The 141362-nt window shown below is 47.4% G+C and overlaps 4 protein-coding genes across 7 annotated transcripts in view; 3 read left to right on the top strand and 1 right to left on the bottom strand.

Moving 5' to 3' along the window:
- The first annotated feature begins 425 nt into the window (after positions 1-425).
- NIN (ninein) lies at positions 426-66383 on the top strand. Of its 2 annotated transcripts, XM_059475178.1 has the most exons (31): positions 426-608; positions 8086-8167; positions 15698-15861; positions 21048-21087; positions 22391-22578; positions 23594-23740; positions 24624-24791; positions 26668-26804; positions 27847-27987; positions 28680-28854; positions 29386-29496; positions 30247-30336; positions 32317-32470; positions 32801-32922; positions 33174-33700; positions 34402-36417; positions 37560-37685; positions 38485-38554; positions 39180-39395; positions 39702-39815; positions 40925-41047; positions 41579-41692; positions 42650-42796; positions 43567-43722; positions 45588-45737; positions 46290-46388; positions 48282-48291; positions 50225-50244; positions 50690-50851; positions 60697-60810; positions 62708-66383. In XM_059475178.1, the coding sequence occupies exons 1-31, from the start codon at positions 426-428 to the stop codon at positions 62909-62911; spliced, it is 6270 nt and encodes a 2089-aa protein (XP_059331161.1). In that variant the 3' UTR covers positions 62912-66383. The 2 variants fall into 2 exon arrangements, with proteins under 2 accessions (XP_059331161.1, XP_059331160.1); XM_059475177.1 differs by lacking the exons at positions 48282-48291; positions 50225-50244 and having other exon boundaries at positions 50681-50851.
- Positions 66384-68133: 1750 nt separating this feature from the next.
- On the top strand, positions 68134-88010 carry SAV1 (salvador family WW domain containing protein 1). The gene is made up of 5 exons (XM_059475295.1): positions 68134-68389; positions 70888-71343; positions 78909-79179; positions 83330-83473; positions 86866-88010. The coding sequence occupies exons 1-5, from the start codon at positions 68296-68298 to the stop codon at positions 87089-87091; spliced, it is 1191 nt and encodes a 396-aa protein (XP_059331278.1). The 5' UTR covers positions 68134-68295; the 3' UTR covers positions 87092-88010.
- Positions 88011-88241: 231 nt separating this feature from the next.
- Positions 88242-120573, bottom strand: ATL1 (atlastin GTPase 1). 3 transcript variants are annotated; one of them, XM_059473544.1, is made up of 14 exons: positions 120415-120573; positions 108511-108758; positions 107246-107380; positions 105586-105690; positions 105349-105399; positions 103705-103761; positions 100756-100848; positions 99537-99675; positions 98219-98346; positions 97601-97657; positions 96955-97026; positions 93705-94136; positions 92000-92014; positions 88242-89095 (listed from the first exon to the last, which is right to left on the bottom strand). In XM_059473544.1, the coding sequence occupies exons 1-14, from the start codon at positions 120446-120448 to the stop codon at positions 88985-88987; spliced, it is 1677 nt and encodes a 558-aa protein (XP_059329527.1). In that variant the 5' UTR covers positions 120449-120573; the 3' UTR covers positions 88242-88984. The 3 variants fall into 3 exon arrangements, with proteins under 3 accessions (XP_059329527.1, XP_059329529.1, XP_059329528.1); XM_059473546.1 differs by lacking the exon at positions 120415-120573 and adding an exon at positions 118677-119270; XM_059473545.1 differs by lacking the exon at positions 92000-92014.
- Positions 120574-129049: 8476 nt separating this feature from the next.
- MAP4K5 (mitogen-activated protein kinase kinase kinase kinase 5) overlaps positions 129050-141362 on the top strand; it is a 70624-nt gene continuing 58311 nt past the window's right edge. Inside the window, exon 1 of the mRNA XM_059474148.1 lies at positions 129050-129446. Within this exon, the coding sequence (XP_059330131.1) occupies positions 129339-129446 (108 nt within the window). The 5' untranslated portion in view covers positions 129050-129338. The remainder of the gene's footprint in view (positions 129447-141362) is intronic.

Consider the following 141362-nt stretch of genomic DNA (forward strand, 5'->3'; position numbering starts at 1 on the left):
TGGGGGGCTGCCCTGAAGGGTTTGGGCTGGGCTCTCCTGCCCTCCCCTCCTCAGCCTTTGCTCCCTGCTGAGCCCTTCTTGCCTTGTTTATCTTCTCACCTGCAGCACCTGGGGATCCCTGGAGCTCCAGGGAGCAATTTATCTGCTGCAGCTGAGCCAGACGAGCTGACAGGAGCGGTGGGAGGTGGCACACAGGGACTGTCCCAGCCACCTGGGCTGTCCCTTCCCAGGGTGTGGCTCTGCCTGGCTTTTCCCCCCGGCTCTTTCTGCTCTGTGGCTTCTTCCCCAGTGGGCTGGGAGAGGCTGGAGCATCAATACAGCCCCAAACAGCCTGGTGGGCATCTCCTGTGGGGTTTTTGCTGTCCCATGGTGCTGAGGGTGACCTGTCCTGTCTGTTCCCCCAGGTGAGCGAGGCAGGCTATGGGATGGATGAAGCTGAGCAGGACCAGTATGAAGCTCGCCTCAAGGAGCTCTTTGACAGCTTTGACAGCACAGGCACGGGCTCCCTGGGCCAGGAGGAGCTCACTGACCTCTGCCACGTGCTGCACCTGGAGGAGGTGGCCCCAGCCCTGCAGCAGACCCTGCTCCAAGGAAACCTCCTAGGCAGGGTAAGGAGCTGGGGGATGCAGTGCCTGCATGCATGGGGTGGTTTTGGGGGGAGATTGATGGGTGTGATTTGTGTCTATCCAACATTCCTGAGGCTCTGGTGCTGCAGGACTCGTGGGGTTTGGTCTGGTCTGTTCAGCAGGGTGGGCTCAGGGCACTTCCAAGAGCAGAATTTGGGATAGCAGGGGAGGGAACTGCTCTGTCTGCCCTGACTGGAGGTGGAATGAAACTCAGGTTTAGGCTGAGCCTTGTGCCCCTTGTGCTTTCCCAAGGCCAGAGCAGGTGCCAGCTCTGGCTGCCCTTGGCTCTCACTGTCTGTGTCCCCAGCTCTGCTCCTGGTGCTGCTGGCATGGGTCACCTCCCCAAACCAGCTCACCAGGTGTTCAGACAGGCTCTGAGCCACCTGGGGTGGGACAAAGCCCTAAATCCAGGGCTTGAGCCTGTGATTTACCCTGGCTTAAGCTGTGGTTAGGCTGGCAGGGCTGTGTGCAGTCACGGGTGTCTCTCTGAGGTGCAGAATATTGTCCCACGCTGTCTGAGCCACCTCTGTCCCTATTGCCTGGTGCTGGTGGCTTCCCAAAGCCATTCTCCAGCTGTGGTTGTGCCTTTATGGGGTTAAATCACATAAATCCCAGAAGCTGCTGCCCTTGGGGGATCTCCAGGTTCAGCTGGGTGTCCTTGTGCTCAGAGTGCATCAGCTCCTTCCCTGGAAATCACCCTGAAATCCATCACTGCTCATTAAAATCACACAAATGTGGAGCAGGGCAGCCAGGCAGCCATCCTGGCTCCAATTCCCAATCAGACTGCAGCTCTCACAAACAGAATAATTCCTTTAATGATCAAAGGGGTTTTTCCTTTTTTCCTCCTCTTCCTCGCCTGCCCTGGGGCTGCAGCTCCTCTGCTGGCACTGAGTGGGGCTGGGATGGATGCAGGTGGAGGTTGTTGACCTTTAGAGCTGCAGTGTGGCATTTTCTGGAGCACCAGAGACTTTCTGTGCTGTTGCCATCTTGAGCATGGGGCTGTTAGCAAAGAATCCCAGAATGGTTTTGGTTGGAAGGACATTAAAGATCATCCAGTGCCATCCCTGCCATGGCAGGGACACCTTCCACTGTCCCAGGCTGCTCCAAGCCCTGACCTTGGACATTTCCAGGGATCCAGGGGCAGCCACAGCTGCTCTGGGCACCCTCCAGGGCCTGCCCACCCTCCCAGCCAGGAATTCCTTCCCAATATTGAATTTAAGTCTATTTTCCTTCAGCTTACAGCCATTATCCTATCCTGGCTTTGCCACCTGTGGGATGGTGGCACAGAGAGAAAAGGACAGACGTGGCTGTCAGGGCACCAAAACCCCCATTAAAGCATCCCAAATGCAGGGTCACAGTCACCCCTTCCCAACCCAGAGCTCCACCCCTGCCATCCCATTTTATTTCACCCTCCCTTTGTCCCTGGGGATGAATTCTCCCTCCCAGCCTGGCACAGACCCTCTGGACAATCCCTGTCCCGGCAGCAGCAACAGTGACCCAGGTTTAAGCACAAGCCTGATTTTAGTTTCATGGCCCTGGTGGCATCCTTGGGGTGTCCTGGGGAGAGCAGCAGCAGCCCCAGAGCCCCCTGAGCCCAGACTTGTTGCACCTGCCCCTCGTGCTGCAGATGGTCGCAGCCTTTGTGTGCCTGCACTTCCAGGGGCTGGGATTTATGGGAGAGCACTGGGAGGGGGCACTGGGGGAAGGTTTTGTGTGCTCAGGGGCTGCTCGTGGGGCCACGTGCTTGTCTTTGTGCTGGGGTTCTGCTCCAGGCATCAATGGATGCTCTGGGGTCGTGAAATTGTGGGATGGTTTGGGTTGGAAGGGGATTTTAAAGATCATCTAATTCCAGCCCTCTGCCCTGGGTAAGGACTGGGAGCTGAGTGTGACCCTGCATTTGGGATGTTTTAATGGGGGTTTTGATGCCCTGGGATCCAGAGAGGGGCTGGAGGTGCTGCCTGAGGTGGTTTAGGATTTAATGGGGTCTGGTGTGGGGGTAAATCCGTAAATCCTGCTCTGGCTCGTGGGCTGGAAGTGCTGCCTCCCCTGAGGTGTTTTGGGGATGAATGGGGTCTGGTGTGGGGTGTAAATCCATAAATCCTGCTCTGGCTCGTGGGCTGGAAGTGCTGCCTCCCCTGAGGTGTTTTGGGGATGAATGGGGTCTGGTGTGGGGTGTAAATCCGTAAATCCTGCCCTGATTCGTGGGCTGGAGGTGCTGGCTCCCCTGGGATGGTTTGGGATTTAACGGGGTCTGGTGTAGGGGTAAATCCTGCCCTGACCTGTGGGTTGGAGGTGCGGCCTCCCCTGAGATGGTTTGGGGGTGAAGGGGGTCTGGTGTGGGGTGGAAATCCTGTCTGACTCATGAGCTGGAGGTGCTGCCTCCTTGAGATGGTTTGGGAATTATTGGTGTCTGGTGTGGGGGGTAAATCTGTAAATCCTGCCCTGAGTCGTGGGCTGGAAGTGCTGCCTCCCTTGAGATGGTTTGGGAATTAATGGGGACTGGTGTGGGGTGTAAATCCTGGGGCTGGGGGTGCTGCCTCCCCTGAGATGGATTGGGAATTAATAGGGTCAGGTGTGGGGTGTAAATCCTGCCCTGTGGGCTGGAGGTGCTGCCACCCCTGAGGTGATTTGGGGATGAAGGGGGTTTGGGGTGGGGTGGAAATCCTGCCCTGACTCGTGGGCTGGAGGTGCTGCCACCCCTCAGGTGGTTTGGGAATTAATAGGGTCTGGTGTGGGGTGTAAATCCTGGGGCTGGAGGTGCTGCCTCCCCTGAGATGGTTTGGGATTTAATGGGATCTGGTGTGGGTGTAAATCCTGCCCTGACTCGAGGCAGAACCAAACCCCTGTGGGAGTGTTTCCCTCACACACTGTGCGTGCAGATGGTGCTCACAGCAGTTCTGGGGTGCCTCAGGAAGGTTCCTTCCCCTCACCCTCCATGCAGGAGTGAGGGCAGTCAGTTCTGGGGTGCCTCAGGAAGGCTCCTTCCCCTCACCCTCCATGCAGGAGTGAGGGCAGTCAGTTCTGGGGTGCCTCAGGAAGGTTCCTTCCCCTCACCCTCCATGGCAGGAGTGAGGGCAGTCAGTTCTGGGGTGCCTCAGGAAGGCTCCTTCCCCTCACCCTCCATGGCAGGAGGGAGGGCAGTCAGTTCTGGGGTGCCTCAGGAAGGCTCCTTCCCCTCACCCTCCATGACAAAAGTGAGGGGATGGGTGTGGCTGGGCCTGTCTGTTTGCCCTCTCTGTGCCCTTTAATTAGCAGCAATCCAGAGGTGTCTTGGGGACAGTGCCGGGATGGGGATGAGCTCTGGGAGCCAGTCCCTATCCCTGGCAGTGCCCAAGGCCAGGCTGGATGGGCTGGGAGCAGCCTGGGACAGTGGAAGGTGTCCCTGCCATGGCAGGAGAGGGATGAGATGACCTTTAAGGTCCTTTCTAGCCCAAATCCTGCTGGGATCCTGTGAAGTTGGGCACTCCAGGCCCTGTCCTTGGGGCTGTCCTTGAGCAGGGATGAGGAGCTCAGGTTTCACCTGCACCACTGCATTCCCAGCCTGCAGCAAGGACAGCCTGGCTGGGCTTTCACTCCCAGCTCCCTGCAATGACCTCTTGCAAAACACCCAAATATCCTTCCCCTGTGCCTGCAGAGCCCTTGCTGCTCCCCTTGGTGCCCTGTGGGCTGGGGCCTGGGCTGCCCTGGTCTGATGGTGCTGCAGGAGTGGCTTGTTGGGACCTGAGGGGACAGCTGGAGCTGTGCCAGGGCAGGTTTGGGTTGGATCTCAGGGAAAGGTTCTGCTCCCAGAAGGTGCTGGCACTGCCCAGGCTACCCAGGGAATGGGCACAGCCCCAGAGCTGCAGGAGGGTTTGGACAGCACTGCCAGGGATGCCCAGGGTGGGATTGTTGGGGGTCTGGGCAGGGCCAGGAGCTGCCCTGGATGATCCCTGTGGATCAGGATATTCCCTGAGGGTCAGGATATTCCCTGATCCCCATCTCCCCCAGCAGACATTGCCCTGTGCAGCTTTCTGGCTGGAAGCAGTCTGCAGGCAGAGGCAGAGCCCTGGGGATGGGGTTTGTGCTGGGGACCAGGGCAGGGAGCTGCAAGGAGCCCCTGCTGCCTGTCCTGGCTGTGCCAAGGGCTTTGTTTGCATGGCAGGAGCAGCAGGTACCCTGGCACAGGCTCCCAGCCCTTTCTAGTGCTAATCAGCACAGCTTCACAGGGAGTTGGCTGTGCAGGGACATTGGGGTTTCTCTGAGGATCCAGGGTTGCTCAGCAGCACAGCTTTGGTTGGTCCCTGAGTGCCTGGGCAGGCTGGGCTGAGCTGGCTGTGCCTCTGCTGCTGGGTTTGTCCTGTTTGATTTATTTGTTCTGAGAAAATTCTCCTTGCTGGGTGCTGCCCTGGCTGTGCAGTGCTGCTCTGGCTGTGGGGTTTGCAGGGCCCCCAGGTTTCTCCAAACCCCATCCAGCCTGGCCTTGGGCATTTCCAGGGGTCCACAGCTGCTCTGGGCACCCTGTGCCTGGGCCTACCCACCCTCCCAGCAAGGAATGTGGGTGCTGTCCCTGATCCTGGATCCACATTGTTCATCACCTTCCCAACCCCCATCTCCTCCTGGCTGGCTGGGATCAGCCCCAGATTGCTGAGAGACCCCATGAGCAGACACACAGATGAGCAACACCAAAACAGAGTCATAAAACCAGAGTGGTTTGGGCTGGAAGGGACCTTAAAGCCCATCTTGTTCTGGAAGGGACACCTTCCACCATCCCAGGCTGCTCCCAGCCCATCCAACCTGGCCTTGGGCACCTCCAGGGATGGGGAACCTGTGCCAGGGCCCCCTAGCCTTGCAGGAGGATTTCTATAGGATTTCTGCAGCCTTTGTGGCTTTGCTGTCCCGTGGCTGCCTGGCCTGGCTCATGCTCCAGCCCAGCTCCCATTTTATCAGTGCTGTTTCTCTCTCTTGCACTCTGTGCCTGCACACATCCAAGGTCAGAGGTGCTCCACAGGCTGCTTTTGCTGCTTAGCTGCTGTTGGGAAAACCTCTGGCCCATCCTGAGGACAAATTTCCCCCCTGCTCCAGCTGGGACTCCACCTGCAGAGTGAGGAGAGCATTGGGGACCCCCCTGGGCTGCTGATTTGCATTTGCAGTCCTGCTGTGCAGCACAGGAGCGTGGCCACGTCCTGCTCCTCAGCCTGATCTTCTCAGGCCTCCTGGGGGTGTCCTGCTCATGGAAAAATCTCAATGTGACCACAGGGCCAGTCTGCTTTATTAGACCTCAGAGTCTAATGAGACACCAGCTCTGGAGTGGGTTTTACTAAGCCCCACTTTGCCTGGGGCTGTAGGGAGCAGGGAGGGCTGAACCCATTTTATTTTTCTCTTTTTTTCCCCCTTTCCTGTTGATTTGTCAGGCAGACAATAGTGGGGGGTGTGAGCAGCAGCATCTGAGCCTGCTCTTGGTGGGAGGAGTGGACAGCAGAGCATCCTCTGTGCTCTGGGGGCATTTCCCCCTCTGCTCAGGGGGATTTTTGGAATTTTTGGGGATGAGCTGCACACAGGGCTGTCCCATGGACATCTCCTTCAGTGAAAGACTTGATTTTGACATCTCCTGTGTAAGCACCTGGGGCTTGAGCAGCTCTGAGGTTGGACTTGATCACCTTAATGATTCTTTTCCAACTTTAATGATTTTCCAACCCTTCCTGCTCATTTTTGGCTGGGAATGAGAAGCTGCTCAGCTCAGCAGTGAATTTCCAGCATTCAGGAAGCACGGATGGCTGCCTGTGTCCTTGTGCAAGGGCTCAGCTCCTCCTCCTCCTCCTCATCAGTCAGGCAGGAGCTGTGGGGCTCATTGTGCAGAGCAGGTGATGGCAGTGCTGCTGCACACCTGCCCAGGTGGTTTGATTTTATTTAATTCCACGTGAGGGATGCACAGTGGGTCTTGTTTTCCTGTGAGCTCCCCTCCAAAGCCATCCCCAGCACCCAAGCAAGGGATTGGCTCTGTCCATTCATTGCTGAGAGGATCCCATGGGGAGGGAACCTGCAATCTGAACACCCTCATCTTTTATTCATCCTCATTTGGTCTAAATGTCAAGTTTTCTTTATTTTAATGGGGGAAATTCTCCTCTCTCTGTAAACTGGCCTTTTTGAAGTACACCAGTGGCTGGGAATGGATGGCAGCAATTAGTATTCAGATGGAGGCATTCCTGATGAGCTTCTGTGCTGAACATACTTTTAAATTGTGTTTAAAAAAAAAACATTTAAAACTGTTTAAAGCCTCAGGGGTGATTGGGACTGCCTGAGCTCCCTTGTACCTCCATGGCTCACCTCTGAGACTGACCAGGGGGCTTGTTGGTATTTTTCTGAGCTTGCTTGACCCCCAAAACCAAGCTGGACAACTTCAGACTTGAACTTTGCTGCTTGTGCAGCATGGAAATCCCTCTGAGTGCAGCCCTGCCAGCCAGATCAGCCTCTCTGTGTTTCTTTAAATACAAAATCTTCTTGTTCCTTGCTAAAAATTCTTCTAAGATTTATTTAGCCAAGAGAAAGGGCAGCAGCCAGCTCTGCCTGGCCACTGACCCATGTCACATTGCTCCTCCAGCTGTCCCCCAGGCTGGAATTGCTGACATTCCCCAGCAGGCTGGGAGGATGCTGCAGCCTGCCTCTGGCTGCCTGGCAGGCAGGAGCATTTCCAGGAAGGCACAGATGGAAAAAAACTGAAGGAAAAAACCTCCCTCAGTGGCAGGACCATCTCTGTTTTATTCCCAGCTGCACTCCAGGCTTGCTATTTCAAGTTCAGCCCTCCCAGAATTAGAGGAGCTGCCCTGGGAAGGGAGGGATTTTTCTGCCATCCTCATTGGGAGTGGAATTTGGAGCTAAATTAGGGCAGTGGAGCATTTCCACAGCAGCATATCCCTCCCTGCTCAGGAATGGCCTCACTGCAGAAGCCACTGACCCAGGCCAGGTCCCCTCAGGGGATGGGGATGTCCCTGCTCTTTTTCATGTTCTTTTGGTTCCTGCTTGATAGAAAAACCCAACCAGTGCCTGAGATCTGTGGTTTTGGGCCCTCCTGTGTGGCAATAATTGTTCCCACATGCCTGCATGTCCCTTGCTGTCCCTTTGGCTCCTTTGTGCCCCTTGCCCAGGGGTGGTGGTGAGTGATCCCCACTGCTGCTCATCTTCCTGCTGCATTCTGGCCTCATGTTTAACTCCCTGCACCACCCCATTGCCAATTTCCTTCCTTTTTTTTTTCTTTTCCTTATATTTTGGCCTCATTTTTAACTCCCTGCACCACCTCATTGCCAATTTCCTTCCTTTTCTTTTATTTTCCTTATATTTTGGCCTCATTTTTAACTCCCTGCACCACCTCATTGCCAATTTCCTTCCTTTTCTTTTATTTTCCTTATATTTTGGCCTCATTTTTAACTCTCTGCACCACTTGATTGCCAATTTCCTTCCTTTTTTGTTTTTTCCCCCCCTACAGGTCCACTTTGATCAGTTCAAAGAAGCACTTATCCTCATCTTATCCAGAACCCTGTCAAATGAGGAGCACTTCCAAGAACCAGGTAAATACTGAAATTACCTAAACTGGTACATTTTCATTGGCAAAGCAACTCTGGGTGGCTCTCACAGAAGAACTTAGAGAAGAAGGTGCTTTTTAGGTGCTGCCATGCATGTAGAAAAGGCTGATCTTGGGAGAAAAAGTGTTGTGGTTTTTTTGTTTGTTGTTGTTTTTATAGAGATGAGGTAATTGAGAGGTTTAAATATAAGATTCATAAACATTGTGTTTATATTAATATACCTATATTAATATAGTTTTTACATTAATATTTTTATATTTTAATTATTATATTGATACATGTATTAGTTACATTATATTTATATATTAAGTGATCTATATTAATATATTATATTAATATATTAATCAATATTTAAATTTTTCTATTAATATATTTATATTAATCTAGTTATAGTATTATTAATATAATTGTTTATATTAATATTTAATTTTAATTATATCATTATATTAATATATTTATTGATAGATATAGTTATTTATATTAGTATATTATATTGGTTTATATTTTCATATTCATATTGACATATTTCTATTTATAGTTATATGTTTGTCTATGTTAATATATTTTTATAATTTATTTTTTATTAATTTCATAAAAAATAGAATATGTTATTTTATTATTAGTTTTGATGAAGGGTGAGAAATGGATTAATTACAAAAAGGGAGCTGAGGTTTGTTGTGGAACCTTGCACAAAGGTGTTTTCAGGGCCATTGGGTATTTCTGAATTATTCTGAGTGATCTGAATGCCCAGAGAGGCCCAGGCTGGCTGTGAGCAGGGAACTGCAGCTCCCTCAGATGCTCAGGGTGGGACAGGGGCTCAGCTTCCTCATCCCACACCATCCTGCTGCCCAGGGATGACAAAAGGCTGATTTCCTGCTGCTGCTGGGGGTTTTCCCAGTTGGGGATGGTTTTTATATTTTTTAAGTCCATTACGCTTCCTTGTGTCTGACATGAGCAGGGTGTAGGAATCTTCTCTGAATTTCTCCCAGGAAAAACACTCAGGTTGCTCCAGAGGTGTTCCTGACCAAATGGAGCCCCTGAGAAACCAGATTGGGGCTGAATTTCAGAGAATTCCAGGATGGTTTGAGAGGGAAGAGAGCAGTTCCACCCCTGCTATGGGCAGGGACATCTCCACTATCCCAGGCTGCTCCAGGGACACTTCTAGGGGCTCTGCTGTGGGTCCTCAGTGTTCTCCTTGCTTTGTTTCTGTGTGCCTTGAAAATGGGGCATTTTCAGGCTTTCCTTGGCAGGAAAGGTTTCAGTTTTTATGTTTTCCCCCTGCAGCAGGGCCTGGGAGCTGTGGGGCCGTGCTGGGGCTGAGCCCTGCAGCTCCAGCTGGTGCCACACCTGTATGGAAATCCCTAATCCTGTCCTTGGAGCAGCAGGGGAGCCAAATCCCCCAAGGAGAAAACAGCTTAGTAGAGGGGGAGAGAGAATTCTCCAGATTTCCTCTCCTGGAGCATCGGTCTCAGCTGGAGCATCCCACTCTGCAGAGAGGAGCCTGCCAGCAAAATTACAACTTTCCCCTTTCCATAAGGCTGCAAAAACCACAGAGCTGGAGAGGTGTGATTGATGGATTATTTTTCTTTTTCACCTCCCATTTCCAAAGCTCTTTAATGCTGTGAGAGGGGTGATGGCAGCTCCTGTGCCCAGCATTGCTTAATGGAATTTGCAAGTGCAGCTCAGGGGGGAACATTCCCTGCCAGCCCCTTGGGAAGGAGCTGGCACAGAGCAGGAATCAGCCCCAGTGAGGCAGAACTAATCCAGCATTCTGCATTTATTGGGGTATCATATGGCTGAGAAGCTCCAGCTTGATTGAAATGTAAATAAATCTCCCAGAAACAGCTAAATTTGGGGTTATCACAGGGGAAATTACCAGTGGAGCTGGAGAGCCCTCCTTGGGGATGCTCTTGTCAGAGTGGGGTTGGAGTGGCAGGAAATCAAAGGGTGTGGGGTGCAGGTAGGGAGCCAGAGCCAGGCAGGCCTGGGAGGCATTTTATTTTTAATGCATTTTGACAGGTTGGTTAATGCCAAAGTCTTTGCTTCTTTTAATTTAGATCAAACTGGAGATTTGGAGAAACAAGCTGCTTTGTGCTGTTGGTGTCAAGCTGTCAGGGAGTGTGGAAATGCTGGTGCTCCAGCCTGCCCCAGGCTAGGGGGAAAATTGAGTTAAGAGCTCTAAATCGTATCATTTAAATGAAAATTTAATTTGGGGGGGATTGGAGGAAAGGAGGGAGGGAGAAGCAGAGATTTTAAGGCTGTTTGCAGCATCTGGGGAGGAAGAGGCTGTGGGGGTTTTCTCCAGGGATTTGGGTGATGGGGAGCACTGGGGGCTTTGTGCAGCCCCAGACAGTCTGGGGGACACAGCCAGGGGGGTGGCATGTCCTTGTCCCATGGGCATGTCCTTGTCCCCATGGATGCTGTCAGCTCAGGAGGGTGACAGGAAGGACAGGGAGCTGTTGGAGGCACAGAGGGATGCAGCCCCTCTGCTGCTCAGAGATTTGAGGCTGGAGAAAAGATTTGGGGACACCTTCCAGCCCTTTCCAGTGCCTGAAGGGAGCCCAGAAAGAACAGGGAAAGCGATTATGGAGTGACAGAACAAGGGGAAATGGCTTTGAACTGCCAGAAGGCAGGGATGGATGGGATATTGGGAATTAATTCCTCCCTGTGAGGGTGGTGAAGCCCTGGCACAGGGTGCCCAGAGCATCCCTGGCAGTGCCCAAGGCCAGGCTGGACAGGGTTTGGAGCCACCTGGGATGGTGTAACGTGTCCCTGCCATGGCAGGAGATGATTTTCAAGCTCCTTTCCATCCAAACTGATTCTGGGCCAGGCTCTGGGGTCACAGGGGCCTGGGACAGGGAACCAGAAGTGCTGCAGTTCCTGCAGAAGCAGCCACTGGGGTTTCCTCATTTCGGGAGGAAGCGCTCAGGCTTGCAGAGAGCAGCTGATATATTTATATAGATTATTTTTTTGTCTTGAATTCCCTTTGTGGCAGGGAGGATGGTGCTGCAGGCAGAGCTCCAGAGCTGCTGTGATCAGCTCTGTCCCCTCGAGGGTGACACTGTGGGGACACAGACCCAGCTGTGAACCCGAGCATCAGCTGGGCAAAGCCACCTCTGCTGGGAACAGGGATGGGGAGATGCCAGGAAAAGCAGAAAAAAGCTTCAATGTAGTTTAAAATAATCATTATTTATAAAATACCATTGCCGTGGGACAGGGCTGGGTGCTGCTGCTCTTTGTCCACGGGTCAGTGCAGCAGTGAGGGGACGATAAAATAGATTTAAGGGTGGAAAAAGGAAAAAAAAATCAGTTGTGTGGGTGATTAGGGAAGGAAAAAAAATCAGGTTTTTTTCCTCCCCATTATAGCAAATAAAAAGTCCACGGAAGCTGGGCTAGGGAGGGATTATGGGGTGAAGTGCAGGATTACAGGAACACCCAGGAGAAATTAAAGAGCACTTTGACGCCATCCTCCCCACAGTCACGAGGGTTTGGGGGTTTTTCCTTTCCTGTTTTTTCCTTCTCTTTCTGGAGACAACAGAAGTGCCCTCTAAAAATGGGGCTGGTGGGGATGATCCCTTTGGAAGGGCCCCATCCATGGGGGAAAGCTTGTTCAGGTGAGGTAAAACCAGAGTCACAGCCCAGGCAGGGCTGCCTGATGCCACTGAGTATTTTTGGGTCAAAACCCATTGGTTTTGGGTTGTGGTGACCCTGCCAGCGCTCCTCTCTCCCTCCAGTGCTGAGCCTGGATGGTGAAATAGGGCTTGGGGGGTTCAGACATACCTGGAGCCTCAGGGGATTAGGATTTAGCAGATCCTGGCTGCTTTGCCCAGCACTTGGAGCATCCCTGCCTTCCAAATCTTAAGCAGCAGAGAAATTAATTTCCCCTCTGAAGGCTGGGATTGTGGGATGAGGGGGCTCCTGCTCTAAACCCCCTTTTGTCTGAGCTGCAGGGCTTTGATGCTGGGCCCAGGGAAGCTCCCTCCCCATCTGAGGGCAGAGCAGGATTTTGAAATGACTTATCTGGTGCAGAAAGGCAGAAAATCAAGTGTAAATCTCCAGCCACGGAGGCATTTCAGTGGGATGGATGGGGGGAGTGAGAGAGGGAATTGATGGCTCCTGTCTGTGGTGCTTAAATCAGGGAGTGAAATGCAGAATTATAGGGGGGTTGTTTCATTTCAGGGGCTCTTGGAGGGCCACAAACCCTCTGGGCAGTGGCAGGAAGGTGAGAGGCTGCTTCTCTCAGCCTGGGGGCAGTGCAGGGGGGCAGATCAGACCCCGGTGTCTAATTAGACACCAGCTCTGGAGTGGGTTTGACTAAGCCCGCGCTTTGCCAGGGGCTGTAGGGAGCAGGGAGGGCTGAACCCATTTTATTTTTCTCTTTTTTCCCCCTTTTCTTGGTGATTTGTCAGGCACACAATAGTGGGGGTGTGAGCAGCAGCATCTCGGCCTGCTTTTGGTGGGAGGAGTGGGAAGCAGAGCTCTGCTCTGGGGGGCATTTCCCTCTCTGTTCAGGGGGATATTTGGCATTTTTGGGGATGAGCAGCACACAGGGCTGTCCCATGGACATCTTCTTCAGTGAAAGACTTGATTTTGACATCTCCTGTGTAAGCACCTGGGGCTTGAGCAGCTCTGAGGTTGGACTTGATCACCTTAATGATTCTTTTCCAACTGTAATGATTCTCCAACCCTTCCTGCTCAGTTCCTTCTCATTCCTCTCTGGGAATGAGCCTGTTCAGCTCACCAGTGAATTTCCAGCATTCAGGAAATGTGGATGGCTCCTTTTTGCTTTTGTGTGTGCCCTGAATATTGGGGATGGTGGGAACATCAAGGGCACCACTGCTCTGCTGGGGGGTTTGGTGGGGAAGCAGGAGATGGAGAGGCTTGGAGGGGGCTGCAGGTGTGGGAGGTGTCTGTGTCCACCTGACTGGAAAGGAGAGGGATTTGTGCTGCAGGATGTGATAAGGGAAGGGCTGGAACCCAGTGTTAACCAAAGCAGCCTGGCTGTGGAAGTTGTGATTTCAGGGTGCCTGTGCTGGGATCTCCTCAGGCACAGCTGGTTTGGAAGTTGGAGCAAACTCTCCTCAAGCTGTGAAGGGTCACCTCTCCCTCCCAGGGATGTTCTGGGGCTCCACAGTTCTTTAATTACAAAAGGCAAACAAGCTCACCCGTGGTGCTCAGAGCAGAGAGAAGACAGAAATCAGCTGCCAGCCTGAAAAATGCTTAAAGCACAACATGGGGAGAGGCTCCTGCTGTTCCCTTTGCTGTGCTCACAGGGGGCACAGCGTGGTGGCACTTGTGCTCCTGACAGCCACAGAGCAGAAGGGACTTTGAAAACCACCTCATTCCAACAGCAGGAACACCTTCCACAGACCCCTGAATTTCCAGCTGGTAAAACACTCTCAGTGTGGTGGGGATGGAAACAGGATTCTTTGGAAATTCAGCTGTGGCTTCACTAAATCCCAGCTTCTTCCCCCTCCTCCATCTCTCCAAAGGCAGATGGAGGTGCAGCTCTGTCTGAGGAATAATAAAAATGATTTCTGAAGGAAAAACAAAGCCCCCAGCCCTCTCTTGTGAGGGAGGGAGGAAATAACTGGGTGAATGAGTAGCCACAAATATTAGCATTTCAGAGAGAGCTGCTGGATGGAGATTGTTCACCACCGGGCGGGCTTTAATAGGAGTGATAAGGTTTGCTTTTGTTCTGGGGCTCTCCCTTAATCAGCCTGTCTCCTCCTGATTTTTCTATCGGTGCACTCCATCAGCCCAACTTTCATGTGCTGAGTCCCAGCTGCAGCAAATCTTGTTAGAATGGCCTTGTTCAAACACAGGCACGGGGTTTGTTCCCTAGAGCTGCGCCGAGGCTGGATGGAGTGTGGGGCTGCAGGAATCAAAGCGCTCCTCAGCCTGTGTATTTTATAATTCATTGCATAGCTAAGTTGTGGAATATTATTTTTTTTTCTCCCCTCTAACAAGCTTGAAGCCTTTTCTTCCATATCTAAAGGAATATTATCCGAGGAGGCATTTGGGTGAGGGGGTTTGGAGACCTGCTGCTTTCCCTGCATCCTTTGTCAGTGCTGGAACAGCTTCCCTGTGCCTTATTAGTATTGCACTCTTGCATTTCTTTTATATCACAGCCCTCTGCAAATAAAATTTTCAAAAGCTGCTGCTCTTGCCACTGTGAGAGGCAGAAAATAAAAGATGATGGAGTCCTGGGGGGGTTTCAGCAGTCAGGTTAGCAAACACTGAAACAAAGCATGGCACCAAGCCTTCCCCTAATTGAATCCCTGGTTAATTTGGTCCTTGGTTTAATTTGCCCCCTGCTCCAGATTCTCACTGAAAACAGCCCAAAACGTGCTTATTTATTTTCTGTTTTGATCCTTGCCTGCCAGTGCTCCCGGATAATTCAGTCCCCAAAGGCAGGAGCTGCTGGGGGAAGCTGGAGCTGGGGAATGTGGAGCCCCTGTAATTAGAGGATGACTCCAAAGGGTTATTTAGATCTTGCAGTTGGCTTTGGCTGCTCAGCACAGGCTGGGACCTGCCCCACTGTCTCTCACATCAACTGCTCCCGTCGGGGCCCCCAGAGACTCCAAACTTGCCCAATTTTTTTCCACTCTCCTGCTTGTTTGGGCATTTCTAATGGAGGTGAAATTCAAACCCACAGAGAGCAGCAGCAGCAGCCGCCCAGGTGTCTGCAGGATCTGGAGACTTGAGCTGCCTCAATGCAACTCGGTCCCTAATTAAACCTGCCTGGTGCTGCTAATGGAGATGAGTGCAAGGAGCAGAGGCCTAATGGACTTTCCATCCCAAGCTCCTGGCAAGGTTGTGGAGATTTTCCCTCCCCCCCCCCATCCTGTTAACTTGATCTGGGAAATGGGGAGGGGTGAGGAAGAGGAAGATTGCACTTTGTGATGGCTTTTTTTTGGCAGGGAGCAGTACCGATTCCAACCATCAGACCCAATGCCAGGGTGAGGGGTGTCACAGACATCTTCTATGAAAAATCCTTTCCTTAGGATTTTTCCTCTTGAGAAGCTGAGAGGCCTCAGGAACAAAATGTAAACAATTATTATCTGCTGCTGTGGGATGCAACAGGTGCATCTGGGATTGGTCTCATGTAGTTTTGTAATTAATGGCCAATCACAGTCAGCTGGCTCAGACAGAGCCAAGTCACAAACCTTTGTTATCATTCTTTCTGATTCTGTTCTTAGCTTAGCCAGCCTTCTGATTAAATCCTTTCTTCTATTCTTTTAGTATAGTTTTAATATAATATATATCATAAAATAATAAATCAAGCCTTCTGAAACATGGAGTCAGATCCTCATCTCTTCCCTCATCCTGGGACCCCTGTGAACACTGTCACAGAGGGTGGTGATGATCCAGAAGTGGAGCTGCCCTTGGTGCCATTGCCCACCAGGAATGGTGGCAGCAACTGGGCACTCAGAATCCTGCTGAGTGAGCAAACCAGCCCTGAGAGAGCTCAGCAATGCCATTCCTGCTGTGTTCTGTGCTTGGATTCCCCAGATTGCTCCCCAGAAGCGCAGCCCAAGTACATCAAGGGCGGCAAACGCTACGGGCGCCGCTCGCTGCCGGAGTTCCCCGAGTCTGTGGAGGACTTTGCCGAGGTGACAGTCATCGAGCCGCTGAGCAAGGAGCCACATCCTGCCCACATTGCTGCCAGCCAGGAGGTCAGCAGGGAAGGGAGGGTGTGGGGTGGCCTTGTTACCTCTGGGCATCGCTGCTGCCCTCATCCAGAGCGGTTGGGATGTGTTTGGGGCCTTCCCAGTGGAGGCATTGGCTGCTTTCCTAGGATTGGTGTTGGGGTGGCCTTGTTAGCTCTGGGCATTGCTGCTGCCCTCATCCAAAGGGGCTTGGGATGTGACTGGGGCCTTCCCAGTGAAGGCATTGACCGCTCTCCTGGGGTTTGTGTTGGGTGGCCTTGTCACCTGTGGGCATCGCTGCTGCTCATATCCAGAGGGGTTGGGATGTGATTGGGGCCTTCCCAGTGAAGGCATTGGCTGCTCTCCTAGGATGGGTGTTGGGGTGGCCTTGTCACCTCTGGACGTGGCTGCTGCCCTCATCCAGAGGTGTTTGGGATGTCCCAGTGCCTTTACTGGTCACTCTCCTTGCCTGTCCCTAGGTTTGGTGTTGGGCTGGCCTTGTCACCTTTGGATATGGCTGCTGCCCTCATCCAAAGGGGGTTGGGATGTGATTGGGGCCTTCCCAGTGAAAGCATTGGCCTCTCTCCTTGCCTGTCCCTAGGATGGGTGTTGAGGTGGCCTTGTCACCTCTGGGTATCGCTGCTGCCCTCATCCAAAGGGGTTGGGATGTGTTTGGAGCCTTCCCAGTGAAGGCATTGGCTGCTTTCCTGGGATTGGTGTTGAGGTGGCCTTGTCACCTCTGGACATGGCATTGGGGAGGCCTTGTTAGCTCTGGACATAGCTGCTGCCCTCATCCAGAGGGGTTTGGGATGTCCCAGTGCCTTTCCTGGCCACTCTCCTTGCTGTCCCTAGGATGAGCCGTGCCAGGCGTGGCTCCCTTGCTCCCTGGGAAGTGGGAAGGAGCTGGGCCAGTGCTCCTGGCTGGAGTGTGGGCCAGCAATTAAGCAAGGGCTGAGCTGCTGCCCCCGTGGCTAACGAGATGTGGGCTGGGAGCAGCCTGAGCACGTCCACATCCATCAGTGCAGCTGCCAAAAGCTGCCCATGGCTCCAGCAGGAGGGATGGGGAGAAGGGGCAGCTGCTTTGGGACAGTGGCATCTTAATTGCTCCAAAAAATCCCCATTCCTGGGTTTGTGTTCCAGCTCTGTGGCTCTCTTTGTGCCGGTGAATCTCCTCCTGCTTCCCCAGGCAGGAGAGGCGGAGGAGCAGAGTGGTTGGGGTTGGTGCTGTGTGTCAGAGCCCTGCCCTGGAGCTGGGCTGCTGCCAGCCTGCCCTGCTGTGCCAGGCATTGTTGATTCAGGAGATGTGCTGGGAGTTTTTCCACTGGGAAGCAGAAGCACTGCTGCTTTCTCCCTCCTCTATCTCGTGGCCTCACTTGGAGCTCTGTTGTAGGGGGACACCCAGCCCTGTGTGAGAAACAGGGAAGGAATTCCCAATTCCCATGGTTTCAGAGTTATTCCTATGCAGCTGAGCTTAAAAATGATTAAAAAACCTCAAACCAGCACCTCAAAGAAAGGTTTTTCCTGCTGCTGGTGGCCTTTGCTCAGCACCACAGGGATGCTCATCCATCTCTGGATTTGGCCACATGGGCTGCCCTGACCTTGGAATTGGTGTCAATCCACCCACACTCCCCAGGGAATGATGTCCTTGCTGGAAGGAGCTGCTCCAACCTCACCCCTTGGTTTTAGCTGTCACAGAGGTGTAAAGGGCAGCCCATTAACAAGGTCAGTTAATTAACCCAGCTGGTGTAACCACACCGTGGCTGGGGGCTGGATCAGCCTCCTGCTGGCAATGCTTGTTGCACCTTTTGGGCTGCTGGGATGGTTAATTCCTCTGCAAGTGGAGCAAAAATCAGGCTAAACTTGTGAAACCCCCACTTTATCAGCAGATCCTCTTGGTGTGCATGGGAATGACTTGCAGGAAGGTGCTGAGGGAGTGTTGGAGGCTCCTGATTCCCTGGGATGTGGCCAGGGAGCAGCTCTTGCCCAGTTCTCTGTGCTGTGTGTGCAAACACAGCCCCAGCCTGAGAACTGGGGCAGGATGGCTTAATTGGTGCTTGCTCCCAGGCAGTGCCAATTAAAAGGGCTCAGGCTGTGTCTGAGAGGTTTCCCTCCCTCCCTGGTAAACACGGGGGAAAGGCTGGAAGGCAGCTCTGGGAGGGGAAAGGCTGGAAGGCAGCTCTGGGAAAGGCTGGAAGGAAGGCAGCTCTGGGAGCAGCTGCCCAGGGAGGCTCCACCTCCATCCCGGGGGCTTTTCAGGTGCTGCTGGATCAGGTGATGAGCAGCTGGATGTGGATTTGGCACTAACCCTGCTGTGGTGGGTTCCTGAGGGTCCCTGTGACCTGCAGGAGCTTGTCCCCATGGATGGTGGCTGTGCTGAATTCCAAACCTCCCTGGGGAGCATCCATCCCTCCCCTTCCCCAGCTGCTGCTCTGCTCTGGGAGAGGTCCGTCCTACTTGCAGATTTATGGAATTTCAGAGTGATTTGGGTTGGAAAGGACACATCTCATTCCAACCTTCTACCCTAGGCAGGCACAGTTTCCACCAGTCCAGGTTGCTCCAAGCTTTGAGGTTTTAGAATCTGCTGGCACATCCCAGTTCTGTCCCTTCAGTGCCACCTGCTCTCATGCTCTGTTTGTGAATCGTTTCCAGCATGGCCTGGCTCCATTGGGAGGGTTGCAGCTCCTGCTTTTTGGTCCTTGAGGTGAGATTCCCAAAGTGGGACCATCCTGGCAAAACAGGATTTGTGATTAACAGCTCAGGATAGTGCCCACTCCCAGAAAAAGTGCATTGCTGGTGTGACTGGTGCTTTGGAGCTGAAGGCAACTGACCAAGCAAGATGTGGGGATTTGAGAGCTTTTTTGGGGGGTCTCTACTCAGGCTGCTCAGCCCAGGGAGCTGCAGTGTAGATCTGGGATTTGGGAAAAGCAAAATCCATCAGTACTGGAAAGCCAGGATTTGTGATTAACAGCTCAGGGTAGTGCCTGCTCCCAGAAAAAGTGCATTGCTGGTGCTTGGAGCTGAGGGCACCTGGCAAAGCAAGGTTTGGGGATTTTTTGGGGGTCTCTGCTCAGCCCAGGGAGCTGCAGTGTGGATCTGGGAAGAACAAACCCCATCAGCACTGGAAACACAGGATTTGTGATTAAGATAGTGCCTGCTCCCAGAAAAAGTACATTGCTGGTGTGATTGGTGCTTTGGAGCTGAAGGCAACTGGCAAAGCAAGATGTGGGGATTTGAGAGCTTTTTTTGGGGGTCTCTGCTCATCCCAGGGAGCTGCAGTGTGGATCTGGGAAGAGCAAGATCCATCAGCACCAGAAAGAACAACATCCATCACTGGGAAGCCAGGATTTGTGAATAACAGCTCAGGATAGTGCCTGCTCCTAGAAAAAGTGCATTGCTGGTGTGACTGGTGCTTTGGAGCTGAGGGCACCTGGCAAAGGCAAGGGTTTGACAGCTTGTTTTTGGGTCTCTGCTCATCCCAGGGAGCTGCAGTGTGTGGATCTGGGAAGAACAAACCCCATCAGCGGCACCGGGGCCAGGGCTCACCTCGCGGCATGTGCTGCTGATCACCATGTTAATTAGCACTATGTTCCGGGGGAGAACAAAGCTCTGGCTGGCTGGAGCAGATGGCAGGGGGGACACAGAGGTGGCTGCTGCCTCATTGTGGGCAGGGCCCACGGCCCAGGCCGCAGATGCACTCGGAGCCATCTGCTCCCCGCACGCGCCTCCCCGGGGAGCAGGCACTGCTGGCACCCGCTGCTCTGACCCGGGCCAGCTGGGGCCTGCTGGGGCTGGGGGACAATGGCAGCCCGACGTGGGCACGTCCCACCCAGCCCGGCCCCTCTTTGTCCCCTCCCGGCGGTGGCTGACCCCGAGCACACACAGGGACAGAGGGAGGGAGGGGAGGTCACACGAGCACCCCGGCCCAAAAACGCCCTGGCTTTGTTCAGCCCCTTGGGGTTGGTGGTGGTGATGGGGTTGTTGTGGTTTTGTAGAATGCCAGGATGGTTTGGGTTGGAAGGGGAGTTTAAAGTTCATCCCAATCCCACCCCTGCCATGGCAGGGACGCCTTCCACCATCCCAGGCTGCTCCAAGCCTCATCCAGCCTGGCCTTGGGCACTGCCAGGGATCCAGGGGCAGCCACAGCTGCTCTGGGCACCCTGTGCCAGGGTTTCTTTATGCAGAACTTCCAAGGATGGGATTTAATGGCACCTGTTGCCTCAGCTCCTGCATTTTGTCCCTCGTGGGACGTTGTGGTGCTGTGGCAGGGAAGGGCCCTTGCCTGGTCCTGCAGCTGAAACAGGAACAGCAGCAGAGCTAAAAAAAGTCCAGGGCCTTAATTCAGTTTCCATGGCAACGTTGTAGATTAATGGCTTTTAGCTGTAATCTGAATGAGAGCTATTGAACTTTTCTGTGGTGATTTAGAGCCTCTTTATGTCCTGGGTGACTTTGACTCCAAATCCATCAGTCACGTGTGGGCAGAAGGATCCACTTGTCCCACTGCAGGAGCAACATCTGCCACTGCCAGAGCAAAGTTCATGAGGTGGGAGTAAATATAAATGCCCTGGGCTGCTGCAGGGGTGCCAGGGATGAGACAACGTGTAGTACATGAGGAAATCACCTTAAATGCTGTGCTTTTGCTCCTGGTGCTGCCTGGGCTCATGGGATGATGCCACAGGGAGCTGGATGGTTTAAAGACCACCAGAGAGTGGTTTATTTTCCCTCTGTTAAGCTCTTGTTGACAGCACAGCTCTCTCCTGATACAGAGCTGCCCTCAGTGCAGGAGGTTTGAATTGGGCTTGGCTGAGTGTGCACAGAATAAAGTGCTGGAAGGAAAGGATAACCCAGCTCTATGATCTTTCTGCATCCCCATCCCTTCTACCATCAACCCTCAAAGAAAAGCAGCATGGTTTGCTCAGAGGGCAAATCTCTCCCTTGCTCCCAGCACCCTGCCAGGCCCTGCTCTGTCCCCTCTGCTGGGTCACTGTGGGGCTTTGGGTCCCTCTGTGCTCTCCCACCATCACAGAGCTGCATGTGCCGGAGCAGGGCAGGATCCAAGAGCCCTGGATGCCCAGCCCAGCCTGCAGGGAGGTGAAAGCCTGGCAGCCCTGCTGGAGCCCTGCAGCTCCTTGGCTGCTGATCCCAGAGTCTCTGTCATTCAGGGGATGCCTTGCAATCAATCAATAACTCAGGAGCCTTTTTTGTTTTCTCCCCAGCACTGGAAGACGCGAGGCAGCGAGGAGTACGAGGCCGAGGGTAAGAGCAGAGAGCAGCTCCTGGGTCTGCTTGTTCTCACTGTTTGTTCTCATTTCAGCTTTGAAGAGGGATCAGAGGGGCTCTGGGTGTGGGGAGCACCCAGCCTGGCTGCTGCAGAGCTCGGGGAGGTGCAGCTGGGGCATCCCCCAAGCTGTGGGTGAATGTTGAGGCAGGGCACATCCTGTGCTGTACCCCTCTGCCCTCTCCATCCCACTGTGGGTGTTCCTGGTCCCCCTGACCCCTGTCCTGCCCCCATCCTGCCCCGGGGGGCTCTGACTGTAGTGGAGCCTGGTGGGCACTAGATGTCAGCAGGGACCAGTCATTAAAAGTTCCTTAATTGTCACAGAATTGTAAATTCCTGGAGTGGTTTGGGAGGGAGCTTAAAACCCACCTAGTCCCATCCCTGCCATGGCAGGGACACCTTCCACTATCCCAGGGTGCTCCAAGCCCTGTCCAACCTGGTCTGGGACACTTCCAGGGGTGGGAAATTTCTCTGGGCAACCTGTGCCTGTGCTCTACCATCTCCATCAAAGAAGTGCTCTACCATCTTCATCAAAAACGTGTTCTATCGTCTTCATCAGGAGGGTGGCAGGAAGGACATGGAGCTGTTGGAGGCACAGAGGGATGCATCTGCTTCCGTTTAATTACATCGGCACCTCTTCCACATTTCAGCTGCTCTCTAACCCCTTCCCCATCCAAAGAAACCCAACTTTTTTCTCCTGAAGCTCCTTTTCCACCCCCATGAGGTGGCCTGGCAGTTCCCTCGATCCCATAACAGCCCAGGGTAGGGAGGGGAGTGCCTTTCTCATCCATGCCAGCAGATGAGGAAGCTCTGCTGCCCTTCCCTGGCCACATTGGCCATCAGACTCATCCACATTCCCAAAGATCCTCCTGGCCACAGCCCCAGCTGTGGGAAGGCTCCCAGTGCCTGGCCAGGCTCTGGGAGGGATGAAAAGCTCTGTGGATGTGGCACTTGGGGACATGGTGGCCTTGGCTGTGCTGGGGAACTGTTGGACTCCATGGTCTTAGAGGTTTTTCCAACCCCAGCAATTCCATGATTCTGTGGACATGAGGTTCCTTACCCTGGTGGCACAAGGGAGTGAAAGCTGAGCGGAGTCTGGCACTGCTGGGCCCAGTATCCACATCCTAAACCCCAGAGTGGGCTCTGAACCCAGACAAATGATCCCTTGTGGTCTGCAGAGCCAGGAAGGAGCTGTGCCCACTGCAGCAGCAGCAGGTTCCCTGTGGGGTGCAGACCCCAGATGTTCTGCTCCTCACTGCAGATCCATCTCCCCCATTCCAGGGCAGCTGCGCTTCTGGAACCCAGACGACCTCAACGCCTCCCCTGGGGCCTCCCCGAGCCCAGACTGGATCGAGGAGAAGCTCCAGGAGGTCTGTGAGCACCTGGGCATCACCAGGGATGGGCACCTGAACAGGAAGAAGCTGGTGTCCATCTGTGAGCAGCACGGGCTGCAGGCGGCGGCCGGCGAGGTGAGCGACCCATCCCTGCCCTGCCCTGCCTGGCGTTTGGTGTGAGCCCCAAAATCCCTCCTGGCATCCACCACAAGCACAGCTGGCTGCTTGGGAAGGGGTTTCCACCTCCAGCTGCTGGTTCTCAGGGAGGATTTTGGTCCCAAACCATCAGGAGAAGGCAGCTGCCAGGCTGAGCCGTGGTGTGCGTGCTCCTCACGCAGTCACAGGGGGATCTGGGATTTAACAAGCATGGCTTGGATTCCAAACGTGTCTCCTTAATCCTAGGAATTTTCTAGCTAGACAGCAAATATGGGTTAAATATTCATAGGTGGTTGTTTTTGCCTTTGGGAAGGCCTGTGGGTGTTTCTGTCCTGCAGCACGAGCCCACGAGAAAATGAAATCTTTAACAAAAAATGTCTCTTGTCAATTTAGGATTTAGTTTTATTAAAAAACTCAGATTTTTTTTGCATCTTAAGATAACATGGCTTGTATTAATTTCCTCCACAAAACATGTTCCTGAGCAGGTATTCCTTTGCAGCATCCACAATGAAATGTTTGCAGGGTATTAAGGCAGAGAATGGAAAAGATAAACTGTAGACAAAGAAACAGTGAGGGACTAATCTGAACATCTCCAGTCCTACTTTTGAGAAGGCAGCATGCCCTGAAGCATCAAACAGATTTATGATAACCTTGCAGTGTCTTAGAGGGTTTTTTTTGCCTGGTCACTTCCAGCTGCTCAGGGTTTGGCATCTCAGTACCTTGAGCTGAGTTCCTGAGGTCACAGTGGCTCAGGAGCAGAATGAAATGAGTTTTTTTTCCTTGCTGCCTCATTAAACAGCAGCTCCAAGATGACCAGGCGCTTTTTTTCATGGTGTATGTGTGCCTGCAATTTTCCACATGGAGAATATGGAAATGTGTGTTAGGCTGATGTAGCAGGTAATTCTTGCTTTGCTCTTTTTGGAGCCTTGTGAATAGAATGTTTGCTCTGTGCCAGATTTTTTTGGCCTTTTACATGATTTCTGTCTCCTTGCAGGTGCTTGAGGAGGTGCTCCATAACGTGGAGCAAGATGGGACCATGAGCATAGAGGATTTCTTTTATGGCCTGTTCAGAAATGGGAAATCTCTCACCCCTTCAGCATCCACTCCATACCGGCAGCTGAAACGCCACCTCTCCATGCAGGTGAGAAAGTGAGAGGAGAATCCTGGGGTAAAAGGAGCAGGAGAACTCCTGAACAGTTCCCACCCAGCCTGCCTCCTCTTCCTTGGTGTTTGTCCCTGCAGGGGCAGCTGTGAGGAGCTGGTGGCCGTGAGCTGCTGCCTGCCCTGCTCCAAAGGCAGATTTCAAATTCTCACTTGGAAAAAACTCTTTTGGGGGAGACAAAACACAGAACACCCTCATGACAAAGGGGACATGGCTCCACTTTGAAGTTTTGGGGCTTGGAGAGGGCTCTGGCAACCTGTGGAGTGCAGTGGTGGAGCCTTGTAGAGTTCCAGGGTGGGTTGTGTTGGAAGGAGCCTTCAATCTCATTCCAACCCCTTGCACTGTCCCAGGGTGCTCCAAAGTCCCTCCAGCCTGGCCTGGAGCACCTCCAGGATGGGACATCCAGTATAAACTGGGTGCAGGGGGAAGCACTGCCTGGGACAGGCTGGGGACATGCAGCTCCCACATCTCTACTCCAATTTTTGCATTTTTCCTGAGAGTTTGAAATCTGCTCCCTGTCTTTGCCTGGAGGCTGAGGGCTCTACCCAAACCTCTCTACAAGTGCTCTCTGCAGCTGTTTTAGGCAAAGTGGCATTCCAAACCCAAAATGAACAGTGGCAAACCCTTCTGGAGCAGTGAGGGCAGCTCTGGAACACTGCTTCTCCTGGGATTTATCTTAAATCCCGAGTGCCTGCTTGAGGTCAGCAGCGATGCTCCCGCCAGGTTTTGCTTGGCAGTGAGATAAAACAGAGCTTAATCCTTAATCTCTGGAGCAGTGCTAGGGAAATTCCATTGGTAAAGCCCTGTGGGCCCTGCCTTTGCCCTGTCACACCCTCATGCTCATCCTCATCTTCTCCCACAGTCCTTCGACGAGAGCGGCCGGCGCACGACCACCCCCTCGGCCATGCCCAGCACCATCGGCTTCTCCCTCTTCTCCAGCCTGGATGATGGCATGGGCTATGGCTGTGTGGAGGAGGTCCTGGACTGCTGGCACCAGGAGGGCATCGAAAACAGCCAGGAGATCCTGAAGGTAACCCCCAGCTGCATCTCACCCCTGGTTTTATGTGTATTTTTTAATCCGTGTGTTGGATGCTGAGTTATTTTTTTCCTTTCTGAAGTCTCTGGTTTTTTCCCCTTTAAAACTTCCCACGGAGAAGCTGTGCTTGTTCCATCCCTGGAAGTGTTCAAGGCCAAGTTGGACAGGGCTTGGAGCAGCCTGGAATAGTGGAAGGTGTCCCTGCACATGGCAAGGGGTGCAACTGGATGATCTTTAAGATCTGTTCCAACCCAAACCGTTCTATGATCCTATAAAAATTCCCAGTGCTAGTAACGAGAGTTCTGGGAAATTTCCAATCATTTCCTTTATGGTGCATCCCATTTTATCATTTTTAATTATAAAAATAGTGGAAGGTGTCCCTGCCCATGGCAGGGGATGGAACTGGATGATCTTTAGGATCTATTCCAACCCAAAGCATTCTATGATTCTATAAAAATTCCCAGTGCTAGTAAGAAGAGGTCTGGGAAATTTCCAATCATTTCCTTGATGGTGCATCCCATTTTATCATTTTTAATGCTGAAAATACACTGTGATTTCCAGCCTAGCTTGAAGAGGTCACCTACATTTGTTAGGAAGCAATTTGATTCCTTTTCCTCCCTGAATAGCTGTACCTGCAAACCTCTGAGCACTGGGGTGACCTGAATTATTGCTTGTGCTGAGGTGGAGGACAGCACTTGAAACCCTGCCCAGTCCTCAGTGTTCCATTAGGGAGAGTAAAAGGGTGATGGGGATGAAATCAGATACCTGAATAAATCCATCTTTGTCCACCTATTAGAAGCTGTGGGTGGCAGAAGATCATTTCATGTGACCATCACTGGATTCCCAACAGTGTGATTCTCCTGGCTTTTAAATATCCATGTGGGTAGAGAACAGCCAGGCTGGAATAACCCCTGCTGTGGCTCAGGATTTAAAACCCCCTCATCACCTTGCACTGGTTGAGAGGGTGGGACCAGCTTGCCCAGGTGTGGGTGTCCAGCTTGGTGTGGGTGTCCAGCTTGCCCAGGTGTGGGTGTCCAGCTTGCCCAGGTTTGGGTGTCCACCTTCACTTTGTTGCTTTCCCCTGTAAAATTGCTTTGTGCTGGTGTTACTGGGGTGGTTTCTCCAGTGTCTGCAGTGTTCCAGCCCCACCACGAGTGCTTCCTTTGTGCTCCTGCGGGGTTTAGGTTGGAAAAGTCCAGCTGTCAGCTCAGCCCTCATTCAATACTAAAACCCATCCCCAAGTCCCACATCTACATGGGTTTTGAACACTTTCAGGGAAAGAAAAGGCCTTTCCTCAATGCTTGGAGCAGCCTAGCATGGTGGACGGTGTCGCTGCCCATGGCAGGGGTCTGGATGACCTTAAATGTCCCTTCCAGCCAAACCATTCTGGGGTTTTACAAAATCCCGAGCAGCTGCTGATGATAACTTGCTTTCTGAGAGGTGGGATCCTCACCATCAAACTCCCCTGCAGGGCTGCCCCTGTGTTGCCTCTGTTGCAAGAACTGGTTTTGTTTGCCATGAGTATCCCCAGCCACCTCCTCACAACAGCTGACCCATGCAGAGTCCAGTCTCCTCAGATCCTGCAGGGAATTAGTGCAATTCATCAATCCTGGGCTGAATTTCCTATTACTTTGCAGCACAACCAGGACATTTCCCATCTCCACAGCTGGCAGCAGCTCTGTTGGAGGGAGGTGGCAGAGATGTCTGGTTTATTGCCCTCAGGGTGTTTGTGACAGATTAATCAGCCAGCAAAGATCTCTTGGAGCCTGCTGATTCTGTGCTGTCAGTCCCTGCAGAAATGTCCCCAGCTCCTGCAGGAAGCAGGAGTGGAAGCTCCTCATTCCACCCCGAGGATTTGTTGTTTCCACAGGCTCTGGACTTCAGCTTGGATGGGAAGGTGAACCTGACGGAGCTGACGCTGGCGCTGGAGAACGAGCTCCTGATCACCAAGAATGGGGTGCACCAGGCAGCCCTGGCCAGCTTCAAAACCGAGATCAGGCACTTGCTGTGAGTCCCAGGGGTGGCTGCAGGTGCTGCTCCCTGCTCTGGTGGCCAGGCAGCAGCTGAGGGGTGCTGGTGCTCCCAGGGGCTCTGGGATGGCACTGGAAGGCTCAGTTCTCTGCTGAGTGCTCAGAAACTTCCACCTGTCTTGTTTTGTCTGGGAAAAACACTGAAACCTCCAAGGAGTGCAAAAAAATGTGGTTTAAAATGAAGAATGGAAGCAGCAAGCTGTTCCCTGTCTGGGAGTGGTCACTGCTGTCCATGGTGGTCATTGATGGTCAGGGAATGCACAGCTCAGGGCAGAGGCTGGTGGAGTTTATCAGTGCCTTTGATACAAACTGATTTGGGACTTTGCAGAGGTTCTGCCATGGGGTAGATGTGGAGGTGAGGTACAAAATCTGTACACTGTAAATTCCAATGCTTTTCATTTGAAAGTTAACACAGTTTGACTTTGTGCTGGACTCACTGTGAAGGTTTCTCTATTGAGAAAGAATGCTCCAGGCAGAGCTCAGAGCCCCTGGCAGGGTCTGAAGGGGCTCCAGGAGAGGCTGGAGAGGGACTGGGGACAAGGGATGGAGGGACAGGAGCCAGGGAATGGCTGCCAGTGCCAGAGGGCAGGGATGGATGGGAGATTGGGAATTCCTGTGAGGGTGGGCAGGCCCTGGCACAGGGTGCCCAGAGCAGCTGTGGCTGCCCCTGGATCCCTGGCAGTGCCCAAGGCCGGGTTGAACAGGGCTTGGAGCAGCCTGGGACAGTGGAAGGTGTCCCTGCCATGGCAGGGAGTGGAATGAGAGGGTCTTGAAGGTCCCTTCCATCCCAAACCACTTCAGGATTTGAACTGGGGACTAGACCACAGCTGAGGGTCTCAGGATCTGTGGGGACACCAAGACCTGTTTTGGGTACAGGTTCAAATCCAGTGACTAAATGCAGTTGATGAGACCCTTGGAGACCTTTCCAAGCTTTTTGTCTTCTGTTTCAAATCCACTTTTTTGTGGGCTAGCAGTGAGGGCTGACCTAATGCAGGCTGGCTGTGCTCTGCTCTGCCCAGGGAGAGGTTTGACCAGGTGGCCAGGGAGAAGGAGAAGCTGCGCTCGGACCTGGAGAAGGCAGAGAAGCTGAAATCCCTGATGGCCTCGGAGGTGGACGATCACCACGCGGCCATCGAGCGCCGCAACGAGTACAACCTCAGGTGGGGCATCTGCATCATCCCTCCATGCATCCCTCCATCCCTCCATTGTCTCCTCCTGGCCAGGGGCTTGCTGGCCACCCAGCTCCACCCCCAGCAGTATTTGTCACCCTCTTCCTTCTGGGGGTGCCAGTTGTGGGTTTCTCTGGGTCTGGACTGAAGGCACTTGGGACAGTAATTCCTGTTCAGACTCAGGTGTTTATTATTTCACTGCTGTGAGTTCAGCAGCTTTTCATTAGAAGGCACAAAATGGCCAGCAATCTCTTGGTACAAGGTCTTTTAAGACTAAACCACCCAATTAAGAGCTGACACCTAGATTATTTTCCCTTTTAACCCAATAACTGACCCCACAGAGCCCACAATGGGGACTTTTCTGCCCAATTACAAAATGCCACCCAAACCCATGGAGAAGAAGCGTGAAGAAGAAACCCAGCATGACACCCTGTGCCCTCCATCTTGCTTCCATCCACAACATGCTAAAAACCCCAAACCCTAAATTTCTCACCCAGTGATACACCTACACTGCTCTCTATAATCTATTTCACACTTTTGTGGATTCCAGTCTATTCTGGAATTCAGGAAACTTTCTCCATGAATGAGGGTCACAGTCAGTGCTCGCCTGGGGCTCAGGGCAGACACAGAAACATTCCCTGGGTTTCCACACCTGCTCTAACAGGCTGCTGTCCCCCTGGCAGGAAGCTGGATGAGGAGTACAAGGAGAGGATCTCTGCCCTGAAGAACGAGCTGCGCAGGGAGCGGGAGCAGATCCTGCAGCAGGCCAACAAACAGAGGCTGGAGCTGGAGCAGGAGATTGAGAAGCTGAAAACAGAGGAGAATTACACCCGGGACCGCCTGGGCCTGGCCCTGAAGGTAACAGGGGTGAACACAGCCAGGATTTCCCCCAAATCAGGAATTCCCTGGCAGGGGGAGTGAATCCTGAAAGGATGAGTTGTGGGCCATGTCTAGCTGGCCAAAAGCCATTGAAGCAGCAAGGTAGAGGCATGTCCATGAGAATTGGTGTTTGGGGCACCTCAGTGGGTTGTTCCATGGATTCCCAACCTCCAGAGATCTCAAATCTCTGCTGCCATCATGTGCAGTGTGTGTGTGCACAGCTCTCGATGAGCTGACTAGCCAGGAGATAAAACATCCTGATCAAGTTGAAAACCCTCTTTTAAAAACAACCAAACCCTGCCAAGCAGACTTGCTGTTAAACCTTTTGATAATTTATCAAAAGTTCAGTGTTCACTGTGGCAGGAGTGGGTTGTGTGTGGATAATAATTAATAATTCCTGTCATCACCTGAAGCTTGGAATAGTGTCATGCTGGGTTGGGAGTGACCCTTATTTTGCTGATTTTTCCTCCTCCAAGTGCTGATCTGTTGTGGGGTTTTGGTTTGCTGCAGGAAAACAGCCGCCTGGAAAACGAGCTCTTGGAAACAGGAGAAAAACTGGCTGAGTGTGAAAGTCTGGCAAGCAAGCTGCAGAGGAACTTGGAGAATGTCCTGGCTGAGAAGGTAAATCCCCCTTTTCCTGGTGGGGTTTCAGAATTAAATCATTTGTAAGTTGCTACATTACAGCTGCCAGTTTAGCGATAGCCAGAGGCTTTGGGGGTCTCTGTAGCCTGCCTTGGTGACATGGGCTGCCTTCCAGCTAAGGAAAATACAGATATTCCACCTTAGCAGTAATTTTATTCTAATTAAACCATGGAGCCTTAAAATGAAGCAATCATCTTGCAGATCTGCAGGGATTTTTATTTTTTTTCCCCAGCACAGAGTTTTGGATTGGCCCAACTTGCAGCTCCTTTCCAGGAGTGATGTTTTCCATGGCATCACTGCTGGAATTAGGTGAAAACTGAGGTGAACAGCTGTTCATGGCTGTATTACATTAAACTTTGAGAATATCAGCTTCTCCAAAGATGTTTGAATTTGTGCAGCCACAGTCTAACGTTCATGCCTTGGGATTTCCAGCCTTCTTTAAAGCCTGGGATTATTTACCACACTGAGATGTGAATATGCTAAGGTAGAAAGCTGTGATCTGGAATCAGAATGAGCATGAGAGCTGTGCTAGATGCCAGACAGGTTTTTTAGGGAAGTTACTCATTCCCTGCTAGGAGGAAAGCAGTTTCTTTATTTAAAATAAAAATCCAGAGCGGAGAGAGGGAGTGCAGGCTGCAGGGCTGCTTGGGATGGCTCCACACTGTCCTGAGCAGGGCTGCAGGGCACGTGGGTGGGTGGATAACTGGCTATTCCACTCCTGTGTTGCAGTTTGGTGACCTGGATCCCACCAGTGCAGAGTTTTTCCTGCAGGAGGAGAGGCTGGCCCAGATGAGGAGCGAGTACGAGCAGCAGTGCAGGGTGAGTGCAGCTGACACCTGGCCCCTATGTCCACCAGAACCATTTAGGCTGGAAAATCCCCCTCAGATGGAGTCCAAGCATTCCCCCAGCACTGCCAAGCCCTGCCCTAAGTGTGTCCCCAAGTGCCACATCCTCACTGTGAGCAGCAGCACGAGGCAGGCTGGAAATCTCTTCACCCTGGCTGAGCTGAGGGGGTGAGGTGCCCCCAGGGTCCATGGGGCTCTGTGAATTCAGAGTTCCAGGAACTTAAAGGAGAAATAAACATCCGCATTTTGCTGGTTTTCAGACCAGAAACATTATTTTAAAATAAACCTGAGAACAGAAAGTTTGCTTTCTCTTCCATCTTGTGTAGTTGAAAGAGTTTAAGTTGAGCCTGCAGGTTTTCTATTTACACATCTGCTTGCTGATATCTGCAGAGGAACCAGCTCATCTGTTGCCCAGAGCAGCTCTGGCTGCCCCTGGATCCCTGGCAGTGCCCAAGGCCAGGCTGGATGGAGCTTGGAGCAGCCTGGGACAGTGGAAGGTGTCCCTGCCCAAGGAAAGGGGGTGGAATGGGATGAGCTTTGGAATCCCTTCCAACGCAAACCATTCTGGGATTCTGTGATCTGTTCTGCAGGATTATTTCCATTCAATAAGGAATTCCATTCAATATTCCATCCAATATTTCCATTCAAGGGCTGCCTTTACTGTTGGATTGGAAACAGCACAGCAGCTCTCTCAGGAAGCTGCAGTTAAAAAGCAAAAATTGTCCAGAAATAGGATTTGAATCAATTTTTCTCAATATGCAGCTGATTTTTCTCTTTTTGAGGATGGCAGACATAAATCAGTACTCAAGGTTCACTTCCTGGGCCTTTCAGAGCTGCAGGATTGTGTGTTTGCCCATTCAGGGAGTTGTTTTCCTCAATAGCTGCTGTTCCTGGAGTGGAGTGCACAGCCCTTGGCACAAACCCTGGGGATGTTCCCCTGGCAGGCAGGAGCAAGGACCAGATGGTAAATTCAGTAATGAGGGGATTTCCTTCCTAATTTGATCTTCTGCTTCTGATTTGATTTTTTTCAAGTAGATGGTGTTTGAGGAGGCATTTTCCAACTGTTTGGAAATGTTACCAAAGCTGCTTTTCAATAAAAGGTCACAGGAAGAAGGAATAAAGGGAAAGCTCCTGCAGCTCCTGTTACACCTTCACCTTTGAGAGTTTGGGATTGTAGAATCATCAGAGAATCCCAGAATGGTTTGGACTGGAAAGGACCTTAAAAACCATCTTGTTCAATGGGCAGGGACACCTTCCATTGTCCCAGGCTGCTCCAATCCCTGTCCAGCCTGGCCTTGGACATTCCAGGGATCCAGGGGCAGCCACAGCTGCTCTGGGAATTCTATTCCAGGGCCTCCCCAGAATCAGAGTCAGGAATTCCCAATTCCCAGTCTCCCATCCAACCCTGCCCTCTGGCAGTGGAGGCCATTGCCCCCTTTTTGGCTGTGGTTCTGTGTTTATTGGCAACTCTTTCTCTGCTGTAATTCCCACCTGTGACCGTGTTCACAGGGGTCTGAAGTTGAGGGAAGAGATGAGGATCTGACTCCATGTTTCAGAGGGCTGATTTATTATTTTATTATATACATTACATTCAAACTGTGCTAAAAGAATAGAAAAAAGGATTTCATCAGAAGGCTGGCTAGGAATGGAATAGGAAAGAATGATAACAAAGGTTTGTGGCTCAGACTCTGTCCAAGCCAGCTGGGCTGTGATTGGCCATTAATTAGAAACAACCACATGAGACCAATCACAGATGCACCTGTTGCATTCCACAGCAGCAGATAATCAATGTTTACATTTTGTTCCTGAGGCCTCTCAGCTTCTCAGGAGGAAAAATCCTAAGGAAAGGATTTTCCATAAAAGATGTCTGTGACACCCACTCAAATGGACTGGGTGGATGCTCAGCAGCCTTGGCTCCTTTTCACTCAGCTGTTTTTGTTTTCCTCCCTGTCAGGAGCTGCAGGACCAGATTGATGAGCTGCACTCAGAGCTGCAGGAGTTCCGTGCCCAGGGCAGAGTGCTCAGGCCTGCCCTGAGGAATTCCCTGTCAGAGGAGTTTGACATTGACATGAAGAGCCATGGCACCAGTGGGATTGAGCCTGACCAAGGTAAAATATCCCTCCTGTAGGACTGAGATCTGGGATGCAGGTGTTTATAACATCCTGGAGGTCGTTCTGTGAAACCTTCCCAGTGAGAATTTATCCCCACCTCTAATTTGGTGTTTAATGTTAATCTGGACTGTGACTGCTGAACCAAATTTAAAGCTGAAATTGAAGTTTGCAGTTTCTTGGATGTGTTTGTGATGGGAGTTTGAGAGCTGCCAAACAAATTTGAATTGAGGAAGTAATTCTGTTGAGAGTTATATCTATTTATGTATTGTATATATAATTCATGTTTTTATAGTTATATAAATTATTACTTGATTACTTTTTCCAAAGGACTCGGTTCAGAAGACTGCAACCCATTAAATATGAGCATAGAGGCAGAAATGGCCATTGAGCAGATGAAGGAGCAGCACCACAGGGACCTGCATCACCTCAAACAGGAGCTTGAAGACACTGTAAGTGCTGGAATGAGGTGGTCTTGAAGGTCCCTTCCCACCCAAACCAATTTGGGATTCTGTGATACCAGGAAGAAATAAAACTGAGCACTTATTTATTCTTTCCAGGGAAATTAATATGAGATGCTGAAGTGTAAATCAAAATATTCAGTAGAGTGAATATACAAAACTAGATGGAAACATTGATGAAAACATCCCTGTAGGATATCCTGTGGAAAATGAACAAACCCATCCCATTTTCCTTCCTGCAGGTGAGCCATTATGAAAAGCAGCTGGATGAGACAAAAGCCCACTGGGAAAAGGAGCAGGAGGATCTGAGGCAGAAGTTTGCTGAGGAGATGAACGCCATGGAACAGCAGATCACTGGCCTCAAAAATCAAATAGCAGAGCTGCAGGGAGAGGCAGCAGCGCTCAGAGAGCAGCAGGAGAAGCTCAGCCGCAAACACAGCGAGGAGAAAAACAAATTACAGCTGCGTTTTGACGAGGAGAAAACCAACCTGCAGGAGCTGCTGAGGCAGGAGCACGAAGCTGAAGTGAGGGCCAGAGTGGAGCAGCTGAGTGAGGGGTTCAGGCAGGAGCGGGAGGAGCTGACCCAGAAGAGCGCCTGGGTGCAGGAGGAGATGAGAGCGGCGGTGCAGAGCCTGCAGCAGGAGAAGGGGCAGCTGGAGCAGGGCTTCCAGGAGCAGCTGAGGAGGCTGGCAGAGCTGCACCTCCTGGAGAAGGAGCAGCTCCAGCAGGAGCTGCTGAGGAAGCACCAGCAGGAGCTGGAGGAGGAAAGGTGAGTGTCACCCCTGGTGGGTGAACCCAGGGCAGAAACACCTCCCCGATGGGGAATCCCAGGTGTTCTGCTCTGTTCCACACCCCTGGGCTGCTCTCCAGGGGCTTTTCCCTCTTCTGACCTTTCCAAGCAGATCTTTAGGTTCATTTTTAGCTCGCCTAGAGGCAGCAGTTGTGTTAAAGCATAAGCAGGAGTGATTAACTCGAGCTCTGCTCAGGATCCCTGTGCTCCACAAATCCCTTTAAAGCTCAATAAGCTCTGGGTTTTCAGGGTTCTTTGCTGAAGAAGGAAAGGGGTGGCAGGGAAGTGCTTTTAGCCAACATGGAGTGTCAAAAGAAACTGAAGCCACCCTGGGGTGAGGGGGATGAGAGCAATTTCCCCCCCAAAATCTGAGCACAGGAACTGAAGGGCACATATTGCACATGAAACCTTTTCTGAGGACATTTCATGAGTTGTTACGCTTTTCCAAGGCAGTTTTTCCCTTTGAAGTTTCACCAAATTGCCTTGTTGCACTTTTCCAAAGCAGTTTTTCTTTTTGAAGTTTCACCAAATTGCCTCGAATTTAACTTGCAGCTCCCAGAAACACCCATCCAATAGCCAGTGGATTAAAAAAAGTAAATTTCCAACTTGTTTTATTCAGCCTAAAAAGCCAGTTTAATCTCTGAGGTAGCTTAGTAATATCTTATGTTAACCATGTCTAGGAAAAAAATGGCAAGTGACTATAACAGAAGAGCATCTCATGCACAAACTCAGTTTTCTGTGGACACACAAACCCTTGTGAATAAGTATGAAGAGACCCTGCAGAGCCTGGAGGGACGTTACCAGAGAGAGCTGCAGGAGCTGGCTGAGCAGCAGAGAGAGGAGAAATCCCAGTGGGAGTTTGAGAGGGATGAGATTGCTCAGGAGGCTGCTGAGGCCCACGAGCAGCTGAAGGAAAGCTTGGCAAGTGAGAAGGCTGTTTGTTGTGCCCTCAGCCAGGAGAAGGATCTCCTGGAGAAACATTTCAAGGAGGAAGTGAACAAGCTGGTGTGTGAGAGGGAGCAGCTGGAGAAGGAGCTGAGAGAGCTGAGGAATGCTGCCCAGGAGCAGGAGGAAAAGATGATGGCGAAGATAAACCAACTCCAAAATGACCACGAAAAAGAGCTGAAGGAGAAAGAGGAACAAATATCCACAGTGGAGCAAAATGGGAAACTGGTTAGGGAGAAGCTAGAGAGGCTGGACAGTGAGTATAAGCGAGAGAAAGAAGAGCTCAATTCCAAACTCCTTGCTCTGGAGAGTTTAAACAGAGACATTTGTGAGAGAGCAGAGACGGAGAAGGCTGAGATGGGCTTGGAAGTCTCAGACCTACGAGGGAAGATCCAGAAATTGCAGTGGGAGACACGGAGCTTCGCTGCCCTGCAGAGCCATTACAGGCTCCTGGAGAGTGAGTATGCAAAAGCCAGGAGCCAGCTCGCTGCTTTTCCTGGTGCAGCTCCCCTGGGAGACGATGGGGATGTTCTGCAGAGCCTGCAGAAGGTGCACGAGCAGGCAGTGAAGGAGAATGTCAGGATGGCTGCCCAGATCCTGAGGCTGCAGCACCGGCTGCGAGCGGCGGAGCAGGAGCTGCATCCTCCCAGCCCCAGCTGCTCCCAGCCTGGCTCAGAGCCAGAGGAAATGGAGCCCAGCTTTGAAGGGCTGCCCAGTGATTGCCAAGATGTGGCCGTGGGAGCAGATTTCAGTGTCCTTCCACCTCTGGAGGCTGATGCTACAGACCTGGAAGAAATGTCGGAGATGGATTGGGATTTGGAGGAGGAATGTGTGAAAGCCAGAGCTGGTGGCCACCCTGAGGCACAGGGGTGCTGGATCCAGAGAAATCCAGCAGCTCTGGATGCTGATGGCAACCAGGATGGTGACAAGAACCTTTCTTGGGTGCCTCTGCTGCCAAAAAAGAGAGACCTGGAGAAAGTTCCCAGGGTAAAAACGCTCCACAACGATGTCAAACAGCAGAAGGTTCATCTGCTAAATCACAGAATAGCTCCCAAAAATAAAGGGCTTGTTTCTGATGCTTTGAAGGTGCAGGTGGAGCTGGAGAGGGCTGAAGAACTGAGTGAAGACTCTCTCCTGCTGGATCACACTCCTGGGGCAGCAAACAGTGACCTGAAGAGTGTAATAGCTCAGCTTTGGAAAAAGATGGAAGAGCTGGAAGACAGATCCATGGCACAGGCTGAACTTCTGTCCCTGCAAGAAGAAATTCAGGTAGAAAATGAGGATCTGAAGGCTGAAGTGATGCAGTTAATTGAAAGAAATGGAGTGCTGGAAGAGAACCTGCGCAGGCTGAGGAGGCTTTGTTGTGAGCAAAAAGAGAGTGAGACGGAAAGCGTCAAGTTTGAAGATGAAAACGGCGAATTCCTCATGCAAGGTAAAGAATTGGAAGGTATTAAAGAATTGGAAGATATTAGAGAATTGGAGGATGCCCAAGAACAAGATGCTCAAGGAGACCCAGATGTGCCCAGTGACACAAGTGGGAAGCTGGAAGAACATCCCACCACATCCATGGGCCAGCAGGGCAAGAACCCCCAAAGCGACAGCGCCGTGACCCAAGTGGGCAAAGCAGGAATGGGGGATCCCAGCCCCCAGGTGAAGGAGGAAGCTGTGGGTCCCCCAGAGCAGAGGAGGGCAGTGACCCAGGGCTTGCAGAGCACGTGCACTGAGCTGCAGCAGAAGGTTGACCTGCTGAGGTAACGTACCGCGGCGTTCGCCACTAACCCAGCGCTGCCCCGGCTGCTCCTCTAACCACCCTAGATTAACTCTGCCTTAACTGAGTAGCAAACACTGCCACGGACTCCTAACTCCTCTAGTCGTGGATAACAAAGACCACTGGAATCAGTAACTGTGTGTGCCTTGCTCCTCTCTGTGCCTGGAGCACCTGCCAGCTGTCCTGTGTGTGGATGTCACCGTCACCGTGTGTAGCTTGTCCTGCAGCACAAACCCATTGCCATCCCCGTGTCCAAAATCCATGGTAACACCTCCAGAGTGCTTTGTAGCTCTTACTAATATTCACTTCACTCAGTTTGTTCCCTTCTAGAGCTGAATGTTGCTCACAAGGCTGAAATTGCTCCTCTTTTGCCTCAGTGTTTCGGTGAATGCTGTAGGATTATGGTGATTTGAAATGCTAAAAGTGCTTCTATTTTTCTCAGTGTTTAGGTTAATATTAGAGAATTATAGGGACTTTTCCCAGTTAGGAACCCTTCAGGAGTGGGATATGGTAAATACAGTTATAAAACATATATTCATTATATTATACTCATCATAGGTTTTACCTACTTTTTCTAACTGCTATATTCCAGCAAGGATTTCCTTTTTTTTTTATGGTTAAAGTGGCTACAAGTGGTTTAATTATTCAGCACCAGCTTCCTGCAGGAAATTATTCTTTCAGGTGTCCCACCATGGCTAAGTTATTTCTTTGCAGTCTCCTGAGGACAGAAAAGACATTTTCCAACCGTGCTGTTCCCAGAATTCTGAATTCCAGCTGGGGAAACAGCTCACTCTCCTGGCAATCTGCATATTGTGCTGTTCAGTTGTTATTTCTAGCTTGAGGACTGAAAGATATGTAGGATATAGTGTGAAACTTTAGATTTTAACTCACTTCAAAAACATGCCCCAAAAGGGTTTTTTTTAAAGTTTGTTGCAAAATTGTGGAGTTTTTTTGAACAAACTGGGGAGCGCTCCTACTGAATTGGTGTAAAATATAAATCCACCATTAATACATAAAGCAAGGCATTGTTTTTGAAGCATTACAGGTAGCTCTGACTTGGGGGACTCTTTCCTCTCCAGGTGCCCCCCAGGAGCTGTTCTCACTTGTGTCCTGTCTGTGCCACAGGTGTGAGGCCGAGAAGCTCCGCGAGGAAAACGCCGTCCTGAAAAGCGAGGTGACCTTGTTAAATGAGGAGGGGAGCGCTTCCAGCCTGAAACTGAGGGAGCTGAATGGATCCAGGGAAGAAATGAGGTGAGAATTCCATGGGCAATGCACCCTGTGTCTGCTCAGCCACAATGGGTTCACCCCTTCTCTCCAAGCTCCTTTGTGTGTTAGGTGCTGTACAGATCCAAAATGGGGTAGAAATCCAAAATGGGGTTATTTCATGGAAACCCAGCAGGTTGTCAGGTTATTCCTCATCCTTTTCCCTGCCCCAGCTTGTCCTGCCCATCCCCAGAGCCTGCTGGGGCTTAGCTGTAGGCATTGAGGTGACCCAGTAACACACACAGAGGGTTTAGGAGCTGGCCTGGTGCAATTGTTTGTGCTTCACCACAGGCAGGGAGAGGCTCCTCTGACAGATTATTCCAGTGGTTGGGTCCTTGCCAAGTGCAGAACCATCCCTGATCCTGGGATTGTTCTTCCCCTCTAGGAAAGACCCACTTGGGGCACCTTGAGAGGTTGAGCACTTCTGATGCAGAGCAGGGATGCTGAGCAATAAATAAATAGCCACAATTACCATTTATGATGGTGTTTAAAAAAAAACAGCTTATTTTTGGAATCAATAAGATGGGAAAATACCTCCAAGATCTTCAAATCCAACCATTAACCCAGCACTGTTGAGGCCACCACTGCCCTGTGTCCCCAAATGCCACATCCACATGGATTTTAAATCCCTCCAGGGATGGGGACTCCACCAGTCCCAAGAAATCCTTCCTAATACCCAATCCAAACCTCCCCTGCCACAACTTGAAGTGATGTCCTCCTGTGCAATCTTGCAGTTATGTATATTGATAATTGATTTTAGTGTTAATGAGCTTTCCTTTCTCCATAGGCAGAAAATAGAGGCTGTGAGAAAAGAGAAAGTGGCTGTGCAGAAGATGGTGGACAACCTGAAAAAGCAGGTGTGTGGCAGCAGAACACCAGCATTTTATAAATTTAAACGTTTTGATAACTGTTTAATTGCACTTTGGGATTGATTTGAGGTCACTTGACCTGCTCATAACACAAAAGCTGTAATTGTCCAGCTCACAGGCTTGAGAGCACTTTCCACAGTCAACTTTTGTAGAAAAACAACGTTTAAATCTTTTGTTTTGTAATTTTTGTGCAATTCTCTGCAGTAACCCACGGGAAATTGAGATTGTGATTCAACCTCTGCTCATTTCCCAGCTGGCTTGGTCTAGGAATTCTGCCAGTTGCATCCATGTGGCTGCTACTTTTATTTCAGGTGTGGCTTGTTATAATGGGTGAAATAAAAGGATTAATTACCTTTAACATCCATGCCATCTTGGTACTGCTTAGGAAAATATTTGCTTAGAGTAATCTGTTAGGATAACCCTCAAAATCCACACCAGCATGGCCAAGTGTTGGGTGACAGATATGACTGGTCTCTAATTAAGGCCAATTATGACAAATTATTTGTTTGGAGTCACTGTCAGAGAGAGACTTGTCAGATCCTTAATCACTTTAATAGAAAGGAAATATCCCAAATCTCATTCCTGGTGTAAAAACACTGCTGTCCCCTCTCAGGTGGCTGATCTGAAGACCAGGAACCAACAGCTGGACTCTGAAAATACAGAACTCAGCCAGAGGAACTCCAAAAACCAGGCAGATGTGCAGGATCTCAACCAACAGCTGGCAAGGCTGCTCAAGCAGAAGGAGAGGGAAGAGGGGAAGTGCACTCTGGAAGAATGGGAAAAGGAGAGGCTGCTGCTGAAAGAGGAGCTGGAAAACTCAAAAATCGAGGTACAGCATTTGGTAGGACAGCTGGGCCTCAGGGGCTTTGGGATTGGCATCCCTGTCCTGGAGTGGGGTTTCAAAGCTGAGCTTTGCTAAGTGCTGCCTTAAACACAGCAGCAGCCAAAAGGCAGGAGGGAAAAATGTGCAGGTTTGCCTTGAAAACCTGGCTTGGTGATGCCAAATATTGCCCTGCATTTTCCATGTTGTTCACCCAGTGCCATCTCAGCTCTGTCCAGTGGCTGCAGCATCCTCTGCTCAAACTTTGCTCTGTGAGTCTCCTAAATCGAAATCTGAGCCTTTCCTTTTTTGCAGTCATCAAATATGGTGTCATCCTTGGAGATGGATTTGTCCAAAATGAAGGTTCAAGCTCATCTACTGGAGCAGGAGAACCACATCCTCAAGCAGGAGCTGGAGAAGACAAAGCAGGTGTGGCATCCCATTGCCCAGAGGAGCTGTGGCTGTCCCTGCATCCCTGGAAGTGTCCAAGGACACCCTGGAACAACCTGGGATAGTGGAAAATGTCCCTGTTTATTCCAGAGGGATTGGAGCTTGATGGCCTTTAGAGGTCCCTTCCAGCCCAAACCCTTCTGGGATTTTATTTGAGTGCTATCACATTAATTTGCACTGTCTCTTAATGGATGAAAATGAAGAGGTGGAAATAGTTGATTTCTTTAAAGAAAGGGAATGTAACTCCTCTTCAAACAGCTTCCAGGTGCAACACACAATTCTTCAAATAAGGTTGGGTTCACTTAGACTTTGCCAAAAGATTTTGGGACTAGTGGATCTACAAAGGGAAGCTTTGGTCAAGATAAAGATTTAAAGTTCTAATTAAGGGATAGACAGAGAAAATGGGATGCACATGAGAACATTCCCCTGGTTAACTGGAGATATAACCCATTTTAGCTCCATTTAAGGAGTGAGCTCTTCCAGCACGTCCTGTCAGGCAGAATTCCTGTTGCTAAACCCATCTGGAGATCTGGGAGTCTCACAAGGTCTGAGGATAATTTCCTGGAGAGCTCAGTTATCTCCGGTACAAGCACAGCTCAATTGGCTGTAAATGTATGCTAATAAACACAGATAATGAAGGCTTCAAACGAGGCAGTTCCCTGATTAGGGCTCCACAAAGTCATTTTCTGCACGGTGTAAAACACTCAGTGCTCAGGGCAGATAATGCTCTTAAGAAGCAAAAGCAGCTGAGGCCTATTGAGGAAGGAGTGGATTGTGGAGTGTAATTACAGAGATGCAATGAGGAAAGGCAGGGATAAAGCACTGGGGCACTTGGGAAAAGGATTGGTTTTCCCTCTGTGTTTGGTGATTTCTATGGGATATTATGGAAAAATCCTTCCCTGTGAGGGTGGGGAGGGCCTGGAAGTGTCCAAGGACACCTTGGAGCAGCCTGGGATGGTGGAAGGTGTCCCTGCTTATGACCTTTAAAGGTCCTTTCCATCCCAAACCATTTGGGCATCCCCTGATTTGTCATGCCAAATTCTGTGACAGCACAAAAATGCAACTCTGAGGGGTTTTATTTCCCACAGCTGCCCAGATGTCCTGATCTTGCTGAGCTTCAGAATGAAGTTGCAAGTTTGATCACTAAAAATGAAAAGCTGCAGAAAGAGAAAGAAGCCCTGAGTGAGGAACTGAACAGATGCATTGAGAAGGTAAGAAAGGAAAATCCTCATCACTGTGTGCTGTAAAAGGCTGTTGAAATTCCTATAGCTGTGAAGCTTCTCTGGATGGTTTTTCCCCTCACTCTCAAGCCACATAAAGGCTTTGTTGCCACTGCCTGTTTTTTTTTTATTTTTTTTTTCCCCCTAGCTGGTTTTAGAGAGGAAAGCTTCAATTCTGGAGCACAGCTTTACTGTAATTTGATGATGTAGAAAATTCCAAACATTGCAAGGAAGAGAGGCCTGGATATAAATCCTGCAGCAGGACAAGGAAGACAGTGTTCTGTGTTCTTGGACTTCTATTGCATCTCTAACCCACTGTAACTCTGAACTGGAGCAGAGCACTCTGCTCACTGTAAATAATAATCCCATTGTGTGGGAATTCAGGGAGCTGAGGGGCTTTTGGCTTTCCTGCATTTTCCTTCCTTCCTTAGCATTAACTCCCTCTGTCTGGGGTAACCCTTGAAGTGAACTGGAGTCAAAAGCAAATTCCTGAGTGAGGATTCCTGTGTAATCTCATTGCAGGTGGCCCAGGTCAGCTGCCTGGAGAGTGCAGTTGGCAGCTTGGAGCAGGAGCAGAAATCCTGGGAGCAGCAGAGCCAGGCACTGAAAGCACAGCTCAGCCTCTCCCAGGACAAGGTAGGAAACACTCATTTATGGTCTGACCCTGATAAAAGCAGTTTGATCGTCTCCTGTAGTGCTTTTTCTCATGAAAGGCCCCTCCTGATGAGAATGGCTGCCTGAGGGGCTTTCCAAGTGATGTTCTTAAAGCACAAAAGGAAACTTGTAAAACACAAGGAAGGGTTTTTCTCTCTGCAGCCAAGTTACTTTTGCCAATTCCCTCTGCCTGGTGATTCCTAAAGTGCTGCAGAGACTCTGCTGTTGCTCCTCTGTGCTGCTGCAGGCTCATCCTTCCCCAGGCAGGGATGGGATCAAGTGGTTCCCTGCTTGGTTGAGTTGGAAGAATTCCTGCCAGGAAGAACAAACAATTCAAGGGAAAGCCTCTTTCCAGGATATCTCAGTGAATGCTCAGGGCTGGGAGATGTTTCTGGTGAATGCAGCATTGTGGCTCTATTCAAAGTGGGTGGCTGCGAGCTTGGAACAGAAAGTTGGAAAATAATTTGGAATTGTAGAGTTTTAAGGGTAGAAAATCCTTATAGGATTGAGTCTAATCATTCCCCAAGCACTGCCCAGGCCACCACTGACCTGTATCCCCAAGTGCCACATCCACACAGCTTTTAAATTCCTTCAGGGGTGGTGATGGCACCACTGCCCTGGGCAGCTGTGCCAATGCTCAAAATCCCTTTCCATGAGGAAATTTTCCCTAATATCCAATCTAAACCTCCTCTGGCACACCCTGAGGCTGTTTCCTCGTCCTGTCCCTTGTTCCCTGGGAGCAGAGCCTGACCCCCTTCAGCTCCACCTTCCTGTCAGGGACTTGTGGAGAGCAATAAACTCAATTTAACATTTTCAAAGGGGGAAAATCAACGTTTTAACTTCACTCCTTCCATCAGAGATCCTAAATCCCTGGGATACCTGATGCACACAGGGAATGCTGACCCAGCAAAGGCCAAGCTGTGCTTTTGCTCTTTCCAGGTTCAGAGCCTGAGTGAAGCTCTGCAGAGCAGCAACCTCCAAATATCCCGGCTGAAATCCGACCTGCAGCTGACACAGCAGGAGAAGGAAAGTCTGGAACAAGAAGTGATGGCACTGCACAAACAGCTGCAGGGCACCAGTGAAAAAGTAAAGGCATCTCAGGAGGTACCTGAAATTATTGGATATTGCATATAATGTTGTTTTTAGCTGGTTTTTAAAAGCTGTATTTTAAGTGTTAAACGTGGACAGGCAGTGATCAGTCCCCCTCTCCTAAATCTCCATTCTTCCCTAAAAGAAACCTTTTGCCAATAAAACCCCCAACTTTATGGACAATGCATTAATTTACACCTATCAACTATAACAATTAAACCAGTCATTGACAGAGGAGCTCATTTTCAGTGCAACTTGGGTTTGAAAGGTACAGAATTACTCCAACCTCTCAGCTAATGAGGATTTGTAACTGAAGGAGGTTGTAGACAGCAGTCCTGGGATTGCTGTTATGAATTCAGTTACTCATTTGGCTTGTTTGCCATGTAATTAAGGAATATTTAATGTCCACGTGGAAAAGAGGCTGTTTCAGAATTGTACAACAGGAGCTAAATTGCAGCTATTAGTGCATAATATAGAACACTGAGTTCTGTTTGGCTCTAAGGAGAGCATAAATTGCTTTTTTTGTGTTGCTGACCTCTGTGCACTCCTTGTGCACACAGCTATTATCCATGATTTTAGTGGAGGGAAGCACTTGGGATTTGCACATTGGATTTTTTAAGAACAACAGAGATTGGGCTGGGAGGGAGATGGGAATGCTGCAACTTTGGAGCCTGCACTTACTGAAAATCCACCTCAAACCCACCTGAATAGAGCAAATGTCTGCTTCTTTGTTGAAGGCCTAACCCTGCAATTCTGTCTGTCTTAAGAACCTGGTTCTGGAAGTGGCTGTGCCTCCCTCAGGGCTGCAGGAGCAGCAGGGGCCCATCCCCTGGGGTGAGCAGGAGCTGCTCAGGCAGGACAACGAGAGGCTGCAGAGGGAAGTGCAGAGCACAAAAACAGACCTGGCCCACTGCAGGGAAAAGGTAAAAACCTGGGCAGGCTGGGAGAGACACCACGGCAGGGCTGGGCTGGGAGATCTGGGGGGCACTCAGACCCCTTGGCACAGATCACAATGCAAGCAGGGTTTGAACATCTGAGACTCCACTACACTCTCAGGACATTTCTCTTCTTTAAAAGACAATCTTTGTAATTCTTGCCAATCCTAGTGATTCTCTGGAGGTCACTCAGACCCTTTTGCATAGATCACAATCCAAGCAGGGTTTGAATATCTGCATAGAATGAGACTCCACAACACTCCCAGAATATTTATTTTCTGTAAAAGACAATCCTGGTAGTCCTTGTCCAAGATTTCAGTCCAAATTCAAGGTAACAAAAAATTCTTAATATTTCTAATGTTTTTCCTATGCAATTTCTCCAGAGAATGAGACTCCACAACACTCTCAGGATATTTCTTTTCTTTAAAAGACAGTCCTGGTAATTCTCTGGAGGTCACTCAGACCACCTTGCATAGATCACAATCCAAGTAAGTTTTGAATATCTGAGACTCCACAACACTCTTAAGATATTTCTCTTTTTAAAAGACAATCCTGGTAGTCCTTGTCCAAGATTTCAGTCCAACTTCAAGTTGACAAAAAGATTCTTAATATTCCTAACATTCTTCTTGTGCAATTTCTCCAGAGAATGAGGCTGCACAACACTCTGAGGATATTTCTTTTCTTTAAAAGACAATCTTGTCTTTTAAAGAAAAGAAATATCCTCAGAGTGTTGTGAAGTCCTTCTCCAAGATCTCAGTCCTTTTCTAAGATTTCAGTCCAACTTCAAGTTAACAAAAAGATTCTCAGTATTCCTAACATTCTTTCTGTGCAATTTCTCCAGAGAATGAGACTCCTCAATGGTCCCAGAATATTTCTTTTCTTTAAAAGACAATCCTGGTAGTCCTTGTCCAATCTTGGTAATTCTCTGGAGGTCACTCAGACCCCTTTGCATTGATCACAATCCAAGCACAGTTTGAATATCTGCAGAGAATGAGACTCCACGACACTCCCAGAATATTTCTCTTATTTAAAAGACAATCCTGGTAGCCCTTGTCAAAGAATTCAGTCCAACTTCAAGTGAACAAAAAATTCTTAATATTCCTAATGTTCTTCCTGTGCAATTTCTCCAGAGAATAAGACTCCACAAAACTTTCAGGACATTTCTTATCTTTAAAAGACAATCCTGGTAATTCTTGTCCAAGATTTCAGTCCAAGTTCAAGTTAACCGAAAGATTCTTAATATTCCTAACGTTCTTCTTGTGGAATTTCTCCAGAGAATGAAACTCCACAACACTCTCAGGATATTTCTCTTATTTAAAAGGCAATCCTGCTAATTCTCTGGAGGTCACTAGACCCCTTTGCATAGATCACAATCCAAGCAGGTTTTGAATATTTGAGACTCCACAACACTCCCACAATATTTCTTTTCTTTAAAAGACAATCCTGGTAATTCTTGTCCAGGATTTCAGTCCAACTTCAAGTTAACAGAAAGATTCTTAATATTCCTAATGTTCTTCTTGTGCAATTTCTTGGCTTGCAGTATTAAGTGGATTGTGGGGAGGACAGAGGGAAAGAAGGCCAAGATGTCAGAAATACCCCAGAGTTTCCCAGAGAAGCTGTGGCTGCTCCTTTATCCCTGGAAATGTCCCAGGCCAGCCTGGACAGGGCTTGGAGCAGCCTGGGACAGTGGGAGATGTCCCTGCCCATGGCAAGGGTGAAATAAGATGGGATTTAAGTTCCTTTCCAACCCAAACCACCCTGAGATTCTGTGATTCCAAAATCAGCTGGTATTTTCAATAAAGTGGAATTACCTGGGCCATCTTCTCCCATTTGTTCATCTCTGCTCTCCTCAGATCCGACAGCTGGAATCCACAATCCTGTCCCTAAAGCACCAGAAGCACCAAAGCCAGGCAGGGATTGTCAAAGCCATGGAGCAGGAGAAGCTGAGCTTGAAGAGGGAGTGTGAGCAGCTGCAGAAGGAGCTGTCATCTGCAAACAGGAAGGTGAGTGAGTTTTGGGTGGTAAACACACAGATCAGTCATTTCCATCTCTCAGAAGCTCCGGGGATTTTGAAATATCCCTTGAGACAGAAGCTGTATTTAAAGTGTTGAACATGCCCAGGCAATGATCAGTCCCTCCCTTGAGTCTCCATTCTTCCCTAGAAGAAACTTTTTGCCAACAAAACCCCCAAATCTGTGGACAATGCATTAATTTGCACCTATCAACTATAAAAATTAAACCAGATATTGATAGAGGATCCAATTTTCAGTGCAGCTTGGCTTGGAAAGGTACAGAATTACACCAACCTCTCAGCTAAGATAACTTTCTTCTTTTGCTGTGAATTTTGTGCTCTTTGCCTCTCCCAAATCTGTGTCTGAAGGAGCTGACAGGGCTCTGTGCATCTGCTGGGAGGCAGCTCCTGCAGCAAAGCAATTTTCCAAATATTCCTGATTTTTAGACTTGAGTTGTCATGGTATTCAGTGGTTCATGAAGGGAGAAAACCAGATGAAATGAGAAATTGCTGCTTTTCTAAGGAAACTTTTTGTCTCTGGTAGATCAGTCAGATGAATTCTCTTGAACGTGAACTGGAAAGCAGCTCAGAAAATGAAGGGCTGAGAAAAAAGCAAGTCAAGCTGGATGATCAGTTAATGGAGGTACTTTTCAATCAGTGTTGACTTTATCACTATTTTATTGAATTTATTTTATTTTAAAACAACTTATGGATGTGTAGCAACAGAGAAAACTAATTGGAACCAGAAGAATTAACCTCTCTTCTTTCATGACCAAGCATGTTTTGTTTAGTCATAATTCACATTTGGCTTCAGATGGAAAATCAAACAGCAAAGAAAAAATTTGTTTCTGTACTTGAGGCAAGGCTGACACTTCCCTCTTCCTTCCTAAAACATGTCCCCTCAAATTTCCTATCTGATATTTGTGTGATGCTGCTCTTAATGTAGAAACCTGTTCTTATTTCCTCTGGGAATAATTTGCTGAATTTAAGCTTAATATTATCTAAATAGTGAAAAAATAGCAATTTTCACAGTTTACTTTTAATTTAAAGGCACAAGTGAAAACTTTAGTGGATATTCTTCCCAAAGCTGCTGTAAAAGTTCTGCTGGAGATGGATCATCAAAATTTAGGAGTCCTTGGTTATAGGAATGGGCAATTTAAGTGTGTTTAGTGCACCCCATAAAGTCAGCCCAGACCTCCAAGCTCTCTCTCAGTAGTCTTGACTAAATTTGATGTCCTGGATTTGAGTTTAAAATATAATATTGAAAAAAAAATTTAAAAACTTACAATTTTGACTTGTTCCATAAGTCAAAGCATCTTTTAGATGAGGCTTCTCTAACACTTTATAGATGGCTTCATGTTTTCCACCAAATGGGAGCCATGAGGCTGAAAATCCTATGTAATTAGTAATAAAACTGTAAAAACCTAATTAGGAAAAATGAGGTTCTGACAAGTTAATGAAAAGACTGTTTCTATTCCTTGTGAATTTATTTATATGGTGTTAATTAAGCTTTGGGAAAATGCCAAACACTCAAAGCCATAAACAACCAGCCTGGGATTGTGTTTTCTCCTGAAATGTGAATTTCAGCCATGCAGGGTTTTGGTAACCTTTTCCCAGCAGGTGTGTGCAACATTCACTCAGTGATTTGTGATTTCTAACTCTCTCTTTTGTGCCTGTTCTCCTTTCTGTCCATGGCTAACCTGGCTAGAACTCAGTGGTTGGAGCTAGCAGAGAAGGGGGCAGTTCTCTCTCTGAAATAGTGTGTGAAGGTAGAGCAATCATTTCTCATGTACCCCCACAGCATGGAGAAATTCATTCTTTTAAATTCATTTTAATGAATTCACTTTTTTAGTGATTTTTTTTTCCTTTTTATTCCATGCATCTCTTAAGTGCAGAAGCCACTATTCATTTCAGGGTCAGTTTTGGACAGTGCACAGGTTCTCTGTGGTTAATGTGATGTGTACCCTCAGGATCTGTGTGTTCCTGAGGGGTTGCCATGAAAATGGAGAGAATTCACCCCATTGCTTCCAAAAGAATTAAAATTGGAAGTGGGAGAATGAAAAGTGGCTTCCTGCTCCCCCATTGCCTGTGAGGCTTGAAGGTGTTTGCATATTTACCTCTGCATGAGACTGTCCAATGTTTCCTCAAATTGATTAATTTCTCATCCCACTTGGTATCATCCTGATAGTTTAGCAAGCTCATGATTGTTCCATTTCTTTTTTCCACAGATGAATACAGCAGGGCTATATTGTTTTCATTGTTGTTTCATTAGTAATTATTTCTAAGATGCTGTTAGCACTAATTGACTGTTTCCTCAGTAGTTACTTGTGTGCATGACAGGAATCCTGAAGAAATCCCACCAAAACTCATTATTTTCACTGTTTATATTGTCAGGAAAAGAACAGCTCCTTTAAAAACAAAAAGAACCCCTAAATAGCTTTAAAATACAGAAATAATTTAATTTTGAAGCATTTTTAAACCTATTTTCTGTTTACCTGGACCAGCAGAGATAGGGATGGTAACAGGGCCAGATGAGGTGCACCATTGTGAAAAATATTTAGAGATGAAATCAATAACTGAAATATTATCTATCCAAATTGATAATTTTGCCAGCTGTGAAAGGGAATTAAAACCAGTTGTAAAGGAAAAATGAAAATCAGGTGTGAAAGGGAATTAAAATCAGCTGTGATAGGAAAGCTAAAATCACCGAGATAATCTTATACACCTTCTCCTAAGGGAACAGAGTCATGGTTTTAAGGTAACAGGGCCTTTATGGTCTCGGGTTTTTTTTCTTTATGGGAAGAAATTATTAATTCTACACAAATCCCACCTGCAAATTAGTTTTTCTGAACCATCAGGGATTTTTACTGTCCAGTTCTGGTCCTTTTTAGTATAATTAACTCCTCCAGCTGTGAGTTACTTACCTGGGTTTTGCTTTAGTCTGGAAAAATTCTAAATTATTTCACCAGACTGTCTTAGCTCTTAATATCTCCACAGTTAGAAGTAAAAATTAGGAAATGTCTATAGGGTGTTATATACTGAATTTTGAGGGTAATAGCAGAGTAAATGTTCCTTAAAGACTAGAAATAGTCAGCACAATTTGAGCCTTCCCCTTGAAATGGGAAATTATTGCTACTCAAAGCTCACCAACTAAACTTTGATAGGAATTCATCCAAAATTCAGTGATTTTATAATCAGTTAGGAGAGAACATTAGGAAATATCTGTAGGGGGTTATATACTGAATTTTGAGGGTAATAGCAGAGTAAATGTTCCTTAAAGACTAGAAATAATCAGAACAATACTCAGCACAACTTCAGCCTTCCCCTTGAAATGGGAAATTATTGCTACGTAAAGCTCACCAACTAAACTTGTGTAGGAATTCATCCAAAATTCAGTGATTTTATAATTCAGCCCTGAAATGATGAATCAAAGCCCAGCTTCCTTTGTGTGAAATTCCATTTTTTGCCACCTCTGTCACCAAGTCCAGCCTTGTTTCCCTTGCACATGAAAAATCTGAGAGCAGGCTGCTCCTGGGGCAGCCCTGGCAGAGGGAGCAGTGCTGATGTTGGGATTTGGGGTTTTCCTGATGTTCTGGAGCAGGTGCTGATGTTGGGATTTTGGGGTTTTGCAGATGGTTTTGGGGCACCCCTAGCAGAGGGAGCAGGTGCTGATGTTGGGATTTGGGGTTTTGCAGATTCTCTAGAGCAGCCCTGGTACCTGATTTTGGGATTTGGAGTTTTGCAGATGCTCCTGGGTAGCTCTTTCAGAGGGAGCAGGTGCTGATTTTGGGGTTTTGGGTTTTTCAGATGCTCTGGAGCAACCCTGGCAGAGGGAGCAGGTGCTGATGTTGACATTTGGGGTTTTCCAGATGCTTTTGGGGCCCCCTGGCAGAGGGAGCAGGTGCTGATGTTGGGATTTGGGGTTTTGCAGATGTTCCTGGGGCAGCCCTTGTACATGATTTTGGGATTTGGGGTTTTGCAGATGCTCTGGGGCAGCCCTGGCAGAGGGAGCAGTGCTGATTTTGGGGTGTTGGGGTTTTCCAGATGCTTTTGGGGCCCCGCTGGCAGAGGGAGCAGTGCTGATTTTGGGGTTTGGGGGTTTTGCAGATGCTTTTGGGGCCCCCCTGGCAGAGGGAGCAGGTTCCAATGTTGGGATTTGGGGTTTTGCAGATGCTCTGGAGCAGCCAGGAGCAGGTGCTGATTTTTGGATTTGGAGTTTTGCAGATGCTCCTGGGGCTGATGTTGGGATTTGGGGTTTTCCAGATGCTCTAGAGCAGCCCTGGTACCTGATTTTGGGATTTGGGGTTTTGCAGAAGCTCTGGGGCAGAGGGAGCAGGTCTGATTTTTGGATTTGGAGTTTTGCAGATGCTCCTGGTGCTGATGTTGGGATTTTGGAGTTTTGCAGATGCTTTTGAGGCAGCCTGGCAGAGGGAGCAGATGCTGATGTTGGGATTTTGGGTTTTTCAGGTGCTTCTGGAGCAGCAGGAGCAGGTGCTCATGTTGAGATTTGGGGTTTTCCTGATGCTTTTGAGGCACCTCTGGCAGAGGGAGCAGGCCCTGATTTTGGGATTTTGGGGTTTTCCAGATGCTCTAGAGCAGCCCTGGCAGAGGGAGCAGGTGCTGTTTTGGGGTTTTGCAGATGCTCTGGGGCAGAGGGAGGAGTGCTGATTTTTGGATTTGGACTTTCGCAGATGCTCCTGGTGCTGATGTTGGGATTTGGGGGTTTTGCAGATGCTCTGGGGCAGAGGGAGCAGGTGCTGATTTTGGGATTTGGGGTTTTGCAGATGTCCTGGCAGAGGGAGCAGGCGCTGATTTTGGGATTTGGGATTTCGCAGATGCTCTGGGACAGAGGGAGCAGGTGCTGATTTTGGGATTTCGCAGATGCTCTGGGGCAGAGGGAGCAGGTGCTGATTTTTTGATTTTGGAATTTCGCAGATGCTCCAGTCCAGGGGGATGCATAGCCAGAGCTCCCAGCAGCAAGGCTGTGCCACGGTGCCCAGGGAACAGTTCCTGCAGCTCCAGCAGCAGCTGCTGCAGGCGGAGAGGAGGAGCCAGCACCTCCAGGAAGAGCTCCAGAGCAGAGCCTCAGGGACAAACATGCAGCAGGTAAGGCCCTCCCACGGGGAAAGTCACCAATTTTGAAGAATTTGGTTTGGTTGTCTTGGGGGTTTTTGTTTTTTCTTTATCCTGGTGAGATCCTTTCTCTGTTTATGCCAGTTCAAAAATGAGATTTCATGGCAGCAAGGATGTGTAAAAATGCTGTTTTGGTGTGGTCAGCGCAAGCCAGAGCTTTGTTCTGAAGTCCTCTTAATTTTTTTTTGAGATCAAACCACTCCCATCCACATTTAACTGGCTTTTCTCCTTGTGCTCCATGTGCAGTGAGTGTTTATAGAGGCTTTTTTTGTTGTTTCTTTACCTAATGACCCTGTCTACAACTATTAACTTTAAAATACACCACACCAAATATTGCACAGGCACCCATCACATAAAATCCTAATTTGGGCTGCTGCTGTCACAGGGAATTGTGTCAGTTGTAGCAGAGCAGAACACAAATTAATCCTTTTTTCTGAGGTTTTTCCTAATCCTTTTTCTTCCTGATTTGGCCACGAGACAAGACACTGTTCCTGCTGTACAGAAACTTCAACATTTCTGAGGGAAAACCAATTCCAAGGCAGATTAATTCATCCACTCACTTTAGTGCTAACTTTGCACCCTATAAAACTGAATTTAGGCAATAAAAAGGTTTGCATCTGCCATAAAAAATTTCCAAATTATCCTTTTCTTCAAATTAATTGGATGTTTAAATGTCTAAAGCTTTGGCTCAGGCCAAATAATGTCTTAAAATAATATTGCAACTTTACCTTATAAGAAAAGATAAGGTAAAGTAAGGTACAGTTTAATTAACCTAAAATTATATGTAGTATTTGATCTGTTTTATATTAGATATTTATTTAGATTTACACTTAGACAAATAAATTAGATAAAATACTATTAGCTATTTATTCATGTGGTAGCAGGAAAAAAAGACCCCTCTTGTATTTTAAATTTAGCTTGCAGTTACATTTTAAATAATAATAATAATAATAATAATAATAATAATAATAATAATAATAATAATAATAATAATAATAATAATAATAATAATAATAATATATTAACTATTGATAATTTATTATTGACGATTCAGTAGTATTTTTTTTATTATTATTATTATTATTATTATTATTATTATTATTATTATATTATTTTTAATATATTATTATTATTATTAGTGCCACCAAGACTTTGAAGCTCAAATATCTCTGAATGCGGGAATAAATATTCCAGAAAAAAGGTATTACAGATAGAGTATAGGCAGTAACCAGTTTTTTAAGTATCCAAAACTTGGAGTATTTTTTTTTTAAAGAAAAGCATAAAATCAAAATGTTTCATTAAAAAATAAAAGCAAATCATTTCAGGTTAAGTAGAAATAAATTGATTGCAAGGTTCCTTTTCAGAAGTGCATCACCACAGGCTGATGTATTTGTTCCCATCCCATGGGGAGCAAAATGTGCAGTTTAATTTCAAAATCAATCAAAGCCATATTGCAGCAGTGGCAAATGGAATGTGCTGGGATTGCATGGGGAGTGATGAGTTTGCAATTTCGATTTTGGAGCAATCTGCAAGCGAGTCACATCCTGGAACTTGCAGTTCCAGAGATGAATTGCTCCTGCAGTTCCTGGAAAAGCTTTGGGAATTTAAAAATACTTAGGCTTTTAAAATATGTGCTGTCAGTGCGCTAATGCACTTAATCCTTTTAATTTTTTCCTGAAAATGAGTGAATATTCTGCTTTATAACACTCTTTTTTACTCCAGAACTTTCTAAATCATTATTAAAAGCCAGATTTATTTGTCTCCACTTTGTGAGCACCTCCTGCTTGAGTCTCTGTTGATTTTTCTTTGCCATCCTGATTTTTTGGGTTTATCATTTAGTTGAGCTCATGTCCCTTTTAATGTCCCCTTCAGCACCCTGAAAACTTCCATGCTAATCCCTCTCCATCATCCTTTCACCAGTGAGTACAAGGTCAGGTTGTGTCCATGTGTAAAATAATTTATAAATAATTTCGTTCTGCTGCTTTGCTTTTTGCAGCTTTTTAGATCCTGTCTGAGGTATCCAAAGTTATCCCCTTTATTTTTAATAGAATTATTTTGTGTTTATCCTGCTTTGCAGTTTTCAGTGCCTTTTGATCCTGGTTGTCTGTGGCTTTCCATTTATTTTGCAGTCAGTCCTGAGTTATTCTCACCCAAAGGCTGCTGTTACATGTTTAAATTTCACTAAATTAAATGAAATTATAACTCCTGGGCTGTTTGTACTGTGTTAACCTGTCTGGACGTTTGTGAATTTCCAATTTTTGTTTCTGCTGTGCCAGTGCTGTGATTACCTCATATCCCTTTCTCATTACCAAATTTGGGAGCCTGTTAATTACCCAATGCTTCCCAAAGCTTGCCTTGCACTGATTGATATTTGAGTTGCTCAGTTTCCCCTTTGCACAGTTCTTTATTTCAAATTCCATCTCACTCTGAGGGAAAAACAACAAGGTTTGAGATAGAAATGCAAAGTTTTCAAAGGAGTCCAGTTTGGCTGCATTTTCCCCAAATACTTGGCAATCTGAGATTTTATATATTTTAAATATATATTTATTATATTTATATATAATATTTAGCTACATTTTTTCCCAAATGCTTGGAAATCTGTGAGGTTTTATATAGATATAAAATATATATATATGCAGACATACATATATAAATCAAAATATTTTTATGTAGTGTTTGGCTATATTTTCCCCAAATGCTTGGCAATCTGTGAGATTTTACAGATATATTTTAAATATCTATATATTATAATATCTATATATTTAAATATTTATATATATATATAAATATATTTATATTTTTATATAATGTCTGGAGACACTTTCCCCAAATGCTTGGCAATGTGTCAGGTTTTATATATATATAAAAATAAAAAAAATATATCTATAATATTTTGGTTTTTCCCAAAAGCAATCTGTAAGATTTTATGCATATATTTTAAATATGTATATATTATAATATCTGTATATTTAAATATCTATATATTATATTTTTATATAATGTCTGGACACATTTTTCCCAAATGCTTGGCAATCTGTGAGGTTTTAAATATATATATATGTATATATATAAAAAATATGTATGTATATGTATATATATGTATGTATATATATGTGTATATATATATATATATAATATTTATATCTAATGTCTGGATACATTTTCCCCAAATACTTGGCAATCTGAGTTTTTATATATATTTTTTTAAATAGACATATATATATATTATACTTATATAAAATGTTTGGCTATATTTTTCCCAAATTCTTGGCAATCTGAGTTTTTATATATACTATATGAGATTTTCATGCTATAAATGAGATTTTTAGAGAGAGAGGAGGATTTCCTCTATAAAATTTTGCTACCTCAATCACTTACACTGATTTTTTAAAAACCATGGATGAGAGTCCTTGGATGTAGAAAACCCCCCTCAATCTCCCAGCTAATATTGATATTTACAGCTATAAAATAGAAAATATTGCAGTGCTGCTATCGATATTTACGGCTATAAAATAGAAAATATCGCAGTGCTGATATCGATATTTACGGCTATAAAATAGAAAATATTGCAGTGCTGCTATCGATATTTACGGCTATAAAATAGAAAATATTGCAGTGCTGCTATCGATATTTACAGCTATAAAACAGAAAATATCGCAGCGCTGATATCGATATTTATGGCTTAAAAATAGAAAATATTGCAGCGCTGCTATCGATATTTACGGCTATAAAATAGAAAATATTGCAGTGCTGCTATCGATATTTACGGCTACAAAACAGAAAATATTGCAGTGCTGATATCGATATTTACGGCTACAAAACAGAAAACATTGCAGTGCTGATATCGATATTTATGGCTTAAAAATAGAAAATATTGCAGCGCTGCTATCGATATTTACGGCTATAAAATAGAAAATATTGCAGTGCTGCTATCGATATTTACGGCTATAAAATAGAAAATACTGCAGTGCTGCTATCGATATTTACCGCTATAAAACAGAAAATATTGCAGTGCTGATATCAATATTTACAGCTATAAAACAGAAAATATTGCAGTGCTGCTATCGATATTTACGGCTATAAAATAGAAAATATTGCAGTGCTGCTATCGATATTTACGGCTACAAAATAGAAAATATCGCGGTGCTGCTATCGATATTTACGGATATAAAACAGAAAATATTGCAGTGCTGCTATCGATATTTACGGCTATAAAATAGAAAATATTGCAGTGCTGATATCGATATTTACCGCTATAAAACAGAAAATATTGCAGTGCTGCTATCGATATTTACGGCTATAAAATAGAAAATATTGCAGTGCTGCTATTGATATTTACGGCTACAAAACAGAAAATATTGCGGTGCTGCTATTGATATTTACGGATATAAAACAGAAAATATTGCAGTGCTGCTATCGATATTTACAGCTATAAAATATAAAATATTGCAGCGCTGCTATCGATATTTACAGCTATAAAACAGAAAATATTGCAGTGCTGCTATCGATATTTACGGCTATAAAATAGAAAATATCGCGGTGCTGCTATCGATATTTACGGCTACAAAATAGAAAATATTGCAGTGCTGCTATCGATATTTACGGATATAAAACAGAAAATATTGCAGTGCTGCTATTGATATTTACAGCTACAAAACAGAAAATATTGCAGTGCTGATATCGATATTTACGGATATAAAACAGAAAATATTGCAGTGCTGCTATCGATATTTACGGCTACAAAACAGAAAATATTGCAGTGCTGCTATCGATATTTACGGCTACAAAACAGAAAATATTGCAGTGCTGCTATCGATATTGACGGCTACAAAATAGAAAATATTGCAGTGCTGATATCGATATTTACGGCTTAAAAACAGAAAATATTGCAGTGCTGCTATCGATATTTACAGCTATAAAATAGAAAATATTGCAGCGCTGCTATCGATATTTACAGCTATAAAATATAAAATATTGCAGCGCTGCTATCGATATTTACGGCTATAAAATAGAAAATATTGCAGTGCTGCTATCGATATTTACCGCTATAAAACAGAAAATATTGCAGTGCTGCTATCGATATTTACGGCTATAAAATAGAAAATATTGCGGTGCTGCTATTGATATTTACGGCTACAAAACAGAAAATATTGCGGTGCTGCTATTGATATTTACGGATATAAAACAGAAAATATTGCAGTGCTGCTATCGATATTTACAGCTATAAAACAGAAAATATTGCAGTGCTGATATCGATATTTACGGCTATAAAATAGAAAATATTGCAGTGCTGATATCGATATTTACAGCTATAAAATAGAAAATATTGCAGTGCTGATATCGATATTTACGGCTACAAAATAGAAAATATCGCGGTGCTGCTATCGATATTTACGGCTACAAAATAGAAAATATCGCGGTGCTGCTATCGATATTTACGGCTATAAAATAGAAAATATTGCAGTGCTGATATCGATATTTACGGCTATAAAACAGAAAATATTGCAGTGCTGCTATCGATATTTACGGCTATAAAACAGAAAATATTGCAGTGCTGCTATTGATATTTACAGCTACAAAACAGAAAATATTGCAGTGCTGATATCGATATTTACGGATATAAAACAGAAAATATTGCAGTGCTGCTATCGATATTTACGGCTATAAAATAGAAAATATTGCAGTGCTGATATCAATATTTACCGCTCTAAAATAGAAAATACTCTGCATGCTTTTCCCTGTGTGTGTGTATTTTTTCCTTTGCCCCGTGGTGCTTGCCTTGCCTGTTCTGGAGCTGGTTTTGGCTGGCCGTGTGGGTGTTTGAGGGCCGCTGGATGTCCGGGTGAAGTTTTGCCCCTTCCCTTGTCTCTGCAGGCCGTGCTACCGGAGCAGCGCGCAGTGCATGCGGATTCCTACCGCAGGATCGGGCACCTCTGACTCCTCTGGCTGCTCCCGACCCGTTCCTTTGCCATCACAGACACACACACACACAACTGGCATAAGCTCAGAAACTTGAGGATCAAATCTTTTTTTTTCCCTTTTTTTTTTCCCTCTTTTTCCTTGATTTTTCCCTTATTTTTTCCTAATTTCCTTTATTTTTCCCTTTATTTTCTTCCTTTATTTTTCCCTTGTTTTTTCCCTTTTTTTCCTAATTTCCTTTGTATTTTTTCCTTTATATTTTTCCTTTATTATTTTTCCCTTTATTATTTTCCCCTTTATTATTTTTCCCCTTTATTATTTTCCCCCCTTTATTATTTTTCCCCCCTTTATTATTTTCCCCTTTATTATTTTTCCCCCCTTTATTATTTTTCCCCCCTTTATTATTTTTCCCCCCTTTATTATTTCCCCCCTTTATTATTTTCCCCCCCTTTATTATTTTCCCCCCTTTATTATTTTCCCCCCTTTATTATTTTCCCCCCTTTATTATTTTCCCCCCTTTATTATTTTCCCCCCTTTATTATTTTCCCCCCTTTATTATTTTCCCCCCTTTATTATTTTCCCCCCTTTATTATTTTCCCCCCTTTATTATTTTTCCCTCTTTATTATTTTTCCCCCCTTTATTATTTTCCCCCCTTTATTATTTTCCCCCCTTTATTATTTTCCCCCCTTTATTATTTTCCCCCCTTTATTATTTTCCCCCCTTTATTATTTTCCCCTTTATTATTTTTCCCCCCTTTATTATTTTTCCCCCCTTTATTATTTTTCCCCCCTTTATTATTTTTCCCCCCTTTATTATTTTTCCCCCCTTTATTTTTTCCCCCCTTTATTTTTTCCCCTCTATTTTTCCCCCCTTTATTTTTTCCCCTCTATTTTTCCCTTTATTTATTTTTTCTTTAGTTCTTTTTTCTTTATTTATTTTTTCCTTATTTATTTTTTCTTTATTTATTGTCCTTTTTTTTTCCTTTATTTATTTTTGTTTTCTCTTTTCCTTTTTCCCTTTTCTTTTTCCTCTTTTCTCCCTAAAAACCAGCAAAAAAAAAACTCTCCGCAGTGTTATTTTCTTATTTATTTGTCTAGAAGCTATTTTGTGAAAGCTCAGAAGCTTCCAGAAGCTTTTAAAAATTTGTTACAAACGGGTTTTATTTATGCTATTTAAAATGTGCAGTTGTTCAGTATGGGAAAGAGCCTATTTTTCTCAAATGGTACTAATTTTATATGAGATTTGAAGAAAACCTGGGGTATTTATACTGCATTTTTGTACAAGATGTATAAACTTTTTAACAGGGAAAGATGACTTTTTTTGATGTAAATGAAAAATAAAATCTTTTTTTTTAAGCATAATGTCTCTTGTCTTCATAGAAATCAATAATTTCCTCTTCAAGAATGAACAAGTTTTAGGTAAAATATTTATCTTTGATGATGAACATTGTTATATCAGGACTTCTGGGAAATATTTGTGGTAGGGATGTGCTAGAGTACAGAAACTCAGCTTTTCTTTAGCAGAGGGACCTGAAAATTTAAGAAAATGAGAAATCTTCTACTGCTGTGGCCATAAAGTAAAAAAGGGAAAATTATTGTTTATTGGACAAAATTCTGTAGTTTTTATTTTGTCTCAAACTAGGATTTTAATAAAATTTTAGTAATTTATTAGGATTTAGTTAATTAATTTAATCAAAGTAGGATTTCAATACTTTAATAGTTGAGCACAGCACCTCTTTAAGGCCTGCTTTTTTCATGCTGGAGCCATGAACCATTTCAGCTGTTTGCTTGCAAATATCTTTTTTTCTCCTATTTTAAATGACCTTAAAGCTGCTGCCTGAGCTGACTTCTCCCATTTAACATGAAATAATGGGAAGTGAGAATATTTAAGGCAAAAAAACCCAGGGATGAAAGGTATTGAGACCCCTCTGATTCTTATTTTCCACGTAATTACTCACTCAGGGCTCCTGCAACCAATGGAAAGTGGAATGGTGAATTCCAAGGTTTTGAATTCCAACCAAATTCCATTAATTCAGGAAAATATCCACTCCACCCACACAGTAAAACTGTTTTCTGTGTGACTCTAATGTAAATTTTTTCATAAAAATAGATTATCACATAATCTCATACACAGATTTGAGTTTCTGGTGCTACAGCAAATAAAATGTTGAGTGAGATTAAATCAGCCCCCAAGGGGATCATTTTGTAGGGTTTAAATGAGGAACTCCCTGCCTGAAGCAGATTTTTATTTCTCCTCCTCCACAGGTGGGATGGGTTTGGGTTTGAAGGTGTTTTATTTTGGGTTGCTGCTTTCTCAGACTTTCATCTTCTCAAATGACTGCCTGGAATTTGAGTAACAAACCAGCATTAAAATCAAATCTCAAATTTCCTGCAGTCAGCGTTTAAAGTTCCTAAATGCAAAGAGGTTCTTTTGTAATTCCTGATGTTTGTTATTTATTTGGGAAAATTTCCCTCAGGTGTTTGTGTAATATGACACAGAATTAGGATGCTTTTAGTTACACTGTCACCTTGCTGAAGGAAAAGAAGGAAAACCAGTTTGGGGTTATGAAAACTAATCTAAAAAGATATAAAGAATGAAGTTTGGAATCCTACTTCTTTTGGATATTACTGAATTCTTTTGTAATTCCTGATATTTATTTGGGAAAATTTCCCTCAGGTGTTTGTGTAACAGGACACAGCATTATGATGCTCTTAGTTAGACTGTCACCTTGCTGAAGAAAAACCAGTTTAAAGTTATGAAAACTAAACTAAAAAGATATAAAAAAAGAAGTTTGGAATCCTACTTTTGGATATTACTCAAGTTCTTTTTTAATTCCTGATGTTTCTTCTTTATTTGGGAAAATTTCCCTCAGGTGTTTGTGTAACGTGACACAATTATGATTGTTTTAGTTACACTGTCACCTTGCTGAAGAAAAACCAGTTTAGGGTTATGAAAACTAATCTAAAAAGATGCAAAAAATGAAGTTTGGAGTCCTACTTCTTTTGGATATTACTCAAGGGGTTTTTTTTGTAATTCCTGATGTTTCTTCTTTATTTGGGAAAATTTCCCTCAGGTGTTTGTGTAACATGACACAGAATTATGATGCTCTTAGTTACACTCTCACCTTGCTGAAGAAAAACCAGTTTAGGGTTATGAAAACTAATCTAAAAAGGTGTAAAAAAATGAAGTTTGGAATCCTTCTTTTGGATATTACTCAAGTTCTTTTTTAATTCCTGATGTTTGTTATTTATTTGGGAAAATTTCCCTGAAGTGTTTGTGTAACATGACACAGAATGATGATGCTTTTAGTTACACTGTCACCTTGCTGAAGAAAAAGAAGAAAATCTAGTTTAGGGTTATGAGAACTAATCTAAAAAATCTATGTAAAATCTATGTAAAATCTATGTAATCTATGTAAAAAATGTAGTTTATAATCCTTCTTTTGGATATTAGTCAGTTTGAAGGGATCTCTGGCATGGTAGAGTTACATTGTCAAACATGACCTTATAACTTCACCTTATTTTTATTCTAAAACCATTAAATTGGCTTTTTGTTTCCCACGTTCATCAGAAATTTGGCAGCACCAAAGAACAAGAAAAGGAAATTATCCAGCTCTGTTACAGACCAGACAGAAGAAGTTCTGAATTTTATGTCATTTTTCCTTGATTTGGTAATTTCAAATGTAACTTGCTTGGAAAACCAGTGAAATGTTGAGAGAATCCTTTAAGTGTTGCCATAAATATTTTGCTTTAATTAAAGGTTTATTAACTTAATTGCCTCTAAATCAGACTGAAATGTGGATGGCCACCTAGTTTTTGGAGCATAAACTGGAAAAAAAAACCAGACTGGTGAATGGGAACTGATTTTAACTGATTTTCACATCAATGTTGCTTTCCAGGAGGGTCACGAGCAGCTCCTAAAAATGATGGAAGAGAGAATGATGGATGTGGAGCAGAAATTAAGGCTTGTGAAGAGGCTTCTCCAAGATAAAGTCAATCAGCTGAAAGAACAAGTAAGTGTGCTTGGATTTCCTCAAACCTTCCCCATTCCTTCTCTAAACCCCTAAGAAAGCAAAAATCTGCAAAGCTGTTGTTCAGAATAAAGTTAAAGGTGTTTTTTATTTAATTTTATTCTGAGCTTAACTGCAGCATGTTTGCCCGAAATTCATAAAACTCCAAATTGGGGACTGAATCCACTACTCATTAATTTCCTAAATCAAGAAACAAAAATCAAATTTCAGCTGAGGGTGCTAATTGAAAAAGTTGCTTAGAAAAGGAGGAAAAAATAATTTCCTGAGGAGAAAAGATTGATTTCTGTAAGGCCTCCTGCCCCAAATTCATCCTTTGTTTGATGTGGTTTTGGGGCTTTTGGAAGTATCTTTGTGGGATCACTGGGCTTGTGGATTCTTTTGTGCACTAAATTTATCCTTAGAGGAGAAATGGTGTAAAGGAGAATTCACCTGACAAGGTTAATTTGAATCCCTCTGTTACCAACTCCATCTCCTTAAAAACCTTTCAAGTCTCAAAATTTTCAGAGCATCTCTAAAGACCCTGTGTTTTTAATGAGAGGAGTGGGGTTTTATTTTGATATTTGAATTATAATTGACACATTCATCTACTTCCCCACCTCCTTTTGGGTTTTTCTTCGCCTTTTGCTGAGTTCCTTGTCCCATTCCCAGCTTTCCAAGAACACCAAGGGTCACCAACCCCAGCTCCTTAAAAACCTTTCCAATCTCAAACATTTCAGAGCATCTCTAAAGACCCTGTGTTTTTAATGAGAGGAGTGGGGTTTTATTTTGATATTTGAATTATAATTGACACATTCATCTACTTCCCCATCACCTTTTGGATTTTTTCTTTGCCTTTTGCTGAGTCCCTTGTTCCATTCCCACCTCACTTTTCCAAGAACACCAAGGGTCACCAACCCCAGCTCCTTAAAATCCTTTCTGGGTTTTCAATGAGAGGAGTGGGGTTTTACTTTAATATTTGAACTATAATTGACACATTTAAGGGTTACCAACTCCATCTCCTTAAAAAATCTTGTCTCAAAAATTTCTGAGCATCTCTAAAGACCTTGGGTTTTTAATGAGAGGAGTGGGGTTTTACTTTAATATTTGAACTGTAATTGACACATTCATCTACTTCCCACCTCCTTTTGGGTTTTTCTTTGCCATTTGCTGAGTCCCTTGTCCCATTCCCACCCCAGCTTTCCAAGAACACCAAGAGTTACCAACTCCATCTCCTTAAAAACCTTTCCAATCTCAAAATTTTCAGAGCATCTCTAAAGACCTTGGGTTTTTAATGAGACAAGTGGGGTTTTATTTTGATATTTGAATTATAATTAACATATTCATCTACTTCCCCACCTCCTTTTGGGTTTTTCTTCGCCTTTTGCTGAGTTCCTTGTCCCATTCCCACCTCACCTTTCCAAGAACACCAAGGGTCACCAACCCCAGCTCCTTAAAAACCTTTCTGGGTTTTCAATGAGAGGAGTGGGGTTTTACTTTAATATTTGAACTATAATTGACACATTCAAGGGTTACCAACTCCATCTCCTTAAAAAATCTTGTCTCAAAAATTTCTGAGCATCTCTAAAGACCCTGGGTTTTTAATGAGAGGAGTAGGGTTTTATTTTGATATTTGAATTATAATTAACATATTCATCTACTTCCCCACCTCCTTTTGGGTTTTTCTTCGCCTTTTGCTGAGTTCCTTGTCCCATTCCCAGCTTTCCAAGAACACCAAGGGTCACCAACCCCATCTCCTTAAAAAACCTTTCTGGGTTTTTGATGGGAGGAGTGGGGTTTTACTTTAATATTAGAACTATAATTGACACATTCACCTACTTCCCCACCTCTTTTGGGGTTTTTCTTTGCCTTTTGCTGAGTCCCTTGTCCCATCCCCACCCAGCTTTCCAAGAACACCAAGGCAGATGCCATGGTCAAGGATCTCTACGTGGAGAACGCGCAGCTGCTGAAGGCTCTGGAGGTGACAGAGCAGAGGCAGAAAACTGCAGAGAGGAAAAATTATCTACTGGAAGAGAAAATTGCCAACCTCAACAGAATAGTGAAGAATTTGGCCTCCCCCTCCTTCAGCCCAGAGATCAGGTCATAGCAAAGCTGTTGTGTGCCACAGCCCCTGCACTTTACTGAAATGGGAATATTTCAGCTTCTCACTGCGTTGACTTTTTTTACTGAATGAGTTTTGGTTACAAATGCCTCCCCAGAGAGCACAGAGCTGATTCCCAAAATGGACACTACCAAAGGAGAATTTTGTTGGTTCCCAAATTGGGTTTCTGCTAAGTTTTGCCTAAAAATAATCATCACTATGTAAAAAACTTCAAACTTCTGTTTTTCTAGGTTAACCTATTTTGATGCCTTGGCTTTCATTACAATCCAAATTCTGAATTACCTGTACTGGATCATCTAGATTGAAGCAAAGGCCTAAAGAAAACTCAGATTGTTGAACTGAAAACTTAAGATTTTCAGCTTTCTAAAATAGCTCCAAACCTAGAAATGCTGATGGTTCAGTCTTCAACACTCAGCAAAAATGTAATTGAAGGCAAGACTTTGCTGCTATGGGCTGTGTCCTGTGAACTTATTCTAGTTTCTCTAAAGCAATTATTCATCTGGTTTCTCTAAAGCAATTATTCATTAGGCTTCTGAGTTGTTCTTCATGGCTGTTCCTCTGCAGAGCTCAAAAAAAAAGAGATTTATTTCAAATACAGAACTAGACTACTGCCTCCAACTAAGTGTGACAATATTTCATCTGAAGAAATTTCCCAACTAGCAAATAAAGACTATTATTTCCTTTATTTTTAAGCTGTGCTGCCAGACAACTCTGAATTGTAGAGGCCTTACTGGTTTTGTATATGGAAATAAGTTAAACCAAGGAAGAGTCACTCAGCAGAAGCAGAGCTGGGAGCTTTGTTTATGTGATTTGTAAATTCAGTAAAGCAGTGCAGTGCATTTATTAAACTGCTGGCGGAAGAATGAAGAGGGGCACTGGGATGATTTTGTCAGTGGGATCCTGGTGTTGGAACCCTCATGAGCATGGAGCTTTGCCAGGAATGCAGCATTTGCTCTGACCTGAGGAATCATTTGGAAAAGTCTTGTCTTTTGTGTTAATCCTAGTGCAGAATCTGTCATTAGTTGTGAAGAAACACATTCAGTGTAATCGTGAAGAACTCAGGGAGTAGCAGCCTAAATCAGCTTCCTTCAGCTATAAATGTGGGTATCAATGTCAGCAGAGGGAGATAAACACCCCTGAGGGCAAGCAGGACAAAACAAATTGGATTTGGGTGAGTATTTCCTTGGTGCTCCCTACCCAGGTTCCAGAGAAGCATCGAGGTTTGGGATGAGTGGAAAAATGAAATTTTTTGAGAACCCCTTCAAGACAGAGGGGTTTGCCAGAGGAGCTGGATGAGAGCCTGCCTGCTCAACGGGGTGTGTGTTATCCTGCCCTGCCTCCCCTGAAACAGTCAGACACAATTAAACACTGTAAATAAACTGGGGCCATTCTGGAGTACTTGAAACTGGACCTCGTTAAATGCAAGACTGGGAGGGGGAGGAAGAGGTGGTGTTTTGTCTCAGAGACCACTGGCAAGTGATCATTGTGTCAGGAGCCAAAATTCCTCCAGAAACTGGGGTAAAACTGCCTGCAAGCTGTGGGGGAGCAGATGGAAAATGAGATTTACTGTGTACTGATGTGGCTGAGAGGATGTTCCCTGTGTCTCTGGGGTTACTTACCCATTTTGGAGGGGTTGTGGGCTGAACCCACAAACCCCAAAGACACAGGGAGTGACTTTTTCCTCCTCCTTTTCCTCCTCTATTGCTTTGTGCAGGCAACAAAGTGGAAACGGAAGCAGAATCATGGAATAACATCATGTTGGAGTCCTCATAAATTATTTCACTGCTGTGCTCTTCTAATTGCATGTAGTGGAGATTTCTCCAAGTCATCCCAAATTCAAGGATTTACAGATTTTTTCAGAGGCTGCAAAAATATTTTCACAAACTGAAAGTGTCTTAAAATGATAGAAAGCTGAGGGTTTGAAAAGCTGAAGTAGTGATTTATTGGTACTTGCATTACCAAATGGTGTGAGTTACATGTTAATAAATCTCTGTGTGGGTACCAGGGCTGTGTGTTGGCAAAGTGGGAACTGAGCACACCCTAAACCCATGCTCTGGAAATCAGCAAAGTTCCAAAATAATTCCAGGAAACAAAAGAAATAAGGTTCAGAACTGTATTTGTAAAAAAATACTATTATCTAGTATATTTAAAGACTACTTCATACCTTGACCTTGATTTACTTGTGTCTGTGACCAAAGTCTAAAAGAAAGGAATGAATATTTCACTGAAATTATTGTGCAATTATTTTCATGTTGCTCAATTTAAAGACTGGACTAATTCTTTTAATCTCCTGGTAGTTACCAGGCTTTTATAAACCAAACATAGACATTGCTAGAGCACAGCACCAAAAAGGGAGAAGCAGAAATAGGGAAAAGGGACTTCGGTTTTTTTCCCTTTCCCCCCTATCCTACTTTGCTGTACCTTCACTAAACTTCAGAAAAAAACAACTTAACCACAGGAGAGAGGAGGAGGAAAACGTGCTGTTGGTAAAAGCTCCAGTTTCACAGGAAGGTTTGTGTGGATTGATTCTCAGAAGTGCCTTTTGCCTTCCTGTACTGTAGTGGCTGGGGTGCCACGGGACAATTCAGGACAATCCCTTCCCACAAGGAGGGATCCCAGAGCAAGGCAGAGCTGCTTCCACACGTTGCTCCCGAGTTCAGTGTGGCAGCTCAGAAGGGAAGCTGTTGTTTGACAAAGTCCAGGCTACTGAAAATAAGCATAGAAACACATAATTTATTAAGCATTAGGGGTGTTTTGTGCATGAATGTGTCTCCTATGCAGAATAGGCAAAAAAACCAAAGTATTTAATGTTATTGTTGCAGTAAAAAATCACTGAACTTTTAGGCCTTGTTCCTACAACAGGTCCTGCCATGTCAGATATGAACTACTTCATTACCAGAAGGTGTTTTAAATGTTTTCAGCTCTTACTTTATGAATCACTGTGAAAATAAAGGCACATAGACATTTCAGGTTGGGGGTTCTGGAAGGGGACAGACCCCAGGTTAAACAGAGGTGTACAAAATTCACGCAGCTGAAGTGCTGCTTGTCAATTTAGAATGATTTAAAAGTCTACATTGTGGCACATGCTCCAAGTGGGACTTTAAATACAAGGAAAAATGGAGTTGTTTGAATTCTGCTTGGGGAAAGAAACAGGATATTAACATTTTTTATTTTAGCCTGGTTATGTGTTAGGTATAGCAGGGGGGAACAGTCTGGATTGATAAAGAGTAAAATCCTTTTGTTTACTTCCAGCAAATGCCATCCCTGTCACTCAGGTTTTCCATCATTTACCTGTCCAATCTCTGTTTGGTGTCATTTCATGACAAACAACTTGTGTATAAAGGAAAACAAATGTATATTTTTTTTTTCTATTGAGTTTGTTTTGTTCTGGTGTAATATATTGTCCTTAGAACATCATGTAAAGCTGAGAGATGAAGCAACTGATACATTATTTATAATGAGCATAAAAAATACATTAATGTACGATGCATACTTGTGTGTTTTGGTTTTTGCCCAACATGAAAATCATAGAATAATTTGGGTTGGGGGGACCTAAATCCCATCCACCCCTGCCATGGCAGGGACATCTTCCACTATTCCAGGTAGTTTCAAGCCCTGTCCAACCTGGCCTGGGACGCTTCCAGGGATCCAAGGGGCAGCCACAGCTTCTCTTCCCATGGATGTTGTAAATATTGCAAGTAGTATCAAAGGCATACACAGTAATAAAAGGGATGGTTTGATGGCTATGAAAAAGCTTTTCGCATTATGAAAGTATGAAATTTAAGTGTAAAAACCTGACAGGTTGTGAACACACATTGGCTTATGTTCAGCTGAAGTTGCATCCCTACTCTTTGCCTTTATATTGAAATATTGAGGGAAATATTGAGGGTTTGTTGCAAGCTTTTCACAAAATCAAGGGGTGGGAAAAGCTGGAGGGGACCACAGTGGGTCCCTGCTTTGTCCTCCCTAGTCAAGCACTGCTGTCTCCCCTCTGGGCCCCTCATGACAAGAAACACTGAGGGGCTGGAGCGTGTCCAGGGAAAGGAACGGAGCTGGGGAAGGGAATGGAGCCCCAGGATAGGCTGAGGGAGCTGGGCAGGGGCTGCAGAATCCCCGAGGAGCTGGGCAGGGGCTGCAGAATCCCTGAGGAGCCGGGCAGGGGCTGCAGAATCCCTGAGGAGCCGGGCAGGGGCTGCAGAATCCCTGAGGAGCTGGGCAGGGGCTGCAGAATCCCCGAGGAGCTGGGAAGGGAATGGAGAATCCCTGAGGAGCCGGGCAGGGGCTGCAGAATCCCTGAGGAGCTGGGCAGGGGCTGCAGAATCCCCGAGGAGCTGGGCAGGGGCTGCAGAATCCCTGAGGAGCTGGGCAGGGGCTGCAGAATCCCTGAAGGAGCTGGGCAGGGGCTGCAGAATCCCTGAGGAGCTGGGCAGGAGCTGCAGAATCCCTGAGGGAGCTGGGCAGGGGCTGCAGGATCCCTGAGGAGCCGGGCAGGAGCTGCAGAATCCCTGAGGAGCCGGGCAGGGGCTGCAGAATCCCTGAGGAGCTGGGCAGGGGCTGCAGAATCCCTGAGGAGCTGGGCAGGGGCTCAGCCTGGAGCAAAGGAGGCTCAGGGGGCTCTTGTGGCTCTGCACAAGGAGGGCACAGCCGGGGGGGGGGGTCGGGCTCTGCTCCAGGGAACAGGACAAGAAGGAACAGCTTCAGCGGAGGTTTAAATGGGATATTTGAGAAAATTTCTCCACGGAAAACGTTGTCAGGAGCGCCCATCCCTGGGGGGGTGCCCAAGGAAGGCCTGGAGGTGGCACTCAGTGTTCTGGGCTGGGTGATGAGGTGGGCATCGGGCACAGCTCCGACTCGCTGATCTCGGAGCTCTTTTCCAACCTCAACAATTCAGTGATTGTGTCACTGTGGGGTTCTGTCACTGTTATTCTTGGTTTTCTGTTATTCTGGGGTTTCTGTTTTTCTGGGGTTTATCTCAGTCCAGGGTTTCTGTAATTCTGGGGTTTCTCTCAATCCAGGGTTTCTGTCCCTCAGGGGTTTCTCTCATTCCGGGCTTTCTGTCCTGGCGGGCTCCCGCCGCTCCGTGAGGGGCCGCGCCCTCCCCGCCGCGCGGGGGCGCTGTGGCCGCGCCCCCTCCCCTGCGCTGCCCCGCGGCCGTCCCGGAGGGCGGCGGCCGCCGCCTTCCCACAACGCCCCGCGCGCCCGCCGCGTCCCCTCAGCGACCCCCGGCCCGGTCCCGGTCCGGATCCCGATCCCAACCCCGCTCCTGGTCCCGGCCCGGCCCCCGGCGGCGGCCGGACCCCCACTCCCCGCCCTACGGAGCGGGGAGCGGCGCCGGGCATGCGGGCGGTGGCAGCGGGCCGGGAGGTGGGATGCTGTCGCGGAAGAAGACGCGGACGGAGCTCTCCAAGCCGGGCGAGGTGCAGGGGAAGTACGTGAAGAAGGAGACGAGCCCGCTGCTGCGGAGTGAGTGTCGGGGGGAGCGGGGGCCGCCGGCTCGGGGGGCCGATCCCGAGGCCTTTGTGTGCGGCCGCTGCGGGTCCGGCGGGCCCTGGAGCTGCGCGGCCTTGGGGGGTGAGGGGCGTGAGGGGGAGGTATCCCCGTGGGTGTGTGTAGGGGCTATTTCTCCCTGTAAATGTGTGTAGGGGTTATTTCTCCCTGTAAATGTGTGTAAGGGTTATTTCTCCGTGTAAATATGTGTTCGGTCCTGTTATGAGCCCTGGGAGATGACGGAGGGAAGTTAAAACTGAAAAGGAAAGCCGAGTTTCAAAGGGAGCCCTGCACGCCTTGTTCCAGCGGGCGCTCAGCGTGCCCGAACTTGGTGGGTTTTGTGGGTTTTATGATTTTCTCGATGCCTGGTTCCTCAGTTTCAGCAGGCGGGAGTTCAGACATTGATTTTAAATGAAGCCAGGAGCTCCGGGGTGAGGCTGGCCGGGGCTCGGAGCAGCCGGGCACAGGGAAGCAGGGAAGGGGTCCCTGTGGCCCGGGGGATTTTCAGGGCTGCGGCTCCTGAATCCTTCCAGAACCGCGCTTGTTTTCCCCATCCGAGCACTGTGGGATGAGATAACTGTCCCGCCAGGCAGTTGCATAAAATCCCTGCATAAAAAATGCTCCAGGTCCTCTCCGTGACTCAACCTGGTGAGGTCACCTGGGCTGCAGGGATCTTCCCGTAGCCCTGTGCTCCTAGGGCTGGGCACAACACCACAAACTCACACTGAAAGTGTGCTTGGGTTTGGTTGTTTGTCTCAGAAGACAACCCGAGACTGAAATGGGTTTGTTTGCCCAATAAATAAATAAATGAATTTATTGCTGACGCTTTCTGGGGTGCACCAGATTTTAACCGTGAGTTGTAAGGGTTTATTAATAAAAGGTAATTAACAATAGGAATGACCTCGTTCTAAGCAAAAGTTATAGTCTGTATTAATTTATCTGGAGGGAAATTACTTATTTCTATCATGTTGAAAGTAAAAGGGAGAAGAGGAATGTTTCACATACTGGAGGGAGGCAGTGAAATTCTAAAGGAGAAAGTGAAATATCTCCCTGATAATTTGAGGACTTAATGCATATGGAATGACATCGTTTTTTCTGGCTGAACTTTGTGCCTTTGGGATTAGTGGGGGCAGTGTGAATTCTGTTTCTATCTTGGATTCCTGTGGGCATTAACATCTTGTCATTCCCAGTTTGTAAGGACAACATTCCCAAAGAAGCAGTAGCCAAGATATGTGGATTTTCTTGACCCTTCTCACAGAGAAGCAAGAACCCTGACTGATTTAGCCACAGCACAGTGTGGGTGGTTTGGGTTTTCTTTTTCTTGTGTGGTTTTTTTGATGGGTTCGGGGTTGCTTTGTTTATTGCAGCTGCAGTTTTGCTCAGTGGGTTCCTGGTGTGGGGTGTGCTGGTTTCTGCTGCACCTGGACATTCTGCAGCTTTACCAGCAGATGTGCACAGGTGTTACACAGAACCACAGAATGATGAGGTTGGGAGAGACCTCTGAGATCACGGAGTCCAACCTGTGCCCTGACACCTCACCCAGACTACAGCACCAAATCTTTTGTTAAACACATCCAGAGATGGTGATTCCACCACCTCCCTGGGAAGAGCATTCTAGTGCTTTATTATTCTTTCAGTGAAATTTTTTTCCTAATATCACCTATCCCTTCCCTGATGTAGCTCGAGGCTGTGTCCTCTGGTTCTGTCAGAGACCGACCCCACCTGGCTGCACCTCCCTGCAGGGAGTTGTTGGATGTGAAAAACGCCAATCACTTGTTTTCAAAATTTTAGAAGTTTGATAGTAATAAAATGGTTATAAAAATAGTAATACAATTAGAGTAATAATAATTTGGATTAGGACAATATGAGACAATAGGAACAAAGAGTTACAGACAGTCCTGGTACCTTTTCTGGGCAGCACGAGCCTGAAAAAGGCCCCACCTGAAAAAGGCCCCATGTTAACAGAGGATTAACCCTTAAAAACAACAGCCTGTTGCATATTCATACAGCTCATCCATGATGCATAAATTCCATTCAAACACAGGATTCTGGCTGGGCAGTGTCAATTTCTTCCTCATAATCCTAAATGGCATCATCCTGCCGGAGTGAGGCAGGAAGAAGTTCATTTCTCCTGATAATGGAGTGATAAATTCTCTTCTTCTGAAAGATTCAGGTGTCCTGTGGCTGCTGTCTCAGTGTGAGTCCTTTCTTTAGAAAAAAAGTATCCTACATAGCATCGTTTCTATTCTAACATTTTGTTATAACCTAAATCTATATTTAACACACTACTAAAGAGAATTAACACAGCATCACTTTCTAACACCACACATACAACATTCATTTGAATATTTTGAAAAGCCAATCGCAAAATACGCATTTTTCACATTAGAGATGCCTTAAGTGAATTTCCCCAGTTGCAGCGTGTAAATCTCTGCCCGGGCAGGGCTCTCACTTGTCCCCGTGCTCCCCGGCAGATCTGATGCCTTCGTTCATCCGCCACGGCCCCACCATTCCCCGGCGCACGGACCTGTGCCCTCCCGACCCCGCGCCCTCCGCCTACGGCCCCGGCGACGGCCTCGTGTCCCGCAACCAGAGCTTCCTGCGGAGCCCGGTGCCGCGGCCGCCCCACGAGATACTGAGGCGAGAGAGCAACAGACTGTCCGCGCCCTCGTACCTGGCGCGCAGCCTGGCCGAGGTGCCCCGCGAGTACGGCTCCTCCTCCTCCTCCTCCTCCTCCTCGCAGCCCTTCCTGGCCGAGGCCGGCGCGGGGCTGGAGAACGGCGATGCCCGCGGCTATTACTGCGAGCGCTTCTACGATGGCCACAGGAGACGCCCGCTGAACGAGCGCCTGCACGAGGACTACAGGTATTATGAACACAACAGTGATCTTTTCCAGAGGATGTCCCACAATCATGGCAGGCACGCTTCAGGTAAGGATTCCTTGGTGGTTTTCTTTAAAATCCGGTTTTGGTGACAGTTTGGGGAGTCTGGATGATCGGGGTTGTGTTTGAGGTGTGTAGGACGGAGCTGCTTTGTCATGGCATTTCTGGGATTTGGGTCATTGGAACTGAGGGTTTGTTCACATATTCCAGTAGTTCACACATAGCCAGAAAGGAAAAATAGATTTAAACCAGGATTATTTTCACAAATAAATGGAGTAAGGCCGAGCATGTTTTGTGTATGTGTCCTCTGCACATCACTTTTGGGTAATTGGGATCAAGGGTTTGTTCACACGTATGGTTTCTGAGGCTGGGTCATTGGAATTGAGGGTTTGTTCACACATATCCAGAAAGGAAAACCAGATTTAAACCAGGATTATTGTCTTAAATAAATGGAGTAAGGCCAAGCTGGTTTTGGGGTTTTTAACACCAGGCATATGTACATCTCCTCTACACATCAGTTTTGGGTCATTGGAATCAAGGGTTCACACATATCCAGAAAAGAAAAATAAGACTTAAACCAGGATTATTTTCTTCAATAAATGGACTATGGCCAAGGAAGTTTTGTGTACATCTCCTCTACACATCAGTTTTGGGTCATTGGAATTGAGGGTTTGTTCACACATATCTAGAAATCAAAAATAGACTGAAACCAAGATTATTTTCCTAAATAAATTGAGTAAGTCCAAGCAAGTTTTGGGGGGTTTTAATGCCAGGCATATGTACATCTCTTCTACAAATCAGTTTTGGAATTGAGGGTTTGTTCACACATACCCAGAAAGGAAAAATATACTTAAACCAGGATTGTTTTCTGAAATAAATGGAGTTAGGCCAAGCAAGTTTTGTGTATATCTCCTCTACACATCAGTTTTAGGTAATTGGAATTGAGGATTTGTTCACACATATCCAGAAAGGAAAAATAAGACTTAAACCAGGATTATTTTCTTAAGTAAGTGGACTAAGGCCAAGCAAGTTTTGTGTACATCTCCTCTACACATCAGTTTTGGAAATTGGAATTGAGGGTTTGTTCACACATACCCAAAAAGAAAAACTAGATTTAAACCAGGATTATTTTCTTAAGTAAATGAGCTGAGGCCAAGCAAATTTTGAGGTTTTTAATGCCAGGCAAATGTGCATCTCCTCTACACATCAGTTGCTGGCTTGCAAGAAATTTTATTCATTGGGGGACATCTCCTATTTTCATGGTGTAGAGAATAACCAACAACTCAAATACAACATTGCAGCATTGTTATGATTATTGTTATCATTAAATTTTAATTATCATCTTATTACTTAATTTCATTGTTTTGAATTTGACCTCAATAATTAAAATAATTCCTTATAAATAGTCATAGGGAGGAATGACTGCTTTGTGTAATTAGCAAATTGGCATCTAATTAGTGTTGAAATTTACTTCCTAATCCTTCACTCCTTTCTTTTAGCTTTTAAATTTGTTTGTAAATATGATTGTTTCCCCCTCAGTTTCACTGTAACTTTTTTGTTTCCTAAAACTAAACAGCATAAGGAAGAAGAATCCATTCAATATTACTTTTCTGAAATATTTGACTCTGATATGACAAAAACTATGCCCAAGGAGGAGTTGGGAACAAACATTTCAAACCTGTAAATGATGTGCCTTCGGTATGAAATACATTGTTACCTGCATCTGTGAACAAAATTGTGATTAGTGTCTGATAAAACAAATCTCCTTTATAGCACAAGGAACCTGCCAGGGAGAGCATCAGCTTTTAGTGCTGCTGCCCTGGAGTGTGGGGTTAGAACCTGTCAGTGCCTTGTGCTTCCTGCCCCACACAAACACTTCCATCAGAATGGAAACGCCAGCCAGGAAATTCTCAACTGCTGGGGTTTAAGGCCTGCTACTTGAATCCTCCTTTGCTTTGCTAAATGTGAATCTCTCTGACCTAGCTGGATTTTGTGTGGATCTCTGCAGTTATTGCTCATCCAGCAGGCATTAAACGTTTACCTGTGCAGGTAACGAGCACTGGGATTGTGCTGGGATGTTTTAGGGAGGAGAGGATTTCACAAAGCAATCCCTCAGTTTAACCTTCAGAATTAAACAGCAGCTGGGTCTGCTGAGGAGATTCCCAGAAATGGAGCTCTGGCTTGGAAGTGGAGATTCATAGAGCAAATTTATTTCAAATTTGTAAAAGGAGCTCCATAGTTTGCTCAATTGTAGCAACATCTTCTTCCTAAATAGATTTTTTTGTGCTGTTTGTTGACCTTAGCCCTGGAAATCATAAAGGAGCTGCTCCTGTTTGCTTGGTTTGGTCCTTGACTCTCATACTTTAACATTTCATATTTTGAACAAATTTTACAAGGTTTGGTGATGGGTGAGTATTTAATCTCATGCACCCATAGGGACAGACAAAGCTGAGCCTTTCAGTTGCCAGTGGTTTCCCTTTCCTCCATTTTTTTCCATCTCCATCTGAACACCTAAAATCCTCTTCCCTTTTTTCTTACAGAATTATGTGGCCCAAAATAAGAAAATTTTAGGTTTTGTTACTTCCTTCATCTCACCATTCAGCTTCTTTTTATTTGAACCATCCCATGCCTTCACAGCTTCAGTGTTTTCCTTGAGTTACCCAAATGTCTCTGCAGTTCCTTGTTTCTTTTTCTTGCATTTCCAGAGCCCGTTGCTTTCACTGCCTTTGTCTAAATAACTTTTCTTTCCTCGTCCCCGTTGTTGTTTCTCTTGATGGAGATGCCAGAATTGCCTGGTGCCTGCAGTTCCAAACGAGCAGTGTGGTTTCTAGCTGGAGTTTGTAAATGCTGCCCCTCCTGTCCCTGCAGAGGTGCCTGCTCAGTGCTGCAGTGTTTGGGTGCATTCCCCAGGAGGTGTTGCTGGTGAGCCCGAGGTGTCCCTGCTCTGCTGCCGTTCCTGGTGCTCACCCCGAGGTGCTTTTGGGGGCAGTCTGCCCGTGGAGAGGTGCCTGTGCACTTCAGCTCTCCTTCTGACCTGGGATTCTCCTCTCTGCGGCTGGACAAGTTACAAACACGTTCTGCTCAAGGCTGCAGAGTGCTCAGGCAGTGCTGAGGCTGCCCTGGGCTTTGCAGCAGCTCTGTTCCAGCATTGCCCTGTCCTTCCATGGCATTGCTCCTTCCAGCCACGTTTTCTCTCTCCCTGTGCTTCACTTCTGCCATCTCCTCCTTCCCATATTTCATTCACTTTGTTTCTCATTACCAATCCAGTGCTGCTGATTTTCCTGACCAATATTTTCAGTTGAGATACCTCCTAATTTTACACATTTAGCTACCTCTGTGGCATTTCTTAAATTTTTAATTTCTTTTTTTTTTTTTTTTTTTAATTATTATGAGTGTCCTTTTCAAACTTTTAATTCTAAGAGACTTTTACCTGTCTTTCCTCGCCATCTCTTTCCTCTCTTCTAGGTTAAAGTTTTGGGGAGGTCTGTGGTTGAAGTTATACCTTCAGTGTAGATTGGAACTAACTTGTAACCAAGACCTCAGAGTTATTTGTGCCTGTGTGAGCGGTAAGCTGAACCATTCTTTGTGTCTATGACAATTGCTGAGCTTGAAATCAACACTCTCAATGTAAAGGCACTTGCTGCTGGTGGATTGTGATGAGTTCACTGGGATGTCACAGGAGAAAAAGCAATTTAACAGAGAATCCTCTGTGCTTTTGGTTCATCTGTTAAGTTGTACCCATGAAAAATTGCAAACTTGTTAAATGTAAGAGCAAAATAAATGAGATTATGACACAAAACCCATTTAGAGCTGAAATAGCCATATTTTTATTTTTCTGTGTGTGCCCTTCTCTCATTTTTAAACAAACGGCAGTTCCTGCCTTTTTCTTCTTTTGTGCTGATTTTGCAGGAATTTTGCAGCATAATTCTTGGTGCTGTCAGAGTTCTTCCTGTCATTTCCTATTTGTGAGTTTTGCTTGCTTGGAACGCCCCATTCCCTCCAACAAGAGGTGCTTGTGCTCAGGAAGTTCCTTCAGAGCTGTGGACAGGGTTAGGAAAGGTGGGACCTGCAGACCTGGCTAAACAGGAGAGTTATTGGAAATTATTAGGTATTTTATTGTTAGTGATTCTTTTCAAATTAAACACTGTGTTCATCTTCTCTTCCTGCTCTGATGAGGGGAAGGGAGAGGATTTTGGCATCCTGAAAAGGCTCTCAGGACAATTGGGCTAATTGAAAACAAAGAGTGTTTTGTAAGATTTATTCTGCAACACTTTGGAAATGTGGGTGAAGTCACTGGTGGGGAGTTCTGAAATTTCTCTGCATTTTCTACCCCAGTGGAATTTTCTCCTCTGGATTTGCTCTTTGCCCTTTTTATGCTGGGGATGGGATCTCTCTGCTGCTCTTTTTACCTGCCCTGTGCTGGGAATCTTTGCTCCAGAGGTTTGGATTTCTTTCCAGGCAGGGTTCCCTCAGAAAAATCCCTTTTACTGGGAAGGCACTGACTTCATTCCCAGTTCCTTGTTCCTTCTCAAACACAACTTCCCTGAGTGAAGAACACACTGCAGACTGTTCACACCTGGCATTTATTTGGGTTTGTAAGAGAAGGAATTTTTGCATTGATAAAGTGCCCTGGAATGTGCTGCTGAAAGTCAAAATTGATAATTCAAAACCTTAAATTGAAGATAATGGATTTAAAAATGGAAGGAAAATTAAAGCCTCAATTTCAGTGTTGATATTCCTTAAAAGCAGCAGCTGAACCAAAAAACAACCCATAATATTATATTAATTATATTGATTATATTACATTACATTACATTATTATATTTATCTATTTTATTATATTTATGATATTATTATAAACAGAATTGCCAGATGAGGCTTGAAAAGGTTTTACAAATGCATAAATTTAATTAATTTTTGACCATCCTTGAGATTTGATAGTGCCACTCCAGAGAGTGCTCCTCCCTAAGCAGGGGAAAGGAGACATTTGGGAAAAGAGGATAATTTAACTTTATTTCTTGGGAAAGCAGGGAGAATGAGAATTTTTATTTGTTACAGCTAGAGGAGTGTGTGAGCAAGAAAACCCTGAGAGTTACAGTGAACATGTTCAGTTTATCTCATCCTCCATGCCAGGAAAATCCCAAGTTTTACACCAAATGTTTGTATAAAAACTCTTCAGCTTTTCTGTTTGTGCCACATAAATCTGGTGCCAGCCCCCAGTGCAGGGAACACCCCTGGTGCTTGCAGGGAAATCCTGTGTGGAGCTTTGGGGCTCAGAATTGAGCTGGGATTTAAATGCAGAAAATGTCATTCCTGGAAATTTGCCATGGAAAAGGCAGCCCATGGATTGAGGCTGTCTTGGGATTTTCTTCTTTGGGTTATTCTTTGCAAAAGATCACAGAGGAATTCACTCTTCCCAGTGTTGTTTAGTTGAAATTACAGGTGTGTGTATATATATATTTATAAATACATATAAAAGTTAATTTTCCTCTTCTCTTCAAAGCTATAGGAGGAGTTTTCCTCCTATGTGTGTATCCATCCTCCCACAAACCAACATCTGAAGTTTAGCAGGAAAACCAACAGACAATTTCTTTTGATCTCTAAAAAATTAATTTTATAGGAAAAAATGTCTCAATTTTAATAATTCCTGATTTTCATGCCACAGTGGTTGATGGCTTTAAGGCCCCACGAATATCAACATCTTAAAACTTGCAGCAGAGAGAATATTCCAATATAATCTGTGATAGAAGGGAAAAATTGATTGGTACAGCCATCAGTTTCCAGTCTGGCCTTTGATTTCATGTCCATGGAACATTGTTCAAAACTGGTCATTTCTGCATCTCTACAAGTTTATTTTAATGGTTTGGCTCTTTTAATGAAAATGGCAAAAGGAATGGATAAAATATTTGTGATCTGGTGTTATTTTTGTTCTTTGCATCATGGAAATTAAAAATAAGAGGCATTGGGAGAATCCACGTGTCAGGAGAGCTTCAGTGCCGAGGGTGGCAGCTCTTCCAATGTTGGGAATCATTAACCTTTACCTTTAGTAAAAATAAATATCTGTGGGTTTGAGGCCAGAATTTAAGGAGGAGGAGCTGTAAGAAAAATACAGGGATGTGCAGGTTTTAACAATAAACAGAAAAATAAGGATTCTTCTCCCCAAATTTGTGTGTTCAGCTCTCCTGGCAGTGCTGATTTAACAATCACAATTTCCACATCCCAGAGCTTCCTAATGGGGGAAAATCCTGGGTTTGTTTGGCCCAAACACAGCACTCTGAAGAAGCTGAAATATTTTTATTTTGTCACTGGCACGTGGAGCTGAACCAGCTTCCCTTGCAAAGGTCAGGAATGCTCCAGATGTTTCATTTCTCTGGAATTGAGCTCTGGGTTCAATCCCAATTAAAGATGGACACACTTCCCTTTCCAGTGCTGGCAAACAGGTAAGTCCTGACACCAGAGGAAATCCTGTAAGGCCACACAGTTCAGAACATGACAAGGGTGAGCACAAAGTTTTAAAGGAGGATGTTTGTGAGGGAGGTTTTAATTTATTTTTTATCTATCCCCTTGTTTTGGAGCCTTCCTGTAAGTTTATTTTTAATTATTATAATATTCTGTTAGGATATAGCTCCCCCAGGTTTCAGGGTGTCATTTTAGATGAGAGAGACTCTGACTTTCCCTTCTCTCAGAAAATAACCACACCAAAATGTTATTCCTGAAGAAAAGGAGCAGGGGGTGTATTCCTGTCAGTAAATGTGTGTGGGGGTGAATTCTGACTTGTAAAAAAGTGTAAAAAGTGGCTCCCAAATCCCTTCTGCTGGCTGTGGGAAACAGCAACACACAAACTCTGCTGTTAATGGGATTGAATGGATGCATTTGGCTGTGGGATGAAAGAAAATTGGAATTTTCATTAAAGCTAGGTAGTGTGAGGGACTGGAGGGAGCTCCTTAAAATGAATTTTAAAAGAGAGTTGAATTGACCCCAGCACATCCAGGAGGTAACAAATTCCCAGGGATGGAAAGAAACCTGCAGAATTCTTGATTAAAATTCTTGATTGTCACTGAGGTTTTGTGGTTGGGTGTCTTGGGGATGTTTTTTCTGAGTTTTCTGTGCTTGCTCATCTGGTTTTATTTCTTCCCAAGTCTCCCTGGGGAGGGATGGGACAGGAGCTGTTTCTGTGGGCATCTCTCACCCTCCAGCTGCTAAAATCTCTGTAAAAACTCTGAGTGTTGCAACAAATCCCACATTTCAAAGAGCTGCTGAGCAGTCTCTCAAACCTAGTGCTGGATCAATCCCAGGGAAAAGGTGGGAATTTCATCAGCTGAGGGTTCCTGGCAGCTCTTGGACCCCAGCCCTGCTCTTCCCTCCTCTCTTGTTTACCTCGTCCTGTTGCTGCTCTTGCCTGGTTCACCTGAAAAGCCTTGGTAGTGATTTGTCTGGAGAGTTTTAATTTCTGGATAGTTCTAATTTCTAAACTTTTTGGTGTTTTGTTGGTTGATATATGAAATTTAACTTTGTTTGTTTTTGTTGATAAATGAAGCAGCCGTAACAATTCATGAACAAAAATCATAATTTCTATAAATCTCTCCCTAAACCCCGATCTCCCTTCGTTTTAGGCATCGGGAGAGTTGCTGCTACATCTTTAGGAAACTTAACAAATCATAGTTCTGAAGATTTACCTCTTCCTCCTGGCTGGTCAGTGGACTGGACTATCAGAGGAAGGAAATATTACATCGACCACAACACCAACACCACGCACTGGAGCCACCCCCTGGAGCGCGAGGGGCTGCCCCCGGGCTGGGAGCGCGTCGAGTCCTCCGAGTTCGGCGTTTATTACGTGGATCACATCAACAAAAGGGCTCAGTACAAGCACCCCTGTGCTCCCAGGTGAGCTCCCAGAGAACCCCCCGGGCTTCTCTTAGCCAGGGAGGAGATGGTTTTGTAGCATAAAACAGAAAAAAAACGGTGTTTTCGGCTTTGGCGCTTTTGGCGGTTCGTCTGCTGTTTGTGGGGTTTAGAAGCAGGAGGGTGCTGCTGAACAAACAGAGCAGCTCTGCAGCTGCCAGGGAAACAGCAAAGGTGATGGGAACAGAATTGAGCTGTGCACTCAAAGTCTGATGGGCCTGGAGGTGCTCTGGATGTCTGAGATGTGAATTAAGTCTTGGCTGGGATGAAAATGGGTGTTTCAGCCACTCAGAATTTCAAAGTAAGATAAAACTACATAAATATACACACCAAATCCAATCTTAATTGTTTATCTACACCAAATCTAACAGTTAATTGTTAATACACACCAAATCCAATGTTAATTGTTAATATACAGCAAATTAACAGTTAATTGTCAATATGCACCAAATCCAACTGTCGTTAATACACACCAAATTAATGGTGTGTATTAATTGTTAATATACAGCAAATTAACAGTAAATACACACCAAATCCAATGTTAATTGTTAATATACAGCAAATTAACAGTTAATTGTCAATATGCACCAAATCCAACTGTCGTTAATACACACCAAATTAATGGTGTGTGTTAATTGTTAATATACAGCAAATTAACAGTAAATACACACCAAATCCAATGTTAATTGTTAATATACAGCAAATTAACAGTTAATTGTCAATATGCACCAAATCCAACTGTCGTTAATACACACCAAATTAATGGTGTGTATTAATTGTTAATATACAGCAAATTAACAGTAAATACACACCAAATCCAATGTTAATTGTTAATGTACAGCAAATTAACAGTTAATTGTCAATATGCACCAAATCCAACTGTTGTTAATACACACCAAATTAATGGTGTGTATTAATTGTTAATATACAGCAAATTAACAGTAAATACACACCAAATCCAATGTTAATTGTTAATATACAGCAAATTAACAGTTAATTGTCAATATGCACCAAATCCAACTGTTGTTAATACACACCAAATTAATGGTGTGTGTTAATTGTTAATATACAGCAAATTAACAGTAAATACACACCAAATCCAATGTTAATTGTTAATATACAGCAAATTAACAGTAAATACACACCAAATCCAATGTTAATTGTTAATATACAGCAAATTAACAGTTAATTGTCAATATGCGCCAAATCCAACTGTTGTTAATACACACCAAATTAATGGTGTGTATTAATTGTTAATATACAGCAAATTAACAGTAAATACACACCAAATCCAATGTTAATTGTTAATGTACAGCAAATTAACAGTTAATTGTCAATATGCACCAAATCCAACTGTTGTTAATACACACCAAATTAATGGTGTGTGTTAATTGTTAATATACAGCAAATTAACAGTAAATACACACCAAATCCAATGTTAATTGTTAATATACAGCAAATTAACAGTTAATTGTCAATATGCACCAAATCCAACTGTTGTTAATACACACCAAATTAATGGTGTGTGTTAATTGTTAATATACAGCAAATTAACAGTAAATACACACCAAATCCAATGTTAATTGTTAATATACAGCAAATTAACAGTTAATTGTCAATATGCACCAAATCCAACTGTTGTTAATACACACCAAATTAATGGTGTGTGTTAATTGTTAATATACAGCAAATTAACAGTAAATACACACCAAATCCAATGTTAATTGTTAATATACAGCAAATTAACAGTTAATTGTCAATATGCACCAAATCCAACTGTTGTTAATACACACCAAATTAATGGTGTGTGTTAATTGTTAATATACAGCAAATTAACAGTAAATACACACCAAATCCAATGTTAATTGTTAATATACACCAAATGTAACAGTTAATTGTCAATATGCACCAAATCCAATGTTAATTGTTAATGTACACCAAATTAACATTTAATTGTAAATACACACCAAAACCAATTATGATTGTTAATATACATCAAATCTAACAGTTAATTGTCAATATGCACCAAATCCAACTGTTAATTGTTAATATGCACCAAATTAACAGTTAATTGCTAATATACAGCAAAAATAACAGTAAATGCACACCAAATCCAATGTTAATTGTTAATATACACCAAATCTAACAGTTAATTGTCAATATGCCCCAAATCCAATCTTAGTTGTTGATATACACCAAATTCAACTGTTTTCATGTGCACTAAATTAACTGTTAATTGTCCATAGGCACCAAATCCAATCTTAATTGTTAATACACACCAGATGAACAGTTAGTTGTAAATACATACCAAATCCAACTGTTAATTGTCAATATGCACCAAATCCAATGGTAATTGTTACATTGTTAATCCCAATTGTTAATTTCTACTGCTCAGTCTGTTCTGCTGATACCCAGGAAGAGAAAGTTCTTCACCTTGTGGCACAAAACATAAATATATGGGGATATCTTTAAATGGAGTAACTCTGATCAGCTGCTGCCTGAATCCACATCAGTTCTGACTTGTTAAATGGTGGATTATATGAATCAATACTTTTAAAATTATTTAAAATCAGCTCCAGTGCTTTGAGTGGGGCTGAGGTGAATTTCACCAAAATAGCAGCAGCAGCAGCTATTGCTGAGTGCAGACTCAGTGAGGTTGCAGCAGCAGCCTTGGCAGTGGTGAGTCTGTGAATAGTGCTCAGAAATGGTGAATCTGTGAATAGTGCTCAGAAATGGTGAATCTGTGAATAGTGCTCAGAAATGGTGAGTGTGTGTATAATGCTCAGAAATGGTGAGTCTGTGAATAGTGCTCAGAAATGGTGAGTGTGTGTATAATGCTCAGAAATGGTGAGTTTGTGTATAATGCTCAGAAATGGTGAGTCTGTGAATAGTGCTCAGAAATGGTGAGTGTGTGTATAATGCTCAGAAATGGTGAGTCTGTGAATAGTGCTCAGAAATGGTGAGTGTGTGTATAATGCTCAGTGTGAGTCTGTGTATAATGCTCAGAAATAGTGAATCTGTGTATAATGCTCAGAAATGGTGAGTGTGTGTAATATTCAGAAATGGTGAGTCTGTGAATAGTGCTCAGGAATGGTGAGTCTGTGTATAATGCTCAGAAATGGTGAGTCTGTGAATAATGCTCAGAAATGGTGAGTTTGTGTATAATGCTCAGTGTGAGTCTGTGTATAATGCTCAGAAATAGTGAATCTGTGTGTAATATTCAGAAATGGTGAGTCTGTGAATAGTGCTCAGGAATGGTGAGTGTGTGTATAATGCTCAGAAATGGTGAGTCTGTGAATAGTGCTCAGAAATGGTGAGTCTGTGAATAGTGCTCAGGAATGGTGAGTCTGTGTATAATGCTCAGAAATGGTGAGTTTGTGTATAATGCTCAGTGTGAGTCTGTGTATAATGCTCAGGAATGGTGAGTCTGTGTATAATGCTCAGAAATGAAGGGTGAGTCTTTGTAATGCTCAGGAATGGTGAGTCTGTGAATAGTGCTCAGAAATGAAGGGTGAGTCTTTGTAATGCTCAGGAATGGTGAGTCTGTGAATAATGTTCAGAAAGGGTAAATCTGTATAATGCTCAGAAATGGTGAGTGTGTGTAATATTCAGAAATGGTGAGTCTGTGTGTAATGCTCAGAAATGGTGAATTTGTGGATATATAATGTTCAGAAATGGTGAATCTGTGTGTAATGCTCAGGAATGGTGAGTTTGTATATAATGTTTGGAAATTGTGAATCTGTGTATAATGCTCAGGGATGGTGAGTCTATGAATGATGTTCAGAAAGGATGAGTCTGTTATAATGCTCAGGAATGGTGAGTTTGGGTATAATGCTCAGGAATGAGTGAATTTGTGTATATATAATGTTCAGAAATGAGTGAGTCTGTGTGTAATGCTCAGAGATGGTGAGTGTGTGTATAATGCTCAGAAATGAGTGAATTTGTGTATATATAATGTTCAGAAATGAGTGAGTCTGTGTGTAATGCTCAGGTATGGTGAGTGTGTGTATAAAGTTCAGGAAGGGTGAGTGTGTGTACAGTGCTCAGGAGTGAGTGCCTGCAGGGTGCATCCTGTGCAGTTGCAGGACTGACCCTGTCCCCCTGTCCCCCTGTGTGTCCGTGTGTCCCGCAGCGTGCCCCGCTACGATCAGCCGCCCCCCGTGTCCTACCAGCCGCAGCCCCCGGAGAGGAGCCAGGCCCTGCTGGTCCCTGCCAACCCCTACCACAGTGCTGAGATCCCTGACTGGCTCCAGGTCTATGCCAGGGCTCCTGTCAAGTGAGATTCTGCCTTTTTTTTTTCTTCTTTTCACTCTGAAAATGCAGAAAAATTGAATTTCTGTGGCTGACAGCAGAGCTTGTGCTGTATTTGGTTTTTAGGCTGAGAGAGGGAGTTGTACCAAATGTTTATCACATTAATTTGCTTTCTTTCAGGCATTACTTGGAGTGATCACTTTGTGCAGCTCCCACAAAGCTCTGTCACAGGCTGAAGGATGTGTTTTGCTTTCAGAGTATTTACAAGAGTGGTACCACGTGCTCAGAAAATATGTGAAACATTTCTAGGGTGGAACTTCCTCATGTCTCTTTTAGTTCTTTTTAAACAGCACAGCTTTTCCTCCACCTTTAAGAGTTTTTAATCACAGAATCATGAAATTGTTTGGATTGGAAGGAACTTAAAAATCATTCACTCCCACCCCTGCCGTGGCAGGGACACCTCCCACCATCCCAGGCTGCTCCCAGCCCTGTCCAGCCTGGCCTTGGGCACTGCCAGGGATCCAGGGGCAGCCCCAGCTGCTCTGGGAATCTGTGCCAGGGCCTGCCCACCCTCACAGAGAAACATTTCTTCCTAATATCCAACCTAAATGTACATTTTTCCACCTTAAAGCCATTCCCCTTGTCCTTCATCCCTTGTCCAAAGTCCCTTTCCAGCTCCTTTGGAGCCCCTTTAGGCCAAATGCTGGCTGACATCTGTATTTCTATTTCTATATTTCTGTTCAAGAAATTGAATTGAAAACTAAAGGCTAATAAAAAATCATTTTGTCAAAAAAGCTGCTGCAGGAACAGGGAGTCTGCTCCCAAAAAAGGTTTGAGTCAGCATCAAGAAATGAGATTTTCTAATGGGTGCAGCTCAGTAACACTGAATAGGAAGCAGTAAAATCCCAAATGTGGTGTAATAATTATTAAATCATGTGTATTCTTAAGGAGAATATGAAGAAATTCAGTTTTCCAGCAGTGAGGACAGCCTGGAACTGCAAATTCAAGCTGTGGTGTTCAGTGACTTCCACTAAAAAAATTCCTTTTTTTATTACCTGCTCCTAGTGACACAATTTGAATGAGTTTTATTATTTCTGGTGACTGCTGGGTTTGCCAGCAGCCCATAAAATTTAAATTGCCCTAAAATCCCCCAGAACACTGGGGCTCCACACTCAGTTCCTGTAGGATTTGTATCCTAGAAATCCTTCCAGGTTTTGGCTGCAGATCCATTCATTTGTTGAGGTTTTTGGCACATCCAGTGTAAATTTAAATAGCTCAGCCTGTGTTGTGTGGATTATTTTGGATATTTTCTTAAAAATTGAGAAACAACAAAAGAGAAATTCAACAATGCATCAGGGATTTCTTTATAGCAAGTAGGCTGAGACAAGTTTTTAAATTTTTAATTATCAGCACAGTTTTGCACTGAAATAATTGGTTTCATTTTGTCATGATTTGTTACTTACCCCTAGCTCTGTAAATTGATTTAGCTGGGGGGTTTTTGTTTGTTTTTGTTGAGAGGAGTAGATAACTATGGGAAAAATAAGAATATTAGCTTTTGTTTTAACAAATTCCTCTAGAGCATAAAAATTAGGGTTAGAAAAAGCCTGAGAGAGAGTCTGGTAGGTGTTAACCAAAATAATCTTTGTTTATAGGAACAAATTCCTTCCTGTGAGGGTGGGAGGCTCCTGAGGAGTGGGAAAGAGAGGAGGGAAAGATGAGCAGTTCATTGCTAACACCCACCAAACCAGTGTTAATTGTTAATTGTTAATTGTTAATTGTCAATCCACATTGGCCATTTCTGCTGCTCAGCCTGTTCTGCTGATACCCAGGAAGAGAAAGCTCTTCACTTGTGGCACAAGTGCCTGAAAACTTCAACACAGAGCTCAAACTCCAAACAGCTGCAGTTGGTTATTTCTCTGGTTTTGGGGGGAAAAAAGATTTTAGCAGGGCAGCCCTGTCAGAATCAGGGATAACTTAATACAGAGGCTGTGCTAAGTTTAAGTGAAATTGTTAAAATTCCTCAGAGTATCTTTGGAAGTCACCTGCACCTCCTGGTGCTTCTGTAGTGCCTCTGGAATGTGACTTTCAGTGGGGAATGCAGTTTATTTCCAGAAATCCACTGATATTCCAGCCTCAGCCTGCTGCCAGGTGAATCCATCTGCTCCTGTGCCTCAGCTGCATTGAGTATCTCCAATATTCCAAATATCTCCATTATTCCAAATATCTCCAATATTCCAAATATCTCCATTATTCCATGAGTTCCTCCTGTTCTGGGACAGGCAGAGCAGGCAGCTCCCCATTTCCAAGCTCAGGCAATCACATTTTGGGTGGGCTGTGTGAGGGAAAAGCAGGAAAGGAGGGCAGGGCAGTGAGCCTGGAACCACAGCAAGGTCATGGACACATTTTATGAAAAATCCTTTCGTTAGGATCTTTTCTTCTGAGAAGCTGGGAGGCCTCAGAACAAAATGTAAACATTGATTATCTGCTGCTGTGGAATGCAACAGGTGCATCTGGGATTGGTCTCATGGGGATGTTTGTAATTAATGGCCAAGCACAGTCAGCTGGCTCAGACTCTGGTCAGTCACAAGATTTTATTATCATTCCTTTCCTTCCTTTCCTTGCCAGCCTTCTGATGAAATCCTTTCTTCTATTCTTTTAGTACAGTTTATATTTAATATATCATTTTCTTTTCATATAATATATATCATAAAATGAAATGAAACATGGAGTCAAGATTCTCATCTCTTCTCTTGTCCTGGGACCCCTGTGAACATCCCCACACTGTGAAAATTGTGTATTTTATGATTGGCTTTTGCAAATATTCAAGTGAATGTTATATGTGTTGTGTTAGAAAGTGATGCTGTGTTAATTCTCTTAAGGAGTGTGTTAAATATAGTTTTAGGTTATAAAAAATGTTAAAATAGAAACGATGCTATGTAGGATACTTTTTTAAAGAAAGGCCTTGCACTGAGATAGCAGCCACAGGACACCTGAATCTTTCAGAGGAAGAGAATTTATTGCTCCATTCTCAGGAGAAATGAACTTCTTCCTGCCTCAAAGGCGCTGTCAGGATCCAGAGGAAGAAGCTGACACTGCCCAGCCAGAACCCTGGGTTTGAATGGAATTTATGCATCATGGATGAGCTGTATGAATATGCAACAGGCTGCTGCTTTTAAGGGTTAATCCTCTGTTAACGTGGGGCCTTTTTCAGGCTCGAGCTGCCCGGAAAAGGTACCCAGACATCTGTAACTCTTTGTTTCTGTTGTCTCATATTGTCCTAATTCAAATTGTCCAAATTATTATTACTCTACTCTAAACCATTTTATTACTACTAAACTTCCAACCTTTTCAAACCAACCGCTTGGTGTTTTTCACTACACCCTCCAGATGTTTGACCCACGCCCGTGTCTCCCGCAGGTACGACCACATCCTGAAGTGGGAGCTGTTCCAGCTGGCTGACCTGGACACGTACCAGGGCATGCTGAAGCTGCTGTTCATGAAGGAGCTGGAGCGCATCGTGAAGCTCTACGAGGCGTTCCGGCAGGCGCTGCTGGGGGAGCTGGAGCAGCGGCAGCAGCGGCAGCAGTGGTACGCCCAGCAGCAGCAGCAGCAGCAGCAGCAGCAGCACAGCGCCAACTACTGAGCTCCCGCCGCGGCTCTCCCGGGAAAAGCGCTTCTGGTTGAAAAGGCAGCTTATTTTTGTTGACGTTGCACCTTTGTTATTATTATCCTCTTGAATATTTTTCTACATGTATTATGTGTTGTTTATAAAAGAAGTGGAAATTGTTTGTTAATCTTTTTTGGCCGTGCCGGGAGTAGTTTGTTATCCTGAGAAACCAGCAAGTTCCGTGGTGCCCTGCTCCTCCCTCCCCGGCCTGGGCCAGCTGCAGTATTAGAGCTGGCTGTGTATTTTTGAAGGGCAGTAGTCACGTCCTGGCTTCCACACGTTGTCCCAACGCAGATGCCTCGTTCAGGGAGTGCCCTGGGGTTTGGGATCCCTCTCCTGAGAGCTCTGCCCTTTGTTTACAGCTTTAATGTACAGACCCGGCCCGGCCGCTGGCTCCCGCCGGGGCTGATCTCACCCCACGAGCCGCGCTTCGCCCAGGTGAAGCTGAGTTGCCTTATTTTTTACTTTAGCTCATTAGTACTCCAGCCTCACTCCTCATTTCCACACAGGTTACTCAGAGGGGGACACTTGTACCTTCCCAAAGACCAAGATCTCTAAGCAGAGTGGTTTTGATCCTGCGTTTCCCAAAACCTGACCCGCTCCAGTGGAAAGGCAGCAGCACTGGCTGCCCCGCTGTGCCACCCCAGGGGGAAAATCAGGGATGTAACAGCAATTACTGTTTTGTTTTTTTTTTTAATGAGCTTTTGTCTTAAAGCTCCTCACTTGGGGAAAAATCTTTAATTGTCCAGTTACCCTCTCCAGTAATTTCATTTGGTTCATTAATTGTCCTGATATGTTATTTATGGGTTCTTTTCAGTGCAATAAACACTGCAGACAAAAAAGTACATTTCTTGTAAATCCTACGAATTCAATAAAAATCATTTTGTTCGATGAACGAAGGCTTTGTGTGACTGATTTGTGGCCTTTCACAACTTCAGATAAACCATTCTCAGCAGCAGGAAAAGCCCCATGATTGAAGCTCTTGGTGGCACCGAGCTCTGGGTCTGTCAGTGGATCAATGACCCTCAAAAGACCAACCCTGAAATCCCAAATCAAACCAAACATGTGAAAAAACCCAGAGGAGAAGCTCTTGCTGAGGTAATAAATAATTTCACTGTAGAACCAATTTCTTAGGAACCAAAAGCAAACTTTAATAGTCTTGACAATAAAAGAATAGAACTGTACCACACATCCTATGCACTATCATGGATAAATATGTACAGAAATACAGAGAAACTTCCTCCAGAACAGCTACAAAGTGACACTTTGTGCAGACAAACAGAAACGGTTCCTCACAGCACCCTTAACAGACCACAGCAAGTGCCCTTAACAGTGTCTGATAAAGCAAGTTAACACTTCCATTATGTTCATGGCATTAAACAGTTAAACGAAGGAAACAAACGCGGTTACATGTTAGAACTTCTTCAAGTACCTGAAATAAACTGCCTTTTGGACAAGCTCCGGCCATTTTAGTTGCGGTATCACGTCAATTATCGTTTCCTCGGTGGTGACTAATTAAGAAGGGGGAAATAAGGCTTCATAAACGAGCTGGGAGTCGCTGGCAATGACGGACCAAAGCTCGGGGCTGCGGCAGCGCCGTCTGTACACAGGGACGGGGACAGGGACACCCGTGCTGGCCCCGCTCCCGGCGGGCTGGGGACGGACACGGGCGGGGGCGGCGATCCCGGGGAGCCCCGGCCGGGCGGCACCGGGGGCACCGGGACCCATCGGGACCCATCGGGACCCATCGGGGCCCAGCGGGACCCAGCGGGACCCATCGGGACCCAGCGGGACCCAGCGGGACCCAGCGGGGCCCATCGGGACCCAGCGGGACCCAGCGGGGCCCAGCGGGGCCCAGCGGGGCCGCTCCTAGAGCTGCTTCCTGTCGGCGGGCGGGCCGGGCTCGCTGCGGGGCGCGGGGAAGGCGTGCTGGTACAGGTGTCTGTGCGTGGCGGCCGCGCTGTACAGCTTGTACAAGGCCTGCGGAGAGACGGCACCCGCTGAGCGGCTCCTTCCCACTGGGGAATCCCAGACACGGGGAATGCCGAGCCCAGGGAACCCTGAACCCAGGGAACCCCAATCCCGGGGAATCCGGATCGCCGGGAATCCCAAACCCAGGGAATATCAATCCCAGGGAATTCCAAACCCAGCAAATCCCAAACGTGGGGAACCCCTATCCCAGGGAATTCTGATCTGAGGGAATCCCAAACCCAGGAATTCCAATCCCAGAGAATCCCAAACCTACAGGATCCTGATCCCAGGGAATCCCAAACCCAGGGAATTCCAATCCTGGGGAATGCCAATCCCAGAGAATCCCAAACCTATGGAACCCCCATCCCAGGGAATCCCAAACCCAGAGAATCCCAAACCCATGGAACCCCTATCCCAGGGAGTCCCAAACCCAAGGAATCCCGATCCCAGGGAATTCCAATCCCAGGGAATCCTGATCCATCCCAACCCCCTGTGCGTTCTGTGCACCAGATTTTCCAATTTTCCAAGCACCTCATGTCCCCCAAGCTCTATCAATCCTTCATTTGGACCATGAGTGGGGCCTTTGGGTTTTTTTCCCTGTTTTGGCTCCTGCAGCTTCAGCCTTTGCTCCGTAACTGCCTCAGCCCCAGGGCTGGGGGTGGCACAGGGGTGGCTCTGGTCCTTGTCCCCATCATCTTCCTGCAGATGATGGGGATTTTTTCTTTCTGATTTTACCATTTTCCTTCTGATTTTATCATTTTCTGTTTGTCCTGGGGCCAGGCCAGGCTCAGAACAGGCAGGAGCAGCTGTGGGGCTGCAATTCCCACATGGAACCGACAGGGCCAGGTGACATCTGACCCCATGAGGTGACAGTGGGTGACACCCTCGTGTTCCTCCCTGCCTCCTCCTCACCTTCATCCCACGGCAAATGGCACAGGAGGTGCCAGGACACAGCTCAGGACTTGGTGTCACCGACTGTCACAGCTCTGACATGGCCGTTTCAAACGGAATTGGGGTGGAATAAACCAACCCCAACCCCTCAGCTCCTGCTGGGAGTGCTGGCAAACCGGGATCAGCTCTGGGAGGGCTGGGAAGGGGCACCAGGACCCCACACACGGCCAGGGTGAGGAGTTCTGTGTGCTCAGGGGGTGAATGGAGCAGGAGAGGCTGAAGGGGCAGTGAGGAGGAGGAGGGTGAGGATGAGGAGCCTCCAGAGGTGTCCAAGGGGATGCTGATCCCATCCCAAATGGGATTTTGGGAACAGAAGGGGTGGTTTGGGATTGTTTGGGAACACAGCGGAGAGGCAGAAGAGACTTCACACAACTTCTCTGCTTGTCTTTCCTGACAATTCACCTTCAAGCCCCATCCAGGTGACCCTGCAGCATTTTGTGCTGTTTTAGGGGTTTTGTGATTCCAAACCAGTCCCAATTTTACATGGCAGGGTTTGTTCAACACCTCATCCACAGCAAATCCTGTGCTCTGCCCCCTGTACCCCTGAGGAACCGCCCTGGCTGCTGGGAGGGAGGGGATGGGATCAATGGGATGGGATTGGGATCAATGGGATGGGATTGGGATGGGATTGGGATGGGATTGGCATGGGAATTGGGATGGGAATTGGGATGGGATTGGGATTGGGATTGGCATGGGATGGGGATTGGGATGGGATGGTTTTTAACAGCTTCAATTTCCTCTAAAGGAACTGCCCCAGAACTCAGGGGCTCAGGAGGTGGCACTGCCACTTTGAGGACACAGTGAAACATGGAAATGTCTGGGCCAGCTGGGGAGGCTCTGGGACCCAGAGCTGCAATAAGTAATGCCCATGTGCACGAAGTTTGGCTTTTTTTTTTTTCGTTTAACCAGATCCTGGTGAGGCTCTGCCCCAGGAACATTCCAGAAGCTCCCACTGGGACCCTGCAGGGCTGGGCAGGAGGAGCACAGGGAGCTGAGCTGGGCACACACAGAGTCCCAGAGTCCCAGAATGGACTGGCCTGGAAGAGACCCCTAAAAACCTAAATTTAGTTCCAATGCCCCTGGAATGAGCAGGGACACCTCCCACTGTCCCAGGCTCCCAGTGCCCAGCCTGGCCCTTGGGCACTGCCAGGGATCCAGGGGCAGCCACAGCTGCTCTGGCAATCCCAGCCCAGCCAGGAATTCCCAGTTCCCAATCTCCCACCCATCCCTGCCCTCTGGCACTGGGAGCCATTCCCTGGCTCCTGTCCCTCCATGCCTTGTCCCCAGTCCCTCTGCAGCTCTCCTGGAGCCCTTCAGGCCCTGCCAGGGGCTCTGAGCTCTCCCTCTGCAGGGGAGCACCCCCAGCTCTCCCAGCCTGGCTCCTGTGGCTCCTCTGTCCCTGTTCCAGCAGCTCCAGCCCCTCCTGCTGCAGGCAGCTCTCAGGGTCTCACTGAGTGGGGCACGATGTCCCTGTCCCATCCAGGTTTTCCTGTTCCTGGAGGGCTGGGCAGGAGCATTTCCCCTCAGAGCAGGATTCCATTGCCTGTGCCCCAGGGGGTGCTGGGGATGATGAACTCTGCGCCCTCTGTGCACGGGCTGGTTTTCCCCACAAACAGCACCCCCAGCAATTCCAGCAGCACTGAGAGGCCTGCCCAGCCCTGGGGGCTCCCCAGCTCTCCCTGCCTGCACCACGACAATCTGGGCTTGGGGTTGGGTCTGACCTCCGGGCACAACAGGAGAATTGCAAACAGCTGATGGGACAAAGCTGAAAATCCCAGTCGTGCCCTGCCATCCCCAGCCAGATCTCTGTCCCACCCGGCTCCTGCAGGGCAGTGCCCACACCCACACCCTCCCCAGCCCCAGAGCTGCTGCCCGAGCCCTCTGGCTCCCATCCATCCCCAGCAGCCCCAGGGAGCTCTCGGGGCCAGGGCTGGCAGCATGCAGGGAGCAGGAGCCACTTACCTCGTTGGTGCTTCCCTGGGAGAGGCAGGGCAAGGGGGACAGAAAGAGAGAGAAACAGCTCTGTGGATCTCAGTGTCCATGGCAGCTCATCCCGGGGCTGCTCACCCCAAATCCCTGCTCTGCTCCCACTGCCAGGGTCACAGCAGCTCCCCTGTGCCACAAACCCTTCCTGGGAGCACCTTCCCTTTTCTTGGGAAGCCCCAGGGCCTGTGGGAGCCAGGACAGCTCCAGGCACTTTCCCTGTTTGCTTTCCCCCAGCTGGATGTGGTGCAATGGGGCAGCACCTTCTGCTGCCTGGCTCCTGTTCCTGCTGAATTCCCATTGCTCCTGCCCTGGGATGGAACATTCCAGCACATCCCAAAGGCTCCTGGGCAGGGTCCCTGGGCAAAGGGACACTTGGGGGCTGGGGACAGGATGAACCCAGCTGGGACAGCACCACTGGCCAGCTCTGGGATGGAGGAACATCACTCAGTGCTGCCTCTCTTTGCCCCAAAGCTGCATGGGGAGCAGGAATGTGCCTGTTTCCCATGAAAACCTCTCTGGTGGAGGAGAAGGGCCCTCCCTGCCAGAACTCAGGGCTGGCATGGCTCCTGGGGGATCCAGGAGCTGCTCCAGCTCTGCAGGGGAAGAGCAGGAGGGCACTGCAGCCTGTGGGAGTGTGCCCCTGGATGGGCAGCAGGGCTCAGGGGGAGTCTCTGTGGGCTTTCCCTTTCCTGCAGTGGGAAATCAGGGTCTGGTGCCAAAACTGGCACAGCCAAGATCTGGCCTCGACCTCTGGCAGAGCTGGGAGAGCCCAAACCCCTCTCCTGAAGCAGGGACAGCCCAAACCCCTGCCCTGAAGCAGGGACAGCCCAAACCCCTGCTCTGAAGCAGAGAAGAGCCCAAAGCCCTGCCCTGAAGCAGGCACAGCCCAAACCCCAGCCCTGAAGCAGAGAAGAGCCCAAAGCCCTGCTCTGAAGCAGGCACAGCCCAAACCCCTGCCCTGAAGCAGGCACAGCCCAAACCCCTGCCCTGAAGCAGAGAAGAGCCCAAACCCCTGCCCTGAAGCAGGCACAGCCCAAAGCCCTGCCCTGAAGGAGGGACAGCCCAAACCCCTGCCCTGAAGCAGGCACAGCCCAAAGCCCTGCCCTGAAGCAGGCACAGCCCAAACCCCAGCCCTGAAGCAGGACAGAGCCCTGGCTGCTCCTCTCTGACAGCCACAGCCATGCACACACCAAGCACACACAGCAGGATCCTCCCCCAGAGCTGCCCAACCCCACAGGGCCCCACAAAACCGCAGCTGGAGGAAAGAAAGAGGCAGAACCAAAGAGCTTGCTGGGAGTTTTCTCAGCTCTACACAAGCTTGTTTTCCACACTGCACAGAACTGGGGGCTCAGGGACAGCTCCAGCCTCGCTCACCCCCCTGTGCTGCAGCCACTGGGCAGCCCTGTGAGCTCCCCCTTACAACAAACTGCACAAACTCATCTGCAACAACTCCTCTGCCCCTGCTCTCCCCATCTGGAAGCTCTAAGGAACAGATAAAAACTTCAATTAAAACTGGGAAGGTGCCCCTGCACTGATCTAACAACCCTAAAAACCAAAACCATCTCAAAGGGGGAGGAAAACCCCCAGGAAACTCAATGCTTAAAAACCCAACCAACCCAGCAGGGCGCAGGGAGGCCACTTTTGGTGTGATTTTTTGGAAATCAAAAGCTCTTTATCCTACCTGGTCCCACAAGGCTGCAGCCACTTGGTCTATTACAGCTCCCAGTTCTCTGTACTCCCCAGAGTATCTGATATAAGCCCAGGTACAGAGTGTGATAAGTGTCAAGCCCAGGATCATGTTGCACAGGCTGGCTATGATGTCCAAGCCAATGAAGCCGGTGACGCCGGCCAGCACGTAGGTGATGAAGATGACGACGAAGAGCGTGGCCGGGGTGCGGGCGGCGTGGAAGATGTTCTTGCTGTCGTTGTGCTTGATGTACTGGATGTAGAGCTCGTCGATCTCGGCCTCCAGCTGCTGCAGGTAGCGCCGGCTGAACTCCTCCCCTCCCATCTTCTTGACGCCGCGGAACAGCCGCACCGCCTCCTCCCGCAGCTCCGAGTGCCGCGCCTGCAGGTCGCTGGGCGCCAGGAAGGGCTTGTCCCCCCCGCACACCTGCGGGAACACGGGCAGGGACGGAGGGACTGAGGGGGCGGCTCTGGGAATCATTGCTGAGATGGGGGAACCATCCCTGACACTGGGAAATCATCACCGAGATGGGGAAATCATCCCTGACACTGGGAAATCATCCCTGACATGGGGAAATCATCACCGAGATGGGGAAATCATCCCTGACACTGGGAAATCATCACTGACACTGGGAAATCATCCCTGACATGGGGAAATCATCCCTGACACTGGGAAATCATCACTGACACTGGGAAATCATCCCTGACATGGGGAAATCATCCCTGACACTGGGAAATCATCACCGAGATGGGGAAATCATCCCTGACACTGGGAAATCATCCCTGACATGGGGAAATCATCACTGAGATGGGGAAATCATCCCTGACACTGGGAAATCATCCCTGACATGGGGAAATCATCCCTGACATGGGGAAATCATCCCTGACATGGGGAAATCATCACTGAGATGGGGAAATCATCCCTGACACTGGGAAATCATCACTGACACTGGGAAATCATCCCTGACATGGGGAAATCATCCCTGACACTGGGAAATCATCCCTGACATGGGGAAATCATCACTGAGATGGGGAAATCATCCCTGACACTGGGAAATCATCACTGACATGGGGAAATCATCCCTGACACTGGGAAATCATCACTGAGATAGGGAAACCATCCCTGACACTGGGAAATCATCACCGAGATGGGGAAATCATCCCTGACACTGGGAAATCATCAATCACTGACACGGGGAAATCATCCCTGAGATAAGGAAATCATCCCTGAGATTGGGAAACCATCACTGAGATAGGGAAACCATCACTGACATGGGGAAATCATCCCTGACACTGGGAAATCATCACTGAGATAGGGAAACCATCACTGATACAGGGAAATCATCCCTGACACTGGGAAATCATCACTGACACGGGGAAATCATCGCTGACACAGGGAAACCATCCCTGACATTGGGAAACCATCCCTGACATTGGGAAATCATCACTGAGATAGGGAAACCATCACTGAGATAGGGAAACCATCACTGAGATAGGGAAACCATCACTGAGATAGGGAAATCATCACTGAGATGGGGAAATCATCCCTGACACGGGGAAATCATCACTGACATGGGGAAATCATCACTGAAATGGCACTGCTGGGATGGCAATGCTGGCATGGGGAAATCATCCCTCACATGTTACTGCTGATACAGGGAAATCATCACTGAGATGTCACTGTTAATACAGGGAAATCACCCCTGACATAGGAAAATCACTCCTGAAATGGCACTGCTGACACAGGGAAATCATCACTGAGATGGCACTGATAGCACAGGGAAATCACTGCTGGCACAGGGAAATCATCACTGATGTCACTGTTGATACAGGGAAATCATCTCTGACACAGGGAAATCATCTCTGACATGGCACTGCCAGGATGGCACTGCTGGTGCACGGAAATCACTGCTGGTATGGGGAAATTATCCCTGAGATGGCACTGCTGACACAGGGAAATCATCTCTGACATGGCACTGATGGCACAGGGAAATCATCCCTGATACAGGGAAATCACTGCTGGCACAGGGAAATCACCCCTCACATGGCACTGCTGATAGAGGGAAATCATCACTGAGATATCACTGCTGGCACAGGGGAATCACCCTGACATGGGGAAATCATCACTGAAATGTCATTGTTGATACAGGGAAATCATGACTGAGATGTCAATGCTTATACATAGAAATCACTGCTGATACAGGGAAATCATCCCTGAGATGGCACTGCTGATACAGGGAAATCATCCCTGACACAGGGAAGTCATCCCTGACATGGCACTGATAACACAGGGAAATCAAACCTGACACAGGGAATCACTACTGGCACAGGGAAATCATCCCAGAAATGGCACTGCTGATACAGGGAAATTACTGCTGGCATCACTGAGATGTCACTGTTGATAAAGGGAAATCATCACTGAGGTGTCACTGCTTATACATGGAAATCACTCCTGAAACATCACTGCTGACACAGGGAAATCACTCCTGAAATGGCATTTCTGACACAGGGAAATCACTCCTGAAATGGCATTTCTGACACAGGAAAATCATCCCTTATACACAGAAATCACTCCTGAAATGCCACTGCTAACACAGGGAAATCACTCTTGAAATGGTGAAATCATCCCTGAAATGTCACTCCTAACACGAGAAAATCACTCCTGAAATGGCACTTGTGACACAGGAAAATCACTGCTGAAACAGGGAAATCACCCCTGGCATGTCGCTCCTTATACACAGAAATCCCTCCTGAAACATCACTGCTGACACAGTGAAATCACTCCTGAAATGGCACTCCTAATAAAATCAGGGAAATAAAATGGGAAAATCACTCCTGAACTGTCACTCATGACATGCTGAAACCACTCTCGACACAGTGGAATCATCCCTGAAATGTCACTCCTTATACACAGAAATCATTCCTGAAACATCACTGTTGACACAGGAAAAATCTAAAATTAGGGTTAGGGACTAGGGGTTAGGGTTTGGGAAGGAATTCCTGGCTGTGAGGGTGGGCAGGCCCTGGCACAGGGTGCCCAGAGCAGCTGTGGCTGCCCCTGGATCCCTGGCAGTGCCCAAGGCTTGGAGCACCCTGGGACAGTGGGAGGTGTCCCTGCCATGGCAGGGGTGGCACTGGGTGGGCTTTAAGGTCCCTTCCAACCCAAACCCTTCTGGGATTCCATAAATCTAAGACAGGAGAGCCAGGACACAGGGGCAGGAAGGGGCACACTCATCACCACCCACCTCTTCCATCCTCCTGCTGTAGGTGTCTTTGGCAGTGGCAACTGCTGCTAAATTGTTGGCTTCTGCTGTGGCCTGTAAGGGCAGAAGGGACAAAACATTTAGGTGCAGAAGGGCAGGGCTAAGCTGTGCAAGTGACACAGCCAGGACATGTGTGTGGCACCCAGAATCAGCCTCCAACCAACCCCAAATAAGCTCATCCCATATTCACACATCCTGCATGAAGAGAGGATTCCTCCCCTCCAAGCCAGAGCTACAAAAACTCTGGCTTCAGCTGTGGGAAGCAGCAAGGAAAGAGATAAAAGGCTCAGCCACAAATAAACAGCTCCAGCTGCACTCCCAGCTGGCTCTGGCAGCCACCTCCATGTGTCCCCTCCCTGTGTGGCCCCTAGGATGCCATTCACCTGCAGGGACACATTCAGCTGAGCTGGCTGGGGCTGTGTGCAGCCAGCAACTCCCCAGAGCCCATCCCAGCTGGGATTGCTCAGCCAGGTCAGGCTCCTGATGCCAAACTCTTCCCTTGGGTGGTTACACTGAGGCATTTGGAATAAAGTCCCAGCAGCCCCACTGTGCTGGACACCTCTGCCAATTCCTGGGAATTATTGGCAATTCCAGAGCAGGAATTCCCACAGCTCCCACTCACACCTACCTGCAGCATGGACTTGGGGTGTGGCAGCTCCTCCCCTTGGTAGATCTTGATGTAGGCCTGGAAAAGAGCAGGGAAAAGGGAATCATGTGGAATGCAGCACACAGGAGCTACAGCAGCCACCCCCACCAAGCTCCAGACAGGATTCAGAGGCAGGGAAGAGGAGGATGCTCCAGCACAAGATGGCTTTGGTCAGATAATGCCACTCCTTGGGTCAGTCACTGGAGCTCTCCCTCCTCCTCTCACTCCCAGTGTCCCTCCCAAAGGATCTGCACCTACCTCTGTCCCTTCCCTGCAGGAGAAGGAGCCAAGGTAGCCCTGGGAGTGGGTGGTGAGAATTACTCACCAATGTCTCTCATGGAAATGTCCCAGTAGCCATGACAACAAAAATAAGCTTTTTCCAAAGGCAACTGGAATACAGCCCTCAGCTTATCCCCCTCCAGCCCTCAATTCTCCAGGAAAGGGAAACAGCTCCTCCCACTCTCTGGGCTTGTTGTGTGGTCAAATAAATGACCATGAGGTGTTTGCCCTCTGCTGCAGTGAGTCAGGACTGTCACTGCTCCTGCCTGCTGCTGCTTTCCCCTTTAACAGGAATAAATCCACTTTTTCTGAAATAAATACCTTAAAATACTCCACAAGGCCTCGACAGGTGATGTGGTTGCCATTGATCTCCTTAACATCCAGGTTCTCAGGACTAAGGAGCCAAGGAATCAAAATCTTCAAGTTCTTGATGAACTCATCATCTATTTCTGGGGAAAAAAAAGGAAAAAAAGAGGCATCACAGAGTCCCAGAATAGTTTGGGTTGGAAAGGACATTAAAGACCATCATGTTCCAGTCCCCTGCCATGGAAGGTCCTTCTCCCAGAGGGTGGAAGGAACTGGGAATGGGCACAACCCCAAGGCTGCCCAGAGCTCCAGGGGGATTTGGACAAAGCTCTCAGGTGGGGTTTTTGGTGTTTCCATTAAATTCAACTGTATAGGACTGAAGGCAGAAAAAAAATCAATGCAACAGCCAGGAATTTGGAAAGCAGGGAAAATCCCCCACATTTTTTCCACCAGAGCACAAAAAGCTGAGTAGAGCTCTGAGGCAACAAGAAAATTGTGTCAAGCAGCTGCTGACAGCTCCTGTCTGCACACAGCAATTGTTCCACACTCTCAGCACCTGAGATGAAGGGGGAGCTCCAGGGCTCAGCTCAGTTTCCCCCAGCACATCTCCCTCCTGCTGCCTTGCTGTCCCTCCTGCTCTGCACAGAGCAAGTCTGAGCCAGACAAAACCAGGGGAAAACTCACATCTTTGCTTGCTAATTTAATTTTAGTAGTTAATGGTCCACTTTATTGCTAAGATTGCAGCAGCCTGGAACCAGCCACGCTGGTGAGGAGCTTACAACAAACACCTAAAAATATCCCCAGCATGTGGCTCCTTTTGGGGTGGAGAATCTCACCACAGCTCTCTTCTCCTTCTCTCTTGTTTTTAACCTGCTGAACCAAGCCTGCCCTGTAGGGAAACCACTGATCAGATAAGTCAAGGCAGATTAAATATTCCCTGGAAAGCTTTTCAAAGGGAAATAACTGTTCTGAGAGCTTGTGGAACCAGCCTTTCACCCAGCACAGGCAGCAGCCTTGCAGCAAGCAGGCTCTGCCTGTGCAGGTGAGGCACAGGAATTTCCTGCAGCTTTAACACCACATCCACAAACATCCAGAGTCATCCCTGCCCTTCCCAGTATTCCTGTCACTGGTATAGCAACCTTTTCTCCCTCCACATTGGTCTGCTGCACTGGGGAGAAGCAGAAGGGAGTGTGAACAGCACTGGGAGGGGGATCCAACTGCTCTCCCAGGAGGTTTTTCATGGAAAACACTTTTGGGGGTTTCAGGAACAATCAGGACAGTCTGCCAGGGTTTCCAAGGAATCAGGGTAGAAAGCAGAGCTCTGCCTTTGTACCTTTGAGTTTTCCATCGAAATTGGGGTTGGTGGCGACTTTGAGGCCGGGGTGGGGTAAGAGGAAGCAGGAGATTTTGGTGAAGCAGGAGTGGATGTGCTTCCTGACATTCTGCAGCTCCTCGTGCTGGTTGCCTGACACCTGTGGAGACAGGGAAGCACAGAATATCCTCAGCTGGATGTGCCCACAAGGAGCAGAGCCCAGCCCTGCAGAGACTCCCCAGCAATCCCACCCTGGGCATCCCTGGCAGCTCCTGGAGCTCGGGCAGCCTCGGGAATGTCACCATTCCCTGGGGCACCCTCTGGATGAAGAACCCTTCCCTAATATCCAGTTACACTCCCCTGGCACAGCTCCAGCTCTTCCCTCAGGTTCTGCCAGTGGTCACCAGAGAGAAGAGCTGGTGCTGCCCATCTACTTCCCACAGTTTGAGTTTCCTTCTGATAGGAATACTGGGATAAAGCTGGCAGGAGCACAGGGTACTCCACACTGTGGGGGAAAGGAGAGGATTCCACAGGCATGAGGACAAAGAGAAGGAACTGGAGTATCTCTGCCCACATGCCCTGGAGCACGTTACCATCATCTGGGAATTGCACGTGGCCATGGATGACTGGAACACAAAAACATTTGGGATTTCCCACCAGGGCCTTGCTTGTCTCACATATAATTAGGTCTCTCCACTACCAGATCAGCCATGCATTTCCTGACTGATCCCAAGCAGCCCTTGCCCATCATTTTGATTGTCCAACTCCCTAATTACTAAAGCATCATTCCCAGTCTCTTGGGAATCTGCTGACTCCCACTGCTTTGGGCTCTCCCAGAGAGTTCCAGGGAGCTGGGCTTGGGCAGAACCCTGAACATGGCCAGGAAATTCCCCCTCCCCAAATGGCTCCTCTGGGAAATCCACCCTCCCCAAATGGCTCCTCTGGAAATTCCCCCTCCCCAAATGGCTCCTCTGGAAATTCACCCTCCCCAAATGCCTCCTCTGGAAATTCCCCCTCCCCAAATGGCTCCTCTGGGAAATCCACCCTCCCCAAATGCCCCTTGTGGCATTTTAAGGCTCTGGGTGTGACCATAACCTGCACTGCAGCTCACAGCTGACCTCCAGGGCTGAGGCCATGAAGCTGAACAGGAAAATCATGGAATCACAGAGTGGATCAGGGTGGAAAGGGCCTTGAAGATCATCCCTTCCACTATCCAGAACCCAGAGCAGGCAAAACATACCTTCAGTCGCTTCTCCAAAAACCTTGCACCCCCATCAGATCCATAGGAGAATTCATAAGGGAAGCTCCAGTCACGAACAAGGAATATGAGGGACTGGAAAACACAAACAATGGGGTCAGTGCTGCTCTGAGCCCACAGCACCCTCATTTCACACACCAAAACCTGGCCCTGAGTCTCCTCCCAGCCCCAGCAGCATCTCCCACCTTTCCTGGTGGAAATGAGAGGTCCCAGGTGCAGGGACTGAGATCACCCCACTGTCCCAGCCCCAAATTTCTGCACCAGTTTGAGTCCCTGGCTGGGAGAACATCAATCACCCAAAGTGCCCAAGAAAAGGGATTGCTGCTAACCAGGACAAAAGGCAGCAAGCTCCCTAATCCCAGCCACATTTAGTTCCATCCTATGGGAATTCTACAGGCTCATTTTTTCAGCCTTTTTCACTGGGCAGTCTTCCAGACAGACTTTTAATGAGAAGCAGATGCAGAGGAATGAGGGTGAATAAGAAATCATTGGCTTTTGTAATCTTTATTGAGGCATTCAAAGTTCCTGGGCAATAAATAAATAAATACCAGAACGGTCAACTTTGAATCTTCAAAAAAAAATTAAGTTTTCAGAAAAAAATGAGGTCTCCACTGCTTCATCTGTACAAGATCCCATGTAGGAAATAAAGGGTTTGGAGGGGGAAATCCTGAATGCCAAAGCCCAGGAGGGCCTGGCAGAGGTGCCAGAGTTCCTCTCAGGAACAGGGATAAACAGCTCAGCAAGTGGAACCCATTTCACTGGAATTTCCCTAAAGTTTATCTATGTTTAGAACAAAAATCTAATGGAGGGAGGGGAAATATTCTTGCTATTTCTCTTTCATAAAACATCAGAAAAAGTTAAAAAAAGAGGAGAGAACAGTGAGTTGGCCTTTTTGAACTGCAGGAGAAGCCACAGTGAGTGCACCCAGTGAGCTGGTTCAGGACATGCTGTTCTCAAACACCAGAGATGCTTCAGAGACATGCCCATGCTTAGGACTTTTCCACAAACACATGATGCATGCCTTGAATTTGGATTTTTTTTTTTTTTTTCCTGAAGTAAAATTGTTCCAGACAGGCTGTGCTTACCACTGCCTTTGAGAAGGCTCCACTTTCAGGGCCTGCCTCTGGTGAGGGCTCCTCAGTGTGAGGAGAGGAGGGAGACAAAGGGAAATGTGAATTTTCCACTGCCAAGTCTCATTTCCCTTCCCTTCCAGCAGGATCAGTGCCACTGCATTTATTCACCATCGCAACTTGGAGAATCCCAGGATGGTTTGGGCTGGAAGGGACCTTAAAAGTGCCATGGCAGGGACACCTGCACCATCCCAGGTGGCTCCAAGCCCTGTCCAGCCTGGTCTTGGACACTCTCAGGGATCAAGGGGCAGCCACAGCTGCTCTGGAAAAACTCTGCCAGCACCTCCTCATCCTCCTTTTTTCCTGCTTTCCCATCCACCCTGCCACATTCCAAACAGGTTCTGCAGGAAGCAGCCCATGCTGGATGCAGACAGGAGATCATTTCTCACCTGGCCACAGCACCACTGACCCCTCTGCCACATCTGTCACACCCACAAGGGTTCCCAGTTTGATCATTTCCCCCTGATCATTCATGAAGATGACATTGAGCCTGGGGGGATCCCAAGGAAACACTTCTGAAGGATGATGATTCCCCACAATTAGTTCCAATTAGTTCAGCGTGCTCGGGCATCTATCAGTTAATGAGTTTTTAATCCATTAACTATGGATTAAACCAGACAATGCTGACTTCATTTGCTTTCCATCAGCATCCTGGAGAGATAAGGCTGACAGAAGGCAATGGATCATGGTGAGAGTTACCTTTATCAGCCCAGCTCTTTCAAAAACTGATAATGGGATTGTTTGACAAGACTCTCCATCCACAAACTGTGCCTTGACAGCATTTACAGTGTTTGGGAAAATCAGAGCCTCTTATCCAGCCCTAATGAGTTAAGCATGTTTAAGTCTCCCCTCACAGCCTCCTTTTCACTGATGGAGTGGGAAGTATCTCAGTTTCACTGGAATATTTGGCTACATTAGCCCCCAGTATTTAAATAAGGAGCAGGAATATTTATTTAATGTCTGGCTTTTTGCTGTACTATGTTACAACATTCTTCAGGCTCTTGCCTGTCATATATTTTTACCATTTATCACAACAGAATCCAATACACCTGAAAAATCTCAATTTGTCCATTTGTTGTATTTTTTAACTTTTTAATTTTATTTCCACTTCCTGACCACAGACACCTTATAAACCCCTCAAGTCCTTCCAGGACAACAATTCTCTTTTTATGTGGGAAAGCAAACGTAAAATAGCTGTAACTCATTCCCAATTACTCTCTGGATTTCTACAGCATGCTTTGTTCTCTGCTGGGTATTATTTTAGGTTGGGTGAGGGTTTGTGAACTTCCTAATCAAAACATTTCTGTGTCTCTAAAAACAGGAACCAACCTCACCTACTGTGAATGCCCAATGCTCTCTCTTTATTTTACCACCAGCTTTTCCCAGGCTGGGGAGCAGAAGGATGAACAGATGTCCCTAATTTGAAGCTAAAACCCCACTCACACCGAGTTTTCCCACAGCTCTGCTAATCCTTATCCTCTCATTTGGCCAGGAGCAGGGATTCCCAGGGCAGGTGAGTTCAACCCTCTCAGAACAAAGGCTGGGCAGAGTTCCTGACAAACCTGCAGCAACACAAGCTGCTTTCCAAGCCTGGCAGGACAGGGCAGAGCTCTTGGCAAGGCAGGGGGTGAGGGAGGAAAAAAAAAGAGGTATTTTGGATGTATTTGGAAGCACAAAGGCCTTCCTTGGAGCAGTTGAGCGATCCCCAGGCAGTGCCAGCTCCTCCCACGCTGCAAACTGCAGTGACACCTCGTGGCGAAGGCAGCGGGACACACGAGCAGCCCAGGGCGCTGGGACTCACCTGGAACGGCTTCTGGAACGTCTCCTCCATGGCCAGCCGGCCATACTCGGTGAAAAGCTGGAAGGAGAAGGAAAGGACAGGACAGGAGAGTGAGTTTGGCACTGTGGGACACAGGGACAGCAGCACTGAGCTCTGTGACAGGGACAGGACCCAGGGGGAGGCTGGAGCTGAGCCAGGCCAGCTCCTCTCCTCAGAATCTTGCACCACCATCAGATCCATAGGAAAACTCATAAGGGAAGCTCCAGTCACGAGTAAGAAATGTAAGGGACTGGAAAACACAAACAGTGGGGTCAGTGCTGCTCTGAGCCCACGGCACCCTCATTTCACACCCCAAAACCTGGCCCTGAGTCTCCTCCCAGGGTCAGGATGGATCTCAGGGAATGTTCCTGCCCCAGAGGGTGCTGGCACTGCCCAGGGCACGCCAGAGCTGCAGGGGGGTTGGGACAGCACTGCCAGGGATGCCCAGGGTGGGGTTGGTGGGGTCTGGGCAGGGCCAGGAGCTGATCAGTGATCCCTGGGGGGAATCCTCTGATTCCCTGGAGCAGCAGGGGATGTTTATGAGTGAGCAACACCAGACACAAAGAGGCTCTGGGCTCCCAGCTGACATCCCAGAGGCACAGGGAGCTGCTGTGGAACCATCACCCTGCTGAGCTCTCATGTGAGAGATCCCAGCCTGGAGCTGCTGCCTGCCAAATCTGTGGGAAATGGCTCAGATCAGCTGCTTGCTGCTGGTTTCACACCAACCAGAAACTCCTCGTGCTCCAGGGGCTGCTGGAGCCCTGCTCCCTGCAAACACTCCAGGAAGGAAAGGAAATGAATTCACAACTAAGTACTTTCCCTGCAAACCCCTGCTGTGCAAAGACTCCAAAATCAGCCTAGCAGCAAAGTTTGAGGACTCTCCAGTCTCTCTGCACTCTAATTTCTAACTGAAGGCACAATAATGTGTTTCACAGATGCCTAAAAATGGGTCAACTTGTTAAACAGTCATGGCTTAAAATCCAAACTGAAAGATCAGAGCTGCACTGAATAAATTCAGTGTTAAAGAAGTGTTATTGCTAATAATATTTATGGACTGAGATAATTCAGAAGTATTCAAATGCTGATTTTTTCAGCTGGACTTTTGCTTTTCTTTCCTTTCCTTAAGCTCCTGGAAAAACCTATTAATTAATCAACCAATCAATCAACTGAACAGAAGAGAAAGCAGGAGGTAATTCCAGGAAATAGGCAGGACACCTGTGTCACAAAAATCCCATTAGCTGCTTGTCCCCAACAGTCAGGGCTGGAATCACCCTTAGAGGGTCACCTGTACTGAGGCAGCACCAGATGGCAACATCCAGTGGTAATTCACAATCACAGAATGAAAAAAAAGGTTTGGGTTGGGAATGGACCTGAAATCCCACCCAGTTCCAACCCCTGCCATGGGCAGGGACACCTTCCACTATCCAGGGCTGCTTCAGCTCCCATCCAAGCTGGCCTTGGGCACTCCCAGGGATGGGGCAGCCACAGCCTCTCTGGGAAACCTGTGCCAGGGCCTCACAGGCAGAAATTCCTTCCTTTATTCCACCTAACCCTGCCCTCCAGGAGTGGAAGCCATTCCCTGGGGTCACTCCATGCCCAATTAGGTTACCCCAAAGCTTCTCTTACCTGCAAGTGCTGCAGATCATCCTCCTGCACGTTCTGGGACAAGTTATAAACCTGCATTGAAATAAAAAACCAACTTCAGATCACTCAGAGCAGCCTGTCCTCGGGGCTAACACGTGGCTGGTGTGGCCAAAGCTGTGACATCCCCATGGGGACAGGGCAAGGTACCAGTGGTAGGAAGGAAGCCCTGACAGGCTCTGTAGCTCCTGGGGCTGAACTCCTCCAGCCCAGATTTCTTACCTGGATGGAGCTGATCATGGTGCTGAGGGCAAACACGGTGGCTGAGTCCCTGAGGGTGGACTGGCTGTCAAAGGTGCCCTGGGTGTCCATCAGCAGCACTGCAACCTGTGGGGCACAAAGCTCCTGTCAGCTCCTCACATGCCATGGGGGCAATGGCAGCTGGGGGGCTGTGCTGGGGCCTCACTGCCTCAGCCTCCTCACTGCTGGGGACACGGCAAAAGCCACTCCTGACAGCAGGGTGACCCCAGCAGGCAGCAAAATCAGTGCTCTGCAGGGCACTGAGGGAACTGCTCTGCTCCTCTGACACCGGCTGAGTCTGCACCAGAAACCAAACACAAACTGCACCTCCCGAACCCAAACACAAACTGCACCTCCTGAACCCAAACACAAACTGCACCTCCCGAACCCAAACACAAACTGCACCTCCCGAACCCAAACACAAACTGCACCTCCCGAACCCAAATACAAACTGCACCTTCTGAGCCCAAACACAAACTGCACCTCCCGAACCCAAACACAAACTGCACCTCCTGAACCCAAACACAAACTGCACCTCCCGAACCCAAACACAAACTGCACCTCCTGAACCCAAACACAAACTGCACCTCCTGAACCCAAACACACCCAGCCAGCGTCAGGAATCACACCCTGAATGCCTCAGGGTCACTTGGGTGCCATGCTCTGAGCTGAAGTGCATAAATACATATATTCCTGATAAACGCAAATATTCCTGGTAGGATGCTCCAAATCCACTGTGACAACCTTGAATGAAGAAACTTCACCTTACAACTCCTGCTCTAGGAAAGGAAGGAGTTTGCAAGGACATGAGATTCGAGATTTTTGGGAATAGTACAGAAATAAACTCTGGGATGCCCAGAATTGAGGGACACTTAGAGAACATATCAGGGACACTTGGACATCACATCACCTCACTTTGTTAAACCCATCTTTGTGATGGTGTTCACAGGGGTCTCAGGTTGAGGGAAGAGATGAGGATCTGACTCCATGTTTCAGAAGGCTGATTTATTATTTTATGATATATATTATATTAAAACTATACTACAAGAATAGAAGAAAGAAGGCTGTCTAAGAATAGAATAGCAAAGAATGATAACAAAGGTTTGTGGCTTGGGCAGAAAGTCCAAGCCAGCTGACTGTGATTGGTTATTAATTAGAAACAACCACATGAGACCAATCCCAGATGCACCTGTTGCATTCCACATCAGCAGATAATCAATGTTTACATTCTGTTCCTGAGGCCTCTCAGCTTCTCAGGAGGAAAAATCCTAAGGAAAGGATTTTCCATAAAAGATGTCTGTGACACATCTTTAACATGTGTTTTTCACAGAGGTGTGTACAACTTCCCAGCAGTTCTACAGACTCTCAATTACATTGAAGTTTTTACATCACTTCCATAAATGCCTCCCATGCAAAATCACCACATTCCATCCTTCAGCTCTGTGAGATACCCATGTTAAAAATTATTATCAAAATTACGTTCTCTAAAAAAATATTTTTATATCACTTCCTTTTGTTATTAAACAGAGACACGGTATTGAAAACCTTCCTTAGGGAAGGTTTGGACAACCACCTAAGACAAGGCAGGAGGGTCTCAAAAACTGGAAAAGGAGGGAAATGAGCAGCAGAGACACACACAGACCTTGGTACCATCGGGCTTGTCCACCAGGAACACCTCGCTCCAGATCTGAATCCCGGTCGTCTCCCGCTCGGAGCCGCCCCTCCAGGAGAACCCGGTCAGGGGCTCGTTGTAATCCCCAACCCAGTCCACTGCCTCCTGCAGGCAGGAACACAAACAGTTGCTGCAGGTGGCAAAAAAGGGCTAAGAACCCCATAAAGGAGGTTTTTCTTTCCTTTCACTCTCAAGGCACCTCAAATCCTGGGCTCAGTTTTGGGCTCCTCACAACAAAGACAAGGAGGGGCTGGAGAGTGTCCAGGGTAGGGAACGGAGCTGGGAAAGGTCTGGAGCACCAGGAGGGGCTGAGGGAGCTGGGAAAGGTCTGGAGCACCAGGAGGGGCTGAGGGAGCTGGGAAGGGTCTGGAGCTCCAGGAGAGGCTGAGGGAGCTGGGAAGGGTCTGGAGCTCCAGGAGGGGCTGAGGGAGCTGGGAAAGGTCTGGAGCTCCAGGAGGGGCTGAGGGAGCTGGGAAAGGTCTGCAGCTCCAGGAGAGGCTGAGGGAGCTGGGAAAGGTCTGGAGCACCATGAGGGGCTGAGGGAGCTGGGAAAGGTCTGCAGCTCCAGGAGGGGCTGAGGGAGCTGGGAAAGGTCTGGAGCTCCAGGAGGGGCTGAGGGAGCTGGGAAAGGTCTGCAGCTCCAGGAGAGGCTGAGGGAGCTGGGAAGGGGCTGGAGCACCAGGAGAGACTGAAGGGGCTGGGAAAGGGGCTCAGCCGGGAGAAAAGGAGGCTCAGGGGGAACTGTCACAACTCCCTGACAGGAGAGGGTAGCCAGGTGGGAATTTGGCTCTGCTCCCAGGAAAAAAGGAAACATTTTGATGTTACACCAGGAAAGGTTTGGGTGGGATATTAGGAGAATTTTTTTTTTTCACTGGAAGGGTGGTCACACATTGGAACAGGCTGCCCTGGGCAGTGGTGGAGTGCCCATCCATGGAAGTGTTCAAAACACACAGATAAGACACCTGAGGATGAGGTTCAGTGGTGAGCAGGGTGATGCTGGGTTAGCAGCTGGATTCAATGATCTTCCAGCCTAAATGATTCTGTGATTCAGGGCAGCAGATGTGAACATTCCTGCTCCAAAGCTGAATCCACAAGAAACTTCTGCCTGGGGAAGGATCTGCTCTGCTTTATTCTGTGAATCCCACACTCATGAGAGCCTTGAGCCTTCCCAAAGCACCAAACCCAGCTCATCCCTGAGCAGCAGGCCTGGGAAGGGCCCTGAGCTGCAGCCTTACCTTGTTGTACATGTAGCGCAGCATGAAGTCCATCAGGAAGGATTTGCCTTTCCTGAAAGCCCCAGCCACGGACACAGCCACCACCTCCTTGTCCCTGACAGCCTCGGAGAGCAGGATGCGGTTCAGGGCGGCCTCGTCCAGCTCGAAGGAGTGATCATCCTTGACAATGAGCACCTGCACTGGCCCCGCCTTCCTCACCGACTCCTCCTCCTCAGAGCTCCACTCGTAGGTCTTGTCTGCAAAGCTGCCTGTGGGAACAGGGAAAACAAGCAAGAGGGCTTTGGTGCCTCCTCTGCACTGTGAGGGGTCAGTGATCCTGTGTTTGTGGGGCTCCCAGAGGCAGGAATGATACATCTGACTCCACATTCTCATGTTCTAATTTATTATTTTAAGATACTATATTATATTAAAGAATACTAAGCTATACTAAAGAATACAGAAAGGATACTTACAGAAGGCTAAAAAGATAATAATGAAAACTCCTGACTCTCTCCAGAGCCCTGACACAGCTTGGCCCCAATTGGCCATTGAGTGAAAACAACTCCCAGCAGAATCCAATGGAACAATCACCTGTGGGTAAACAATCTCCAAACACATTCCACATGAGCACAACACAGGAGAAGCAAATGAGATAAGAATTGTTTTCCTTTTCTCTGAGGCTTCTCAGCTTCCCAGGAGAAGAATCCTGGGCAAGGGGATTTTTCCAGACAATGTGACAGTGACAGTCAGTGACAGCGGGGCTGGACAGGGTGCTAAGAGATCCAAAAACTCAAATATCCACCCCAAAATGGCACCATCCAGAGCAGATCTGCTGCACCTGGCCTCAGATATCCCAGTGGAGACTCCATGCTTCTCTGGGGTCATCTGACCCTGTGCCCCACACAGGAAAGCATTCCCTGCTGGAACCTCCCTTGGTAAAACACATCCCTTTGATTTTATCCTGCATGGAAAACAGATCCCTGCAACTCCCTACACAAACAGGGCCTGCCACAACACCTCCCTTTGGCCATTTCTCAGCTGGAAAAGTGAAATCCAAGCCTTCTCATCATCCCTTCTACCACATTATCTAGGGTTCTGCTCTCCTCTGGTCCTCCCTGAAGGCTGACCCAAACAGAAGCAGCTCTCCAGCTGAGGTGTCCAAAGGTCTCACAGCTCTACCCAAGGATGCTGCCTTTGTGTATCCTGTGCCACTGCTGTTCCTGTAGCAACACATTTCTGCTCCATCTGCAGCCTGAGCTGATGCTCCAAGTGCAATCTGCTGTTCCTGCCATCAGCCTCATCATGAGCATCCCCCAGGACACTGCCAGCAGGAATCAGGCCATGCAGACACAAACCCATCCTGCTAAAAGCCACTTTGCTGCTCCCAAGTGGGAAGCACACACAGAGCACAAGCACTGCCCCCTTTCCCACTTGGAAATGGCCAAGTTCCCCGTGGAGCTCCTGGGCTGTGCAGGGCTCGCAGGAGGCTCTCACAGGAGCCAGATGCATTTTAAGAGCTGCAGCTCTGGGGTTTGCAAAGAGCAGGCTGGCTCCAGTACTTTTCCTTTGCTGGTCTTTCCAAACTTTGCAGCACAGGGAAGGGATGCTGAAGGTGATTACTGTGCCAGTCAGCTCACCCACAGCCACTGAAACCTCCCTGCCAGATGGAAAGTTCCCCCCACATTCCAACAAAAACTTCCCAGTTTGTGCCTCAGGCTGTCACTTCCCCAAGTTTTGCCTCAAGTTCAACCTGCCCAGTCTCTGTTTCAGCCCCTGACCTCGGGGACCCAGCTCTGAGCTGTTCCAAAGCACAAGGACTGTGTGTGCACACACTAAAAGAGAAGTTATAAATATCAGGAGGAACAGGAGTTGCCCATTCTGGGCCTCTCTATAAAGAAGCCTCCAGCAGTAACTCCATATTTTAAATAACAGCAGCACTTTTGTGATTTCCTAAGATCCTGCAAGGAAGTACCAGGATCATTAGGCCTGGTTGCCAGGGGATTTCTGGTGCCTCTTGGACATATACTGTGAGCTTTCTTTGCTGAGAGACAAAGATCTTTTCTTTCCATTGCTTGGAGGTTTTTTAACTAAACAAAAGTCCCAAATGGTGTGAAAAGCAGATTCTCCACCAGACTGCAGCACTAAAATCCCTCCTAGCACTGTGTCACTGCACAAGGGCCTCCAGGAAAATTTAAAAAAATCCTCATTTCAAATTTCTGAGAGGAGGAACACCCCAAACACATTTCCCAACAGGTAAGGACAGCCAGATGCCAAAGGTTGTTTTTAAGCCAAGCTGCAAGGGCCATATAGAGGATAAGGAAATGCTTCCTCTCTCTTGTGGTGTTTCCCAAAGCCCTGCTCAGCTAAGCCACATCCTATTTTTATTTTCTTCTTCCAGCTGCACAGAAAGGAGAGTAGAGAGATCCTTGCATAGGATGTGACTCATGGTGGGGGCAGGAAAAAAATTGTAAATCAAATTAAACTTAAATATTTCTGACTCTAACTCAGCCACCAGGGTGCAACAGCTGTGCCACCTTCCCAGACAGACAAATCCCACCTTGGGCACAGAGACAGAGGGAGGTGGGAGCAGAACTTGGGCTGGAGCCCCCCTGCTCTGGAGCAGGCTGGGAGAGCTGGGGGTGCTCACCTGGAGAGGAGAAGGCTCCAGGGAGAGCTCAGAGCCCCTGGCAGGGCCTGAAGGGGCTCCAGGAGAGCTGCAGAGGGACTGGGGACAAGGGATGGAGGGACAGGAGCCAGGGAATGGCAAATGGCTTCACACTAAATGAGAAGAGATTTAATTAGATTTTAGGAAGAAATTCCCAGCTGTGAGGGTGGACAGGCCCTGGCACAGGTGCCCAGAGCAGCTGTGGCTGCCCCTGGATCCCTGGCAGTGCCCAAGGCCAGGCTGGATGGGTTTGGACACCCTGGGACAGTGGGAGGTGTCCCTGCCATGGCAGGGGTGGCACTGGCTGAACTTTGAGGTCCCTTCCAACCCAAACTATTCTGGATTCCATGATTTATGTGTTTACTCATCCTGCACCAGCAGAGAGTACCAGGATGGGCACAAATCCTTGGATGCCCCTGATCAGAGAACGGAATGGACCTCCCAGAGCTGGGGGCTGAGGAGAGTCCCCTGCCATGCCCTGTCACAGGGACAGCTGGGGACAGAGCCCCTCTCCTGGGGACAGATCCCCTCTCCTGGGGACAGATCCCCTCTCCTGGGGCCTGGCTGGGATCTTCCACATCTTCTTCTCACTCTGCTCTTTCCAGCAGCTGAACCAACAACCAGTGCAGAGGAGAAGGGATTGTTCTGTCCCTTCAAATCATCATCATCTGAAGGAGAGTAAATTTTTTAAGCAGACATGAACAGATTTTGGGAGACACATTAGTGGCCATGTTCTCCTAGGGGACATCCTTGTTTCCACCACCTGAACACCAGGAGAACCAGGCTGTCTGCACAACACAAAGCATTATGTGCAGGATATGTTGATTCCCCAGGTCCTTGGAGACAACAGGAAGGAGAGATTACATTAAGCAGATCTCTGAACTAATTTCATCCCTACCTCTGCTTCTTTCATGTAGGCCATCTGCAGACAAAACTTTATTTTTCATATTTATATTCATATTTCCATGTGATGAAACTTCCAGGTTCTGTTTGTTAGATTATCTGCCCCACTGCAGAGCCGGGGATTATTTTATACAATGCCTGCACACTACTGGGAGTCAATGATTTTAACTGGTCTGTCTGGCCATAAATGAGTTTTTTGCCTTGAAGGAAGCTGTACCTGGCAGTGGCAAAAACTCCTGCAGCCAAAAAGGAAAGGAAGGAGAGCTCAGCTTTGCTGAACACACTCCTGTTTTCGCTCCTTTTCTGAGCTGACTCCTCCTTTCTCTCGGCTCTGCAATTACGTCAATTCTCCAGCTGCTCATTCAGAAATTCACAGGATAAATTCACAGGATCCTTCTCCCCATTTCATAACAGCTCATTCCCGAGTGGGGTGGAAGCCACAGCACTTTTCCATATGGCCACTGCAAGTGGGAAGGGGAAGGAGAGCAGGATTTGCTGTCAGACAGCATAAAAAAAGCAAAGAATTCTTTTACTGGTCTAAGACTTGCTTTGGACTAAATTAATTAATTGAAACAGCATATTTCACATTGTGCAGACTCACATACATGTCTAATGTAATTGACTTAATTTATTCTTCTCTAGGAGTTAATTACAAGCCACTAACTATGCAATGTTTGGTGAGTGCTTGCTGGAGCCTGCTCTCCCTCAGCCATGGAAGAACAGGTCACAGAAATGCTGAGTGCCACAAAGGAACCAGCCTTGTCCTGGTGTGAGCCTGCACAAGAAATCCATTTCATTCCAGAGCACGAAACACAGCCCTGTCCCACCATCAGTGCAAACACAGCCTGAGGAGAGCCTGAGGAGGCCAATCTGCCAGCCCTGCTCCCAGGCTCTCCTGCATCCCAGGATTTCCTGTGGAAAGCAGGAGCTGCAGCCTGGCCTCCAATTCTCCTGCTGAAATCACAATCCCAGAAGAGTTTGGGTTAGAAAGGACCTTAAAAATCATCTTGTTCAACCCCCTGCCATGGCAGGGACACCTCCCACCATCCCAGGCTGCTCCAAGCCCTGTCCAGCCTGGCCTTGGGCACTGCCATGGATCAGGGGCAGCCACAGCTGCTCTGAGCACCCTCCTCACCCTCACAGAGAAGAATTTTTTCCTCATATCTAATCTAATCTCTCCTTTTTTAGTTTAAATCATTTCCCCCTTGTCCTACCACTATCTGCCCATGTACAAAGTCACTCTCCACTTTTATAAGCCACTTTCAAAGTCCTGGAAGGCCACAGTGAGGTGTCCCCGGAGCTTTCTCTTCTCCAGGCAAAACAGCCCCAGCTCAGATGTCACACACACACAAACACCAATGCCAGGCAGTGCTGCCATTCTGAGGGCATTCAAACCAAATTACTGCAGGGAAAACAAACCAGCAAGGAGAGAAAATCGAGGCTTGATGGGAAGCCTGAACTTGCTTGTTCCTTGGAACAGAGTACCCTGTACGCACCGTGTCAGGCTGCTTATCAGCAGCTCTCAGGGGATCTGTGTGACCAGCAGTGATATCTGTGTGGCTCCTTTCTGGAGTTTCCATCCCATATCACACTGCCACCAAGAGCACCAGAGCCAAGCCCCGAACAGAGGCTGCAGTCAGGCTCCATTCCCTCTGGATGCTCTCCAGAGAGCTGCGGTTTGCAGGAAGCTTATCTGCCCTGCACCACAGCTCAGGTCCCCGAGCATCTCCCCTGCCCTGGGCACGCTCAGCCGGGCTGGGCTGGCACACGAGCCCTGATCTCCCGGTGCCACAGCGATCCGAGCAGGCTGGGAGGGGCGGGGAGCTCCGAGCATGCAGCAGGAATTCCCTCCTCCCCTCCACGGCTGGCAGCAGATCCAGCCAACCAGGAAACACGGGAACGAAGGGTGGAAGCGATGGGTGTGCAGGGGAGAGGCAGGGCAGGGTGGTGCCCGCAAACCCTGCCCTGCTGCTGCACAAAGGAGGCACCCCCAGAGCTGAGCCTGGCCCCACGCATTCCCTCAGCACGGGCTGCCCGAGGTGTCTGGCCCTGAGCAGGGAACCTGGCTGGGCAAAGCCCTGTGTGACAGCCACCCTGCACCGCACCCCCAAAGGCTCCGGGCCAGCAGGTCACAAATCCTCCCCAGCTGGGTTTAACCACACACACACACTCACCACGCCTTGCTGCGGCACAGAATCCCGGAATGCTTTGGGTTGGAAGGGATCTTAATGCCCAGCCAGTTTCAAGCCTTACACAAATAACACCTTCCACTAATCCCAGGGTGCTCCCAGCCCTGTCCAGCCTGGCCTTGGGCACTGCCAGGGATCCAGGGGCAGCCACAGCTGCTCTGGGCACCCTGTGCCAGGGCCTGCCCACCCTCACAGGAATAACTTTTTCTAAATGTAACCCTGCCCTCTGGCAGTGGGAAGCCATTCCTCCCTATCCTGGTACTATGTGGTCTTGTAAATAAATAAGTAAGTCTCTCTCCATGCTTCTCCTGCACCCAGGGCACAGCTGAAGGCACAGACACACAACCTTCCCTTTACTCTGCTCACACCTCTGCTGGGATTTTTGGCATGTCCACAGAAGCAGAGAACCCCAGATCCAAGCAGGGGAAGCACCAAATGCTGCCCATGCACTGACCAGACCCACGGGGACCTGGGAAGTGCCACATGTCCCTCTGTCAGGCTCTTGCCATGCTATCCCCTTCCACATGGGGCTGCTGAGCTGGGAAATGCAGCAAGGAAGGGGAAGGCAGAGCCAGAACTTACAGTGCCCACCTAGGAAATCATCTGCACCTCCTCAGCCTGGCTGTAACCACAGCTGCCATCAATCTGTGGAAATGATGGATCAGTGACAGTCCCTCGAGCTGCAGGGCACCAGAAACAGGAGAAGAAAACCGTTGTGGAAAAAGGAGCCCTGTCATTTGGCAAGAAGAATGGCAGATAAACAGCAATGGACTGTTCAGGGACGTGGTGGAGTCACCACCTCTGGAAAGGTGGGTGTGGCACTCAGTGCCAGGTCGGCTTAACCAGCTGGTGTTTGGGATTTGATGATCTCTGAGGTCTTTCCAACCTAACTAACTCTGTGATCTGGAAAAGGCCACACTTGCAGTGTCCCTTTGGGATCCCCAGCTCCTCTCCACAGTCAGCTCCCAGAGCTGAGCTGCCCAGCTGTGTTCCCGGCTCTGCCAATCCCATGTGCACTCCCACGTTCTCCTGGCAGGGACTTTGCTCTGCCAGGCTTCATCCTCACTCACCCTTTGCTTTTTTTGGAGCAGTGCAGATGTGGAGTGCACCTTGCTGCTGCCAGCCCTGAGTCACCCAGCTGGCAGCAGCACAGCGTCAGCTCTGCCCGGCCAGCTCAGCCCCTTCTGCCTCTGGCACAGGGAACAAGGGATGAATGACTCTGCTGATAGCAGGAGTGCTTTGGGACCTTCCCACTGCTGACAGGAGCAAGAGCTGGGATGATAACTGGCCCCCAAACCTGCCTGTTACAACATCCCAAATGCCAAAGTACAATGTGAAATTCCTCATTACAACACCTACTACGTGAAGCTGCAGTGCTTAGCTGGCTCTGAAGCAAGAGCAGCTCCTACTGCTGTCAAATTCCCAGGCTGAGCTTTGGACACTCAGGCAGGAAACCACCTGGGGAATGAAGCAAATCAGAGTTTTTTGTAGAATTTTTTCAGCAAGTTTGAGGTCAGGTCAGACAGTTACGTGGCCGTGCCCATGACAGCTCAGGTAGCAGGAATGGCTGAGTCAGAGGCAAGGTGGACACCTCCCACAGGCAAAGCACTGTTGGAAGAGCACCAGCAAAAAGAAACCATGATCTGTTTGTCAGGTGCAAACCCTGGCCTGCTCCCTTTCCCTCATTTAAGCCTATTCCCATATTTCCCATAAATATTTCCCATATTTAAGCCCACATTCTCCAGGGTAACACAGAATCCCAGAATGGTTTGGTTGGAAGGGAACCTACAGAACACCTCATTCCATCCCCTGTCAAGGGCAGGGACACTCCACTGTCCCAGGTTGCTCCAAGCCCATCCAACCTGCCTTGGACACTGCCAGGGATCCATCTCCAGAACTCCCTCTTCCCTCCCAGCACACATTTTCTGCATGGTCCTTCATCTGCCATTTGTCAGCAACAGCCTCCCTTCATCTCCACCACCAGCACTGGATTTAGTTTTTTCTGACATTAAATTATTTTTACCCTTTTGTTGCTAAAATTGTCTGAAAATAAAGTTTGGTAAACACGCCATGAAATTTTAGGATAGAACATGAAAAGTAATTACACTCTGCATGAAATGCTTATGTATATAAAGTGCTTTAAATGTGCTCTATGGGCTTGGCAGAACTCAGCCCCTTCTCCAAAGTCTCCACCTCATTTGGGAGATCTGTGTTCAGTTATTTTCCTTCACTTTTCCTGCTGGCAAAAGGGAGCATTTCTGGCAGGAGCAGAGGAGCTGGAGGCTCTCTAGAGTGAAGTGACTTTCAGCAGTGATCTGTGGGACACTTTGTGCCTCACAGAGTGCGACAACACCTGCCCCAGCCTCCTTCCCCCACTGGAGAAGGTTCCAGTCAGTGATTCAGGGGAGCTGATATAAAACCTGCTGCCTCTGAACATCACCCAGGCCCTAAACAACATTTCAGTGTGCTGTTTGTCACCCCTGGAGCAGGGAAACTGCAGCAAGACACAACCAATGAATTCCCACTCCCATGAATCAGGGGTGCAGGCAAGGCCAGAGCCACTCCTGGCATGGACATGGCACCAGGCAGGACAGGGGCACCATGTCACCACTGCCAGGCAGGCTCAGCCCATCCTGGTTTTCCCAAAAAAGAGAAAGTCAGGCTGCTCTTGTCCTGCTTATCCAGCTATTCCAGTTCTCTGTACAACCATCATGGGAGAACGACTTTGGGTGAGAGCCTGGAGGGCCAGGACACAGGGAATGGCTTCCCACTGCCAGAGGGCAGGGTTAGATGGGATATTAGGAGAAATTCCTCCCTGTGAGGGTGGGCAGGCCCTGGCACAGGTGCCCAGAGAAGCTGTGGCTGCCCCTGGATCTCTGGAAGTGTTCCAGGCCAGGTTGGATGGGACTTGGAGCAACCTGATCTACTGGAAAGTGTCCCTGCCCATTCCATGATTCTATAATCACATTCAGCTTGAAATGTTGACTTGTCTCTTCTTTCAAGTCCCAGCACTTCATTTTCTTTTCTCTTTCACAAGCCGCTCGTTTGGTTGTGAATATTTCTGGCTTTTTGTGTGAAGGCCCCTCTGTCTGAAACATCTCAGCTTTCCCTTGTCAGGTTCCCAGCATTCAGAGTCACAAAGAAATGCCAGGAAGTGGAAACTGAAAATCCATCATAAAAGGGCAGAAATCAAACAACAAACACAAAAGATGTAAACGTGGTTTAAATGAAAAACAACCTAGCAAAATCATGGTTTTCTTCTCAGTTTAACCCATTGTGTGCAGTGTAAGATGGGGCAGGGATGATCCCTGGCCTATGCTGGAGAGGAGCCCCTTATGCTCAAAAGAGTTCCTTGGCTTTTCCTGGCTCCCTTTAGGGGCTCTCCTAAATCCCCTGTCCACCTTGAAAACCCTCACCAAGAAGTATCTGCAACCTCTGTAATCCCTTTTATGGTTTTAAAACTGAATTCTTGCTAGGTGGACCGTTCCAATTTCAACACAAAATTGGCCATGATGGGGAACATGAGATTTCACACAATTTGTTCCAGTCTGTGCTGCTTAAAGGAGTGACTGGGAGCAGGGATCTCACTGGATCACAGGGACCAGGCTGCTGAACATCTGCCACTGCCAAGCACAAAGAATTTCAGACAGAAATCAGTGTAATCTACTACAAACCTTCAGGAGCTGGCTGGACTTCACCATGCCAAGCAGAACTTGGACTAACAATCCTTTTTTTGGGCAAAGCAGGGTCCAATACTCACAGCAAGGAATTATTTGGGATTTTTTTTCATCTGCAGCTGCCTTAACCATTGAACTGGCAGCAGTTGTGAGGTCTGTGCACCACTTGGCACGTTCAGGAAGAGCCTCAAATGAGGCATAACCTGATGCTGACCTCTAGCCCAAGGCTAAATCCTACTCTGGATGCATCACACACCCCTACAGAGCTCCTGGGGATGTGACAGCGACCCAGTTATGACCAGGGGCAATCCCACACACTCATCCTAATTTGCTGTGTGAGCTTTAAAAAAGCAAATTATTTTTATGAAACAAAGGAAGGTTACACTAAGCAGCTGCCTGTTCCCAGGCCTGAGTAACTAGGGCAAAGTTTGATCCGTTTCAAAATAGCGTTAATATTTTTAATGACCCATAAGCCCACTTTCAGAACAAAGCAAGGACTTTCTCCTTTCTGCCTTAGTTTCAGGAAAAGCCCAAGCCTCCTCCTTTGCCAGCTGAAAAATGTAGCAGTGGAAGAGTCACCCCATGGACTGATGTCACCACACAATGCTGCAGTCACTGGATGTAAACACAGCTTTCAAGGCAATGAGGTTTTGTTGTATAAATAGAATAAAGAAATGTATAAAGGCAGCTTTTTCTTTTTCTTTCCTAGTTAAAAAAAAAAAATTGAAGCATTTCACTCAATTTCTTACTCACAATGTCAACCAGCCTGGCAAAAAGCCAGGGAATCCTCTAGGAATAGGTGAATGTCTGTGGGATAATAGAGGGAATTATTCTGAGCTGTGGATGGGCGGCAGCAGAAGGCAGCTGATCCCACAGAGATCCACCTGGATCCATGGATGCTTCCAGATTCTCGCAGAGAAGCTCAGGAAGAGTTCCCCCTCGGTGACACATCACATTTCCCGGGAGCAGGCTGAGAAATGCGCCTCGATCCCTTGCCGGGTGCAGGCTGTGCTTCCCAGGGCGATGCTTTCTCCGCTTCCCTCCGGCATCATTTGCATTCGCTGCTGCTGCTCCCGGGGCGTGCAGGGAAGGCACGGGCGGCCGGACGTGTGTGCAATTCCCAGCACGCACGGAGTCAGGGCTGCCGCGTCTGTCACACGCTCCGCGAGACAAAGCTGAGAATGGCACCACATTCCCTGGCAAGCTTTCCCCCCGCTTTACCCAAGGATCTGAGCACCTTCATTAAGTCACAGCTGAACCCATCAAATAAGCTTGGCCCATTTTGTCCCCCCCCTCCATCCCAAAAAAACCCCATCACCGGATCAGCAGCTCCGTTATCCCAGTGCTTCCTCCAGCATGCCTCCGAGCTGTTAATCATTGCCATGGGAAATCCTACGCTCATCTACACAAATTAAAATGTAATTTGTGTATCTAAACATCACAGCTCAGCTCACCCGCTCCGCCTGAGGAGCCGGGATACCGCCGGCACCCGTGTGAGTGAGCTCACATGGAATTACGGCTCCGGAGGAAACGGCAAATTACTCTGCTCAAATAACGGGAACTGGCTGGATAAAATGGGATTTCCTACGGAACAGCGTGGCAGTGGGAGTGGGTAAAGCCATCCTTCACAAGCAGGCTGAAGGTGGAGGAGCCCCTTGCTGGTGCTACCCACCTGTGGGACCAGCCGGGGCTCCATGCAGGGGGAAGCAGGAGCTGCCGGAGGATCCAGGAGGATCCAGGCGCCTCTGGAGGAACCGAAGCCTCGCAGGAAGGCAGCACAGAACTTCCTCCTGCCGTCCCCCCGCTCCGCTCCCCGGCTCCCCCGGGATCAGGGGGCTGCCAGGGGTGGGTTCAAAATGGGCCCTGACTGGAGGGTGACTTGACAACTAAATCCTACAGCTTCCAGAACGGGAGAAACCCCTCTGGAGGGGTGACAAGGCAGGGTGGCCTTGTGGCTCTGCCTGCGGAAGGCGGGGTGAGCGGGATCGCTGCTCCCGGATGAGCTGGGGTGGTGGCTGAGGTGTCACCCCCTATCAGGGGCTGAGGGGACGGCAGGGCCGGGCTAAGGGGTGTCAGGGCAAGCCGGAGGAGCAGCCCAAAGGCTCCCCAGGGAGCTGCCGGGGCTGTCCGGCCCCAGGAGTGTCAGGGGGTCCCGCCGCAGCCCAGCCGAGGGCGGTGACCAGCCCAAGCCGGGGACAGCCCGCCTCAGGAGGCCCCGGAACCAGGGGCGCCCATCCCGCAGCCCCGCTCCCTGTCACGCTGCCGGGGCGGGACGGGCGGACCCCAGGCCCCTCAGGGATAGCGCGGGGGTGTCCCAGACACCCGTGTGTCCCCTCGGCACCGGGCAGCCCCCCGTCCCGCCCGGGCCAGCCGAGCCCCCCGCCCGCGTCCTCCCGCCGCAGCCCCGCCCCGGCGCGGCCCGCGGCCGCCTCAGGCCCGGCATTGTCCGCGCTGCCCCCGCTCCCCCCCGGTTCTGCCGCCGCCGCCCTACCCCAGCTGCTCCTGTCCCGGCGGTTCCGGGCCATGGCGGCGGCTGCGGGAGGCTCCGTGCGCGCTCCGAGCCGCGCTGCGTCTGGCGGGGCTGCGGCGGCGGCGCGGGGCGGGCGGGGGAGCCGGCGGCGGCGGCAGCGGCAGCAGCATCCCCGCCCGCCGCTCGGCGCGGCACCGCGGCACGGCCCGGCACGGCACGGCCCGGCCCGCCGGGACACCCGCCCACGGCACCCGCGGGGCCGCCCCGGCACCGCCGCTCGGGGTGCGCGCAGCCAGGGGGCCCCGCGGGCGGGGCGAGCCGCACCCCCGGGGGCGCTGAATCCCCTCCCGAGGGGGCGGATGGTGGTGGGGGGCTCAGCACGGATAGGAGACATCCAGGGTAGCCCTGCCAGGGCGCTGGGATCGTGAGGGGCACCACCAGCGGCGGCCATGCAGTGGGCATGGATGGGGGGCTCAGCAGACAGGCTGATCCAAAATCCAGGTTATTCCTGCCAGAGCAGTGGGATCGTTGGGGCACCTGGAGTATCCAAGCCTGAGGGCACTGGGTGCACTTGGAGGCACCCACACGCTGGAGACATCCACCCCAGGGCAGGACACCTGGCTCATGTGGGGCACTGAGCACCCCTGTGGGCACCCACCCACCCACCCACAAGGGACCATGGCTGGGAGGGGAACCCGGCACAAGCAGGACTGTGGTGAGTGTATGGGGACACCTGGATCACCACAGGGATGCTGCCCTGGGGTGCAGTCAGCCAGGCCCTGCTCCCCAGTCCTGCCTGTGCGAGGAGCAGGAGACACTCACCATGCAGGCGGGGCACAAAGGAGGCCGGGTAAGGGCTGCACTTGGACACCTCTGGGGAGGATTTAAGTGCAGCACAGTTGATAACGTAGAATTCCAGAATGGTCTGAGTTGGAAGGGACCCTAAAGCTCATTTCATTTCACTCTGTCATGGGCAGGAGTCCTTTTCTTTTCCTTTCCTTTTTCTTATCCCCAATGTCCAGCCTAGCCTTGGACACTTCCAGGGATCCGGGAGCAGCCACAGCTTCTCTGGGCACCCTGTGCCAGGGCCTCCCACCCTTACAGTCAGGATTCCTTCCCAATGTCCCATCTAACCCAGATGGAGCCATTCCCTGGCTCCTGTCCCTCCATCCCTTGTCCCCAGTCCCTCTGCAGCTCTCCTGGAGCCCCTGCAGGCCCTGCCAGGGGCACTGAGCTCTCCCTGGAGCTTTCTGTTCTCCAGCTCTCACAGCCTGGCTCCAGAGCAGAGGGCCTCCAGCCCTGTGGCCTCCTCTGAACTTTCTCCAGCATCTCCACATCCTTCTCCTGTTGGGGGCCCCAGAGCTGGGGGCAGCACTGCAGGTGGGGTGTGTCACAAAAGCAGAGTAGAGGGGAATGATCCCCTCCCTCAGCCTCCTCCTGCCCACCCTGCTGGGCTGCAGCCCATGCTGTGTTTGGCTTTCTGGGCCCACTCCCACCCACTCCATGTGCACCAGCATGGGAGTGCACACTCTTGTCCTCAGCTACTGTTTGCCCACGCTCTTGATGCCAACAAGCTGCTGGAACCAACCTGACTCTGAAGCCAGAGCCCAGTGCTCTTTGGAAGACACGTGGCACAGCGCTCAAAGATCAGCTGATCAAACTGTGGAAATGTGGTGGTCACCAGAGGGACAAAATCTGTCAGGATGGGAAGGGAGCTGAGCCCCAGATTGTATCTGCAAGAGGAGATTTTGGGCGAGTGCTGATCATTTCTGCACCCTGGCCCACAGCAGCCAGGGAAAGCCAATGGCCATCCAGCTTTGTTGGATTCACAGGAGCCAGCAGGATCTGCTCTTCACTCCTGACAGCAGGAAGAACACTCAAAACCAAACCAATCTTCAGTTCCAGGCGTCTGATGGGTACCAAAGCCATGTGTGGTTGTGCTCCCATTGATATGCTGATACTTCATTCCTGAGTGCCTCCTCCAACCCTGTGTGACTGCCTCTCGTTAGCCTCTTCCCCGTGCTTACAGCATCAGAAGCAAACGTAATTTTGGCTCTCTCACGTGGCAGACAGCTGAATCCTGCCCACCCCTGCCGGGCCCTGCGACCACGAGGAGCTCCCTGGGCTTTGCAGAAGCTGCATTAGGGTTTGTAGGAATAATCCCTGAGATTGCCCCTGCCTGTTGCTGCTTCAGTGCAGCAGAGGGGAGACAGGTGTTGTCAGGAGGGATTTATCACACTGGACACTCTCAGAGGGGTTCAGATAGGTTGAAAGAGGAGATTAAAAGAAAAGCAGCTGGGAAATGGACAGGGGAGGGGGGAAAATAGAGGATGGAAAAGGAAATGTGTTAATCTGAAAGTCTAATTAAACTGAGATGGGCTCAGGTCCTATTTTCCTCATTCCTTTGAGAATTGCTGCTAAGGTCAAGCTTGTACTGCCCCATTTACTGGCATTTTCTCCTTTTCTCTTATGGTATCCATTATGGTATCCCAGTCAAGGAGAAGTAGAGAGGTTTGATCCTGTGTTGTGCTGTGGGGATTGTCTGCACGAACTCCCAAGGCCTTTTCCTGCATTATTTCCTATGATCACAAGTCATGGGGGTGATCTTTTTTCCAAAGAGTGACTCAGCATTTGTTCATTTTCATCCCCCCCTCCTCTCCACCAATTCATCTTTCCTTTATTTCCCAGTTGCAACCAGCCCTTCCTAAGAAGCATCTTTGCATTCTTGCTGCCCAAGTCGCCAGCTCACAAAGAGCTGATTTCACAGCAGATGTGCTGGATGGTCATGGACTGGAAGAATTCTTGAGCAAAAACGATGCCAAATGGAGAAAAGGCAAAAAGAGAAAACACCCCACAGCTGGAGTTCAACACCGCGAGATCCAGCGCAGAAAAGGCCCCGGAATTTGGAGAAAACCTGGATTTAAATCCATCCTGCATTCCGGTGGCAGGAGCTGTTTCATAATTTACCTTGATTTGATGTCCCACTTACTCAGGCAGCATTTCCAGTTGCTTTTCATATCCCCAGCCCTGTGCAAACAGAGCCCGGGCGTTGTGCAACGCTTATGTAAGAGGTGCCAGAGGGACGCTGCCAAGGCTCTGCTCTTGCTCAGGTGCCACCCCGGGCTCCCTGGGACCTGCTGCTGAGGAAAACGCTGCCATCCCCACCAGTCTGCCTTGGACAAGGCGGTGCCTGAGCCCCTGGGGGACAGATCTGTTCTTGCAGTGGTTAACTGAGGGTCTGGGGTGTGTTAGTTTAGTTTTTATTGTCACTTCTGCCTTCTCGGGGTTTGCTCTTTCACCGCTTCTGCTGAATTGTGTGGGAAAGTCAAAGGGATCTAGATGTCAAATGTGTCTGAAGAGCATTGCAGGGGGATGTCTCTCTGCTGGTTACACTGCCTGGCAGGGATTCCTCATCACTGCTCTCATTTCTGTACCCTTATTCTAGGGTTAGGAGGCCTCAATTCCTTGGAAATACCAAAAAAGGATAAAACTAAATCAGCTTTTCCCTGGTCCTGAAGCTAAAACCTTCCTGACATCTTTCTGTTGTTTGATTTTTCTTTTTTTTTTCTTTTCTTCCTGAAATATTTTAAGTGAAGCAGATCTTTGTTGCTTAGGAAATCCTGCTATTCCTGCAGCTTCCATTTCTCACCCCAAATTGTGCTGTGACCACCCACATTTACATGGGCTGTACAGCCAAAGGAATTATCTTTGCTGCTTCTGTAAACACCATTGCACACCGGGGCTGCACTGAGGGATTTCACTGTGCAGGAGACAGAATTCCAGCAGTTAATTAAATGACTTGTTTAATCAATCACTGTGGAGGTTCTTCCTTCTGGAAGATGCTCCATAAACCAAAGGAGCTACTTAAGGATAAAATAAACATGGAGATAAAGAGTCATCAGCCCAGGCCTGGTTTTACCTCGGTGGCTGCCTTTGCACCATCTGATCCTTTTATTTCTCTTTATCAGTTCTTTCTGCAGAGCGTGGTGGGGCTCCCCAGGGAATGGTCATGTTCCCAAGGCTGCCAGAGCTCCAGGAAAGCTCTCAGGATTTTTGGGGTGTCTGTGCATGGCCAGGAGTTGAACTGGATGATCCTCAGGGTAATTCCATGATTCTGCAATTTAGAGGCCAGCAAGGCAGAGAGAGGATCTCTCCTAAGCCAAACTTCCTGTCCATTTCCGACCCTGTTTTCAATTTGTCCCCTGTCTCTGCTCTGACAGGCAGATGGACACTATTGAAAACATCCTTCCTCACCAGCCTCCTTTTGGTTTGCAACGTGGCTTTAGTGAGCCCAAGCCAAAATCTGTGTGTGCCAAGTTTGTTTCTAGGATTTCCCCTTGAAGACACACCTCAGCCAGAAAAAAAAGCTTCCAGCTCCTCTTGGCAGAACCAACCAAATCCACCTGCCTGGATGATTCAGCAGGACACTTGCAAAATGTTCCAGCCAGGTTGGTGCACCTGGAAGCAGGGGAAGCAGCCGGGTTTCCAGGCAGTGCTCTGATTTTCCCTTTTCAATGCTGTTTTTCATGGAAATGGCCACATTTTCCTGCATCCTTGTGCTGAGCAGTTGCTGTCTGGTGTCACCTCTGCCCTCCTGTGCGTGCTGCTGGGAGGGAAGGGCATCCAGCTGGTTTCCTTCCTTTGAATGCAAAGAGCACAATCAGCTGCAAAGTCTCCTGAGATGCATGGACGTGAACGGGGTGACACAAATATAATGTATAGCCACAGTGCCCCTCTTCCTTCCGTGAAAAACAAACTCTTGCACACAGGGCTGGGCTGTGTCTCCTTCAATTCTCCTGCTCCTGCAAGGGACAAAAGGCTTTTTTCTCTTCTCCTTCCCACAGCCTCTCAGCACAACCCCTGGAGAGATCCTCAGTCTATGGCAGACTGATGTTTCCTTGAGCAAGCGAATTCCCAAGCTGGACATAAGAAATATCCTGGATGTCTCCTCCTTCTCTTGCCCTTGGCTGTGTTCTCTCCATCCACCTTGCCAGGACTTCTCTCTTTTTCTGCTCTTTAATTTTTCTAAGCATTTTTTGTCCTTGTCATCACGTGCCTGCATCTGCTGCCATCCCAGTTGTCCCCCAAAGGGCCATTCCAGCAGCAAGAAACCATTCAGGATCCCACAAAATCCTCCCTATCCCTCTTATTTTGAATTCTGATAGCAGATTAGATGAAGCAGCATGAACAGCACTGAAAGCTGCCCAAGGGATGCCAAGAAGCTGTAGGAGGTTCAGCATCCTGAACTGGACTCAGGGGTGGAAAATTTTCCCACAGAAAGCCTGGGAATGGGTCCATTGCAGCCCCTTCACTTGTGGCCACGGGTGAAGCAAGTGTGTGTTCCACTGGGGAGGAAAACCAGCCTGAAAAACACAAACCACAATCTTAAACAAAAAATAAATTTCAAGTCATAGGAAAGGTGCTGCAGCAGTTATGAATGCCTTCCATGTGAGTTTGCTAGACTGTGTAAAAATTAAAGATATTTTAGTAGTCAAAAAACCCACCAGGACTGAAGTATTTTCACTGCTTTTAAAACCACCTTTATTATCTTGTTCATTTAGAAATTCCTCCAGCTCTGCAGCCACCGTTACCTGGTGCTCCTGGGTGTCTCGTGGCTGCTCTTCCTCCTCAGGCTGCAGCACAAACAGATCACATTCTCCAAAGCCACGGAATGCCTTATGTAAAACCACTTAACATTCCTTTTAGGGCTGCGACCTGTTCACATGGAAGATGCTGCATAAAAGCACATTCCTGAACACGCTTGACCAGAAAAGCAGCGTGGTCTGGGGTGGAAAATGCAGTGTGTGCTCAGGAGCAGGGGCCTGCCAGGGCACAGGGGCCATGTCTTGCACTGAAAACTCTGCACAACTCATTAGAATCATTAATTAAATCATTAAGGTTGGAAAAGCCCTCTGAGACCACTGAGCCCAAGCCTTAACTCAGCACTGCATGGTTATCACTGACTCATGTCCCCAAGTGCCGCCTTCACACTGCTCTTGTCACCCTCCAGGGATGGTCTCCACCACTGCTCTGGGCAAACAATGCCTGACCACCCTTTCCCTGAAGAGATTTTCCCTAATATCCAACCTCAGCCTCTCCTGGCACAATTTCAGGCAGTTTGCTCATTTTCCTCCATTTTCCTAATCATGAAATGGTGACAATAATCCAGTCCCAGTGCTGCTTTTATCTATGGACACCTCCCAGATGTTCTTCCAGCAGGGAACTGAGCTGGGAAAGGTGAATTAAAGCTCAGAACACGAGATGGGCTCTGAGAGCTCCACTCTCCACAAGATGGGATGAGAAACTGCACCTCCAGGTGGGAAGTGAAACTTAACGCAGCAAGGACTAAGTAAAGCAGCTTTTGCAGTGAATTGCAGCCCCTCAGATCTGAGAGGTGTTATAGGAGGCCAAGCCTTAATGCACCATCTGCCACTGGAAAATGAAATGTCCTTTTTGCTGTGCTGTCATCCCATGGCTTGTCAGGAGCAGCAAGTCAGCAGAGTGAAAAGCATCAGCTGAGGAAGGGGAAAGAAAAAGGACACAAACAGCTCCCTATGGGGAGCACAGGAAGCTGATTTATGAGGGGAAAGGTAATTGCTTTGTTAAAAATCACTTGAGGAAATACAGCTCTCTAAAGGGTAAATAGTGCCTTGTTTGTTGGGGGCTCAGGAAAACTTAGGTATTTATGTTGGAAAGGACGTACAGGATGCAGAAGGCTTGGAGAGCACAAGGGGAAATGAAATGGGAATCTCTTTAAGTGAGCAGCCCTCAGCTCTCCTGGTTCTGGGAGGTGGGGCAGGTTACATTTTGCAGCCCAAACGAGCCCATAAATAAATCCCCATAAACCCAAAGGCCACTGCAATTCCCAGGAGTCTGCACACAATGCCTTTGAGTTCAACCCAAAACACCACAGATCCTAAAGAAGTCTGCCATGGAGCCTGTGGTCTGAAGGAAAAATCTTATGCAATCCACAGCACCCTGTCAGGTACTACTTGTGGGATTTCTAAATGTAAGAGCAAGTTCAAAGCCCAGGCTCCATTTTAAACCCAAGATCAGTGCTTGGCTACGTTGTCATTAGACTACATTGGGCCTGCCTGGGCTGTGTGGCTGCCAAAGCAGCAGAATCTGTTCTGAAATAAGCAATCCTGGACGCCAGACACTCCTACATCTGGCATCTATTTGAATTTTTTCTACCTAACTTCTGCAGACGTATTTCCTGCCCTGAGAATGTGGTAGTTTTTACGCCTAGAAAATCACACCTCCTTTCAGGCCCTAATGATTCTCCTTGCAGCCAGTGCTACTGCAAATTCCAGCATTCCTCTACTCCCTATCCCCACCTTTGGGCTTCTTAAATTGTTCAGCATTTGTTTCAGAGACCATGGGTGAGCTTTGTCCAGAATTTCATCTGCTTTGCTGAAAATAATTGGGAAAGGCAGCTATAAATGATTTCCACTTTGCAGGTTCACAGAAACTTTTTTTTGACTTATGGAGCCCAGGCAGACAAGTTCCAACAGGTCTGAGGTAATTCTGGTGTGACTTTCATTGCACTGGTTACCCACAAAGCTAAATGCCACCTGATTAGCCCATGAGAAGGATTACACGATGTGGCTGCAAGGCTGCAAGGCAGATCAGTCCTACATCCTCCACATGTTCCTCCTCCTTTTCCTTCTCGAGTCTCTCGGGAAGTATCCCAGCCTCTGGCGTGAACGATGGAAAGCTCAGCCTGGTGTTTGGTATAAGCAGATATATGGACTGAGATATATATAAAATATAGGTGGTGTAACCAACCTGGGGGCTTCCTTCCAGCCTCAAACCAAGGGGTACAGGCTCAAAGCCCTGTCTGTACCTGCACTTCTCCCTCCACAATGAGGAGCAGGGTCAGAAGAGGCACAAAGATGCTCCAAGGGCTGGAAATCCTCTGCTCCAGGCTGGAGAGCTGGGGGTGCTCACCTGGAGAGGAGAAGGCTCCAGGGAGAGCTCAGAGCCCCTGGCAGGGCCTGAAGGGGCTCCAGGAGAGCTGGAGAGGGACTGGGGACAAGGCATGGAGGGACAGGACACAGGGAACAGCTTTAAGCTGGGAAAGGGAAGATTTTAGTTGGATTTGGGAAGAAATTCTTGGCTGTGAGAGTGAGGGTGACACCCTGGCACAGAGCAGCTGTGGCTGCCCCTGGATCCTTGGAAGTGTCCCAGGCCAGGTTGGACATAGGGGCTTAGAGCACCCTGGGATACTGAAAGGTGTCCCTGCAATGGCAGGGGATGGAATGGGATGGCATTTCAGCTCCCTCCCAACCAAAACCACGCTGGATTCCATCAGCCGTCGGGCCGCGGGGCGGGCAGCGCCCTGTAACAGCCTCACGGCAGCGGTTCCCGGAGCGGCGCCGGGCAGCAGCGGAGCGGGGCCGAGCCTGCACCGGGGCTGGGCCGGGCTCGGAGCGGGGCCGGGCTCGGAGCGGGGCCCGCGTTGGCCGCGCCGGGGCGCTGCGGCGGCGCGGAGGCGCTGCCGGCCCGTCCCGTCCCGAGCCGAGCGAACCCAGCCCGGCTCGGCCGCGGAAGGAGAACGAGAAGGAGGAGGAGAAGGAGGAGGAGGAGGAAAAGGAGGAGGAGGCGGCGGTGGCGGTGCTCCCCCTCCGTCCGTCCCTCCCTCCCCGGCGGGACAAAGGGCTGCGGCGCGCAGGTAGGAGCCGGCCCGGCCTGGCCGCCCCGGCGGACGGGCCGCAGCGCCGGCGGCACCGGAGCTCCCTCCCCGCCCGGCCTCGCTCCCCGCCCGGCCCGGCTCTTCCTGGTTGCCCCGAGGAGCCCCGGGAGCCGCGGAGGGCGCGGCCGCCCGCCCGCCTTTGTCTGGGCCGCCCGGAGCCCCCCTGAGCCGCCGTTGCCGCCGCAGGAGCCATGGGCCGGGGGCCGCCGCGGTAGGAGCATCCCGGGGCCGGCGGGGACGCGGCGGGGCCATGGAGCCGGCGGCGCGGGCCAGCGGCGATATCCTGAGGCGGAACCCGCAGCAGGACTACGAGCTGATCCAGCGGGTGGGGAGCGGCACCTACGGCGACGTGTACAAGGTGAGCGGCGGGGGGGCGGCTCTGGCCAAGCCGGAGGATTCCCAGTTGCGAGAGAAAGGATTGAGTGTGAGGGAGGTGAGGCCCTGGCACGGGGTGCCCAGAGAGGCTGCGGCCATCCCTGCAAGTGTCCGGGGCCGGGCTGCACCGGGCATGGAACACCCTGGGATGGTGAAAGGTGTCCCTGCACATGGCTAAGGTGTTTGGCTGAATGAGATATTTAAGGTTCCTCCCAGCCCAAACCATCCTGGGATTCTGTGCTTGCAGCACCACAGAAGGTTCTCTCTCTGCTGCCCTTCTTGGAGGTTTTATTGGTGAATATCGCAGGCGATTCTTCCTTCCCACGTTACTGCCCCAGGAGGTAGAGGATATCTCTTGGCTGTACCTGCTTGCAGAACGCATCCAGTTAAAGCACCTGATTAAAAGGGTGACACTTTATCCCCGAGGTTAATAATAGCCCGTGAAAGGCAGAAGCAGATTAAAGCTCTTCAGAAGCTGGAACGGAGCTGCAGCACAAGGTAGAGTTAGTGCAGCAGAGCAAGTAGATGCTCTTGGAATGGTGCATACAAAAAGTGATCCTGTCCATGGCAGGGAGTTGGAACTGGGTGATCTTTTAGGTCCCTTCCAAGCCAAACCATTCTGGGATTCTGTAATTCATATTATTGCTCACATCAGCAGAACCACGTGTGGGGGACAGGAGGTGCAGGCAGTGGTGTGTTCTTCTCATAGGAGCCCTGTCCTCATCCTTCAGAGATGTTCCTCACACCTCAGGGATGTTCCTCACACCTCAGGGATGTTCAGCAGCTTTTAGGGCTGGGTGAATGATAAAGAAAGCCTCAAAGTTTTCAACCTGTGCGTGTTCAGCTGCACGGGGAGGGAGGGAGCTGTGGGGTGTTTTCCTCTGTAGTGCTGTTGAGTGTGTTTAAAATAGACCTGACACAGCCAAGCGTGCAAGGGAAGGTGTGTTGCTGTGCCACATGAAAGGCAGCAGTAATTGCTCCTGCTGGGGGAGGCTCTTTGCTAATGCTCAAATTGAAGTTTTATGGATGGATCCTGTTCCCACCACCCCTTTGAAATGGTTACTTATGACCTCAGGGAGTTATTTTTAAAAGTTTTCATGGTGCATGAAAACTTTTACCTTCCTCTTTTGTTTTTTTTTAATCCTATAGTGCCGTGCACAGATCAGTCAGCTTGTTTCCTAGGGATTCTAGCGCTAAATCCTTTAAAAGAACATTTCAGCTGTCATAAATCTGGAACTCTGCCTACCTTGAGCTGCTTTGTTTGTGTGTGCCTGCCCAGTGCAGGGCAGCGTGACAAGAAATAACCAGGCAGCAGGACAAGAAATAACTAGTTGCATTGCAGGGAAGTGTTTTTTTTTTTTTTTTTTTTTTGTGTCATCTCTTTATGTGGAAAAAGAAACATTCTGCTTCTCATTATCCTGGTAATTAGTGGAGAGCTGTGCTGACATGTCATCCAGCTTCCGCTTCCGGAGCCGGGCTGGATGCACAGCTCTGCTCCGTGCCGTGTAAACACATCCATCCCCTGGAAACACAGAAACCGCAGCCCTCTGCCCCCTCCTGCGCCTCTCCCTGCCTCCTGCAAAATCCTCCTGAAACGCTTTCAGATAAGGAGCAAACCCAAACTTGCTCCTCGTGCAGCCTGGCAAGCTCCAATCCAGGTTCTTGGCAGGAGTTTCTGAGTCCGGACCGAGTATAAAGTTAATGAGTTTAAAGGAGTTTGAGAGGCTCCCTTTGTTTCTAGGTCATTGGTTTGCTCTTTGTTTTGGTAAAGGCCTGCAGCAGGAGCTGTATCGAGGGAATACTGAATCAGATGGCACTGCCTCTTATGACAAATATGCACAGCAAACTTCTATTTTAGAGTCATTGATGTTATGATAATTTTAAAAGCAAGGTAAACCTTTTTTTCTTGAAGGGACTTAATGTATAAACATTGTGCTTTTATTTTTCTTATCCCCTGGTGAGTCTCAGTGCAGATGGCACATCTTGGCTGTCGGAAGTGTTTATAAAATGAATTTATTAGTGAATATCCAAGTGTTTTTATGTTGCAGAGCTCGGGAAGGGTTTGCTGGAGAGGGCTCTTAAATTAAAATGGAATTTTCCCCTCACCTCTTCAAGTGGTTTCTCTGCTCCTTCACTAATAGTGAGTCACCAGTGTCTCCAGCACAGTTGTTTTTGGGATGTCTAAGCCAGGAGCCTCTCTAATTGTGGGACATCTGCCTCTTCCTCTGATGCTTTTTGGTGCTTGTGGTTAATGCTTTAAATTCCTCTTGGGGCATTTGGTAGCTTTTAGAGTAATTGGCTCTTTTTTGGATGGTGAAGGTAGAGGTTAAACAAATATTTATCTTCACTATTAGGTTACAGAAGAATATTTAAAGGCTGTTCAAAAAATTCTCCTGCCCACTTTGCTTTTCATTACTACCATGAAAGCTTTAAACAGAGATGTGTTTTCTTAGTGTTTGTGGGGTTTATTTCACTTGTCTGTCACATGGCACACAATGGCTGATTGTAGGATTGCTCCTAAGTGCTGGATTGTTGATGTTGTTTTAATATCTTTTTTCCCCAAAATGCATTTCAGGGCTGGGGAGAAACCATCTGTAAATAAACTCTTGTCTATTCACAGCCTGTGTAAATAGATCCAAGTTTGTGTCTAGCAGTCTTGGAAGTAATTTCCATTACAATCCTGACTTGTTAGTTGTCTCAATGGTAGTGGGAAAGCTTTTTTTCCTTTTTAATAGAAGATATTAGTATTAAACCATTGGAATAATTTATCCCTCACGGCATTGCACCAAAATATCTTGAATTATTGACTCGTAGAAAAGGTTGTAATAACAAAGATGAGAACTGGAACTTAATAATTTGCTGTTTAAAAAATAATATTTTTATGTCTCCAGTGTCACTCTAATCTGGCTTTCCTGGAAAGGTCTTCCCACCGTAGTCATAAAAATTAAAATCTCAAGGCAGTGTTTAAAGATGACATCAGTTTGTTCTGTTTGCATTCAGAAATTCTGAAATGCATCTGTTTCATGCTGAAATAGTTGTTATGTATGGTTAATGAAGAAACACACATTTAACTGGCGTCTTGGAGCAGAAAATTGAAAAAAGCTGCTGGAGACTGTAAATGGAATGCAACCCTCAGCAGTGGGAAGTGGCTGCTCAGATCCCATCCCAGGTAAATTCCCAGAGTGGTCAGATGTTTCCCAGGATGGGTTCTCACACCACCATGACCTGGGGGTGAACCTGCAGCTTCTCAGCAGGGCTTTGCAGCCTCATTTGTTTAAGGCTGGCTTGGTACCAAGGTCACACCATCAGCTGCATCATCACCAGTTCCTGCACTCCGTGGTATTTTCTGGAAGTACTTGGAATAGCAGGAGACTGGGCTGTTTTGCTTAACTTGTGGAATTTGGTTGCATCACAACATTGCTTGTGTGTAATTGTGGATCTTGGTGTCCTCAGGAGACTTTGGAAAACAGGACTTGAATTCAGGGGGTAATTTCCTGCTGCTCATCCTTCCTGATGTTCCTGTATGGATTTGTTATTGGAGTGTTTATAATGGCTCTGAAGAGGTTTGCTGGAGAGATTTAGGGGAAATATTCAGGTGTCCAGGCCAGGTTGGGTGAGGCTTGGAGCAGCCTGGGATGGTGGAAGTGTCCATGGCAGGGCTGGGATGGGATTTAGGATCCCTCCCACCCCAAACCCTTCCCAGGGCTCAGCTTTTTGTATTTTTCATTCCAAGTGCCCCAAAGAGAGTTCAACTGCTCCCTGCTCTGCAGAGGGGAACAAAGGGGTGCTTGATGTGTCTGGGTGTAAATCCATCCTTGTTGGAGGCTGTTGTTTGGCACTGAGCTGGGATGAACAGGGCATGTCTGTGCTCCCCGATGATCAAACATGACCTTGTGCAGCAGTTCTAAAGCTGGCTTGTTTGGGCTTCTCCAAGCAGGATTGTGAGCAGTGCCACAGTGCCTTTCTTGAAGAGTAAGCACAAGGGACAAGGAATGCACCAAATTCATGGCAGAAACTGCCTGTAAACAAGGGGCGTGTTTTTATTGAATAGCATCATATTTTATTTCATGATACTCATCATGACAATTTCATTCTTTCTGGAGTCACCTGCTCAGTCTCTCTTCTCTTGAGATTATTGTCATTATTTTTTAATCTCCTGCACCAAATAAAAACATTAACTCAGAAGAAACCTGCAGTGTTTTCAATTTAGCAGAAACCTGCAGTGCTTTGCCACCTATTGTTGCTGGAAAATAGTGAGCAATGAAATTGGATTGTTGCACACACAGACTTTTTGCTCGAATGCAATTTAAAACAAACAACAAAAAGGATTTGTTTTACTTTCTTGGTGTTTTCTTTTTTTCAAGGTTGCCATAAAAGTGTGACTCTGTCCAGTTTGAGTCAGGTTTCAGCTCTGCTTGTGTGGTCACTGCCTTGTTCTCAGAGCTCTGGATTCTCATTCCTGGTGCAGCCAAAGGCTGCTGAGAACCTGGATTTGATGTTTAGAAAACAATTCTCAATGTCATTCTAATCTCTCAGATAATGAAAATTTATCAGTTTTTTATCAGTGTTTTACTGCTTAAGTCAACAGGTTAAGAGCAGAGTATTAAAGCTTTTTTTGATACCAGAGAACAGTTATGGCTGTGACAGCTTTTAATCTCATATTCCCAACTTTCATACCAGCGTGTTTTGGCAGCTGCAGACCAATTGGATTTGGCCATCCCTGACTCAGCACTCTGTCCCTGGTGAATTTCTGTAGCTTCCCCGTAGAAATGGCCATAAAACATCTGTCATGTGGGGGATTCCACTCCTGCCCTGCAGATCAAAGCCCTCTGCTCAGCAGTGTTTGCTGTAGCCATGCTGAACTCCGCGTGCTCTTTTTTTCCATGGAAATGCTGTTTGGAATGACATCAAACCAGGGCTCTTGAGTCTTTCTTCTTTCTCTTTCTTCCTCTTCTGGGGAATGGCATGCTTTTCTTTTAGGAGGCAGTCAGTAGGATTTCTGCTTTGAGAACTGAGATGTTCTGTGGCTTGTTGACACCCTCTGTGAGGATGTTCAGCAGTGCAAGGTGAAACCTTTGCGTTTCCATTTGATATGTTTGTAATAGGTTTTCTAATTAAGGATTTGGTCTTTGATGTGGGATGTTCCAAGCTGTTTGGCTTTAAATATTATGTCCTGTCACTCATGTTTGTGTTTAGCAGGAGCTGTAGTGACAGGACAAGGAGTAATGGGTTCAGAGTGAAAGAAGGGAAATGAAGGTTGGATATTAGGAATAAATTCTTGGCTGTGGAGGTGGTGAGGCCCTGGGTGCCCAGAGAAGCTGTGGCTGCCCCTGTCAGTGCCCAAGGCCAGGTTGGACAGGGTTTGGAGCACCCTGGGACAGTGGAAGGTGTCCCTGTCATGGCAAGGATGGAACTGGATGATTTTTAATGCCCTTTCCAACCCAAACCATTCTGGAATTCTTGGTGTTAATGGGAAGTTACATGGTGGGAGTGGTGTTTCCCCTGTGGTTATTTCTCCCTGGCTCTTTCTTTGATATAGTAGGAGTCCTAGTAAAATCTATGTATTGTATAAGTGGCCTTGCCCCAATCCTAGTTGTTCTAGATGGGCTGCAGCTGTGATGTCCTTCACTGGGTGGCAGCTGTGGCTAATGAAGATAACTGGGATAAAAGGGGGTGGGGTGTGTTGGGAGAGCTTTGGAGGAGCCCTGATGAAGCAGGAGTAGCTCTGCTGTGAAGAGCTGTGTGTGAGAAAACCACCCAGAAGGTGTGGGACTCTAGAAATATGAAATACAACAAGATAAAAACACTTTGAGGAGCCAGGCACTCTCTAAAATATTAAGAATAGAGGACGTGGTGGAGTCCCCATCCCTGGGTGTGTTTAACAAAGCCTGGGTGTGGCACTGGGTGCCAGGGCTGAGCTGAGCTGTTGGGGCTGGGTTGGATTCCATGATCTTGAAGGTCTCTCCCAACCCAGTGATTCTGTGAATTCTGTGAATAAAATCTAATTTATTCTCCATGTGAGATGTCCATGAAGGGGAAGCAAATGGTGCAGGTCACACAGCACCCACCCCCTACAGCAGAGACCTGAGAGGGAAGAACAGATCAAAGCTGAGAGCATTTGCTGCCAGGATCTCCTGCCTTCCTCTCTGTCTCCAGGAGATGCAGTGGGTCAGGTTCGTTGCCAGCATTTGGATACCCTGGAAAGGCTCCAGGGTTTCTGGGCTGATGCTGAGCCCCAGTTCTGTCAGAGGTGTGTGCTGGGAGCTCACAGATCATCCCTGTCTGAGGGAGCAGCTCTTCCTGTCAGCGAGGCCGTGACGGAGTTTGGCAGCACGTCCTGCTGACACCAGCAGCAGTCCCTGCTCGTTGCAGCTGGAAAAACATCCTTCCCTGGCACCTTGAGCTGGGCTTGGCACCTGCTGCCTGCCTGCAGCTGGGAGGGAAGGGGAGAGCAGCAGCAGCCCAAGGTGATTGCAGTCCACAGGGACATCTCCATGTTCATGAAGTTGTTCTGCAGCTCAAGGCAATCTCCGTGCCTGGTGGGTGAGGTTGCCAAGGCTTTTCACAAGGATGGGCAGTGATAAGGTAAAAGGGAATGGCTTCAGAGGGCAGGGTTAGATGGGATATTGGGATTAAATTCTTGGCTGGGAGGGTGGGAGGCCCTGGCCCAGGGTGCCCAGAGAAGCTCTGGCTGCCCCTGGATCCCTGGAAGGCTGGGGCTGGATGGGGCTTGGAGCAAGCTGAGACAGTGGAAGGTGTCCCTGTCGTGGCAGGGGGTGGAATTCCTTCCTAAACTCTCTCCCATCCCAAGCCATTCTGGGACTTTCTCACATTTTGCCATTTCACTGAGCATTCAGAATTTAGATTTTCCAAAGAAGCCAGAAGAGTTCTTTCCCAGTTTCTGAAGGATTTCTGTCAGTAAAACACTCAGCAAGGTTTAGTGGACACAGCCACCTTGGATTTGGGGAGTTATGCTGCTCCAGAACCCATTCTGGATTTCCAATAAAATAATCACATATGGAGGCTGGATAAACTCTTCCTTCCTAGATGCACAAAAATTCATGAGTTTGGCACAGAGAGATTTCTGTTCTGCTCCTCAGCTTTCAAATTCTTTCACCCAAGTGCTGGAGTGATTAATTTCATCCAGCACAGTGGATAGATAATGTCTGCAAGCTCCTCCTCAGCCAAAATTCACCTTTTTCCATGATGGATGGAAAACTCTGTGAGTTTCCATCTCTGCAGCTTCACCTTGTCTTTGAAGTTCTTGCGTGAAAGAGCACATGGGAGGCTGAGCCACAAAATTTCTTCCAGGATTGTCCTTTTCCAACACTTTTCCTAATCCTTTTGTGTTCCTCTATGTGTTTCCACTGACTTTATTCTCCTAAAAATAGCAAAAATATTGTACAAATATAGTCATGGATACCCTCAGAGCAAACAGTCCTGGTGTCCAAAACTGCAGCATTTATTGATCCTTCAAAATGGCATCTTTAGTGCCAGATTTAATATCTTGGCACATTGGGATTACTCCTCCCCCAAGTGTATTTTTGTGTCTCCTGCATGAATGTCTAGGAAATTCATGTTTTCATAGGGATGAGGAAGATTTGGCTGGAGAAAGCATGTCTGCAAAAAGAAAGCTGAATGAACCATATTTTCAGCTCAGTGGGAAAAAGCTGCATTTGTAGTGTGTTTGAAATGTGAATTTTGAGGTGTTCCAGAAAGCCAAGTGCTGGTTTTCTTCTGACTGAAGAGGTTATTGCAGGGGGATTCTCTTGTCTTGTTGATAAGAAATCATTCTTAAGGGTTTTTTTAAATAGCTTTGTCTTGTGCAGCATTAAAGGCATAACTTCTTATATTAGAGGGGATGATCCACCCAAAAAGCTGTATTTGTGCTTATTCACCCTAAAAAACCCAGTATTTGTGAGGATCCACCCCAAAAAGCTGCATTTGTGGTTATTCACCTCAAAAAAGCTGCATTTGTGATTATTCACCCCTAAAAAGCTGCATTTGTGATGATCCACCCCAAAAAAGCTGCATTTGTGATGATCCACCCCAAAAAGCTGCATTTGTGGTTATTCACCTCAAAAAAGCAGTATTTGTGATTATTCACCCCAAAAAGCTGTATTTGTGATTATTCACCCAAAAAAAGCTGCATTTTTACCCTGTTCTCAGCAATGTGGGTGATTTTTTGCTGATCATTGCTGTTGAAGCAATAAAGAATTAAATTTGTGTGCCTTAACTTGCTGTTTAATGTACAGACATGCAAGATCAGAGCTGAATTATAAACACCAGGCTCCCAAAAAATGTTTGGGGGATTCAGTCATGAATCCCAAGGGAAGATAAATGGTCAAGTCTCTTGTACAGGCACAGGGATGTAAAAGAATAAAGATGGGGCAATACCATCTTTTATGGATGTATTTTCTCTTGATAGAGCTAAAAGAATTAATATTTGGCAGAAAGCAGTGCCTGAGGGGTGCTCATTGCTCTCAGGGATGGAACAGCTTCAGGTATTTGTGTTTTATTTATGAGGGGATGGGAAACAACAGCAGCTGAAATTTTGAAGCATTTGGTCTGCAGTGAGTAAAGGGAGAGACTTTGATGTGTTCCTTGTAAATATTCACAGCCCTGACCCCAGCCAGTCCCCAGGATGAGCAGCTTCTGATAAAACCATTTTGTTTTCTCTGGCATGTGTGTGATTAAACTTAAAGCACTGGTTGAGCTCTGATCCTTTGCTTCTTGGTTAATTATGAAGAGGTAGGAATAACTTCTGGATTAACACAGAGCCTTCTAAACTTTGCCAGACAGTTCCTGTCCTGAGAATCTTGTTTTGAAATTTGGCTCACAGTATCAAACAGGACAGAGGGATTTCTGGAGGAGGAGGTGGAGAAGGAAGGAAGGAAGGAAGGAGGAAGAGATGGGGAAGGAAGGAAGGAGATGGAGATGGGGAAGGAAGGAAGGAGATGGAGATGGGGAAGGAAGGAGATGGAGATGGGGAAGGAAGGAGATGGAGATGGGGAAGGAAGGAGATGGGGAAGGAAGGAGATGGGGAAGGAAGGAGATGGGGAAGGAAGGAGATGGGGAAGGAAGGAGATGGGGAAGGAAGGAGATGGGGAAGGAGATGGGGAAGGAGATGGGGAAGGAAGGAAGGAAGGAAGGAAGGAAGGAAGGAGATGAGGAGATGAGGAAGGAAGGAAGGAAGGAAGGAAGGAAGGAAGGAAGGAAGGAAGGAAGGAAGGAAGGAAGGAAGGAAGGAAGGAAGGAAGGAAGGAAGGAAGGAAGGAAGGAAGGAAGGAAGGAAGGAAGGAAGGAAGGAAGGAAGGAAGGAAGGAAGGAAGGAAGGAAGGAAGGAAGGAAGGAAGGAGATGGAGAAGGAAGGAAGGAGATGGAGATGGAAGGAAGGAGATGGAGATGGAAGGAAGGAGATGGAGAAGGAAGGAAGGAGATGGAGAAGGAAGGAAGGAGATCTCCAGTTTTGGTTCCATCATCCATCAGGCCTGCCCAGGGCACGTGAACATGGATTTTTCCTTTTTCTCATGCCGTGGGTGTTGAGGTTTGTGTAACTCTGCAGTGGGATGTCTGGAGCACAGGCTGACTGTGCTGGCTGCAGAAGGAGGAGGATGAGGATGTGCCTTTGCTCCACGACAGCATCCTGTGAGATTCCCCATCCCGGGAGCGTCCAGGGCCGGGTTTGTCAGAGTTTGGAGCAGCCTTGCAGGAAGTCCCAGCTCGCAGCGCGCGGTGCTGTTTGGTGATCCAGCCCAAACCATGCCTTGGCTTTTGGAATAACTTTCCCTGAGAGCTTTGCTGTGCTCCTGCAGGGGAGCTGAGGCAGTCTGGGAGCAGGGAGGCGCCGGGCTGTGCAGAGCCCGCACCTCCATTTCCCCTGGCTCTCCCCAGCACCTTCTCCTGTCTGCTTGGGGGAGGCTGGGCCATGGAGATCGCGCACAGCTGCTGCAGGGACACTCAAAACTTTCATCTTCTTTCATATATAGTACCATAGTCTAAGACCTTACACTCAAAGTTTTCTACTATGTGATTTTTAAAATTAATTTTTATATCATTTTTATGCAATTATATTTTTTATTTTAAAATATTTTTATTTTAAAATTTAATTTATTTTATTATTTGATTGTTCTATTATTATTTTATTGTTATATTATTTTATATATTTACATATTAATTTTATATATTTCCATCTTATATTTATAAACAAACTGAATATATTTATATATTTATTTAATATATTTATATATATGTATATTAATTATTACATTATTATATTACTTTATATATTGATACATTATTTATATACAATATATTCTTATTTATAAATTTGATATCTTATATATTTTATAGATTTATATATATTGTATGTATAATTTTTTATATTTAATATATTTATATATGTATATTATTATTACATTATATTACTTTATATATTTATCTATTATTTATATACAATATATTCTTATTTATAAATTTGATATCTTATATATTTTATATATTTTATATAAAAGTTAATATATATCATTTTATATATTTAATGTATTTATTTCATATATTTTACATGTGTATATTATTACATTATTATATTACTTTATATATTTATATACAATATATTCTTACTTATAAATTTGATATCATATATTTTATATATTTATATAAAAGTTAATATATATAATTTTATATATTGAATGTATTTATTTCATATATTTTATATGTGTATATTATTAATTATTATGTTATTATATTACTTTATATAAATATATATTATTTATATACAATATATTCTTATTTATAAATTTGATATCTTATATTTTACATATTTATATACAATTTAATATATATAATTTTATATATTTAATATATTTATATATGTATATTATTAATTGTTACATTATTATATTACTTTATATATTTATCTATTATTTATATACAATATATTCTTATTTATAAATTTGATATCTCATATATTTTATATATTTATATACAATTTAATATATATAATTTAATATATTTAATATATTTATTTTGTATATATAATATATTTATATATATTATACGATTATATATCTATATATTTATTATTTATTTGATTATTTTATTATGTAGTTTTATTCAAACTCCACACCCATAATCCCAGTTCTGTCATCCCATTTTGGAACATTTTTCCACAGTCTCAGCTCCGTGCAGTGTTCTGTTGGGGGCAGTGCCTGTCGGCACAGAAATCTGAATTTCTCAGGAATTTTGGAGAGGATTCCGTTCCCTGGGGATGGCAGCAGGGGCAGAGCCTGGCGTGGAGGGGAGGCCTTGGGGGCTCCCCACCTCTTGGAATTCTCACAACTGTGGGCCTGTAAACCAAAATTTAGAATTAAACACAAGATTTGATCTTAGAAAAACTTCCAAACCAAAGTACTAAAAGCAAGAATATAGATTTATAGTTTAAAACAGAAACATGTTAAATTCAGTTTAAAGTTTTAGAGTTTAAAATAAGATAGTTAGAAAGGCAAACAAGGGGTTTAGAATACAGTTCTATAAGTTTGTGTCATAACATGATTGACTAAGAAAACTCACATAACAACATAAATCCATAAAATGAAATATTTAAAGATTAAATCAAAACATAAATATTCTTATTTACAGTGTTTTATTAATCAATAAATCCTTTTAAAATCTTATGACTAGGAATCTTATAAAGCCTTCTAAACCATACTATAAAGATGTAAACCAACCTCACCCTTCCTATGTAGAAAATAAGAAAATAAAGCATATCATCATAAACAACTCAGAAATCCCATCTTGAACTCCTTCAAAATTCCTTCCAAAATCCCCATACCCAGGGATGCAGCAAATGGGAATTTAAAACCCTACAGAAATGCAATAAAGAAAATAAAATCTGTGT

Source organism: Ammospiza nelsoni, chromosome 6 (genome assembly GCF_027579445.1).
Source record: "Ammospiza nelsoni isolate bAmmNel1 chromosome 6, bAmmNel1.pri, whole genome shotgun sequence".
NCBI lineage: Eukaryota > Metazoa > Chordata > Aves > Passeriformes > Passerellidae > Ammospiza > Ammospiza nelsoni.

Coding starts and splice junctions, on each gene's coding strand:
- NIN (XM_059475178.1), top strand. CDS start 426: ATGGATGAAGCTGAGCAGGACCAGTATGAAGCTCGCCTCAAGGAGCTC. Junction 21,088..22,390: donor CGAGGAGTACGAGGCCGAGG/GTAAGAGCAGAG, acceptor CCCCCATTCCAG/GGCAGCTGCGCTTCTGGAAC. Junction 39,396..39,701: donor TGGAAAACTCAAAAATCGAG/GTACAGCATTTG, acceptor CCTTTTTTGCAG/TCATCAAATATGGTGTCATC.
- SAV1 (XM_059475295.1), top strand. CDS start 68,296: ATGCTGTCGCGGAAGAAGACGCGGACGGAGCTCTCCAAGCCGGGCGAG. Junction 68,390..70,887: donor GACGAGCCCGCTGCTGCGGA/GTGAGTGTCGGG, acceptor GCTCCCCGGCAG/ATCTGATGCCTTCGTTCATC. Junction 71,344..78,908: donor TCATGGCAGGCACGCTTCAG/GTAAGGATTCCT, acceptor CCTTCGTTTTAG/GCATCGGGAGAGTTGCTGCT.
- ATL1 (XM_059473544.1), bottom strand. CDS start 120,448: ATGGCCCGGAACCGCCGGGACAGGAGCAGCTGGG. Junction 108,759..120,414: donor CCGGGACAGGAGCAGCTGGG/GTAGGGCGGCGG, acceptor CTGTTCCCACAG/GCAGCTTTGCAGACAAGACC. Junction 100,849..103,704: donor CGTTCCAGAAGCCGTTCCAG/GTGAGTCCCAGC, acceptor TGTGTTTTCCAG/TCCCTCATATTCCTTGTTCG.